This window comes from Ambystoma mexicanum, chromosome 8 (genome assembly GCF_040938575.1).
Source record: "Ambystoma mexicanum isolate Mex_15411 chromosome 8, UKY_AmexF1_1, whole genome shotgun sequence".
NCBI lineage: Eukaryota > Metazoa > Chordata > Amphibia > Caudata > Ambystomatidae > Ambystoma > Ambystoma mexicanum.
This window is the reverse complement of record NC_090929.1, coordinates 251,728,873-251,873,051: the sequence shown is the minus strand read 5'-3', so window position 1 is coordinate 251,873,051 and position 144,179 is coordinate 251,728,873.

The following is a 144,179-nucleotide window of genomic DNA, read 5'->3' as shown; positions in this document are numbered from 1 at the left end:
GAACAATTTTCAGTTCATAAAACGTGAGGGAAGGATTGATGGAAAATCTGCCAAATTTACTGTCAACTTTTATAATCTGACACTGAAGTTGGCCTGCCTTTTGCAGAAGGATAACCGTACTGATATTTAGGCCTTTGTGGGCCCCAAAACATAACCCCCAAAAAAAAAAACAAATATGCAACACATGACTATTTTTGATGGTTACACCTTCAACGTCCCAAGATGTATTGCTACTCTTTTGGCTTTTTCTTGTAAATGCCAAAATGTTAGTTTTCCTAGGATTGATAATAAGTACCAAGCAAATGCCTTTAGCAATCTCTGTAAGCTGACTCTACCTTGATCGAAAATCAAGAAGTCATCAGCATAGGCCAGACATGCTATCTTTTTTTGGCCAACCTTAGGAGAAATGATAACCCCTTTGCCCAAACAATCAGCAACGTCAGACATATATTAGTGAAGAGACAGGGGGCCAACACGCAACCATGCCTGACCCTGTGTTGCATATGAATTGTCCTTGTAAGATCGCCTTTTTGATTTAGCCATATCTGTATTCTGCAATTTTCATAGACCTCATTTACAAGCCTCAAGAGTCAAGCAGGCATACCCCATCAGCCATTTTGGCCCATAACTGGTTCCAATCAACACAGTCAAAAGCACACGATAAATCGACTGAGGCCACATAAGTGCAGCATTGGGCATCGACCCAGCAGCTTCTTGGAAACATTTGACCGCTAGACCATTACTATTGGTGGAATGACCCTTACGGAAGCCCCTCTGCAGTTTGTTTGGGCGATAAGCAGACAATGCCCTTTGTTCCAGATTGGTCAAGAGGAATGCCGAAAAAATCTTGCAGTCTGCATCTATTAAGGACATTGGCTGACAGTTTTTTGGATCAGACCTACTACCACATTTAGAGATCGAAACCACATGCACAATACTACATGAGAGAGGTATATTTCCCATGTGATGATATTGCCAAATTGAAGATAAAGCAAATTAGCCCAATTGAATTCATCAGCCTTAAAACTGTTAGTGTTAGGCCATTCGGGCCGAGGGCTCGAGATATTTTAAACCTTTTTAACAGGGAGTGGATTGGTGTAATTTCCAGGTCCGACTGCAATGTGTAATTAGATGTAGGAAGGTTAAAGCCTGGATCTTCCCCAGTATGACTGTTGGGAGACCTAAATAGATGTTCAAAGAAAGAAATCCATTCTGACTCTGAGATAGAATTTAATTGTGTAATAACAGAATTGGGATCCTGGCCATTAATTAGTGACCAGAAGGCACTGACACAGGGGTTTATCAGCAGCCCAAGCATAGTCTCAGCATCATCCTGAAGTAGTAAACCGTTAGTTGACTTACAGTCGTTTTTATACTGTTGCTTGATCTTTATCATCCCCATTGGAGTCATGAAGTTGTCTAATCTCCCTCCTCAAATTGGTTTTTTCTGTAGCTAGGTCTTTGTTATAACAATGTAAAGGTCTAAAGGGTCTAGTTGGCTTAAATCTGGGATGAGAGCACACCCCAGATACCAGATCGTAGATAAAACTCTGGATACCATTCACATTAAAATTATCGATTTTTCAGTGCAGAGTTGAGGTATTCATAATGGCATTGAGATTTTGATTTAGAATATGTATATTAGGATTGGACCGTCAGACTGTATTACCTGCTGAATTAATAGTTAAGTGCAGCTGACTATTGCATTCTCCAGAACTCAATACGATGTCAAAAACGCTGTGAGAATAGAATGGTCGACCCAGTTGTTTTTAAACACAGAATATGAGGAACAACAGTTAGACAAATAGTCATCAGTAAAGATGTGGTCCAATAATGAGGAACTACTCCCTCTATGCCAAGTATGCCAATCTGTATCATGTAGATGACTAGATATCTTACCCACAAGGGGCTGCAGCCCAGGCGCCCCCAGACCGAAACACCAAGATCTTCCAGCTTGGCATTTGGGGTCAATTTCACAATGCCCACTGCAGTCACACAGTTCCCAAGCCAAGTCTTGGAACAGACAATTTGCATTAAGATCACCCGCTATGATGACTCTGCCACTTGGATGACTAGATGTTTACTCAGCAATACACTCACTCGCTGCCTTCACAAAAAGGGTAATCACTAAGACTCCCATATGCTAGTATATATTGATAAGCAATACATTCAATATACAATCTGTAGAGCAAGTAGCAACTCCCATAGCACCAAAAGGTACATTTTCAAGAGAAATCCCGGTCATACCCAAAGCGGTGCGTACTGCAATTAGCAATCCTCCAGATGCTCTCTCCCAAATGCAAAGTTTTGCTGATTGAGTAAACACATGTAAGCCATCCAGGACAGGTGTGCTAGTCAACCAAGCCTCTTGTAAACATATACAATTCGCCTCTTTTAAATTAGCCATGCAAGCAGGGTTGGTGAATAGGTGTTGGCTCCCATGAGTATTTCAGGATTTAAGGCATAAGGTTATCTCTCTACACACTGTACCCAAAACTCTCAATCGGTTATGGCACTGGTTTCCACCACAGTGTTGACGTAAACGCTTTCCAATCGATTTTGCTCACATTCTCCTGTTCAGCAGCCCTACCTGGACCACAATGCATAAGCTTTTCTGAGACCCCAAGGGACCCCCCTCCTCCAGCACAATAGGGCAGATTTCAAAGCCCAGGTCTAAAAGGCAAGATCGCTTTTGAAAGGAAGAGTTCCTTTACCAGAGGAGAGTTAAAATAGATGATAATAGTGTCCGGGCTGCTCCTATCCGGGAAAGCCACTCTATCAATGTCACAAGAGAAAAGAAGACCCACGATGGGATTTCAGTAAATATCAATAGAATATTATATCGATTGAGGCAAACTGGAAAATTGGGGCCAGGACACTTGACATTTTAAGTTGGAGCTCCCTTTTTTCCACCAATTATTTGATCATCCTTGCTCCTGGGCTCCCGTTAGACCTCTCCTCCAATACATCAATCCCTCTTGCATGCTGCAAGATGCTGTATGATTTGTGCCGTTGTGAGGCGGCACACACCGCAGAGCAATTCTACAGCATGTAGGTGGTCAGTACATGCAAAACTTGCAACAAATGGCCAACACCCACCGCAAAAGTTGGATAAAGATTTGGTGGCAAATTACTCAATAACTGAACTCCTCCAACCCCTGTATCGAGACCAGGAGCCCATCACCCAGGGTCTGTTGGTTGTCAGTTGAACAGAGTCCCCCAGGTCAATTGGTAAGAATAGGTTGGAATAAACAGCTGATTAACCAAGGTGGGAGACAACACCGGAGAAACATCACTACTAGTGTAATTCCCAGTGTTCCCAGCTAAAGTTAAGTGTCTTAACATTGGACGGTCAGCTTCCCAATACGGACCCACCCTCTTATTGTTTAGAGCAGGCAGACCAATCACCCCGCTTGGAGGGGATAAGCATACAGGCACAGAGAGTTCATGGGGAACAGGGTTCATCTGTGCAATAGAATCAGTAGTTAGAGTCTTTGGAATTTCAGGTTCATGTGAAGCTCCCTCTTCCAAGAGCGGAGGAATGTTGGTTTGGAAAAGTGGTTTGTAGTTTGATCTTGAAGAACTTTGCTGAGTCCTTCCCTGCAAAGGTCTTTTCTTAGTGGATTTAAAAAAATTCCCTTGGGGTGGTTTATTGGTATGCGGCTACTCAGCAGCCGCCCTGGAATACAGAGTTACTTGCACTGATAGAGAGGGTTCATCCTTGAGGTCTCTCATTGGAGCAACATTAGGACAGCCAGGCTGAGGCAAAGTATCCGTGGTTTAACACTGCTTTAGCACAGAAGCTGAGCCATTAAAGGGGTCCTGTTCCTTAACCGATGTGGTTGTAGTATTGGTAATTTCAATTATGTCCTCCACTTTGTAGACTTCGTATTTAGCACCCCAGAAGGGACTTCCAAGGGACTGAAGCCATATCCTATAGGATGGAAGCGCAGCTCAGATCCAATAAAGTCCAATTTTCCATTCACCTCTGCTATCAGAGAGTTTGTTGACTTTAGCTCTCCCCAGATATTGTCGTACAGTGATACAAAGGAGCTCAGGACCATGGTAAAGGCAGAAACCGTAAATTAGGTCAGATGGATTTGTTCATCGACTTCCCCTAAAGTATTGTGAATTGTAGGGTTTCGCATTGGTCACCATCCTTGGGAGAAAGTACAGCTCCAACCCGGGCCTGGCCATTGGGTTCGTTGGTTATCAAATTCTTATTGATTATGTTAGTTAGGTCCGACGGGGAGCATGGCAAAGATGCATCACACGTTTGTTGGATGACGCTGTCGGCATTGTCAAACAGCGTAAGCCCATGGATAGAGTAGTATTCCACACTCGGGTCAGCAAATTCAATGATTTTAATGTATGTGAAGTCTTTATGCCCACCAAGGTTATCATGCACTAACATCACTGAGTGATCCAACATCGCTTTCCCTCTGACCGGGGGTATAGGTTTCAATTCCGTACTTGTTGCAGCTGTTTTCACAATATAGGGGTCCAAAAAGCGTTGACCCGCTATGGGCCGAAAAGCAACATTTTATCGAGGGTTCTTGAAGGAAGCTAAAGGTTTAGTGAAAGTATTCCTACTTATTTCAGTTAGGACACTATCAGGGAATGCTGCATCCATATTAGTCAACTTGGCTGGATTAAATTGATGGTCTGGGTTTAAGATTAATTGAAGTACTGTGTGCCCTGTATTATTTTCCCCACAAAGGTCCTGCCACAGAGTCTCTGAGCTGATATGGGGAGGATAAAACCTACACAGCTATCAAGACACCGGCAGGGTTGGAGAGCCTGGCTATTACAGCCAGAAAGAAAAAACATTGTCATGTATATCAGCCAAGGCCTAAGGATTTCCGTGACCCAAGTTGGCCTCTTGGCCTGACTGACTTTCGCATGTTTACTGCAGATCAAGCCAACCGATCCCAGCTAATCCTGCTAAACCACTGACAACAAAATAAAACAACAGTGAGTTGGTTAAACGGAAACAGGTGATTATAGAAATAATCCAGAGAGGCAGAGGATACAGTTTGTTGTTAGAGAGAGATCAAGACAGAGTCAAAAATGCTGCTTAGAGATCAAATTTGTAGTTTATAAATGGCCCAGAAAAAAGGGAGATACTATTCCAGCAGACTCTGGGTAAACGCAGATGAAAGAAAACCTTTATGCCAAGCATAATCGCAATGCCACGCAGCGGACAGGATGCAGTTTGTAGATGGCCCAGATCAAAGGAAGGTAACATCCTCACAGTCTCTGGGTAAGCGCAATTGAAAGAAAGCCTTTAGTGCAAACACAGTCACCTGAACAACGTAACTGGAGACATTCACAACTGAAGTGTATCCCAGAACAAAGAAAAATATTACACTGCAGTCTCTGTGAGATCTGATTTCAAATAAGCGTAGGGTGTTTGATGTCCGTTGCTGGCGTGTGCTTTCACACAACTATAATGCAGGCACTTACCATTCTGGGTATGCAGGGTGCCATGCACCTTCTGGATCAAAGTGGGGGGACGACCTGTGCCTAGCGGCCATGCCACAACCCTCAGACAGCGGACTGCAGACTGGCCACTTTACGCGCCACTTTGCGTCCCGCTTCGCAGATGGAATCAGGTAAGTCTGGGGAATTTGCATACGGTGCCTGCAATGCTCAATAGGCACAAAAGAAACACTGCTTGCACAGTAGCTAAAGGAACAGAGGGTATTCTGCAGGCATTGCAGACTGGCCACTTTAATCAACCACTTCGTAGGTTTTTCTTATTTGCCATGACTGATGTACTTTTTGTATAAAAGGATGTTTCTGTGTGAAATGCATTGTTATTAAAAAAGTAACCATTGCACCTTCCTGAGTTGGTTCAATTATTTGGTGCCAGAGTTATTCTGCATCCCCATCCATTGCATGCACGATATCCAAAGGGCCATATGCTCAAGCGCATTGTGAGAGGAAGGGGTGGATTTCCCTGCTGGCCAATAGAAGGTAGCCATAAGGATGGTAGATTTTGGAGAGAGAGAGAGCCTTCAAACTAGGCATTCGAAAGAAGAGTGGGCCTGAGTACTGAGAGGATCTTGTATCCTTGAACCATGTCTCCATGATGGCGAGCACATCAAGATCCATGCGTTCAAGGAGGTTGCAGATGTCGGATGAGTGTTTGACAGTGGAGCGAGAGTTAAGCGTGTCAATATGGAGCAGCCTGCCATCTTTGAAGGTTTTCCTTGGGGGGGGTGGCGCAGGGGATCGTGGTCCCCCCCCCGAGGGTGGCATGAGAGCCCGAGGAAAAGTGGAGGGTGACGAAGGTGCCAGGGCCAGTAGAAGAGCTGGGACAGTAAGGCAGGCAAGGGAGCCTGTGCAGAGGAGGAGGAAGATACGGCAGGCAAGGGAGCCTGTGCAAAGGAGGAGGAAGAGACATAGCTAGCAATGGACCATGTGCCAAGGAGGAGGAAGAGACAGCAGGCAAGGGAGCCTGTGCTGAGGAGGAGGAAGATACAGCAGGCAATTGAACCTGTGAAGAGGAGAAGGACGACACAGCAGGCAAGGGAGCCTCTGCAGAGGAGGAGGAAGACAAAGCATGCAGGGGAGCCCATTCAGGATGAGAGGTAACGTTTGAGAGGCGAGGAAGGAGCCTGTTGAAGAGAAGACATTTGGGTTGATGGCCCTGAACCATGGCAGTTCCATTCAGATAGACATTGATGATGACCCTGGAAATGGCGAAGAGGTCAAGGAGGATCTCCCAGCAGGTGCCACCATTAACGGGAGAAGAGGGGATAGCAGAGAGAAAGGTGACCATATATCGGGTCCATAGGTCGGGTGAGGGAACAACAAAGAGGATGTCTGTGAGAGTCTCTCTGGCGGAAGCCATGACATAGGTTACTGCAATAGGAAGGCCTGGGTTGGAGCCCATTATGTCCTTAAGTTTCTTCAGAACAGATTTAGTGATAGGAGAGGGATAGGAAATAGAGAAGCAGTTAGAGAAGATAGGAGAGACAGACTGCAATGGCGAGGAGGACACTCACCAGGTTGATGCACTGAGGCACGAGAAGGGTGGTGTGGGGGAACACAGAGTGTATTGGGAAGAGGGTGCCAAGGAGGAGGGGGGTTTCAGACAAATAAGCACATTGATTTGCAGCAACCAGGTACAGCTATAAATGAATGACAGGCAGACAGGCACTATCAGAGCAGCAAGGGGGTGGGGGGGCACAGCTAAATATGATTTTCACACAACAGCAAGAATTACAGGCAGACAGGCACTTTCAGAGCAGCAAGGGGAGCACAGATAAATATGATTTGTACACAAACAGCAACAATTACAGGAAGACAGGCACTTTCAGAGCAGCAATGGGGCACAGCTAAATACGATTTTAACGCACAGAGCAAGAATTACTGGCAGAAAGGCATTTTTAGAGCAGCAAGGGGGGGCACAGCTAAGTGTGATTTTCACACAAACAGCTGGTTTTGAAGGGACCAGGAAGGGTAGCGTGGCAATCAGTAGATGGTGGTGTGATTCACAGTGCAGGACAGAAACATAGTCTCTGTAGAGCAAGATTAATTGCAGTATTGAAGACTTGGAGGCAGAGAAGAAAAGGTTCTTTGTGAATGAGGCAGCCCCTGAATTCATTTGATGGTGCGGTCGTGATGAAACAGTCTGGAGGAGCGTAGGTGTGAGTATGCATTTGAAGGCATAATGAATGATGAAGACGGGTAGTTGGGCACATAGCATGGCAGTCCAGACAGGGACGGACAGGTCTTTAGATGTGGGCCTTTGATGAGGGGGCTGGCTAAAGCCTGCCGGTCCACCAATAGGCCACAAATAAGATGAAACAGCCAATCACGGTGAGGGGAGGGGAAATGAGGAGGACTCGGAAAGGGCCTTCTAGTAGGCAGAGAAGGCGGCAGGCCAGATTGAAATTGCAGCATGGACCAGCTTACACAAAGCACACAAATAAGGGATCTCCCTTCTGCCCCATTGCAGCATGTTCCAGTGTGATGGTGGGCAAAGCAAAATACATAATAAGCAGGCAGTTGTCAGCGCAGTACTTAAAAACCTTTTTGTGAAAATGAAAGCGCTACTCTTCTTGTTTCTTTTTTCTTTTTCAAATTCACAGATTCTGAAATGATGATCATTCAAACTTTAAATATTCGAAGGCGTGCATACTGCATGTGTGATTGCAGGCGTGAGGGCAATAAGTCATTAAGGCATCATGGATCAAGGATGCAGCTTCAAGGTCAGGCAGGCAAGGAGTCGACGTCATCTTAATTTTTCTATTGAGAGTAAAAGAACAGCTGTGACTGTTTACAGGCCTACATTTCGACCTTAAGTGAGGGGCCAGGCTAAAGCTTGGTGGTCCCCCAATAGGCCACAAATAAGATGAAACAGCCAATCAGGGTGATGGGAGGCAAAATGAGAAGGAAGGGGCCTTCTATTCAAATGGTTATGCTAAATTCTTTCAAACAAAGGGCATGGGTGATTAACGTATTTATGTACATTTAATATGTATTATATACGAACAGAATGTAGTGCCCCTTTTTCATGCAGCTAAGGGAGCTATTGTGGCCTTCCCAATAAACACAAAACAAAGGTTCATATTGAAATACTGAATTTGTTAGAAAAATCAATACATGTCAAGTCATCCATGCAGCACATTTAAACAAAGATCAATTTAACAGTTCACCAATCCTGGATATGCATATGATTTCATAAAATGCCACCACCTTTGGATGCCAAAGAGTCAGTTCAGGATTTTCACAACTGTACTAATGAGGAAGGGGTGCATCCAGGAGAAGGCATCTACATTTATTGCAAAAGGGTGCAGGTGGCTGGAAGATATTTCGACCTGCGATTCTTTACGCTAAAAGCTATAGAGCTGTGAAAAAGAAAATGATGATATGCGTTGTTTTTACAAATAGATGTGCATCACTCTTATGCTTTTGAAAAGGAAAAATATTTCGGTATGTGGATTTTATTTTTATTTTTTAAAGATACAGGATGTCGACCGTACAGATATGAGTGTTTTGTCAAATCGTATGTTTATTCAGTGGTGGTTTTTCCGATGTGTTATGTGGATGAATGTGTATTGATGTTTCTATCAGGTAAATATTTGTTATAATGAAATGTATGTTGTGTACTGTTGAAAATTAAATCCTGCCGGATGTGGTGGGAGAACCGTGAAAATGGAATCTGACCATATAAGGAAGGGTCAGGCTGAATAGATTCTAAAAAGGATCAAATAAGTTAGTCGATCAGACCCTTTGCTTTGATGAGTTTGGCAAAGATATCTGTTTCACCTCTACTGTGCATCACAACTTCACACTCAATGTCCTCATAACACTTATCTCAAATAATCAAATAGATCTTACTCTGGGTATAAATCAGTTAACCTCACCACCGGCATGCAAAGGTTCACATCAAGACCAAATAAGTTGCACACACTCACCACCTGCTACTTTGTCCTTCTTATTAAGTCTACACTCGCCCTCAGACCAATGTCTGAGGCACGCAAGCACAGGATCTGATGCAGAATGCTTCTCTGGTTGGTGGCATCAAGTAAATGCCCCAGAAGCAAAAAAAAGTCATTTTCCCAACAACCGACTGCTCAAACATTGCCTCTGAACTGCAGACATTGAATGCATTTCTACAGCACACTTCAAGACTCTCATTCATAGAAACAGGGATGTGCGTGCCATTCTGCCCGCAGATCTCCATTTGTCAAGCAGGGATTTGCGGGCAGAATGGCAAGCAAATCCCTGTTTTACATGCAAATAAATAGAGATTTCAACCGAGTTACAATTTTTCATATGCATGTTGTAGGGGTGCTGGATACAATTATGTGGGACACTGCGCATGGTCCCCGAGATGCAGGCCTGCTTGCGGGGGACCCCACGCACTGGTTGAAGGGGGTGTGTATTTGCGCCTGCGGGAGCACGCAACGGTAGCTGTTCTGGCTGTTTATGCTTTGCGTGTGGGCGTGTCAGAGGCGTTCCGGCCACGACTTGTGATTACGGTTACTTTTGCAGCTAATACTATGAATATGCGGGGGTGCACATTTTTAAATCTGCACCCAGTGTCCTCATCAGTGTACAGCCCCTGCAGGATTTCTGCGCACATTTCCATGAATCAGGCCATCAACCTTCAAGTTTCCATCCATTTAAGGGAGCACTGAATGTACTATATGGGAACATATCCAAATGATTCTCCATCCTTTGAATTTCTAACATACAACTGGCCTCATTTTTTAGACATCTGCAATAACAATTGGCTACTATACCCCTCACTCTCTATAACTGCCAGCACAGGTTCTACATTAAATTGAGCCCTTAGTGCCTGTTCCTTTTGCTTCCTCTACATCCCAGCAGGGGGTGCCTTGCATCAAACTTTAGTTTTTGGGTCTTTAACTCAGTCCTGATGAAGGCAGCTCTTACCAATATCTCCAATGAAATGTTAACACGTGGGAGTACCCAGTATTTCTGGTCTTAAATGTTTTTCTTTTTTTTTTTATGGACCCAACTAAAACACAACATTGATTAGTTCTCTTTCACGTTGACAACTTGAAGACACAGCAAGAAATGAAATCCTCCTCAACTACTTCGATATCTCAATTAGACAATATGAGTACTAGATTGGTCTCAGGAGTGACAAATCCTAGTCATATGGAATCACTGGTGAACATTTACAGAAACAGACAATAGTGTCATCACTGAGTTAGACACTAATCTATTCTGTCCCAACTCATTTTGGAGGTGCCTTGGAGTATCTCACCTCATGATTAAATACATGCACATTACTTATGTATGTATATTAATGTATATGTTTCAAAATAGTTTTGACTATAATATGCAATTCATGTATCAACAATAATGTGAAGATTGATTCTCAACCATGATAATACATTTTCTCTTTTTTATTGAATGGTTTACTGTATATACTACCTTTCTGGTCGAGCACTGGGCTTTTATTCTTTTTTCTTTCCCTCTCCTACATGATTTTGTAGATCACATCACCCCTTGGTCTGTTTATGGTTGGCTTGCTTTATAACTTTTAGTTTTAGTTATACTTGACTCTGACATCTAAAACATAACTTTAAAGTTCCTTTTCTTGCAAATTACATGGATAACACGTTATCATACTTTATTTTGTGTTTCACTACTCATCCTATACAGGAGAATATTTAGCGACGTTGTAAGCGCTGGTGTACACGTCCATTCTAATTGATATTTAATTAGTTAAATTCTAGAGAAAGCATTTGTTTAATTTTTCTCATTTCTGCAACAAGCAATCTGTTTCCATTGTCCATCCCCACTTGTAAATTGGCAACTTTGTTTTTCCAGACCAAGGACCCGTACAGTGAACACAAGAGAACAGCACGCACTGCAGTCCTAGAGTGGGACACATAGGAGTTCTGCAGTGAAAGGAAATGCATTGCTAACATGATATTGATAGAACTCAAATAGGAGAGTGAGCCTATTCTTAGAGAAGGGCGCTTGCAGCTCTAGGGCGATAGTTTAGAAACCGCACCTGTCAGTGCTCAGTGTGTGACAAGTATATGTCTGGAGCAGAGGGTGTAGGTGAGCTAGGCCCCCCAGTGTGTACCTGGTCTCACTTTTCAGAAATAAAGTAGCTTCAAATTAAAAGCACAGCACTAAGGACAGCAGGTGCAGTAGACAGTAACATGCATTTCATCTTACATCAGTCATCAATATTAACCTGGTAACCAGGCAACCGAAAGATGTGCAAAGCACATTTCCAACATCAACCAAACTGAAAGGATAATTTCTGAAGGGAGGAGAGTGGGATGAACAGCAAAGTGATTCAGTTCTGAGGCACAGTTTAGATGGGAAACTGTCACATAGAGATTGAGGAGACAAAGGAATGGGGCAGAGTGAGACACAAAGAAACACATTGAGTGATGGGGAGATAGATGCTGGGATGTGAGAGAGGGACAGTAAGACGAATGAGGTCTTATGAAGAGGGTTCTGGGGCTCTAGGGACATCGAAAGTATAAGATATGTGATGGGTGCGAGTACGCATTTCTGAGAGGAATTACAAGGACTGCAGTGAGAGGGAGAGTGGAAAATACTATTCAGGGAATCTCAATAAGACATTAAGGCGTATGCAAGTTGCAGTATAGATCGCCTTATATCAGCAAACGTCAGCCGAGATTGCATGTAGAAGACTAGTGATGATGGATGGTGGACCATGTGGGAAAATCAACAAGGCCATTTGGAGCATCAGGTTAAGAACCTTACAGTCCTCGAGATTCCAATAGGAGGGTGGTGCTGCTAATTCTGTAAACCTCGAGAGACAACATGTAAATCTAAATGTATCTTCTGTATCTCTCTTTTTGTACTCTCTTAGACTCCGCAATAGAAGGGAGTGCATTTTGTACACAAACAAGCATGCACAGATTAAGTAGTATTGTTGGGGTTTTGTAATGCAAAAAGCTAGCTGAGAAGGAACAGAGTACTGCACATAGGGGTTGCCCCTTGGGGTTACAGGATAGATCTGGGGAAGAGGACTGACTCGAATGGGTAGTGAATCAAGGGAAGGAGAGGATCTCTGTAGGTGGAGAAGTAGTATTGAGTGGAGAGATCTGCAATTGGAAACATGTTCTGTGAATATTAGGCTGTTCAGGACTTTCCTGAAATGTTGGATGGAGAGGGCCAACCTTATCTGTATTGCTAACATGTGTCAGAGGCAGGGTGAATAACAGAAAAAAAATGCCAGTTTCCTCTTATATTTCCCATTTGCAATTCCTTGTTTCCAGTCTAGAGCTGGTGTAGCTTCTGGATGTGTGCTAACCTTCAATGATGCTGTCTTGGCTGGTTACAATTATGTTTCCACTGTGACTGCTTTTTGGGTGATGCAATCTGTCTAGAAGATAATGGACACTTGAAAGGGTAGCCAATACAACTTGAGTATGTGCGTGATGTGGATGTGTTTTCTGAGTCCTGTGATGAGGCATGCGGCAGTGTGCTTTATGTGTTTCGGAGGCCAAGGTGGGATTTGGGTCTCCTTTGAGTAGGGTGTTGCCACCATCCAGGTGCGAGGTGACCAGGGTTTGGACCTCTGTTCTGAAACTTGGTGTGGGGGTGGCAATATTGACTTTGCAGAGGACTATGAGCTGGTATCATGTTGTTTGGGTCTGCTTGATGATGTGATTGTGAATGTGGGTTCAAAGTCATTGTAAAGATGAACGATGATGGACTGGGCAATACAACTGTTAGCCAATTATAAATACACACATGCTTGATGGAGTTTCCTAGTGAAATTAATGTGGTCTTTATGTAAAAATGCATGGTATTTGTGTGTTGGATTATCTTGACTTTGGTATTGTTAAAGAGTTCCCACAGAGCGTCCATCTGGAGAGTAGAAATGAGGGGGCCTGGATGGAATTGTGTGGACTTCTGCAGGGTACTGGGTGGTACTGAGATCTTGTAGCCCATCTGGACGAACGGGTCTCATTGGAATTATAGGACGCACGCCACTTCATGACTTTTCTTTCAAACCACATGCATGTGAGGAAGATTTTGAGGAGAGTATAATCTCAATGGTATCCAGTGTGTCCTCACTGTCCTGGGTGTTGTATCTAGAAGAGTTCAGTGATTTGGGCTGGGGGAACAGAAGACTTCATGGTAAGGCTGTTATTGGGGTAGGTGGGTTGACTTAAGTGAAAAAAGGGAAATGGATGTTTTTGTATAAGCGCTGCAAGAGCATATTGTTTGTGTCTAACTCACAGCTGGGGACAGGTTGAAAGACAGAACATGTCCATTATAGTATGGGCAGACATTTCAGCAACCTAACTCTGAGTATAAATCAGTCGACCTCCTCAACTGCATTCAAAGGTTGTCAAAGATGCAATATGTCCAGTGTTGGAGAACAACACACAAATAAATCGAGTAAGCCCTCTCATTCATGTGGGATTTTATAGCTTGAAGCAAAGCTGTAGATTAATGCATACACAAGTTCTATTTGGAGAAAATGCACATAGGTTCCGAAGAAGTAAAACCTTTGAAGCAAATAGTTTTAGATGGGTAACAAAAATAACATGTTTCATTTCTCATTGGCACACATTGTTAGTGAATTACCTGGTGGCACAAATTAGGTTAAACCAGTACCAAAAAGTGCATTTTAATGTAATCTGTATCAATATAAATGGTTAAAACTACCTGTTCTACAGTGCATTACTCATCACACTGGCCCACATTGTTATACAGAAGTGTCTCACATTAGCCAGATGGTCTGAGACTTTTGGGCATTGTCATATTGTCCTGTAGGCCAATCCAACCTTGGAAGAAATGCTTACCCTAAGACAATCCTGTGCGATGCTTGATATATCATAGGTGTTAGCCAAAAGCCAAAACCTAATAAAAGCAAACCACATTCAGCAGTGCCCTCTGACACTGGCACATCAGGGGCCCCCACAGCCCCCATGATGTAGGATGCACTGTTGCACCATGTCCTGGGTGAGGCTGTATACATTTTACACTCTGACTTTCGAATGTAATGGTCTTTTTGCTGCAGGCAATGGTGGTTCTCTGGCTCTGGCTCTGCTGCGCATGTCAGGAACAAGGAGGCTGGAGCTTTCCCTGCTTCTTGATTCTTCTTGGTGCAGAGTGTGGTAGCTGGTGGCTTGCCTGGAGAGGAGTACCTCAGTGTGACAGATTCACAACAGCAGTTAAGAAAAAAGTACGATGGCATTACTAAAGGAAATACATCTATGAAAAATCAAGCATCATATTGGTTATTACTAGACTGCCATTTTGGTGCAGACAGTCTAGCTATTACTTACTGTGGCATGACATTATATTTTGGGAACCAATGATAAAGCAACTATAAGTGTTATTATGTGACTAGACTGGCATTTTGTTGCAGCCAGTCTAGGTATTTCTCACAGTGACATATCATTTGTTTACGGGCATAAGTGATAAAGTAAGCATGGTAATTGTTATTTACATGGCATATGTTGGAATTTTCGAGCAGCCAATCTATTTATGTCTTACTGTGGCATGACAGTGTTTAATGGGCATCACAGGAAAAATAAGCATGGTAAGTGTTATTATGTGTCTAGACTGGTCTTCATTATGCAGCAGATTTGGGCATGTTTTCTCATTGTGGCATGGCATTTTGAATGCAAAGCCAACAAAATGAGTAGCTCCGCATATGGGGTTACTGCCATATATTGTCAGAGGCAGAGTGGACATGTGTTCTTATAGCATTGTTACTGGAAATATACACACAACAAACATGATTATGTTCTTATATAGGAATACTGGCATCTATGTGTGCAGCCATCGTGGACATGTATGGGCACAGACAGTGTGAACATGTTTTCATATTGGCATATATTCTGGTCTATGGCTTAAAAAAATACATTGGAATATTCTCCTGTGCACTGTTGGTTAATTGCATCTATTGGATTTTTGGATTTGAGTTACTCTAAAAAACAATTGCAAACAGTATGTCTTATTACCCCATTTTCACAGTCATTGGGCCTCATTCTGAGGTGGGCGCAAAGGAATACCAGGCACCGGTAATGCCAGTAACCCCTTTGCGCCTTATTCCCAGGTCCCTTAGCAGGTCCCTCCCTTAACGCCTGGTTTTACCAGGCGTTATGGACAGGACCCCTTGAGGGATACCGGGGTCAATAACGTTACCGCAATTTGCAGTATCGTTATTGACGCCTTCCCCCTTCTCATTGAGCCCTATGGGGGTTCAAATGGGAATGGCAAATGACTTTTACAATGGGGACTTACCGGTCTCGCCAAGGTCGGACTGGACCGGTAAATCCCCATTGAACGAGGCCGGACACGGTCCCGTTATTGGTGTAGTCATGGCGCTAGTAGCGCCATGACTAGCACCAACCTCGTAATGAGGCCCATTGTGCTGTAGAAAGAACCATTGTAACCCAATATTCGGGTCGCTCTGGCATATTTGTGGGAAATGAGTACTACACCCCTGCAATTATTACATTTCACCAGCCTCCACTTGGTGGGAGTGCTGGGATGCGCATACACATAGGGAAAAGAGGTTTACACTATGGCCCTCATTACGACCCTGGCGGTAAGGGGTTTACGCCAGCGTTAGCTGCGCCGACCCCTTACCGCCAACTACGAGTTCCCAAAGCGCCATGGTCACTTTTCCGCCCGCTTTTTGCGGGCGTAAAAATCCATGGCGCTATGGGACCTTGGTGTTAATTACGCCACCGTAATGTACGGTGGCGTAATTAACGCCTTCCCCACTCCCATTGAGCCCTATGGGGCCGAAATGGGAATGGGGAAGGGTAAATGGGTCAATGGGGACTTACCGCCCCGCCAACCTCGGAATGGGGCGGTAAGTCCACCATCCGCCATGGCGTAAACGGACTTTACGCCATGGCCGAAAAGTCCGTCGATGGCGGAAAAAATCCGCCAGGGTCGTAATGAGGGCCTATGTATTTTGTATTAGTCCATGGTGTGGCTTGTTTAAATGCAGTAATGTTGCAGTTAGTGTCTGTTCTGTGTAGTTTGGAGATTCAGTGTTTATGTTGTTTTGTATTAAGTTCTGAATACATTTTAGGTTGCATCATGTAGCAACATCATGAGAAACAATGTAATCGCAATGTAATCACAAGGTCATGTGGGGTTTTGTTGCACATAGAATTGAGCTGTAAGGAACTCAATGTTCATAAGAGAGAGAACAATGTTGTTTTTGCTCTAAACATAATCGAAGAGTTTTTCTATAAAGAGGGTGGTTGTAGGGGGATTGGGTACACTGGTGAAGCTGAAGTGGACACATGGGGATTTAGGATGCATATATAGTTAGAGTATAATTTTATCAAGAAGTTCTGCCATCTTTACAAAAGCCTTCTTGAAGACTGCAGACTTATTATAGTAAGAGCCTTAGGCCACAGAGCTTCTGGTTTAAAGAGGTTGAGTTTCCTTCCCTCCACGAGTGTTCGGATAGCCGAGGTCAGGAGGGAGGGTGGTGGGGGCAGAACATATCAGGCAGATGGTGATAGCAGGCCAAATGGTTCCTGGAAGAGAAGATGTAATGAACTACCATTAGATTTGTTTTTATAGTTGGATGGATGTGTAGATGTGAGGAACAAACTTCCTGGGAACACAAAGACTTGTTATTAAATGGCCATTGGGCCCAGTTAGGATTGCGAGGGTCACAATGGGGCTAGTCAGGTCACAATGGGGCTAATCAATAAATACAAGAAATGGATGCTCGAGGGAAGAGCTTTACCAGTGTTTTATAATTCTGTTTGGGTTCTCAGGAAGATAAGCAGGATACGTGCTAGGGAGGCCATATGATTTAAGATGGAATTCGCATGGGGTGATGAGAAGGTATGCTGAAGGAGCAGTTACGGATTGTAGCTTGTCTGTGGTCCTGAGGAAGCTATTGTGCAATCAAAGGAATGGCCACTGTCTTCTCTCCTCCCTCTCTTTGAAGGGATCTTATCGAGTTTATGCACATTGCATACTGGGTTCAAATTTCTCTAATAAATGCAGCGAGTCATCTGTTACAAATTGTTTGAGATAACAGACCAATTTTATTTCAGGAGTTTGTGACTGTCTACGTAATGGGACCACATGAAAAGGGATAGTGTTTGGTAAATGTATCCAATGGGGTTAGATAATATAGGGGATGTTTACTTTATTTGTATAGGGTTTAGCCAATGGGGATTGTGGGATGGCATTGTAACTGTTATGTGTGATCATGTATATTATTTGATTTTGTATATACAAGCTGTACATTTGTTGAACACGTGTGGAGTCATTTGTTTTCAGTTTTATGAAGCTGACTACCCTCCCCCTCTACCGGCCGTTTGAATGTAATACTTTTGCTTTTCCAGCAATGTGCATTGTTAGAATGTTTTTCTAAACTCTGGCCTGTTGGACAGAAGTTTAGGAGGCCACCATAGTTTAGTGAAACAGGGAACTTTCTGGACAAGCCAGACCAATCACGGAATCATGGTAGGCATTCAAGACTAAGGGGGTCATTATGAGCTGGGCGGTAAGGGGTTAACCGTGCCGGTAACGGTGCCAATGCCGTTAACCACTTGCCGCCCTATTACGAGTCTGCTCGCGGGACCCCCAAAGGGCACCTGGTAGCGGGTCCCGCTAGCAGAACAGGGAGCTAACAACGGGCCTGTTGTTAGCTCCCTCCCCATTCCCTATAGGGGCTCGAATGAGAATGGGGATGTACCGGGTCCGGGTTCCTCGAATGAGGAATTACTAGGTCCTCCGAGGTTGGAATGGCCCAGTAAATCCTCATTTGAGGAACCCAGACCCGGTACCCGGTAAGGAGGTAACCATGCTGGAAATTGTGGCATGGTTACCTCCACCCTCGAAATGACCCCCTAAGTCTCAGGAGGGGTGAGAGTGATCAGATGCACACAATGAGCACACACATTAAAGATACAACAGAATACTCTTAGACAGGTGCATATCAAAAATAAATATACATTTATTTTAGGCCCAAAAAAACAACACGAATAACCAATGTAATAGTGCAACAGTTACCACACAAGCATTTACTAAACCTTCAATCAACCCCACACCTCTAGTACACCAGAAGGGATCTGAACAGATTACTATACAAGTGAATTATAAGACCTCCATGTCCAATTTTGGTAACGTAGGCGGAACGGCAGACTTATCTTCGCAAGCTCATGGATCGTTGGTTAGTTGCAACACAGCAAAAATACAATATTACCCAACTATAGAAGGGACTGTCCAATCAAGGTTGTATAAAAATATCTACTATATTATTACAACAACAGCCAGTTGTAGCACACTACAAATACACCACCCTTTAAAGGAACACAGAAGACAAACAGTTTCACAAAGGAAAGGGATGCACTCTGGATACTGACAGGAGGGTAGTTGGTAAAGTAATCATTCTTACAGTTCAAGGTTATTCGGCTCCAGCACAAAGGGGCAAAGAGTCGTAACTGTCTCTGGGCGCCTTCGGAGAAGGACCCGGGGAAGAAACACAACATAGCTGGTACTGAAGAAGTTCTTGGTGCTCGACAGCGTCAAGGTGGTTCCCGGGTGCTTCGCAGCCTTGAGACAGAGTTAGTGGTGGGAGACAGCTTTGGGTACCATGACAGGCAATTCGGCATGCGAGGCTGGGCAGACATCTGCAGTCTGTCCTGCATGGAGGCGCAGGGCCAAGAATCATTGTCTCTATGCTGGTTGGCAGATCTGGAATGCTGGTTGAGGCGGATAGGATGGCTTTTGTGACTGTGGCGTGACAACAGTCAGCGATGCAGCCGGATCCGGTTCGAAGACTCGACTGTCTCAAAAAATGTCCTCAAAAGATGAATGCTGAATGATGCTTGTGAGGCACTCCTCATAGCTTTTTTGCAGGGCTTGTGTCCATGCAAGGTGGACAGCCCAAAGCTCAGCAGGGTGATTGCAGGCAATGGCCTTGTCCTTTGTCCAGAGACTCTACGGCACTTCCCAACTAGGAGGGTTGCTTTCAGGGCATGATGTGTGCTGGCTGGGTACCAGTTCTGGAGCTACTGGATGGGTCCTCTGAGTCTGGTATCTCCCTCTGTTCCCTAGGAGAGGTTTAGGGGAGGGATTTTGCTTCCCTCTAGGAACACCTGGCCTTCCTTCACTGGCAGAAGATGTAAGGTAGTCTGTACCTTCAGCTCAGGTCCAAATGAGTCCTTCTACTTACTCCTTTCAAAATCTTCATATGATCTGTCAATTGAAGGGTTCAGCCCTCTTTTAAAGACAAATGGACCCCATGTGCATGAGGTCAGGATCCGTGTGCTCTGCAACAGGACAGACAAAGGGTGACAACATATACCTAAGTCCCACCCATCTTCCTGTCTGTTGTAGATCAAAGTGTCCCCCTGGTTAACTGAGTCATCTGTGAATCTTGATTAAAGTGCAGGCTTCCCTTGAAGTAAGTGCTGGGAGCAGACTTCCTGTCTCTCCCAAATCACATCCCTTGTCCCTCTGAAAGGGGTCTGCTCTGCAGGGACACCTACAGTAACTGATGTACCAAGGCCATTCACTGCCTTTCATACTGAGAGGTGGGAACTAGCTTCAAGTTGACACATTGCATACCAAAGGGGTGTTAGTCCTGCCTTCCTGTTGTCTCTTCCAGCAAGCAAGCCTCTCCTCTAGGCTTGCTTAAATTATCTCATTAGTATGGACTGCCACCAGCCGGAGTAACCAAAAGGAATGCAGAATCATGGAGCCTTTGATATTTAAATTAGGATGCTCATGGCTGGAGGAAGGTGTGACTTCCTCCTTCAGGAGGTGCTTTGATGTGCCCGGGCCTGTCACAATTCATCTGCATATGACAGGGGAAGATAGCGGCTGTAGTCTGTGTCTTCCCAGAGAACAAGTGACTATGCATTTTGTGCAGGACGCAGTTGGACTGTGAGCAGAATGGCCTTACACAATCTTCAGATGTTGATCTCCCGTCATTCATTCTCATTATTAAAAAATCAAAAAGGCCAAGCAAGTGCACTCTCCTTGTGTGGATGGTCAAATTCTTGACAGTAGACCAATGTGATAAAGGGAGTAAAACATCCACAACCTGTGACAGAATGGGGGTTAACACAAATGAGTCATTAGGCAGTCTTCAGGATGGAAAGCCTAACTTATTCAGTCCGGCCCTATGAAGTGGGGAGTCTTGTGCTCAATGTACAGCAGTTCATAAAAACGTGTGGTCATGAGTAAATTGAAGACATAACCTTTTCAAGATGCTGGCACAGTTAGGTAAGAGTCCTGAATGGGAAAAATAAAGTTCCAATCACCAGGGAAGGGTCTGCCCTTCTGGACAGAGAAGTTTCTGACTTTCATAACAGGCCAGGGAGCGCAGGCTATCCCCATGCCAGTTTAGTTTAGGTTATCTGAGGTTGTAAATTCTGCCTTTACTACTCAGATCGAGCTCCCAGGTGTCCTTGATGGGATAGTAGCTACAACTAAGCGCATGAAGAAGGAAGAAGAAAATTCTGGTGCCACAGGACTCAGGGCACAGCAGAGAAGGCAGAAAAGTCAACCACAATGAATATCACCACAATGCAGTGACACAGGGAATGCAAAGGCTTGCGGCATGATGCACTCTCCTAATTCACAACCCAGAGGAGCTAGGACTATGAAATTGGGCAGGACAGTGTCAGGAACCACAAGCTCGGTATCCCCAAAGTGTCAAGTCTCAACTCGAAACAGTAGCGCTCCTAGGTGATGTCCTGTACAGAGCTGATGAGTTAACTGGACAGCCCAGGAATACTTCTGAGAAGGCTGTTTCAGCTCACAGGATAAATGGCTCCTTCAGTAGTTCAAGATTAACCACTGGAGATCTGACTGGAATGGATGCAGGGACCCTTCTCTTATCCAAAGTTCAATGCATGATTGAATCTGGACAGCCAATAGAAGATCTGCGCCCCGGCATCCACAACCATGGTTCAATAATGGTCCACATTGGTCCTCTTGTATTCATGCATACCAGACATTCTGGCAGCAGTAGTGTGGATTGGGACCAGACAGTCCCATCCCTCTTCCCCGGTGCTAGCACACATGACATGCAGAAGCCTGTGAAAGATGCAGGTTTTGTAGGCAACTGCATGACCAAGTAAGGAGGTCCTGTGTCAGCTAGACCTGAGGGAATGCAAAGGGACAACATGGCCAAAGGACAGAAAAAAAAGACTTTGTGGCATGGCCATTTTTGGCACTGGCCACAGTCATGAGCCATCTGCGGTAAACACTGTATAGTTTGATAAAAAGTAGTTAAAGTACAAGAAAAGTAAATTGATGCCACTAGTTCATCCTAGGCACACATGTACATTCACCTAAAATTCCTTAGATTGTGTCTAGGGCCATACAACGAAAGGACCCCAGTGCACGGTACAGTAATGTACTTTGCTCAATGATAATACCAGGAAATAGCAACAAAGTAAAATACTAAAGGAAATATAGTTTCCTAGTACTGACAGCCTGGATGATGTGTCAGTTTTCCCATAAATTAGCAAGGCCCAGGGGAGTGCAGCTGAAGGCTGAGCTCCACTGGAAGAAATCAGGTCAGGACAGCCAAACAAAAGCAACATATTTGGGGGTCCATAATATGGGGGGAAAATTGAATTCAGAAATATCTTTCCTAACACATGCCCCCCTCAGACCTAGGACAGGGGGGAACTAATCCACCCCTGGATGGGCCTCATGTTCAGGTCAGTTAAACATTCTGGACAACGCATCAGCATTACTCTGTTGGACACCAGGCCTGTGCCCAATGGTGGGGTCAAATCCTTGCAGGCTAATGAACCACCTGAGCAACTTTGAGTTCTCTCCTTTTATGGTCATCAGACACTTTAAGGGTGTATAGCCAGTTTGCACAGTGAAGTGGGTACCATGCAGGTATGGCCTCAGCTTCCCTAGGGCACACATGACAGAGAAACTTTATTTCTCTAACGTGGACCAACTGAGCTCTCTGTCATTAAGCTGGCGGCTAATGAATCCAATTGGGTGTTCCTTGCCTTTCTCATCTAACTATAGTAGAACTGCACCTATCCCAGTGTCGTAGGCAATCTGTCTGCACAATACAATGTTTCCTATAGTCAGGGGCACAGAGAACATGAGACTGGCACAGGGAGTCTTTTAAGCCTTGGAAGGCCTTCCCACACCCCTAAGACCAAAATACCCTTGTGGGCTACTTTGGGGTAGTGAGAACAGTCAGAGGTGCAGCTATGGTCCCATAGTCTGTCATACTATTCTTGTAATACACAGTGAGGCCCACAAAGGCTCTCACTTGGGTTTGGGTAGTGGGGGTAGGCCAATATTGTACTGCTTGTACCTTATTTGGAAGAGGCTGCATCCTCCCCCCTCCAACCGTATGCCCATAGTAGACCACTGAGCCTTGACCAATTTGACACTTGCTGGCCTTCATGGGCAGGTCGGCTTTCAGAAGAGCCTGCAACACTATTCCTAAGTGTCTCACATGGTCTTCACAGGCTGAGCTGAAAAGTGCAATATCATCCAAATATGCCAAGCAGAATTCATCCAACCTATTCATAACATGTTTAACTAGCCTTTGAAAAGTGGCAGGTGCATTCTTCAATCCAAATGGCAGTACCTGGAACTGGTAATGCCCTTCTGTAATTGAAAATGTTGTTTTCTCTTTTGCATGTTCTGCAAGAGTAATTTGCCAATACCCTGCATTGAGGTCAAAAGTGCTGAGGTACTTTTAAGCACTGAGCATGTCCACAAACTCATCAGTTTCCTGCCAGAGAGTGAGCAGCTGTCCTGGTGACAGCATTCAGAGCCCTGTAATCTACACAGAACCTCAACTCAGAGGTACCTGGCTTCTGCACCAGAACCACAGGAATGCACCATAGACTACTCGAGGGCTCAATCACTGATAAATCCAACATCTTATTGACCTCAGACTTGTTGTCGTTTCTCACTTTACTTGGCATCCTATAACCCCTAACTTTGGTAGGTACACTATCTCCGGTGTCAATATCATGATTGCACCAACGTGTGAAACCTGGAGTAAGTGAGAAGAAGGGGAGAACTTCCTTTGGGTGCATAGGAGACAGTTGAGGGACCAACTTGACACCCTCAATGGAGCCATCAGAACGGCTACTCTGTAATCATTCAGGAAGAGGTTCTGATTCCTCCTCTTTTCTTTCTGATGGCAAAGTTAGTGTAGCTATTTCAACCCTAGGGATGAATGCCTTCAGTCGATGTATGTGGAACACTTTTTTGGGCTTGACAAGGCCTTCCAAGGTCAATTAAATAGTTTACCTCACCTAGTTTCTCCACAACTCTCTATGGGCCTGACCATTTTTCCTGGAGGGCTATAGACCAGATAAGACTTCCTTGACTATGGCCAGTGGTCCTCTAACAGGGTGACCAAAAAGAAGCTGAAAGGGGCTGAAAACAACAACCTGTTGAGGGACCTCTCTGTAAGCAAATAGTAAGCATGGTAACCCACTTTCTCCTCTGGGGTTCTTCAAGAGCCCCAATCACGCTTTTGAAAGTTCTAGTAAATCTCTCAACTACCCCATTTGTTTGTGGATTATAAGCAGATAGAAACATATAAGTGGCCCACACTCTTTCCACATGGCCTGCATGTATGTGGACATGTAGTTGCTGCCTCTATCTGACACAACTTTGTTAGGGAAACCAACCCTAGTAAAGGTGTCAAGCAAAGCTTTAGCAACTGACTTGCCAGTCACTGTCTTCAGTGGGAAGGCTTCAGGATATTTGGTGACATGGTCCACCAAATCCAGAATAAACCTGTTGCCAGAGGATATCTGAGTGTCATGGACACCAACAATGTCAATCCCTACCCACTCAAAGGGCACTCCCACCACACTAAGTGGCCTCGATGGATCCTGGATTGTTGCACCACTTTTCTCAGAAATCTAACAAGTGGCACAACTCCTTTAATGACTTTCTATCTGGAACCCCATCTTGGGTAGTCGAAATGCATATATAACCTCTCCTTGGTATTCTTGATCCCAAAATGACCTGCAAGGGGGACTTCAAGTGCCAATTGTAGGAGGAAGGGTCTTACTTGAACCTCCTATGGTCTTCTTCAGTTAACTCTGTGGGCTCACTATACATACTCCCACATTCCCAATAAGTCCTATGTTTCCCAGAAGGTTCACCATCAAGCTGGGAACAGACTTGTCTCCTTTGGCCTTCTAAAGATGGGCACTCATGTCTTCCCTTATAAACTCATCCCTATCAGGGCCACCTTCAACCAACAAACTTTGGAGTTCAGGATGACCATGGGGGTTGAGAATTTCAGGCAGCACCCCGACCTCTTCAGGTCCAGGTGCTTGGCAAACTGACTCCACCTTAGTGTTAGGTGAGCTAAAGGGGATATTTTATTTCCCTCCTCTTGTCTTCTTGACTCCCTTAGCCTTGGTTTTCCCCTCCCGTTGGCTTTGGCCCAACTTTGGACTTGGCCAAAGCAGCCTTTGTTTGAGACCTTGTGCATGGTCGGTCTGCTGCATCCCCCACAAGACCTACGTTTCTGAGGTCATCCCCCAGCAGCACTCTTCCTGGGACTTGCCTCTGTACGTTTCTCAGGTGTCCTCACTACTCCACCATTCACAATTAGAGTGACAGGCATTACTGGGAACTTGAGAGTGGGCCATCAGCTAACTTGGTGGGCATCAAAGGAGATCTGGCAAGCTCCTTCTGTTGGCCCCATTAATCCTACGGGCAGGGGAGTCAACACCATTCACTAGCACACTGTCTTTAAAGAATTTCTTGGTATTATCAGGTATGGAGTCATAGGCATCAGCTACTCTAGGTTCCCAGGATCCCAGCGAAAATAAGAATGCATCAGACTCTATACCACAGGATAAGGAGTCTGAAGAGATGGATACCCTTGTGAGTATTTCTTCCTCATCATGGGGGACAGCCACATTTACAGAGTGGGCCCCCAAGGTTCTAACCTTACAGCTTGTGCCCCCCTTCACATGGTAACTTGTTCCATAATCCACATACAATACACTTGGTCTTAGGATATAGGGAGTCTTATTGTAAGCAGAGCTATTCTTGGGAGGATAAGTCCCATTACCCTGAACATTTTCTTGGGACTTACCATTTTTAAACATGTTGTGTCCTCATGGGAGGAACATTTTTCAGTACCCTCACCGTATTTCTCTTTCTACTTCTTACCCTACTCCTGCTTACCAAAAGTAGGTTTGTCCTCATGGGACACTCGGTGTGACACCCATATGTCAGCTGTAATAACCACCGTTTTTTGATCTATCTCTTTAGAATCAGCCAAGTGCTGCTTAAGCTCAGGGGAACAGGAAACAAAGATATGTTCAAGCATGACCCAATTAATCATACCAATTAATCATACCCTCAAAGGTGGTGACCTTATACCTTTCCACGCAACCAGTCAAGTTTTTCAAGGAATCAGTCAAATAAGAAATCCAAGTATTACCTTCTTTCTTTTGGTATTCTCTAAATATTTTCAAGTATTGGACAGGAGTCTTCCCATACTTTTAGATTAGAGTTTGCTTTAATTGCACAAAGTCTTTTCTGTCAGCTTTTGACATTTCCATAAAGGCACTGCAGCCAGAATAGGGTAGTCGACTGAGCAACCATGCAGTCTTGTCAGCATCCACAATTTGGTTTATTTAATATGATTATTCAAATGCAGTCAGCCAGTCCATGATGCCATTCTTGTCATCATACGCACAGAGTAGAACTTTGGGAAACCTTGGATAAGAGGACGGGCCAGCCCCATTACCAGACCCTCTAGAGGAGCAATTTGCAGCTTGCAGCCTAGCAAGCACCAATATGTGATCCCTGTCCTATTATCTTTCTGCTTTCTCTAATTCCAGCTTAGCCATTTGGAATTCAAGCTCTCTCTGCCTAAGAGGTATTAGCCTATCTGACTGTGACAAACTGACCGAATGACCAGTTTGGTTGAATTTAATATGGGTTATTTGGCCTTTGGGACAATTTGACTGCATATATTGCCAAATACCAACCCTGGAGAGCAGGGGTTGTGGGGTGTCCCCTGCTATCCAGAGTTGGCATTTAGCAATATTGGGGGTGCAGGGGTGTCCACCACTTCCTTAAAACTGGAGGTGGGACAAACGAAAAATAAATAAATACGCATATGCGTTTAAATTGGGCACCAACCAAACTGGTTTACGGTCTGTTTGCCATGATTAAATTTAATTCGGTCAGATATGCCCACACTGCCTAAACAGCAGTTATCTTCTCTTGAATTGCAACAGGGCCTCATCCTCCGAGCCAGCAAAGGAGACTAGAAGCTCTACATCATCCTCATATACACCATTCCCCTCTATGATAGCAGCAACAGTTACTTCAGCACCCTCCCTACCTTCTGCACTATCATAGGAGGGTAAAGCTTGAATCCTGCTTTCCTGCCAGTCAACGATCTTTGGGATTGTTTCAGAATTGTTACCAGAGTCTGACAGTCATTTTTCTGCACGGATTGTTCTCAATGTCTCAGACTTTGGAGCACCCAACGTAATGGTAGCAATTGTTTCCATGTTATAAGTGTAGCAGGAGGCCTACAATTGATAATTAATAAAAGGTCACTGTGTTTCCTGTGTAAGTGTAACCCAGGTCCTTCCCAGGTGTGCAACACCAGGGACCTCTGATCTTATAAAACCACTGTACATCAATATGTTAGAATGGATTTTAAACTCTGGCCTGATGGACAGAAGTTTAGGAGGCCACCCTAGTTTAGTGAAACATGGAACATTCTGGACAAGCCAGAACAATCACGGTAGCTTGGCAGTTGGTCGAGACTAACAGCCTCATTACGACCCAGGCGGTAAGTTACTGCCTGGGCCGTGACTTTACCACCATGGCGTAAACTACGTTTACGCCATGGTGGTTGGCGGACTTACCGCCCCATTCCGACCTTGGCGGGGCGGTAAGTCCCCAATCCCCATTTACCCTTCCCCAGTCCCATTTTTGCCCCATAGGGCATAATGGGAGTGGGGAAGGCGTTAATTACGCCACCGTAAATTACGGTGGAGTAATTAACTCCATGGTCCCTTAGCGCCATGGATTTTAACACCTGCTAAAAGCAGGTGTTAAATCCGCCATGGCGCTAAGGGACCTCGTACTCAGGCGGTAAGGGTCGGCGCTGTTTACGCTGCCGTAAACCCCTTACTGCCTGGGTCGTAATGAGGCCCTAAGTCTCAGGAGAAGCCCACCATGAGGTCACACAGTAAAGATACCAGATAATACTCTTAGACAGGTGTATACCAAACATGCATATAAATTTATTTAACGTCTAATTAAACAACATGAAAAATCAAACTAATAATGGAAGTTACTAAAAACATATATAAAACATCCACAACCTGTAACAGAAGGGGGGCTAACACACATCAGGCATTAGGCAGTCTTCAGGATGTAAACCCTAACTTATTCAGTCCAGCCCTATTAAGTGGGGACCCTTGTGCTCAATCTGCATCAATGCATAAAAACACATGGTTATGCGTAAAGCGAAGACAGTACCTTTTCAGGATGCTGAAACAGTTAGGTAAGGGTCCTGAAGGGGGTCAAAGAGTTTCCACCCACCAAGAAAGGGTCTGCCCACGTGGACAAAGCAGTTTCTGTCTTGTGGAACAGGCCAGGGAGGACAGGCTATCCCAGCCAAAGAAAGGATCTGAAGGAACCCTTGTGAGTAAAAACAAATGGATTAGTCAGTGGCAACCAGTAGGATATGCAAGTACTCACCGGCCTTGCTTCAATCCAGACCAAACTTTGCCAGTTTAGTCGAGGGTGACTAAGGTTGTAAATTCTGCCTTTACTTCTCGGATCTGGCTCTCAGGTGCTGCGGACGGGACAGTGGTCCGTAACGGGACAGTAGACATAACTCCCCCCCCCCCCACAAAGGGAAAAAGAAGACAATTTGAGTGCAGCTGGACTCAGGGCAAAGCAAATAAGGTGGGAAAATCACCCACAATGACCATTACCACAACACAGTGATGCAGGGAACGCAAATACGCGACCCAGATAAGCTAGGCCTGTGAAATTTGGTGGGAGAGTGTCAGAAAAAAAACAAGCTCAAGATCCCTAAGGTTTGAAGTCTCAAATCAAAATGGTGGTGCTCCTATGTGATGTTTCCATGACAGAGCTAGTCAGTTCACTGGATCGCCCAGGAACACTTCTGAGAAGAATCGTTTGGTGGGAAATCGGGAGACACCAAGAGTAGTTGTTCCCACTACTCAAATGTGTTGAAGCACCCTTGCAGGCCTTCTAAGGTCGAGAGCGAAGCAGGGGTCCGACCGGACAACAGCAGGCTCATGTTCCACAGGTCTGTTTCAGCTCACAGGATACTTTTCTCCTTCGGTAGTTCAAGATGAACCACTGTAAATCGACCTGAAATTAGTCCAGGGCCCTTTCTCTTACCCAAAGTCTGATGTGTGATCGAATCTGGTCAACCAATAGAAGATCTGCTCCCATGCATGCATACCAGCCATGTTCCAATCATGTTTCCACGGTGGTCCTCATGTATTCCTGTATACCAGACATCCTGGTACCAGTAATGTGGATTAGGAACAGACAGTCCCAACCCTCTTCCTGGGCGCTAGCACACGTGACATGCAGGAGCCCAATAAAGATGCCGTTTTCACAGGAGGCTGAATGCTCAAGTAACACACCCGGATCAGCCCGACCTGGACGACAGCAAAGGGACAAGATGGCAAAAGGACAAAACAAAAGACTTTGGCCCTCATTACGACCCTGGCGGAAAGTGACTGACCGGACCGCCACAGCGTAAATAGCGTTTCCGCCATTGCAAGAAGGAGCAAAGTGCGGCCCATTCCGACCCATCGGGCACGAGCACCACGGCATGGCGGAAGTGCAAAGTCCGCGATGGCGGAAATGAACCCAAAACGGCCCACACCGCCGCCGTACAGCGCCCTAGGTGCAATACCGCCACCCATCACAGCGGACACCGCAGTGTGCGCCTACCGTAAAGTACGGTGACCGGAAATATACGGAAACGGAAGTTAAAACACGGGCCCGGAACGGGAAACAACCCGCCGTACACCTATAAAACCACTAAAACCACACAACCACTAAAATCACTACCCTGAGACACAACCCAACCCGTCATCCACCCTAGGAAACCAAGAAAAATGGGAAAAGTAGCGAAGAAAGCGTGCGACCGCAAGCGGCAGGTCCACTTCTCCCGTGAGGAACTCACCGTGCTAACAGAGACCCTCCAGGAGAATGCTGCCATCGTCTTCTCCACGCAAATGACCAGGACGGCACTCGCAAACAAGAAGGCCATATGGGCTCTGGTGGCACAGCGGGTAAGTGCGGTGGGGACCGCACCCCGCACCCCACAGCAATGCCGTAAGCGATGGGACGACCTGCGGATACGCGTCCGCAGCATACTCTCTGCCAACCGCAACATTGCCACAGCCACCGGGGGAGGGTCGGAATCACCCATCAAGCTGACCCCCTGGGAAGAAATCTGTGCCTCCACCATCGGAATGGAGAGCATAGAGGGAGTCGGAGGGATGGAGAAAGGAGTGCAGACATCCGAAGAATCAGGTAGGTGGGCCTAATGAAACAATGCCAAAACCACAAAGTCCATCCATGTGAAGCACCATGTGTCCCCATAGTGCAACAGAAACACATGTCCAGGAGAACGTCCACACACATCGTCCTGATAGCGCACGTTAAAACCCACAATAAATACATAAATAATTAAAAACCCCTAAAACACGCACTACACGTGCAGCAGGCTGCCAAACAACTGCACCCTCACTCCACACACAAATGGAAGCACCTCCAAGGCCCCGACCCAAATCACCCTCAGGTACCACCCCAATGCATGTGATACAATGCCATTCCAATTCCCACAGACCCACCAATAACCCTCGCCCTCCTTTACTCCACCACAGGGTCCGATCCAAACGACGAGCTGCAGGACACCCCTACCAGCACACCTGCAAAGAGGGCCAAGACCAACGGCCAAAGACCCTCCACCTCAGCTGCACGCATCAAGACACGGCAGCAGCACAAATCAGGTGGCAGCACAGAGGAGGGAACATCAACAGGCACCCCAGCAGCCAACATGCCCACAACACCACCACCACAGGTCCCCCCAACGGATGCCACAGAAGGCACTGCCTCCGGTGGCAGCAGCACCATAGGTGACACCCCATTGATGGCAGCATGCTCCGACACAGAAGACGGGGATGTCGAAGTCAGATCCATCCATGACCTGTCCCAATCCCCCTGTCTGTTCCATCCCGTACTACATGAGGATACCACGCAGGGGCACCCACAAGTCGACGACTGGCCATCCCCCACAAGCCCTGTGGCAGGGCAACATGAGGACAACAGCCCCTCTGTGACACCCCCGCAAATGGCCATGGCCCAGCAGAGGCAACAGTCCCTCGACCAGTTAATAGTGCAACAGCAGCAACTGGCCACGCTCCTCAAGGACCATGCCGATGAATGTGGGGGCACTAAGGCAGACATAGAAACATCAACTGAGACACTTAGGGCAGAAATGGAGAGAGGTACAGAGACACTAAGGGCACAAATGGAGAGTAGCACCGAGAGCCTGAGAGTCCAAATGGAGAGAAGCACCGAGAGCCTGAGGGGGGAACTGCATGCGACGTCCAAAGACGTATGTGGTGAACTTGCCGCAGTGCGCCGTGTGCTCACTGAGCTCTCGCAAACCCTTAGGGACATGCATGGACGTGAGCAGGCAGAGACATCATCCGTTGCAAGTTCCGTCCAGGGCAGCCCCCAACGTAGATCTGGGAGGAACCTGCGCTCCACAGGCAGGGGTGCCCCTGATACCCGCAGAGGGGGCTTGCAATAGCGACTGCCCACTGACGATGAGCATCTTTGGACACTGGTGTTCGGGGGGGAGGTGGGAGGGTGGAGGGGGTGTGTTGGGCTCACTTGGGTGGCGGGTCGATAGGGTGTACAACATGATATCACATATGCCATAAAAAGTGCACGATCAACCAATGAGATGTGTGGACATTGATCTTTGTGTACTAGGCCATCATAGGCGTACAGTCCATATTGTGCATGTCCCAGACACACACAGTGCCACGAGTCCCGTGTCCATGTATCAGCCACCAGGCGTGAGTGCTAGAAGCATACATCAATGAGATGCTGACGAATGTCACGGGCCTCCGGTGCCTCGCAGACTCCTTGAGGTGCTGCCACATCCCCACCCTCATCATGACCATCATCAGGTGCTTGCAGTTCTGCGTCAGGGGGCATGGGCACATTTCTACGTACGCACATGTTGTGTAGCATGACACATGCCATCACCATCTTTGCAACCTTCTCATGGCGGTACAGGAGTGCCCCGCCAGACCTGCTGAGGCAGCGGAAACGACCCTTCAGTAGGCCGAATGCCTGTTCAATGACTACACGGGTACGTGAGTGGGCATGGTTGTAGTCCTCCTCATGCTGGTCCCGTGGGTTCCGGACTGGTGTGAGGAGCCATCTCTTCAGTGGATATCCAGCATCACCTGTATGTGGACGAGAAACGTATGATGTGGAATGCCATTGCTACGTACGCACACCCCCCCCCCTTCCTGCCAGGTCATTGCCGAATCACATACCCCACATTATCATGCATGAAATGAGACTCACCGAGTAGCCAGGATCTGTTCCCTGCGTGTCGCTCCATGTAGCGTGGTATTGTAGAGTTCCTCAAGACCATAGAATCATGGGTTGATCCAGGGAATCGGGCACAACAATGTGTAATGATCCTGTTGGAGTCACACACCATTTGTACATTCAGAGAATGAAATTGTTTTCGGTTGCGGTACTGGGCCTCCATGGCATGTGGGACGACCAATTCCACATGGGTGCAGTCGATGGCACCAATGCAACCCGGTATGCCGGCAAGTGCATGGAATCCCACTTTTGTGTTGGTAATTTCCAGCTCCGAGCGTGGTAGGGAGATGTAGTCGTCTGCGTGCTTCAGGAGGGCATCGAGCACTTGCAATAGTGTCCGTGAGAACAGTGGCTGAGAAATGCCATGCAACTGTCCGACTGTGTGCTGGTAGGTGCCTGTGGCCAGGAAGTGGAGTACAGACACCACCTTCAGTAGGGGTGGGATGGCGGTTGGGCTATCTATCATGCTGACAAGGTCAGCCTGTGTCATGTCCACAATGGCGGTTATGGTGTCCCGGTCCAGACGGTAGAGGGTGTGGATCTGCTCATCAGTGAGGTTGAACGGATGTGCTCGGAGGCGTGGGATTGCGGGCTGCCTGCGTGGTGGTAGTGGCTGTGCTGGCGGCCCTTGCTGGCTCTGCCTTGGCCTCCTCCTCCTCCTGCGTCTCCTCCGTGCGGCCGGTTGTAGTTGGTGTTCGTCTTCTTCTTGGAGTTGGAGTACTTGCAGTGCTATCAGGTCCCCCAGGGCCAACATCGCGAGTCCTGCCGGTAGCATTTCGGTGTGGTTGTGGGAGGAGACTGGCTGTGCAATTTATGTGTTTCCAGGCTGAATGGCCTCCACCTGTGGTGATTCATTCCACCTGTGCAAACTGCTCTCCCCTTTGGCCGAGCACGTCCCGCGCACAACGCTGCAATTCGTGGAATGGCATCTTGCTATTGCAATCTTGTATTTGTACCCGATGGCCGTGTAACATTGGTTGATATGTTCATTCTGCTGTGGTCCCATTGTTTCACATACTATCTGTGCAGTCGCGAACACAGTTGTGAAGGGTCAGTGGAACGTAGTACTCGAGTAACGGTGGGCCCTCATTCATCACTGTACCGAGTTGCAACGACGGGCGGGGCGTCCCATTCGTGGGTGAAGGCAGTTGCCATTTTCACACACAGCCGCACTCGATGGATTAATTAGTGTTTTCAAACGGCCACAGATGCCTCTTCGACGTGATGTTGCAAATGAGGAATTCGAAGGGCGGCGCTTTCGGTTTTCAGCTAGCGGCGAGGAGATGCCCACAGGTCTGACTGCAAATATAACGTTCTATTGTTCAATGTCCTTGGGACAGGGGCCATGGCGAGAATGCTATGATTGATATGAATAGTATGGGATGCACAATTGCGTAGTGGACGATAAGGCAGGACGTTCCCAAATACATGTTACTTCACTAGACTGGAATTACGTGCTGGGGCACTGTGGATTTTGCAGGCTGCATAACGCACAGACTCAATGGATATTTCTAATGTTATGTGAGTAAATATTCAGGCGTTTTCATTACGGGATGAGGGAATGATGAATGGATGCATGGGCAGGTGATTTGATACAGAGTTTGCCATGTACAGGGCTTCTTGGGATCTGTCCGCCCCCCCTGCGCTATGTGATGCAGGGCGCCATAGTGGGACCATCGTCTATCTGGCCTTGTTGAGCCCTCCCTGTCTCGACGCGCCTTCAGACACTTGTGTCCATGCACGTTACCAATCCCATCTGAAGGATTCTGTTTTCACAGACGCATGCACAGGTACACTCGTTTGTGATGGTGTTTTCACCTCGATATAGATAGTTATGATTCGCAAGTGGTTTTGGGGTGGTGATGATCCTTTGGAGTGGGCTTGCATGCATATGGCTGTGGATCTAGTGTGATCATTGAAGTGAGTTGTTCGAATGTAGTTCTGATGGCCATTCTATTCTGTTTCTTTTCTTTTGGTTGACAGGTATCTCCTCCCCTTTTGCCACTGCCATCTGTATGCCACTCCTGCAGATGGGTTTTACTCCCGACACCTGCTGCTTCGTGTTAATCAGTGGAGCAGCATTACGATCTTATGGGACGATCGCCAATGGGCCACATGCCCTTACGCAGTACTGGTGGCTCGGAGCAACATTTCGGCCTTTCAGCTGGACTAGTGCCTCCCCATTGGGACGGCCCTGCGGTTCTGTGCGCTTCCATGTTGCCTTTTCGTACGTGAATGTGGCTCTGTGTACCATGAGGGAACAGGGCGTCACACAAGTAGTGGCTGGTCATTTCTTGCGGATGCAGCCCACAATGGTGAAATGTGTTTTGGAGTTCATGGCCTGATGGCTGTATGGGCTTGGTGATATTGATGTGCATTAAAATTCTATTCTGATATGGGCCGTGTAGCGTTCTTCTTTGCAAGTGATGTGGCATATTCCTATTTGGGGAGCGATGTATTGTGAGGGGATCTGCATTGGGTTCCAGCTTCGGAGTTTTGTTGCGTGGTCCTGTACTGGGCGCGTTTGCCTACGAAGCCCGTGAGGTCAGGGATGGGGGCTGCCAATATGACAGTTTGAATGTTGTCATGCTCAGGGGCGGGGGATTGGGTTTTGTGTGACAGATGCCGGTCAGCCAGGTGGACTGGTGGAATGTTGTGATTTTCTGAATATTGCTGGTCACAGGTGCCTGTGTTTGCGTGCGTTTCTTGGTGGGGGACTGTGGTCATGTCCATTGGGATGGCTTCTGTATTCGTGCCATCTGTGCCCTGCAGCTCCCATTGGCCCCTCTTGAGGTTCATTTGTTCGTTGGCATGCATGGGTGACTTGTGCATTTCACTAGTTGCATTGTGGCTTCGTTGCACCTACGGGGAGTTGTACTTTGTGGGCAGGGAGCGGTGTACGGGCAGTCAGTGGGGCCGTTTACGGTTGATTCGCGATGCCGTACTTCTCACCATGGCGGAATGGTGCATTCCGCCATGCTTGATGGCGTTAGGTACATGTCCGCTGGGGTCGGAATTGGCGTACCGTTGCGCCATGGTGGTGTTTACGGTTTGGCATGGCGCGCGCGCGTGTGCTTGGTGCAGTTAGCGTTGGCGTTCACTACGGTGTCGCTAATGGCATCGTACTTTGCAGTGACGGGTCATAGTCGCACCGAGCGCTATTCGATGGCGGTATTGCATTTCCGCCATCGTTTTCCGAATTCCGCCAGGGTCGTAATGAGGTCCTTTGTGTCATTGCCATTTTCGGCACTGGGCAGTCATGAGCCATCTGCAGTAAACACAGTATACTTGGATAAAAAGTAGTTAACATACCAGAAAAGTAAACTGCTGCCACCAGGTCATCCTAGGCACACTTGTACATTCACCAGCAATTCCTTAGAGGGTGTCTAGTGCCATAAAACAAAAGGACCCCAGTGCACAGTACAGTAATGTACTTGTTTGCACTGATAAAAGGTTACCAAGAAAGGGCAACAATGTAAAAGACTGAGGAAAACATAGTTTCCCAGTACTGACAGCCTGAAGTATGTATCAGTTTCCCCATAACAAATGAGCCCAGGGGAGTGCAGCTGAAGGCTTTGCTCCAATGGAAAAAGTCAGGTCAGGATAGCCAAGCAAAAGCAAAAGGTTTGTGTGGTCCATAATATGGAGGGACAATTGCAGTCAGAAAAATCTTTTCTAAAATGCATTCACTCTCTTTTTCAGTTTTTAATTTTATCAGGGTTTGGGTTTACCCTTCTAAAGGAGGCCGGTGGGGGAATGGGTAAAAATGTGTGCATGAAATGCTGGGGACCAGGCCAAGGGCATTAGAGCATGGATGTTTTATTACATGTGTTACTCTTATTTTTGAACAAACCAACTTAATGTATTACATGGAGAAGGGTTTGGTGGCGGGGGGGGGTTATATGACAATGGCACAGACAGACTGGACATTTCCTTTTCATTATGATGATTGTTTTTACACTGGGGGGTTGGTGGCACTTGTGCAGTCTGCAAATAATCATGTTTGTACTGTGGCATTGCATTATTTGATTGGTGTTAAGGGCAACGTATGCACACTCACTGCCACTATCGCTACCAACACATCAGCCCAGCACCACACTGAAAGCAATAAAGGAAGGAATCTAGCCTTTACGGGCTAATTGAGTAAACTGGAATCTGAGATTGATATGCTTTCTGTGTATAGTATTAACAGGCTTTGTTGTGCTAACAACTGAGTATTGGAACATGGTCTTACTCTACTAAGGGGGCATAATGGGATCTAGCAGCTGTTGTAAATAGGTATACTTGCACCTGGCCTTACTGAGCAAAGTGGACAAAGTTGCACTTAGCATGGCAGAATGCAATCTGGGAAGTGTAGTCTTATACTTCTGCTTCAATAAGTGAGGAAACATGTATTTCAGACTTTACAGGTCTCTGGTGGGGAATGTGCTTGCATGTTGTTTTATGGAATATGTTTTCCTTATCTCTTACGGGCCGACCTTCTTCTGAGACATTCAAATATTCAGTTAAACGTTGTACCTAATAAATGATTGTTACTACTACTACTAAATGATACCAGCACTTAAGAACTCTGTGGTTGTCCAGATTTCTTCTCCTAGAAATACCAATGTCTCAGAAATAACTCTTCAGGGGTCACAGGCCTGTGGTAAAGTATTCAATCCTGTGAGACAGACCTCCCTTGCTTTGCACCCCACAGCACCACTAATCCTAAGCTTATTTCTGGCATGTCCTGGCCATACCAATGTAAAAGGTTCTGGACCAAGGCCATAGCCTAGTTTAATATGCATAAACCCCATGTATGCAGTGACATGTCACATCTCTTTACAAGTGGAATCATGTGGTATCAGGTCAGGTAACTTAACCATTAAGAAGTGCTGGGTGTGGCATGAACATGCAGTGTATAATGTTTTCTTAATTGAGGTTGTGGTCTTGGTACATGCTGCCTGTAAACAGACATACATGGATTTATCTGGCCTATAATGCCAATATCTGTCCATTTGTGACGGCATCTAGCATATGCTGGCAATATCTGGATAAGCACGTTCTTACTCTGGCAATAACCGCCTCAGCGGCAGGCCATTCACGCCTATGGTAATGCCGCTGGGGCCTGAAGTTTGGCTAAGTGAAGCAGTTTGGCAGGACTGTATTGTCACTGCTTAGTCTGAATCACTGTGGACATTCCTGGATTATATGTTTGATTTCTACCTCATTTGGATGCTCCTGCACCTTTAACTTTCCACGAACGCTGCGGAAACCAAGCTCCTCCTACACTCTGAGCGCGGCTTCCTGCGACTTCCAAAAACCGGAAACCACGAGAAGCAGAGTGAAGTGGGGCTAAGTGAAGCAGTTTGGCAGTTCGGCTGGAGAGGCGCTGGATAACCTTGCCTATTGTGCCTCGCTTTCGCCTATGATAAGTGAGTCAGCAGCCTTTACATCGTCTGCCTTGATCCCCGAAGAACCGCCATTACGCCACGCATACGATCTACAAATTGCACTACACTGCTGACTAAACTACTGGAAAGAATCGTGAGTATGTGTCTTTGCTGTGGGAAGCATATATTCCAAACAGAATTTCCTTGGGGAAACTGCGGGGCTTGCCCTTTGATCTCCCTGGAACCTTTTTTGTTTAGTGTGGATTGTTGAACTATGTAGAGAAACTGCGTGGTCCACCCTATGATCTCCTCAAAGTCTTTTCTCTTGCCCACTGTGAATTATTGATTTTATTGTGCATTGGTGGGAAATAACTAACTGAATTTAAAGTTTGAACCACCGCCATTATGGAAACACGACAAACGAAAGAATCTATTTTAGAACCTTTGCCTCATAACTCTATTAGATGCATAGCCCCTTCAATCCAGAACCAGCCACTAAAAACTAGCTCAAATATCTTTGAGGGAGAAGCATTATTAAATATGAACAATCGGCCTAAGGGGAACCTGAAGCAAACCCCACAAATTGCCTTCCAACTGATCACACTAAATGCCTCTACACCATGTGAAACAGACCTCCCAGAAACCAAAAAATCTCTTGTAGTAAATATACAAGATGGCTGCAAGAATATTCTAGAAATAGATCCTGTGAACGAAGTCTTCATTTCATCAGTAGAAATAATTGACAACAACACCATCAATAAGAAGGAATAACAGGAATGTGGAAAGGATAACTTAGATCTAAATGATAAAAAGCTTCAACTAACGGAAAGTAACCTCAATGATGAGCAAGCGATTCTATCTGTGAATAATATGCCGAGAGATAACCATCCAAGATCTCCGAAGAACTCTGAAATAGCAGGTCAATTAGTGAAAGACTTAACTCTACAGGCAGAAAAATATTGGTACCGAAGACATTAAGCCTGCCCAGCATAGAGGATAGGCTAGTTGAATTGGAGGATAACATATCCTTAAATCACTCATTAAGAATCTCGCAATCAAATATGAAATCAAAAATTAAGGAGTCAGATACAAACTTGGAGGAATCTGAGCATCTGCTCAATGTCATGACCACTGTGAGGGGGCAGAAGATGTGCCACAAGCAGGCTCCCACCTGAATCATGAGGGCCTTAAAACCACTGCAAAAGGGCTCCTGGAGCCAGTCCTGGTGCCTTTGGCACCAGGCTCATGTGTAGGAAGAAAGGGCTGCTCAAACTAGGTCCCATTTATGTACATGGGCCTTTAAATCCAACATGGAAGCACCCACACAGTCTAGTTCTAAGAACAAAGCCATGCGGTCTAGTGTTTTGGGTGTGGCAGGCCTGGAACTACTTTCCCTGGTACTACTTTACCTGGGCTAAATAAACCACACCCTGACTGCAGAACACGATTCGTGTTATTCTGCAACCAGCAGCGTAACGTTCACTGTGTCTAGCTCCTGGTCTTCAGCATCTTCCGGTAATCCTGCAAGAACAAGATTATTCTGGTTTACCTGAGAAAACAACATCCAGCACTCAGCATCTCAACTGGGCTGCAATCTGTGGAAATCGAGAGAAGAAGAAACATCACTCACCTTTGAGTACTAGCTGAAGGTGAGTACTAGCTTAAGGACTTCCGGCGAACCGCTATCACAGCTGCTGTTCGAACATTGCGACCTGCAATAATTAGAACGGGAAAAAATAATAGTAGAATGCGCGCTTCCAAAACATTGAATTCCATCAGTCTTACCTGAATTCCATCGTGTTACGCCACGCTTCCACCCGGAGCAAAAAAGAAACATCTGCAAAGGAGAAGAGACATATTCAGGTTTGCTTTTAATATTAAACAACTGCACAGTACTTACCTTAACGGATTCCGGGGCCTGTTTTTCATTGTGCTCTCATCCACTCACAGCACCACAGCGGCCTGTGAGAAGAAGAAGAAGAAAACACAAGTTAGCTTTAAAAGTCAATAAAGGCGCTGCATTTTGCGCTTTCTCTTACCTAGAAACGTGCCTCTCCATCGGCACACCAGCATCAAGACCTTCACAACTGAAAAGAAGGAGATAAAGACATTAACCAATTCCCACCATAAACAGAACAAAGACTTACAATTAACAAACCTACCTGCCTACCAGCAGATTTGGGGTCACAGCAGGCATGGGCCCAAGGAAGGCATACTGCACCAGTGAAGCAACTTGGGCAGCTCACCAATAAATGTCAAGCGCCCCTGCACAAGAAACGCAGGACAGATAGCTCACCCTACAAATAACTAAGGTGAGAAAAGAACACAGTGGGAAGGGAATCGGTCAGAGGGAGGTGGGAGATGCACCCATTAGAGGCAGTTATCACAAATCCTCCCTTCTGTAATTGCAGATTCATTAGTCAGCACTGGGCAACTATGCATCCAGGGTTCCAGATCTCAGAGCCTTCCAGATGCACCCGGGGATATCAGGTGAGCGTAACAGAACACAAAGCCTTTAAACCTTATTTACCTGGGTGTCATGGAGACATCTGAAACTGATCAGTCAGCCCAGCTTTTGGGACAATTACGTGCCGAGGTACACGCAACTTGGCAGGATACCAATGCCTTAACACGAGAATTAATAGTCACAAAAGACCTTACAGATGAACTAAGCAAACAGCTACTACAAACACAGGTGGGGCAAGCTCCATTGCCCGGATTTGCCCAGTTAAACCAGTACAGATAGCGTTGCCGGGAGCAGTACTCCTGGCACCACCAGAACAGTTTAATGGAGACCCCAGAAGGTACGCAACATTCATGAACCAGTGCCGCCTCCATTTTCTTTGTAGGCCTGGGGCTTTCCCAAACGACCAGGCAAGGGTGGCCTTTGTGTTATCATATTTGAGTGGAAGTGCCGCAGACTGGTTGGTATCTTTAGTGAGCCGGGATGACCCATTACTGCAGAACTTCAGGGGTTTTCAACAGGAGATGGAAAAGTTATTTGCTCGACACTTGCATGGACAAGCTCTTGATAATGAACTCCTGTGCCTCCGCCAAGGGAATCAAGATTTGCTAACTTATATTGCCACCTTTACTAGACTGGTTGTAGAAGCGGAGTGGCCAGAAGAAAAAAGAACCACATTGTTTCATCAGGGCCTATGAGGATACCTGAAGGATGTCCTTACTCAAGTGGTAGACCCCCCTAAAGACTGTGCAGATTTTTATCAACCTGGTAGTTCACTTGGACCACAGATTACAGGATCGAAGAACAGACCGAAGTAGACTCAAAAATCGTGCCATGTACGTACGTTCAAAAGATAATGTTCAACATCCATCAGAAAATACCACAGAACCCATGCAGATTTGAGGAGTACGACCACCTTTAACCAAGGTTGAAATAGACAAGAGGAGACAGCTACAATTATGCCTATACTGCAGTAAATCAGGTCACTACCTCAAAGAATGCCCAGTGAAACCTCCAAGGAAGGTGGTAGATGCTACAGAGAAAGAAGATGATGGAAAGGAATCGGAAAACTACCAGGCCCGGCAAGCGTACAGGTCAGCTTATCGAGCGAGAAGGATGAGTCACAGACTTCACATTTCGCCCTACCAGTAACCTTGATCATTCACCAAGGACTGTCACAGATGCATGCCATAGAGGCATATATAGACAGTGGAGCAGTTGGTAATTACATTGATCAAGATCTGGCTACAGAAATGGGACTTCCCTTATGCACAAAACCAACAACTGAAAAGGTAACTACCCTTGATGGTACAGAAATTGCTTCGGGACCAGTAACCCAATGCACAACAGAATTAACCCTTCTGTGTCTGGATGGACATCAAGAAGCAATCACGTTTGACCTCTTCAAAGCTCCTCAGTTTCGGTTGATGTAGGGTTGCCATGGTTAGTAACTCACAATCCCCACATAGACTGACCTTTTCTGACAAATGCGCCCATGCTTGCTACTCGAAATCTATACCACAGCCAAACCTGAAATCTGTTCAAGGTATAGCTTTGGGGTTTGCGGAACCAATGGACACCTTACTAAAAGAATATCAGGATTATAAAAATGTTTTTCAGAAGGATCAGGCTAACACATTATCGCCAAATAGGCCCTATGACTGTCAGATCGACCTGATACCTGGCGCACAGGTTCCTTGTGGTCGAATGTATGCACTTACGGAAACCGAAAATCTCCATTTGAAGTCCTATCTGGATCAATACCTGGCTAATGGGTATATCCGCCCGTCAAAGTCACCGGCAGCCTCTCCCTTATTCTTTGTACCCAAGAAGGAAGGAGATTTGAGGACTTGCATCGATTACCGCGCACTTAATCAAATCACAGTAAAAAAACGCTACCCTTTTCCCCTTATCCCGGAACTGTTGGACAAAGTCAAGGATGCCGAAATCTATACCAAACTAGATCTCAGAGGAGCATACCACCTTGTAAGTGTTAAGAAAGGGGATGAATGGAAAACCATGTTTCGCACCAAGTATGGCCTGTACAAATATCAGGTAATGTGTTTCGGGCTGTGCAAGGCACCCGCAGCGTTCCAATACTTCATGAATTATGTATTACGGGAATTAATCGATGTATGTGCCCTGGTCTATATTGACAACATCCTGGTGTATTCCCCCTCTGAAAGAGATCATGTGGAACATGTTCGCTCAGTCCTTGCAAAACTTCGCCAGCACAAACTGTACGCTAAACTCGAGAAATGCTCCTTCCATGTCACCGAAGTTGAGTTCCTTGGTTTTGTTCTCTCGCCAAAGGGAGTCAAGATGGATTTACACAAAGTAGATGCCATCTTTAATTGGCTGCCACCTTCTTCACTTCAAGAAACTCAAAGCATGCTCGGCTTTGCAAATTTTTATCGCCGATTTATTCCAGATTTCTCATGGATAGTCCACCCAATCACATCGTTACTGAGAAAAAACAAAACAAAATTCCAATGGACTGAAGAGGCGAAACAGGCTTTTCAAGAACTCAAGAAAAGATTCACCTCTGCCCCAATTTTATGACATCCTCGCCCTGATCTCCCCTATGTAGTGGAAACTGATGCTTCCAGCGTAGCTATAGGAGCAGTTCTCTCTCAAAAAGATCCAGAGACAGGCCAATTACACCCTGTGTCCTTTTGGTCACGTAAATTCTCACCACTAGAACTTAACTATGCAATTACAGACAAAGAATTGTTGGCAACAAAATCAGCCTTCAAAGCCTGGCAGCAGTATCTATTAGGTGCCAGACATACCATCACAATAATCACAGATCACCGAAACCTTCAATACCTTAAGTCAGCAAAAGCCCAAACGTCACAACAGTTGTGGTGGGCTCTATTCTTTGCAGAATACGATTACGTAATAACATACCGACCGGGAGTTTGGGATGGGAAGGCCGATGCCTAGTCTCGTATGGGTGTTGAAGAGAAAACGAACAGTACCCTGGACCCTGTTGCCATGATCCCAAGTGATAAACTACTGGGATTCACCACCACTTTGACTATGAATGAATTTCAAGATAAGATTCGAACCTTAATGAACCACAAGCTCTTGCAGAAATGGAATTCCCAAAATGAACATCACACAGTTCTGGATGGATTACCCTACTTCAGGGAACGCCTATATCTACCAAGTAAAGATCTGCAAGAATTGGTCATGTCTGGTTATCACGATTCTCTGATCGAAGGGCATCCCGGAATTGCTAAGACTCTAGTCAAGGTTAAACGGAATTATTGGTGGCCAACCTGGCGTAAGGAGATTGCTCGATTCGTTCTATCCTGTGGGATATGTGCACAGAATAAATCACAAAAACAGAAACCAGCTGTCCTCCTACAACCACTGGATATTCCACCAGCTCGCTGGCATACTCTTCCTCTTGATTTTATTACAGACTTACCTCCCTGTCAAGGTTTTAATACCATTGTGGTGGTTGTAGACCTGTTCTCTAAAATGGCACATTTCATTCCATTCAAAGGACTTCCTAATGCTACCGGTCTGGCAAAAGCATTTCTTGAACAGATTAAAAAACTGTATGGTTTCCCCTCAGTCCTAATCTCAGATCGTGGCAGCCAATTTGTATCCAACTTCTGGAGGAAATGTTGTACCATGGCACAAATCGATGTTCGATTATCCACTAGCCATCACCCCCAAATGATTGGACAAACAGAAAGAACAAACTAGACATTAGAACAGTATCTACATTGCATGCTGCATCAAGTGAAGAGAATCGGAAAGACTTGTTATGGATAGTGGAATACGCATACAATAACTCCATACACATCAGCACGGGACAAAGCCTGTTTTACACAATATACGGAAGACATCCAGGTACCTCTGAACTAGACTCCCCCATGACCTTGGAAATGTCAGCGGTAAAGACTCTACACACAAGCATAACCCAAGCCTTCAAAAGGGCAAATGAACATTTACTGCAAGCCAAAGACAGACAAAAATAATTCTTGGACCGGTATCGAAAGAAAGCTCCTGATTACCAAGTTGGAGATGAAGTCTGGTTGGCATCAAAACATGTGCCTATAAAAGGTACCCAGACCTTTTGTCCAAGATATCTAGGACCCTATACCATCGAATCAGTGATACATCTGGTGGCCGTCAAGTTAGCCTTACCACCAAGCATGCAAATTCATCCGGTGTTCCATGTGTCACTTGTAAAACCTGTACAATCAAGAACCCAAATCATAACCCCACCAAAACCTGTGCTAGTTGATGGAGAGGCTAAATTTGAAGTTAAAAACATCCTGGATTCGAAACGTACCAGATCTAAGCTATACTATTTAGTGGAATGGAAAGGGTACGGGCCTCAAGACAGAACTTGGGAACCGAGTGAACATATTCACGCACCACGTCTAATTAAAAGGTTTCACCTGGATAACCCCACCAAACCCAGACTGGACAGGAAGGATACCACGAGAGGGGCCTTGGAGGGGAGTGCTGTCATGACCACTGTGAGGGGGCACAAGTTGTGCCACAAGCAGGCTCCCACCAGAACTCTGAGGGCCTTAAAACCACTGCAAAAGTGCTCCTGGAGCCAGTCCTGGCACCTTTGGCACCATGCTCATATGTAGGAAGGAAGGGCTGTTCAAACAAGGTCCGATTTATGTACATGGGCCTTTTAATCCAACATGGAAGAACCCACACAGTCTAGCTCTAAGAACCAAGCCATGCGGTCTAGTGTTTTGGGTGTGGCAGGTCTGGGACTACTTTCCCTGGTACTACTTTACCTGGGCTATATAAACGACACCCTGACTGCAGAACACCCTTCATGTTATTCTGCAACCAGCAGAGTGACGCTCACCGTGTCTGGCTCCTGGTCTTTAGCATCTTCCAGTAATCCTGCAAGAACAAGATTATTCTGTTTTACCTGAGAAAACACCATCCAACACTCAGCATCTCAACTGGGCTGCAATCTGTGGAAACCGAGAGAAGAAGAAACATCACTCACCTTTGAGTACTTGCTTAAGGACTTCCGGTGAACCGCTACCACAGCTGCTGTTACAACATTGCGACCTGCAATGATGAGAAAGGGAAAAAACAATATTAGAACGCGTGCTTCCAAAACATCGAATTCCATCAGTCTTACCAGAATTCCATCGCGTTATGCCACGCTTCCACCCGGAGCAAAACAGCAACATCTGCAAAGGAAAAGAGACATATTCAGGTTTGCTTTCAATATTAAAGAAACGCACAGTGCTGTACTTACCTTAACAGATTCCAGGGGCCTGTTTTTCATTGCGCTCTCATCCACTCGCAGCACCACAGTGGCCTGTGAGGAGAAGAAGAAGAAACCACAGGTTAGCTTTAAAAGTCAATAAAAGTGCTGCGCTTTGCGCTTTCTCTTACCTAGAAGCGTGCCTCTCCATCCGGCACGCCAGCATCAAGACCTTCACACCTGAAAAGAAGGAGATAAAGACATTAACTAATTGCCACCATAAACAGAACAAAGACTTACAATTAATAAAACCTACCTGCCTACCAGCAGATTCAGGGTCACAGCAGGCCTGGGCCCAAGGAAGGTGTTCTGCACCAGTGAAGCAACTCGGGCAGCTCGCCAACAAACGTCTAGCGCCCCTTCACAAGAAATGCAGGACGGATAGCTCACCCTACAAATAACTAAGTTGAGAAAAGAACCCAGTGGGAAGGGAATCGGTCAGAGGGAGGTGGGAGATTCACCTATTAGAGGCAGTTATCGCAAATCCTACCTTCTGTAATTGCAGATTCATTAGTCAGCACTGGGCAAGTACGCATCCAGGGTTCCAGATCTCAGAGCCTTCCAGACGCCACTGGGGATATCAGGTGAGCGTAACACTCAACAGTCCAGAACAAAATCCTTGTAAGGAGCATTTAATGAGGCAATCTTGTAATGCAATTGAATCTAGTTCTCCAATAACTGAAGAGGGGAACACCTCTACTAGTGACTCTGATTCATCCTTAGAAGATAAAAGTTGGAACCCCTCACCAAGTATCCCTCCATTCGCCCCAGCCAACCTCAATCTAGCGGACCTTCAAAATATTATTCTAGCATCCATTGCACTTTCATTATCACCGTTTATGAAAATCTACACAAGGATTTACGAGATCAGAACACACTAATAGCCATGGTACAAACACAACTAATTACCATGGAATCTCTAGTCATGAAGATTGAAGGTCGCTTGGACAAATAAGCTGAGACTTCTCTAACATGGCAAAAGAGGTTGGCAAATCTAGCAAGCCAGGAAGCAAACAATAACTCAAATCTGATGATAGCCATAATTGAAGATTGCAAGTGGATGCGAGAAATGTGGAAAAGCTCCCCAACCTTGGAAAAAGATGATAAAACTACTTTCAATCTAGAAGCTGCAAGGCCTGAACTGCCCAAAAGCATGGAAGATCTAACTCAGCCCATTGCTACCCTAGATGAAGTTCAAAACATCGTTTCCATCTTTAAAGACAAAGAGAAAGAATCTCCTCTTTTGAATGAAAAGAAAAAGAAATCTGCCACAAAATCTTCAGATAAAGGACCTAGCAAGGAGCCAAAGAAATCAAAGAACCAATTAATACCGAAAAAAAAAACATAAAGGAAATGGATCACAAGCATTTCTAAGAAATGTACATGCCCCCTAAACTCGATTTAAAACAACCCATATAAAAATCAAGAATTGAACTCATGTTAAATGCGAATGACACCACAAAAATAGTGAGAAATTAAGTATGTTCTCAAAACATTCTTATATAGAAGTGGAACCTGACAAGAATGTGAATCAATCCTCTACAATAAGTGACTTAGTGGAAATTGTAGATCAGGAAAAAGATGACTCTAATTGGAACAATTTATCAGAAACTGAATGGGCCGAAATTGAAAGTCTGGCATCAGAAATTACTAACTACCCTAAAGCCAATGCTGACAAAGAAGTCAAAATGACAATCCATCCTACGAAAAAAGCTTCTAAGGAGCTTATTGAATTCAGAACTCTAGAACAAAAAAGAGAGAATTTAGATAATCGAAATGAAGAACTATATAAAGATGAAAGAAGCCGAAAAGACTCAAATTCAAGAACCTATAAGTCTGCCCATGTCAAAGAATCCTCTGAACCAATAGAGAGGAAATAAATGCTATAAGATCCATGAATAATAAAGAGCTTACCACCAAAGAATTTAATTCCTCTCAATTTAACATACAAAGAGCTAAAAGTCGAAGCCCCAAGACAGGAAAAGAGAGAAGGGAAAAAAGCCCTGCCTTTACATTGCAATTGAACAGAGTAAATAAAGACCGAAATGTTCCTATCCTAAATCAACTTACAATAAGGAAATTATTCCAACAAATCCCTGGATTATGAAATTTGGTTACAGATGATCTTAAAATCATTGAATTCCCCTATGAAAAATCCCAGATATTGCTATACTACATATGATCTTGTGGAAAGCAAAATCCAAGATTCTGGAGCAAAAAAATCACCTGAATAAACTCAGATTTAATATTCGAGGTCATCTTTCAGATCTAAAACAAAGACTAACAAAGATCGAGAACCTAAAGAAGATCCAAGAAAGACATCTTGAAAAACCAAGTGCCTTGAAAAACAAGCAATCACTACGCCCTCGACAGAATGATAAATTCCATGATAAACACATTAAAGAACTATCTAAAAGAAATCATCATGACCGAAACAAGATCGAAGATCTGCGTAAAATCTTGTTCACAGTAAAAAATATTAAGAACTGTCATGCATCCACGACCAGCAATAATGGAAGATTATGTAATTGAGCAGCTGTAACTCTAGCAAAGCAACCTCACCAATAGAATATCAATTTGGATAAACCCTCAAAAGTACTCATCACAAGCTGGAACACTCGAGGATTGAGGAATGTATTCTGCGAGGAGAACCAAAACCTCATAAAATATGAAATAATCTGCTTGAAAGAGATTGGCTCCGTAATACCCCTGCATGTGATGGCTATGAATCATTCTTGAACCCAGCAGGGAAAGGTATATTTGGACAACCCTGTTCGGGCCTACTTACCTTGGTGAAAATAGAGTCCAGTTTTCAAGTAATCTCACATCTCTGTCCAGCCAATACATTCAGATTCTGATTCTACATTTGATCACTAAGAAGAACATGGAAAAGATAATTCTAATTAACTTCTATAGGAAACTCAACCTATTGCAAGAGATGGATCCATTGAACAGTTTACTAAAGAGATTGAAAAACTTAAACTTAATTGGCCTAAAGCGTGGATTATATTATGTGGAGACCTCAATTTTCACTTTCACTCGAAAAGGCTCTTGATAATAAAGCACAGTACTGGCATCATGAAGCAAATCTGAACGAACTGCGCATGTTAAATGGTCAATCCATAAGAGATACTCCAGGGTCATATACCTGGTGCAATGATGTGCAAAAATACTGCCTCTACTACTTCTTTGTTTCTAACGCTTTGACGAATAGAGTCAAATGCTTAATAATAGAAAAGCAATGTTCCAGTGACCATGATCTACTTGGCTTAATACTGTCGACGGATTATATAAAATCCAAAAGAGAATACATGGTTATGGTCAACATTACCACATCCAAGAATCGGCTGAAAATTAACACAGACGACATTGCGATGACCGACAATATATTCAAGCAATCTTTAAAAAAGAACCCATCTCAGGTTGATTATTCATGAATATTACAGGACTTCTTGAAACCATGCAAAACAAGAGAATTAAAAGGAATACTATGTAGAGACCCTCTAATCTTTAACCAGAAAAAGGAAATGTTGGTGGAAATCTGAAAATGAAACGAAGAAAGACCTGACAACTGGCGAGAACTAAGACGACTTAGGAGACAGAATTATAAAAATTGGCTAATTGCCACTTCAGCACAGAGATTACAAACAGAGGCTGAAAGAATGCTAAAAGCAATTAGTGAACACAATACTAGGGACATATGTACTTTGTTAAACAATGGAGGCATCTTCAAATCAGACCCCATGATAAGTCTTGTAAGCGAAAAAAGATGGTGTGAACATTTCACCGACTTGTTCACGATTAAAAATGTTTCACCATTCATGAAGCTGAATTTGGATATCCAAAAATGGGAATCATTATTAGAGGGAAGAAACAGCCAAACAACCAAATTATCAACTACTTGGAAGATAAACATTGATCAAGATGATATTAAGCTAAGAATAAGCCAACTAAGTTCTTCTAAGGCAGCAGGCCCTGATGGGGTCTCAAACTTTTTCCTAAAAAAAAGAAATCCTAAAGAATGGAGCAGATTGATATACCGAATATTTCAACAAGTGTTGTTCACCAAACGTATACCAGACTCTTGGCGTGATGCCTTGGTAGTACCAATATATAAAAAAGGAGATTGAGCAGACCCCAATAATTATCACCCTATTGCACTTCTTGATTCAATGGGAAAATATGTTGCCACAATCCTGTTGCGAGGTCTAACAGTTTGGGCAAATCGCGCACACATCCTTGATGAACATCAAACAGGTTTTATTAAGGGTATAGGAACTTATCTAAACATCTTCCTATTGGAATCCTAAAAATGAAAGCCCTCAAAAGTAACTCTAGAATATTTACAGCTTTTCGAGATCTTGAAAAAGCCTTTAATTGCGTGAATCAGGATAAGCTTTGGAAGAAGCTTAAGAACAGGAATTGACCGCACATCGATCCGAATCCGATTCACCAACACAGGAGCCCTGTCCAAAAGAATTCCAACTCATCATGGATTAAAACAGGGATGTGGACTAGCTGCATTCATATTTAGGTTGTATGTCTCTGATCTAAGAAATTCTCAAAGCGCAATTCACGCATTTCCTCCAAAAATAAATGGCAAACCAATTCCCTTTATCCTCTGTGCAGATGACATTATATTCATCGATTTAACACGAATAGGCCTGCAATGACGAATCCAATGCTTCTACAAATATCTCTGCGGAAATTAAATGAAAATGAAAACTTCTAAGTGAAACATTTTACATCTAGGTCCTGCCAGACTAACAAATCAAAGAAATCAAAATTGCTGGATCAATAATGAAAAACTAGAAATTGTCAATACAATGCTTTACCTGGGAGTAACCATTAATAAAAATATCAATGATGCTAGCCATTACCATTGCTTAAGAAGCAAAACTAAGAACCTAGTGGCACAAGGAAGGAGAATCCATCAGCAGTATGGAACATTTTTCAATGATCCCATTACTAACCTTCTATCGACAAAAAGTAACTGCCATACTCACATACGGTGCACAAGGTATGGTCTGTCTGCCATGGACTATTTGGCCACTACTAGAAGGCCTGTTTTGGAGGAACTGTTTAAACCTTCCTAAATGCCTGAAAATAGCAACGATTTGTGAAGAACTAAAGCTTTGGTCATTAGAAAGCATGGTACTATGGAAATCCATTGCTCTATACAGAAAAACAATACTCCAAGGGAAAATCTCACCGCTAGATATTCTCCAAGATAAACAAGGAAAAGACAAACTAACGCAAAATTGGTATTCAAAAATCTCAGAAATAATGTATGATCAGAATTTAAGTAAGGAAGAGGTGATCAGTAATCCTATGAAGATCAAAAGGCAAATAATGGATAATGATTGGATTAGGAACGTAGACGAGAGAAACAGTGATCATCTAAGACCTGCAAAAGAATTAGAGAAAAGGGGCCTTAACAACATTCCTAATTATTTGAAAAAGTTTCCCTCATTCCTTTACCGAGATCTGCTGATTCGTGTGAGACTCAATATCTTGCCAACCTATGAAATCGCTTTAGAGAGAAAGATGATAACTCAGGAGAACTCAAGATATCGCTTCTGTGGAGATGTTGAATTGGCAGAATCCCTGTCACACTGGGTGATTTAGTGCTCTACATAGAGAGACCTACAAACTAAATATCTTCAAAAAACACATCAACTGAATTGTGTTAATTTAGACCAAAACTGGTGGGACAGAGTTCTAACGGGTGAAAAAATAACCGCATGCATCGAGGTGCTGAAACTGATAGAAGCGATTTTGAGAAAAATTGAGCAAATAGATCTAGCTGTAGGATAGACTGGACATGTGGATAAGAATATATGAACTTATTCCTTTTTTCGAGTCAAAAAGAATTAAGAAACCATTAACCAAAGATAGGAGGAAGGAAGAAGAAATTATGTAAATGGTTAATTTTAAATTTGTAAAACTTTTCTGGGACAGTTTACTAATTTTGTATTTTTGTGACCAATAAACATAAAAGAAAATAAGGTGGTAATGGCCCAAAGGCAAGGCGGTTATTGCCATTAGTATTCTGGGGTCTGCAGGCTCGGGATACTAGTTTTCCCGAGTTTTCATCCCCAGAACGCTAATGGCTGACAAAACCTTTTCAAGCAGCATTTCTTTTGCCGTTTCAAAAGGTTTCATCGCAGCATGCATTGTTTCTAAGAGCACTAGAATGCACGTACTGCTTCATTAGTACGGAGCAACAGGGAGCCATTTTGGGCCAAGTTGCTCTGTACTAATAAATGGGAGGAATCTGGCCACCTTGGAAAAGGGAGAAGGGACTATGTGTGGTCCCTTTTCCCTTTCCATGGTTGCCACAAAAAAGAAAAAAAAGAGTGTACCCGACACGCAAAGCACGCCAGTGCATCCACAGGATTACATTGTGGTATGGCTCGGAAAAGAGCCAATGCACCTTAAGTGTATCCCGTGGAACGTTGCCGCCGGATACCAATGGTTTTGGAATGGATGCAGATGGACGTACAAGCCTCCAGGTAACATTTAATAAAGGCAGAACTATTGGCTTTGGAAATATGTCTTATTTAGTGTTGTTCCCCTGAACACCCTCCTCTGCGTTTGGTTGTGTCTATTTCAAAGAATATGTACTAAAATTATTATTTTAGAATTGCTTCAGGGAGACACGTTCATTTCTTTATTTTTATGATCAGCTAGTTCTGGAACACACAATGAACATCGAAAGAGGACTAAGACAACTATATCTGAAATATGGTGAAGGAGAAACATCAATGCCCCTGTACTTTATGTTGTGGTAAAGGAGGAGCCAAGTGCCTCTACATGAGGTCCAGCCGCCATTTTGCCTATATGTTGGCAACCGGAAATTGTGACAAGCGCAAAAACATTAATGGTACCTAAACAGCAAGGAGTCCTTGAAACAAGGTATCTTTTGAGAAAACCATATGTAATGGAATCTGTGAAGAAATGACGGTGTTCTGAAGGAAATTTCAGAAGAAGTGTGAAGATGAGTGAAAGAGAAGACTGGTGACGTCACATGGAACAGAAATGACGCACCCAGAAGAGATGCCAATGAAGAAGGTGAATAGACCTTATAGAATAGAATGTTGGCGAAGTAAAGAAGTTAGCAACATTTCATGAGCCAAATGAAGATTGCACATGCGGAAAGCACTGAAGAAAATGCAAAAGCTGTTTTATATTTGTACAGCTACAGTAACGCAAGTAGACTAAGTAATCATAAGGTTGGCTATACGCAGTGAATTGACTGCAGGTGGTGCTGCCAATTACACAGCCCACAGTAGTTAAGTTGCAAATCCCATCGGAAGAACACTTTTTGGATGGCTTATAACTTCGCTCTCCCTGGACGAATCCTTATAAAACTTTGCACAAAGAGTATATGGCCCACTCTGAATGTTTTTGCAAAGTTTAGTGAGGTTTCGTGCAGGGGGGGCAAAGTTATAAGGGGGAGTCCCAAAATGTATTTTTTTCCCATAGAGTGAATGGGGATAAAATGTTGCTCATGCCTACAGCTAAAACTGCTGGACGGATTTGCACCAAATTTGCGGCAGGACAAGCGGCTTGGTCCCAAAAGCAGGGAGCATTGTCAGGGCTATCTAAAGTTACATTAGATGAGAATATAGAGCTAGGAAGCATTGGAGATAGGATCAATAAAGCCTATCAAGATATGAGGACAAGAGGTGAATCGGGAAGCAGGGGAAAAATGAGATTGATCTATAGTCACCCAATCACAAGGCGAAGAAGGAAGTCCAATCAGTCTCGAGCATATAGCCCTGTCCTTAGACAGGCTGACTTTAAGTAGGGATGAAAGACACGATAGTCATACTAGTTGGGGACTAGATATGTCAGCTGAAGACAGAGAAACCTTCCGTGGGGAGGAGGGAGAAAGTGCATGCGGTCCTGAGGGATGTCTGTAGACAGACAAGGAAGTGAGATAGTCTGATATAGAGCAGCCTACAGATAGGACACCTGATCTCATTGCTTACCCAGCATGACCTAAAGGACGATTGCATAGTGAGAAGGGAGAGACATCACCATATGTGAACAGGCTAAGGTCATTGCCAGGTAGAAGGCAATCAGGACACATTGTCCCTACTATGGATAGGCAGACGATGGGACCCGATTGCAGATTTACGTTCATGCAATTCTGTTTATTGGAAAAAGAAGGAGCCAGACCGCAGTATAACCCCTGGCCACCGAGGGATAAGGATAATTTAAGATGTAAACTCCCCATTTTAACGAATGGGGCAGGAACATTGATTTATGAGCTAGAAAAGATGAAAAGAGGAAATACTTTTGCAATAGGGGATATTAAAGGGCTCCTAGCAGCGATTCTTGGGGAAAGGGCTGATGACATTAGGACGAGAGCAGGTTATTCAAGTGTCATAGCACAGAACATAACACATGACGGAGCACCATTTAATAATTGTAGATTAGATGTCTGGAGGGCACTCAGGGTACAGTATTCAGACACGTCACATATGGGTGCAATTATGGCATGTAAAATTAAAGATGACGAAGATCCGCTTGCTTATATTCAAAGTATTTAGGAACGATGGACTTTGGAAATGTGGGAGCGTGGGAGAAATCAGTGCCAGTATTTTACCACATTCTGTGTCAGGGATCGCCAGAATACCTAGAGAGACAGTTCAAGAAATTAGTGGGGATGGAAGTGAAGCCATGGGAAGAGATACAGTTGACTATAGCTCATCATTGCCGGCTGTTGCAAAAGAAAAATAAGATGAAGGAAGATGCTACAAAACTTGAGGAAGCTAAGTTGGTTCAGATGAAATTGTCGAAGTACGCCATTGAAGGGTTGGTATTGACAAGCAGAGAAGGCCTGGGAACACAGAAAGCAGTGGGTACATTGCAGCTGAATAATCAACACCACATGAACACATGTTCACGCTGAGAGGCAGAGGAATGGGCTACATAGGAAGAGGTGGTTTTCATAGTAATCAGGATGGTCTACAAAATAACAAAGGCAGGTTTCAGAATATGCAGAATGATAATCAAAATGTGCAAGGAGGATTCAACCGGGGGGGAAGGGCTAGTCAGAAGAGCTTCTCCTATATATTCTACATATGGAATGCCAAAGGCAATTCTCAAGAGGGGGACCGATTACCCTCCAGCATATAGCTCACAAAATATGGATGGGTTTGCCCAGGATCTGACAGTGTATCAAGCACAAGCACCACAATTGCAACAGGCATTGCAACCACAGCAAGCACCATTGAACCTGCTGCAAGGGCAGTCAAAGCATGCACCCATGCAGATACTGCAGAGTGAAAACACAGGACAGTTATTGACACCCATAATATGGGTAGTCACTACGGTGGGAGGAAGTCCTTTTTTGGGTACAGGGATAAGTTTGCATCCACAAAGGAACAGCTCACAGGGTGACATGATTTGTTCAGTACTATCAGTAACACCAGACCCCCAATAGGAACCAAGGGTTGATGTTACCAGAGTAGGCAAATCTTTTTCTTTTTTAGTAGACACGGGTGCAACTCGCAGATGTATAAGAGAGGGAAAGTATCCATAATTGGGAAATGCCATGAATGTGCAATGTTTCTCTGAAGCTACAAGCAGAGTTCCTTTTACTGATGAATTACCAGTCTCTATAGGACAGTGTGACATGTCTGTTCCATTATTGTATTCAAGACAGACACTGGTAAATATTCTGGGTCGAGATATTAATTACGGAGCTAAATATGACAATTTCTTTTACTGACAAAGGCAGAGTATGTTCCACTCCTGGGATACATTATCTAAACTTGGGTGAATTTATATTGGCGTTTACAGGGCAAATGGCTCTGCAAGGAATGGCATTAGAGCCAGAAGTCTTTCCATATGTGGTACGCATTTTGTTGACATGGTTACCCGGCCTAGTGGGAAAGATTATGAGAATACCTGATGAGTTCTTGTTCAGACCACAGATACCTATGGACGAAGAGGGGGGACAGACTATTCCCTTGGGGTTAACTGCAGCAATAGTCTGAGGGGAATTGGCCATGTTCAAAGGTATTGATGAGGAGGGCAGGCCATAGACAACATTGATTGCCATTGGAGAAGGGTACAGACTGACTGACTTCACAGACGAGGATATGTTTAGAGATCATCCGTCAGATGATGAAGTAATATTCGAGATGAGTATTAAATATTGGATCAGAATAGAGAAAAGAGAGGTCCCACAGCGAATGATGACAGTACGACAGCACCCAGCATTTTTTTACAAGGATTTGGAAAACGTGCTAACCTATTTATGGACTACAGGCTCCAATGACATAGGACGATTGAAGTAGGTAGGGGAGGTTAAGATTAAGCTGAAGCCAGGAGCAATTTGACCTCAAGCTAGACAGTACCCCATGTCTCAAGAGGTTGATGAGGGTATTTTTAAGACTATATCAGCCATAATGGAACAGGGTATCTTAGTGATGTCAGAGTCACTGTGTAATACCGCTGGGTACCTTGTGAAGAAATTGCAGGGGGGTTGTGGAGACTAATTCAGGACATGAGGCTAATTAGCCAGATTGTAGAAGCAGAGTTTCCTTTAGTTCCGAATCTGGCAACAATACTATGTAATATCCCCACAGAGGCACAATATGTCACAGTGATTGACTTGAAAAATTAGTTTTTCTCCTTTCAAGACCTTGCGTCATTTATGTTTCCTCGCACTAAACTGAAGAGCACTCTTTTGCCCCAAGGATACTGCGAGTCTCTATTCTGCATAGGGACCTAAGTAACATTGATTTGCAAACTGTTGTGCTGCAGTACATAGATGATATTTTAGTTTGCAGCATGACAGAAGATGAGTGCAGGCAAGTTTCAATGACTATTCTAGCAGAAAATCGGATCTCGTCACCCTAAAACGCAAGTGCAGGGTGGCAGAGAGGAAATGGCGTGCTTCATGTTCATCCTCTGACAAACTGGCCTGCCGCCTGCTCCAAAGGCAATCCCGGCTCTCCGTTCTCACCAAGAAGAGAGCCCTTATCCAAGCCCGCATCTCTGAGGCATCAAACAACTCGGCCGAACTCTTTAAAATCTGCAAGGAGCTGGCCAACCCTGCTGCAGTCTCTACCTCTCCTGTCCCCTCCCAGGCCCTCTGCACTGCACTGGCCTCTCACTTCATCTCAAAAACTCAGGACATCCTGTCCTCGCTCTCCTCCTTTCACCTCCCTCCCTTTCTTCCCGGCTCTTCCTCTGGCCCTTCTGCAGCCACCCCTCCTCCCTCCTTCTCTGCCTTTCCACTTTTTTCTGCTGACAAGGTTTCCAGACAAGTCCGATCTATGAAAGTCTCGTCTAAACAGGTTCACCCCTGTTCTTCCAAAACCATCAAGGACCACATCGACTCCCTGGCTCCTGCCCTGGCTGATTTTTGCAACCACTCCTTCGCCTCTGGAGTCTTCCCTTCCCCCCTCAAGCACTCCCTTGTGCACCCCCTCCTCAAGAAACCCTCTTCCGACCCTTCCTGCCCGGCTAACTATCGCCCAATCTCCATTACTCCCTTCCTGGGAAAGCTCCTAGAGAAACTGGTGATCTCCCAGCTTAACCTCCACGCTGAATCTGTTGGTAGTCTTCATGACCATCAATCTGGCTTCAGAGCTGCCAGAAGCACGGAAACTGCTCTCCTGAACATCCGTGAGGACCTGCCCTCGAACCTCAATTCCAAAACTCCGTGTGTTCTCATTCTACTCGATCTCTCCTCTGCCTTTGACACTGTCAACCATGCCATCCTGCTCAACCGTCTCCGTGATAACCTGGGTATCACTGGTCAGGCTCTGGCGTGGCTGACCTCTTTCCTTTCCAATCGACCCTCCCAGGTCCAACTGGGGTCCTTCCTCTCTGACATCTTTTTCTCCTCCTGTGGTGTTCCCCAGGGATCTAACCTCTCTCCCTGGCTTTTCAACCAGTATCTGGCACTCCTTGCCCTCTGCATCGCCGCTCTCTGCCCCAACTTCCAGTGCTATGCGGACGATACCCAGCTCATTTTCAGGCTACCCTCGGCCTCCTCCTCTCCTTCCCTCATCTCTGACTGTCTGTCTGCTATCCAGGAATGGTGTGCCGCCAATGACCTCTGCCTTAATGCCAGTAAGACTGAGATTCTAATTATCGGCACACCCACTCCCTCCTTCCCTGCAGCTCTCTGGCCGGCCTCCCTTGGCCCCCTTCCTGCTCCTACCTGCAAGGCAAAAAACCCCGGGGTCATCTTCGACTCCACACTCTCCTTCTCTCCTCATATATCAGACGTCTCTAAGAAGTCACACTACCAGCTGCACCTCCTCAGAGGTATTCTTCCCTTCCTCTCCTTCCCCCAGAAGCTCACTGTCTCCCGAGCCCTGGTTCTCTCAAAGCTGGACTACTGTAACAGCCTCTATCTTAATCTGCCTGCCTCCACTCTCCGCCCTCTGCAACTCATCCAGAACAGAACTGGGAGACTTGTCCTTGGCCTCAAGCCCAGGGACCGTATCTCTCCAGGACTGAAATCTCTACACTGGCTCCCAGTGGCTGAGAGGATTAAGTTCAAAACCTTCTGCATTGTCCACAAGGCCTTCTGGGGCCTGGGGCCCAAATACCTTCAACTCTCTCTTCCTAAATATCTTCCTTCCCGAGCCCTTCGCTCATCCGTCTCCAACTCCCTCAGGGTCAGCCGCTTCTTGAAGCAACGAGCTGGGGGTAAATCTCTCTCTGCAGCAGGGGCCTCCCTCTGGAACAGCCTTCCTGCCTCCCTGAAACTTGAGGAGAACCACCTCCGGTTCCGGAAGCACCTCAAAACCTTCCTCTCTGCTTCTGCTTTCTCTCTCCCTCTCCCCTGCTGAACAGCTTTAATTCTTCACTGAATCTGCTCTGAATCTGCAACTGGGCCACTCTCAGTGACCTCGGTCCAGGGCCCAGCCACTTTCCACTTGCACTGCCTCCCTGGCACCCCCCTGCACTGCGGGACTGTCACTGTATCCTTACAGCCCCCCCTTCCCAGCACTTGTTCTGAATCTACCTTGCACTTGCCACCAGCTGGCCTTATTTATTATTTTTTACGCTACTTACCTTGTACTGCACTCCCCCCCTCCCCTTCCCCTTGCACTTTTCCCTTCCCCCCACCCCTGCACTTGCGCGATCTGAATGACACCTGGCCTAGTAGGATCGTTGTCTGTCTTCCCCTTGCCCCCCCCCTGCCTCGTCGCGCCTTGAAACACTTGTGTATAGGCGCGTTACAAATGCCATATCATATCATATCATATAAAGTAGACAAGGAGAAGTTGCAATATTGTCAAGAAGAAGTGTTGTACATAGGTCCATTAATCTCGCATGAAGGGAAGAAAGGCACACATGAAATAGCTGAGGCGATTATGAAAACAGCAAAACTGCACACAATTAAAGGCTAATTCTGCAGTTTTTGGGAATATGCAACAATGTTAGAGCATGGGTATTTGATTATAGTTCATACACAAGACCCCTTTTGCAGGCTCTAAAGAATGCCAAAGTGAACAAGGAAAAAATAGAATGGACTGAGGAAATGGAGGGACGGTTGAAGAATGCAATTTGTACAGCTCCAGTTTTAGGAATTCCCAACTATTCTGAGGATATAATTTCAATTTTGGACACGAATCGGACATTTATGACAGCAGTGCTTACACAGAGGTCTACACTAGCGTACAAACAACTCGCATATTATAGTGGATTTTTAGATCCAGTTATGAGAGGACACTTTCCTTGTGAATAATTGCTGGCAGCAGCCGCGTTCGCCATTGAGAAGTCTGCCAGCATTGTGATGGGGTATTCTCTGACTTTATTTGTTGAGCATGCATCGTTTGCCGTTTTGGAGAAACTGTCATGATGCCTACCCCCGGAGCACCAGGCCAGGACCAGCACCCACGGGAGCAGGCATCACGCCCCCGGGTAAAAGCCCAGCGGCCCTTTATAGGGGCTCTTTGGACTCTGTCCTGGCGCCGTTGGCACCAGGCTCATGTTGGACATCAGTCCTGGCGCCATAGGCGCCAGCCTCATAAGGGGAAGTGTTTGGTGCACTTACCCGAAGCAGACCATGCTGCACACTCACCTGATGCAGACCATGCTGCATGAAGAACCAAGCCAAATGAGGCTTAGGAGGGACTATTTTTCTGAAGGAACTATTTTGTTACTTGGGTGGGGCTGTGGAGGAAGAATACTCACCTGGAACTTCTTCCAAGGCTATTTAAGCCACGCCCGGACAGCCACACCTGCTTCGCGTTGTTCTGCATCCCAGCAGCTGAACGCTCACCGTGTCTGCTCCTGCACCTGGACTCCAGCCACGCCCGCCTCGAACCTGGAACACCTGTAAGGGAAGAAGAGAAGAGAAAGGTGAAAACCAAGAACTTATTCAACCTTCTTACCTGCATCCGGAATCTTCACGCCAGCATTCCTGAAGGAAGACTTCCATTTAAAAGCACCGCGTTGCTCGCTGCAGCGCCGCGCTTCACTCTCCTGTTCCCGTGACGCAGCCTGGCTCCATCGTGGCTGTCAGCACCGGTCGCCACATCTCTGCACCTAGGGGAGAGAAGAAGAGACAAAAGGTGAGCAAGGGAACACAAGAGGAAAGCCGAATTTTCAGCCATATTACTTACCGGCTTTTCTGGTGAACCATTCCACATCTCGGGTCGGCGCAGCATCTTTGGCAGGTACCGCACCCCGGGCCCCATTGGGGAAAGGACAAAAGACATTACTGGGGAATTATAAAGACATTTAGAGGGGTCGCCCTCATCACTAACTCACCTGATTTTACCACCGGCAATTTAACCCCTCAACGCTTCGCCTTTGTTCTGCACCAGAAATAAAGGACAGATCACAGGTTAGGAAAAACAACATAAAAGGAGGCTCACACTTGAACTTTTGCATCTTCATACTTACGGCGTATCGCTCAGAAAAGTCAAGTGGATTTGCCAGCGCCATTCTGAAAACCAGTGAAGTAACTGGACGAACGCGCGCCCCTGCACCAGAAGCAGGATGGAGAGTTCATCCTTCCAAACCATAAGGTGAGCTTAAACCTATTCAGCAGACAGTTAATCCCCTTTCTCATCTGCAGAAGGATATTCCTACGGGCCAGACAAGCAAGATTTGGGGGTTCTGTTCAATCGGTGGTCCGAATTCTGCGCATCACGCTTGAAGAGGCCACAGCAACCCAGACCAGACCAGCGCCGGGAAAGGTATTCAGGTTCAGCTTTAGCAAGGCACAGAGCTAATGGGGAATTTGAAGTGGTAGCAAGTGCAAGACTACTATCTCACTGTTCGGAACAAACAGCAGAACTAGTGGCACTTATTGTCGTACTTGGGAAACACGCAGGGAAGGAAGTGACGGTGTACAGTGACTCCGCCTTTGTGATGTCAACTGTGCATGCAGGGTGAGGAGGGGCTACCTCTGAGCGGACAGGACTCCAGTGCAACATGCAGCATTATTGGACTGCGTATTAAGGCACTACAACTCCCAGTAGCCATTACAATAGTTAAACATGCAGCACATACTAAGAGAACTGATTTTATCTCACATGGGAATGAAGCCGCAGACGAAGAGGCCAAAAGTTTTGATACTCCGAATGTAAAAGAGAAAGTAGTCACAATTATGATTGTAAATTAAGGGTTTAATCATTCATCAAGAACAGAGTTGATGGAGGTTCAAGGCAGTGCTCCACAGAAAGAGCAAGAATTGTGGAAACAAAGGGGGTGTTCTTTATCCCCCTCTGAAGCATTGTGGTCGACAGGACAGCACTGGAAAGCTGGTGATGCCTCTAGTCTTATTAATGGTAGCGCTTGAACAGCAGCACTATGCAGCAAGTATGTAGTGGATCTAGGTACATGATAGTGGTGGTGTACCCCTTTTTGAGAAATATCGAAGCAGGTTCTTGTACACACCTGACACCACTTGTGCTGAAAAGTTTTTAGTTTGAGAAGTCTTTCCTCAATGGGGAGTATGTGAGGTGCTGAGATCCGACAATGAGCCCCATTTTGTTAATAAAGTATTTGAACAGATTAGCCTTTTCATTAGTATAAAACATACGTTTTCCTCTGCTTGTCACCTGCAAGCGAACAGTCTTCTCAAAGAGAGAATTTCCAAGTTAAAAGTGACATTGAAGAAGGGATGGCTGTATTCCCTGCCCCTTGCATTGTATGCATTAAGGAATCAGCCCGGGTCAGACCACCACCTCATACCCCAAGAGTTAGTAACAGGGAGGCAAATGAGAATGCCCTTGTTTCCTCCATCGAGGGGCAAAAGTGATGCTTAGACAACTGCAAAATTGCTAGGAAAGGAGTTACCTATGTATTTGACATGTATGACCGCCAGTATCGCTGTCATTTCAAATCAACTGAAGCGCAAGGGGTGTCGGTCTCAGGACACAGATGAAGACCATTCATCAACTGGATGTAAAGAACTATTACCTGTGCCCAGAATATTTATCGGAGACCCAGTCCTAGTGTGCCACTTCACAAAGAAGTGGCAGAAGCCCCAATTTAGTGGACCCTTTGTAGTCGAAAATGTTATGCCCTCAGTAGTAAAGGTCCAAGAAAGGCACGCCTGGGTACACCTGGGCAATGTGAAGCCGTATGCTGGTGAGACTAAAGATTCGGAAGCAAGACAAGAAGAAGTAGTTTAGCACAACTCGATCGATTACTAGGAAGAAGGACACTAAGATTGCTGATTAAATAAATGCAAGTGTGCATTTGGACTGTGGCTCACCCCAGACACTCTTTATAGATATTTTAGCAGGAGTGCACAAGTAAATGTTCTCAACCCGCAGGAACCTTTGAATTGGACTTTAGAAAGTATTGATGTGCTGAATTGTCAGATCTGGACTTTGAGTTTGTCGACTGTAAATGGGAGCAGTTCCCTGATTCCTTCATCACTGAGTTTCTCGTTGTTTAGACTCATGGTCCTATCTAATGTCAATGTCTAATGTCAATGCACATAGACTACTTATCTCTATCATTATATAAATATTTTGAGTCTATCCATCTCTTGTTTAGCATAATACTAATATTTGTGTGTTTCTAAAATATACTAAGAATCGTCCTGCAATTAGAAAATTACTTATGGAGATAAATGAGTAGATTTGGCAGCTACCTGAGCATTTAATGAGGCTGCCTGATTAAAAAGGTGTTTTCCTTCCTTAAAAATAGTACACAGGCACAATGTGCACTGTTGAGAATAATGCAGTTCCAGAAAGTGAGCAAACCTAATGATGTGTGGAGAAACACCAATGCTGGGGTCTTATGTATTGGTGCATAATATATGTGTTTTCAGCATACATTATTGTTTTTATTTTTTATTTTGCTAATCCACACTGTCTACTTTGTTGGTGCAAAAAAGGTAGCAGTCCCCTTGATTTCCTTCCCACTCCAGTGACCTATGCAGAATTATCTGTTGCAAAGAGACCAAGGCCATATGTATTTATCCCTACACCAGTGACACATGTAAAGACATCCATTTCTCTGACAAGTGTTCCTATGATTCCCCCTGTAGGATGGTCCATTTTTGATATACTACAAGACCATTATGCACAAGCTCATTTGAAAATGCTTGTCAAAGCTGCCCAGGCCTGGAACGCACTGCCCACTGCACTAAGAGCCAACTTACCCTACTCCAATTTTAGATGCAAGGTAAAAAACTGGCTCTGGACAAACGACAACTAACTCTTGAGGCACCCAATGACCATGATACCGTTGTCGAAAATGATTCTGTTCTCATACCTATACCTGTACACTCCCTCAAATCTACAATATGCTAGTTTTTTTTCTTCCACACGGCGTGTATTGATATGTCTTACTGTACTGTTATGTTGTTTCTCGCCTATACTCTGTATGTAACCCAAGCTTAAGTAACCTTGTACCTGCTGCGCCCGGCTACCCCTGGGTTTTGTGCGCATTATCAAATAAACAATACAATACAATACAATACAATACAAAAGAAATACACGCAAGAGAAGTAAAAGGGAAGATGATTATGAGAAAAATAATTATCTAGACAGTGCAGCACATTTGGGGAATAACATGTGGTATCAGCAAATGAAGAGGTGGGAAAAGGAACCTCTGAGGAGAGTTGCTATGTTTGTGCTTTCCTACCTTATGCTATGGGGAAATCTGAGATATTCATAGCTATAGAAATAGAAGTCCAGACAGCTCATTTCCTGACTCACCTAGAACTCTGCCATACAGGAGGTCAGTTCAAGGGTCGAACAGTATCCTTGGTATGGGTGACTGAATTGTCAGCTCCAGAAGAAGAATACTTCGTATAAGATTTGAAGACAAGAGCAAGAGCACAATCCAGAAACCATGTGATAACATATGAACAGCCTGGGATGAGGGGGGCAGGAATCAGATGGGAAATAAATAAAAAGCTCATTTGCCAAGGAAAGAATGATGAGGAAATACAAAGATGCAAGGAGAGAGGGCGGATGCAAATCTGGTGAATAGTGCTTTCTCCAGATGGATGGGAAGAATGTAAAGTTGTATGCAGAGTGGTGGCAGTAACAGACATAACAAACCAGATATAGATCATGTGGAGAAGGAATGCAAACCACTCTGGCAGAAGATTGCAAAATTGCTAACATGGGTTGAGGACAAAGGAGGCCTGTTGCAGAAAGTACCTCTGGCTAGTACAGAGCTATACTTCAGAAACAATGGCACAAGAAAAGTTGGAGAAAATCAACAGTGCAGTTGAATCTTCAATGTACCAGGAATGAAGGATGGAGCATTCGTGATAATGGACCACTACTCGGCCTGTGAATCCAGAGCATACATGAAGGTGCCCAAGGACTGGGGAGATCAGTGTTCTATACTACTTGTCCATGGTCCAGCGTTGGTGATTCCGAAAAAGTGACCTGAACATAGGAGATTTTCACAAAGCAGATGTTCAGCGGAGGAGGAGATCAGTTGGATTCCTCAATCAGACCAAGAGGGAGAACTACTTCTTAGCTAAATCGATAGAAGCCTTTAACTCTATTGCGTATGAACACAGGTTGTTCAGTCTGACTGCTGAAGTAGTCACGACAATCTTCATGAAAGGGATCCAGACGATGGCGAATGTCAAATGGTTACAGATTACCAGATGGGAGCTCCTGCAGACGATCAACACTACCATAAAGGGATTCAATGCTATCAAGGAAGAGCTGAGAGCCATAGGACTGATGACTCTTCAGAATAGATATGACCTGGACATGATTACAGCTATGGATGGAGGTGTTTGTGCCAGAATTGGACATCATGTTGCACATTCATACCTTTTCAAGATGAAAAGAGTGGGACCTTCACAGAGGCCATAACGATGCTAACAAACTTGCATGTCAAGATGGAAGATGAAGTAGAAGATATTTCAGATGACAGCTGCTTTACATCAATGTTCTCATGGGTTCCACAATGAATGGCGAATATCTTCAAGTTCCTTGGAGCCTTGTTGGTGACGATCATGTTTGGATTCTGTGTGATCAGAATTATAATCACATAGTGCAAGAAGACAGCAAAGAAAGCAAAAGGAATGAAGATCATGATCAATGTGGAGTCAGGGTTTGGACGCCAAGTGCTGACAGATGAAGAAATTAAAGACTATATAGAGGCCAGTATTCATGTACCTGAAGGAATGAAGTTCCTGTATTCGAGAAACCACAAGAAGTATGTGGGAAGATGGTTCTACTGCCACACGAATGGACAATGTAGTCTCATGACCTGGCGTATCGATGAGTATCGATGAGCATGTGAAATCAGCAGGATCTCTGAAAGGAGAAATGAAGATATGGACTCCAAGGAAACACATAACACTTTTTCAGACAATGATGTCTAGATGTGAAGACTGATGGGAGAGTGGTCGATGAATGAACCAGATGGTGCAGGGTAGAAGAGGAGACAAGTGCCTCTACCAGAAGTCCTGCACCCATTTTGCCTATATGTTGGTACCCTGAAATTGCAAAATGCGCAAAGCCAATAAGGGTACCTATAGAGCAAAGAGTCCTTGTAACAATGTATCCATTGATAACACCCTATATGATGTATCTGCGGAGAAATGACAGTCTTCTGAAGGAAATTCCGGAAGAAGTGTGATGATGAGTGAAATAGACGACTGGTGACCTCACAGGAAGCAGAAATGATGCACCCAAAAGAGATGCCAATGAAGAAGGTGAATCGACATTATAGAATGTGATGGCTAAGTAAAGAATTGAGCAACATTTCACAAGAAAAATAAAGACTGCATGTGCAGAAAGCACTGAAGAAAATGCAAAATCTGCGTTATAATGGACAGATGCAGTAACGCAAGTAGACTAAGTAATCATAAGGCTGGCTATACATATTGAATAAAATGCAGGAGGTGCCGCCAATATATATATATATTTGTATAGAATCTGGATGTTCCACGACGCATTTCAGCAAACTTGGACCCTGTGAATAGAAGGGCTGGAAGTATGGCACAGTTGAATAAAACAGCTGACGGAGAAGGAAGATTTGAGAAAGCTTGTCTGGCCCAGTGCCAAGGATTGGGGCAACCAATAAACTGGTTATCTATTCAAGGTGATACAATGAACGTGAGAAGCAAGCTGAGGTCCTGTTGAGGTGTAATGGAAAACCACTGGAAGTGTCAGGTTTTATTCATGTAATAGTGTTAACTACAAAGAAGGAGCTTAAAACTTAGTCTCCTGTCACATGGTCAATTAGGAAACAGACTTGGGCGAGCTACACCAATACCAGAAGATAAGGCCATGCTCACACTCACTTTTATTCTCAGGCACAGTGATACTTGCAAGGCCGAGTTCAAGAACTTATTGAATGGCAGACAGTAGGAGTGATGATGGATGATGGGCAAATTGGGTGAGGAAGCATGACCAAGCCAACCCTAAAGCACCTTGCATGTTGCTATCGAGTGGAATATTCCAGAAAGGTACAAGCATGCCAACCAATTGTTGAGGGCCATGTAGCAAACATACCTATAGTTTGAAAGCCATTGAGACGTTGTGTATTAGTATGACACAGAAGATGACACAGAAGATGACTTGCACTAGGGGTGGGCATAGCTGTCCACCTGACCTCAGAGACCCAGTCACAGTCCAGTCCCCCATAGAAAGTATACTTAGATGTTCCCCTTAAGCCTATCACATCCCCTAGTAGGTTTTCTTATTTTACCATGTAGTATGACTGCAGAGACGACGAGTTTGTGCCATAAACCTGTGTTTTTTATGTGAATCATTGAGACTTATTATTGTGCGGTGTCCGTTGATGCCCGTTGCACTCCCTGTTTTAGTTGGTCTGATTATTGATGTTAGAATAAAATCTGCATCCACATCCATCTCAGATACTGTTACCTAAGACACGCAACGCCCTCTAACTATATGCCACCTGAGGGCAGGCGTACAGGCACTTGAGCATAGGATTCACTGTGCAGAGGGAAGAACGGGTGTCAGATTTAGTGGTGCATGTACGCAGCCGGGATTCCGATCTGACTTAGGGATGCGAGTACACAGTTTAGCAGGGTACAGGAACAGTTTACGCGTGTTCATATGCAGAATTTCTGGGTTTTACCGGATAAATAGGAACCATGTTGTCGGGGTGTCATTAACAGTTATGGGAGACCCCATGTAGGGCTCCTGAAATGCAGGCCTGATTGTGATGCGGGGGACCCGACACAGGCTATGTGGGATCTCTCTGCTCTTTACCATGAATCTTACCATAAAACACATCCATTTCAGCAATATGCCAGTTGTAGAGACCGGTTTATACCATGGAGGTTGCAAACCCATTAATAACGCGTGGTTGCTTAAGAGATCTATGGTAACAGAGTCCAACTACAGTAAAGTACCTCAGGAGGTTAATGTGCTTGCTGCAGAAATAAGTATGTGAAGTGGAAATCACAGGTTGAAATTACAGGTGCAAGTGTCTATCTAGGTATTGTTTACCCCTTCCCTTTAACTGGATCATTCCCTTCTTGGTTTCCCTTCACCCAGACAGTGTTTTCTTTTTTTTTTGTTTGCTTTTACCTAATCGTGTGTTCTGTGTGTCTAAACATATTTGGTGCATCAAGACGTCTCTTATAGCCAGGGAAGGAAATGAACAGGAAAAAGACAAAGCTTCACTCCTTAAAAAATTGTCTTGCCTGTTCGGTGTAAACCCGATGCCAGTATGAAATATTCAGGGCAAACACATTATTTGACGGCTAGATCTGCCACTTAGTCCCACACCACTGACAACCGTCTCCCCCCACCAATTGGAATGTAGGAACTGAGAAATAGAAGATGGGGCAGGGTTGTCTCTGTGTTTGTTGAACACACCGTTCTGAAGCACTAGACAGCAGGGGTGCCGAGTACGTGGGTGCCCCGGGGCCTGGGCACCTGCCAGCAGAATGAAGTCAGGTCTCAGCCTCCCCCACGGGCTGGCCCTTTGTTCCATACTGTCTCCTTGTGCAGCGTGTGTCCCGTCCCTTGCTGTCCCTCTAGGCTGTGCTTCCGAGAGGGGAATTTGCATATATGCTGGAAGTCGCAGGACATCCCAGTCCCTTTTTACACATCTGTATGGTGACTGTCCATCTCTGGCGCCCACGGCTTATCTTCAGCTCAGTGTGTGACTCTGGGTAGCCGCATCAGTGCAGGACCTAACACTGGGTAAAGTGGCTCCACCCTGTGGCAGGGAAGAATTCCCTTGCCCTCTTAAAATTCTTGTGGGTAAATTGACTCATGGCCCAGAAGTACAGACAGAACCTGTCCAATTTTTGGTACTAGTAGAAGGTCGATTCTTACCTTAATAGCTTGTGTCCAGGGCGGAGGTGTAGTCTTTTTTGTTGCACTTCTCAGCAGAACAGACATAACTAAGAACAAGGGAGTGCGTGGTGCAAATTGCACCCAGGATGCAAGAGACATTTGCCCTTGTATTAGTCCATCCATCACAATAGACTGATTGCATCTGCTTTGAGTGACCCTTTCTGAAACATACCATTCCAGGCAGCACCTTTGCATCCCTTAGCTTGATGGAAGGGTTCCACAGGCATCGTTTACAGGCGGGTGCAGATCAGCAAACAGGACTCATAGCGACACGTTATCTGTCCCCTACTCATCAATGAATTTAAAACCATCACCTCCTCTTCCAAATGCTGTAGTGCCACCCTCAACATCCGACCCCTTGCAAATTCAGGCCCAGGTTTGTATTGGCCAAATCCAGGTAAGGTGGCAGACCCTGCTGGTGGCATACGACTGCACACATCTACATATCTACCACACCGGGATCTTGAGGTGGGGGGTGGGGAGGTGGCAGCAGAGGGCTCTGAGGGTCGCACAAGGGCACCAGTAGTCCTTGATGGAACTCCAGCTGTGGCCTCTGCTCCATGAAGATGAAATGATGGGTAAATCTGCAGCACCTGTCATTGTCTTTTGTAAAACATCAAAAACCGCAATCGTCTGCCTGTTTCTGTGAGAAGGCCCCAGTTATTGGTCCCCATCTTAGTCAGGGAGGGGCATTCTGTGTGGGAGAGTTTGAAAATGTCTGCCCCCCACTGTATTTACCTCATGAGATTATAGTGTCCTACCACATATTCCCAGTGGTGAAATTGCAAATAAGGAACTAGTGGTACGCCATAATGATCTATATTACACATCCACCTCTGTGTAAATGGCCAGTCTTTGATGTCAGAAGTCAGAGTCATGCTACCCTGTGGATAGCCGACAGTGGTATAATGGTGGACATATATTAGCAGGTCGCCCACAGCGCACTGAGTGTACGGCAGTAAAGGGCTCTAGGACTGCAGGTGGCTTTACATGGACCTACCGGTGGTAAGTGTAATGGTTGTTTTTTGGACACATCTGACCTCAGATTGTGGTGCTTGAGTGTTTTGCAGTTGACACTCATTTAAACAGCACTTATTCTCGATTGAGGAGAGAAAGCACTTTAGAGCTCATTTTTTGCCAAATGAATTTGGTGGCGCGGTGCTGCGTTGTTACGTGTTGGCATGCACGTAGGCTGCTCCATGCAGGCAAATTTATGTTGTTTACACGGCACAGTGCAAAAGTGCAGGACAAAAGGCGGTGTACACATGGTGTACACTCTGTGCCTGTTCCGTTCACCCTGGCATCTCCAGCTCCACCCTCAGATCACCCTTCTGGACAACAGAAAATCTGACTCACCGCATGAGTCCATTTCCAGCCCTCAGTTGCGTGTCACTCTTTATAAGATTCTCTAATTCACACTGTGGGACTGTTTGGGGCAATATTTATTTGTCAGCCCGGCAGCACTTGGCGGCCACATGTTTTTTCTGTTTTGTGTGAAATGGTTTACTTTTAAATAGTACTAATCAATAGGACTCCTGACAAAACCTTGATCTACCCAGGTAGGTTAACGATCAAAAATAGCAACAAATGATCAGGGTGACCAAACGAAACAAACACTTCAATATTCATTCAAATCATATAATGAATGCCATTCTTTTGAGGTTGGTTAAATGAATTTTAGTTTCAACCAATTGCTTCAATGCATGCATCCCTGACAGCATGAAATCATAACAGGATATATAGTGGTGAAAATACAGTATCCAAACATTGATACACTAACTTTTCTGTCCATGCATTTGGGCCTGAACATACATTAAGAAAAATAACATGGTCCCAAGTGACATTTCATGATCAGGTGATCTGGTTTCACAGAAACAAAATAAGTGTTAGACAAATTACAACATTTACAGTGTAGACATTAGACACTGGCGAGGATGTCAACACAAACGTGTTTCGGCGAATTGAGAGCTGATCTATTGTACTGAAAATTGATGTCCTTCATCAGGACGAAAAGGGGGTTCGGTAAAGAAGTCCTGTTTCTCTCGTGTTTTCCCAGTGTCAAACAGTAATTTTAAAAATCCACTTCAAAGTTGTTGAATGGGGAAAAGGAAGATCCTTAACTTTCTTGCTCTCGGGGTCTCCCGTATGTTTGATTTCAGTGGGATATTTGGTGGTCCCCTCCAGGGTTTGTGATAGGGTCCAGTGGGGGAGGGCAGAAGATGTAGTCTTGGCTTCACTCGGGGCACGGCAGAAGAAGGAGCAAACCAGTCATTCACTCAGGTGAAGGTAGAAGATTGGGCAGAGCAGCCTTGGCTTCACTCAGGGGAAGGCAGAAGGCAGAGGAGAGCAGCTTGGCTTCACTCAGGGGAGGACAGAAGATGGAGCAGGGCAGCCTTGGATTCACTCAGTGGAGGGCAGAAGATGTGGCAGAGCATTATGGGCTTCACTCAGGGGAGGGCAGAAGACAGAGCAGTCCTTCACTCAGGTCAGGGTAGGAGACCGAGCAGAGCAGCCTTGACTTAACTCAGGGGAGGGCAGAAGGAGGAGGAGAGCAGCCTTGGCTTCACTCAGGGGAGGGCAAAAGAGTTTTTTTTTCATCGGTGAAGCAGGTGAGTGTTGTTGTGCCCCTGACCCCCTTTTGGCCCATATTTGCCTGAATTTAGTGCCCCCAGGCCCCGTGTGCCGTGTACCCCATCCCAGCACCCCTTCCTGGTGTCCGCTCCAGCCTGCCCCACCCTCTGATTGGCAGTTTTTCTTCCTCCATTGAGTCTAGTGACTCGTTTTTCCACCTGCTTTCCTTTTCCATCATGAAGCAGGTGAGTGTTGTTGTGCTCCTTGACCCACTTTTTGCCCACATTTGCCCGGATTTAGTGCCCCCAGACCCCATGTGCCGTGTACCCCATCCCAGCACCCCTTCCTGGTGTCCATTCCCTCCTCCGGCCCGCCCCCACCCTCTGATTGGCTGTTTTACTTCCTCCATTGAGTCTAGTGACTCGTTTTTCCCACCTGTTTCCCTTTTCCATCGGTGAAACAGGTGAGTGTTGTTGTGCCCCCGAACAGTTTTTGGCACATATTTGCCCGAATGTAGTGCCCCCAGACCCTGTGTGCCATGTACCCCATCCCAGCACCCCTTCCTGGTGTCCGCTCCCGCCTCCAGCCTGCCCCAACCCTCTGAATGGCTTGTTTCCTTCTTCTACTGAGTCTAGTGACTCATTTTTCCCACCTGCTTCCCTTTTCCATCAGTGAAGCAGGTGAGTGTTGTTGTGCCCCCGACTCCCTTTTGGCCCATATTTGCCTGAATTTAGTCCCCCCAGGTCCCGTGTACCCCATCCCAGCACCCCTTCCTATTGTCCGCTCCCGCCTCCAGCCCGCCCCCACCCTCTGATTGGCTGTTTTTCTCCTCCATTGAGTCAAGTGACTCGTTTTTCCCACTTGCTTCTCTTTTCCATCGGGAAGCAGGTGAGTGTTGTTGTGCCCCCGAACCCTTTTTAGCCCATACTTGCCCCAATGCAGTGACTCCAGCCCCCATGTGCCATGTACCCCATCCCAGCACCCCTTCCTGGTGTCCGCTCCCACCTCCAGACTGCCCCAACCCTCTGATTGGCTGTTTTTCTTCCTCCATTGAGTCACTACCATCGAGAAGCAGGTGCCCACAGCTGCCCCAAAAGTTATTTCTTCCCCCCCTAGGCCCTCGTTCCACCTCGGTTTCCTCTGCTGCCCGCTCCTGCCTGATTGTCCCAGCTCCTGCCACTGCTCCCCATTGGCTATCTGTGGCCGTAGCCTCCCTGCTTCCTTAAGCATGAGAGCACTGCCATGCCCAAGGCCTCTGATTGGCAGACTCATCTGGTTATACCTGAACCTCCCAAGGCAGCTGTCTGCCTGGCAGCCCCAGTGGCTAAGGGCCCCAAGGCAAAGAGCGGCTCTTACAGAGGCGGCTGCAGAAAGTGTCAGCAGGTGTCCGCAGTGAAGCCAATGACCAGCCGTCAACCTGCAGAAACCAAAATGTAAGTGTGGCATGGGTGGGGAGTAGAGCAATTACATTAGTCCAGAAAGCCCCACCACTGTACATTATCATTGTAACTGTAAATGCTTGCATGTGCCACACTTAGACTTCCCTTTAAATGTTAGCTTTCCCCACACCTGGAGGTAGTTATTGACATTAGTCTACATCTACATCTAAGGCACATTTGGATAGAATTGTGACATTTGGCTGAGCAAGACCCAGACAGATTTGCCAATGATTGCTACCAATAGCCCAAAGATCACTGCAAAGTCCAATGAATAATGCTCTACTGTGACTGTGTCGCATCCCGGCAGTAGACACATATTAGACGGAATTGTAATGACAGCCTGTGCCACACCTACATGAAACTGTGGACAGTAGCATGTGCCCCTCCTGGATAGAATGGTGAATGTTAGAATCACTTAGAATTGGGAAAACTAGCCCGCGTCACATCGACATAGGTTTTTGATTGTCAGCAATGCTGCACTTAGATTTGTAAACAGTAGCCTGCATCACTTATTGATAGGACTGTGAATGTTAGCAATGCCACACTTAGCCAAATTTGTAAACAGTAGCCATCATCACATCTAGATAGGATTGTAAATGTTAGCAATACCACACTTGATTTTAATCGTGAACATCAGCCTGCATCAAATATTGATACAGCTGTGAATGTTAGCAATGCCACACATAACACAATGTGTAAACATTGGCCTGTGCTGCATCTAGATAGGATTGTGAATGTTAGCAATGCCACGCTTAGCTGGATTTCTACACAGTAGCCTGCTGCAGTTAGTTAAAGGTGTGATCATTAGCCTACTCCAGACCCAGACAGGATTGTGAATATTAGCTATGCCACGCTTTATTTATATGTGAACATCGGCCTGCGCCGGACCCAGACGGGATTGTGAATGTTAGCAATGCCACACATCTGCTCTTAGTTAGAACTGTGAACATTAGCATATGCCTCACCTGGACATGAATGGTAACTTGGGCCTGCATCGAATCTGGTTAGGTTTGTGGATGTTAGCATGTACCACACTTCGAGATGAAATTATGAACGTTAGTCTAAGTCGCATGTAGATAGAATGTAATTGTCAGCATGTTTGTGAATGTTACCAATGCCGCCCCGGGTTAGAGATATGAACATTGACATGCGTCACTTATTGATACGACTGTGAATGTTAGCAATGCCATACTTAGCTAGATTTGTAAACAGTAGCCTATGTTGCATCTAGATAAGATTATAAATGTTAACAATGACATATTTAGCTAGATTTGTAAACAGTAGCCTGTGTTGCATCTAGATAAGATTATCAATGTTAACAATGCCACACTTATCTAGATTTGTAACAGTAGCCAGCGTCGCATTTGCTTCTAGATAGAATTGTGAATGTTAGCAATTCCGCACTTGATTAGAATCATGTACATTAGCCTGTGCCACTTATTGATAGGACTGTTAATGTCAGAAATGCCCTAGGCTTGTAGATTTTGGCCTGCGCTGCACCTGAATACGATTGTGAATGTTAGCGATGCCACATTCAGCTAGATTGCTACACAGTAGCCTGCTGCACATAGTTAGAGTTGTGAACATTAGCCTACGCTAATTAGACCTGGACATGATTATAAATACTGGCAATGCCACACTCAGAATCCTAAACATTAGCCTGCACCAGACCGGACAGGACTGTAAACATTGGCCTGTGTCGCTTCTGGATAGAAATGCAAATGTTGGTATGTCCCTCACTTGGGTGCAGCTGTGAACACTAGCATGAACCACATCTAGACAGAAATGCAAATGTAAATATTAACATGCCCCACATGTTCATTACTATGTACCATTCAGCTGTGGGTGGCATGAGGGGTGGACGGAATGATTAAATGGATAGCGCAGATGGAAGGAATGAAATGGACAGAATGGACGAAATGGACAGAGTGGATAGAATACATGAAATCAATGGAACAGATCAAATGGATGAAATGGTCAAATGGATGGAATTGGATGGAATGGACAGAATGAACGGAACAAAAAGAGTGGGTGGAATGGATAGAGTGGACGGAATGGATAGAGTAAATGAAATTGATAAAATGTATAGAGTGGATGAAATGCAAGGAATAAATAAAAGTGGACAGAATGGATAGAGTAGACAAAATGGATGGAATGGATTGAGTGGATGGATTGGTTGGAGAGGACTGAATGGACAGAATGTATAAAATGGACACAGTGGAGGGAACGGATGGAATGGATGGAATGAATAAGAGTAGCTGTAATGGAAAGAGTGCAGTGAATGGATAGAGTGGATGGAGTCGATGGAACGGACAGAGTGGACGGAACGGACAACGTGGATGGAACTGTCTGAGCACATGAAACACAAATGTAAATGTTAACCTGCTTCCCAGTTCCCTTCTTGTTGCTTTATATCCGTATCCCTCTCCTGTCACTATAAATCCAGCCCCCGGGTCTATATGTGTCAGGATGTCCCTCTGCTCCCTGCCTTCCTGCTCACATGCCTGGTCTCGGGCACCTTAAATATAACCATCACATCACTATGCTTACTCTCTACTATATACCATCATTCACCTAGAACACAGCTATACCCCTGACTAACTCGGCCTAGCTGTCCACATACAAACTCTACCCCATGATAACATCATCACCCTATAAAACACAGCTAGCTGAGCACTTCCGGCTAATTGCTCACATATGCGTCCTTCAGGCCTAACACAGCCATATCCCAGTCTGTGTGTCCACCCACCAGACTGCACACATCTATCAGATATCCTCATCACCACACTTAACGCTAGGATGCAGCTAACATCCGGCAATTACATCAGCTGCACACATTTCTGGTGCACCCACACACCGTATGACACTATCACTCTCTGCTGACCAGAACTACGGTTCCCGAGGCCGTTCAACCTACCAGCGCTTTGAGGTCATACTAATGATATATAGAGTGCCATATAAATGGCAAGTAACATAACATAACATAACATAGCTGAGAAGTCTTGGCTTCACTCGGGGGAAGGGCAGAAGACATAGCTGAGCAGTATTGGCTTCACTCAGTGCAAGCAATCTTGCTTTGCATCTGTCTCTCAATTTCTAAAAATCGTTTTGGTTTGGGTGTATTTGTACATGTGTGCACCTTCACTGTGTCCAACTGGTCATCCATTAAACCCTGAGGAGCCACAGGACAACCATCAGCATGTGGTGAGAAGGGTCTGCTGTGCCTGGGTCCATTCAATCATTAACAGATGTGTGAGGGAGAGGGGGCCTAAGGGGAACCCTGAGAGGGGACATTTATTTAGAAGGTGAGTACCTGATCCTGTAAAATTATTACTTGCGCTGAGATTCAAATAGTCAATCCTAAAGGTTCTGCATGGTTAGACCCTGAAGGTAGTGGGGCTATGAAAAACAATCTTAAGTGATTCATTTACCTCTAAGGATAGGAAGGCCTGTGACTGGGACCCTGAGTTTGAACATGAAGCCGGACAGGACAGTCTGAAATTATGAATCAGTGGGGCTGAGACTCACTTGCGTAATATCACCATTTGAGGCTATAGATATTTGTGCCTGAGAATATAAAATGAAATATTATCCTTGAAATTAGGAAGGCCAATGACAATATGAAATGATGCATTACCCAGAAGTTAAAAAGGGATGAGTCTGAGACCCTGAGATTGAAGATTAATCATAGAGCATAGCCCTTCTTCTAACAGAGGGTATGAAGTGAATTAAGTAGCCCTTACATGAAAATCAAAGGGGATTTTGAGTTTTGGCTCCTAGAAGCAGAACTAGCCAAAACATCTAAAGCATAGACAGTATAAGGAGGCCTTGTCACTTTTTATGATATTTGCAGAGATCTACACCCTCACAAGTGGCACATTCTCTCTGTTATAACAATTGACACTCCTTCCTGCAAGAACCAAATGAGGTGGTTTAGACCATCTATTTAAACATATTGATTTACAACAACACCATTAGGATATGCAGTACATGCTAGCCAATGTTCCCACTGTTCTGCGGCCCCTGATACCCTCTTGCACCAAGTTGGCGACTACGTGCAAATGCGGTCATATTATTGCTAGTGATGTCACTTCCTATATATGCCCCCCCCAGACCGTCCCACCTAAATCCCCCCCACCAATTCATAAATCAGCTGTTAGACAGTCAGAAGAAGCATTGATGTGATGTGCCATAGGACGTGAAATCATCCGGTAAAGCTTGTGACACATGTCTAAAGTGTCACAGCCCCATGAAGAGTTATAGGAGGCTAGCTCAGGGGCAACACATTTCTCTTGAAACCAAGACAGTACAGAGTCTTCCCGGTCTCGCTACTTAGACGCTGGACCATCACGAAGCGTGATATATCATTTATGTTCGTTTCTCAAAGATGTCTCTCAGTTCTTAGAAACACCTCACTATGAGAATCCGAAATGGCGGTGCAGCCCGTGAGCCTTGACCCATCCTTCCATGGAGGCTCAAGGGCACCGGATCAAGCAATTACCATATCCTTAACTTCAAAGCTGGCGGCTATGTAGCAATCAGACCCGGGAAGGCCGGCCTTCATCTGCCCTGTCCTTGAAGCCGGTCCCAGTGAAGTGATTAAAGGAGTCTCGTGCTGGATAAACAGTGCGCAGTTCCAGAGAAGCCCCGTGCCCCCACCCTCCCGCCCGCGACAGATCATCTCTGCTGCAATTTATTCTGCTTCTGCTCATTTGTTTTGGCGGCGACGCCGCGCGGTGACCTCTGGCAGAGGATGGCAGCAGCCCACACCTTTATCCACGCATTATACAGTGGAAGTGATAAATAGGATTGAGGACCTCTTTTGCCTGCATGGCAGTTAAAGGGACCTCTTAAAAATGTCTTCCATCTCTGGGCTTAGTTTCCGGAAGCATTTGGAGGCAGAGAGGTCTTCAGAGAAAAATCGCAATAATTATTTCTGAACCATCCCACATCTTCCCCGCATACCTGATGTCCAATACCATTCTAATAACAGCACATTTCTATATTAAACTGTATCATATATACATTATTAAACTGATAAAATATTCATATTACTTTATATTCTGACTTTCCCCATTGTACGTGTATTGTATAAATCGTCTTCTATGTTAGGGTTTTGATCGTATAGTCATGTACTAAGTAATATGTTCTCATTTAATTCTGTCATCATTTTTTTATAAAGAGTGACACGTTTATATGTAAAACTGTATCACACTGTAAATGAATAAATAAAGAACAGCTATTTTCTAACCAATATTTCGTGTCCTCTAATAGATGGGTGGCGTGTTGAGGTGGGGACGGTGGAGACCCCTATTGGTAACCCAGGCTAACATTTCCTGGTTTACAAACCTGTTTGTCTGGGATGCTGGTGGACTTGTCATTTCCAGTATGGGCTTAAAACACGACCTATCCTAATACACCAACATAAAATGTTTGTGATGTCTGGAACACGTTGATACATTCATTTATCACAAAGGCAATGCGCATTGGCTTTCTTTGTCCCTTTGGAAGTGATGTGTCCTAATGGGAATTCATCTGGTAAGCACCCCATGCCCCTGTATTTCATTCCCCTGTGAATGGCAGTGATGAGTTTCTGATTGATGGAACATGAAATGTTACCAAGAAGAATGCCCAGTGGTAAAGGAACATTAGGTAGGGCACTTGGATCAGGCAGCAAGTCGAGGGAACGCACGTGGACGGCGTCCGCCAACCTTTTTCAGAGCGTGGACTCCTCCCCTTTGCTGGCTGAATGAGGACTGTTTCGTGTTTTCAACATGCTTGAAATACTGCCGAAGCCTGGATTCGAACCAGGATTATCTGGATTTGCGGCAAGACACTTGCCTACATTCATCCGGATTTGCCTACATTTGAAATGCAAAAACATGAAGATCAACGTCAGTGGATGCCCCACCCACATTTTCACATTATCCCGCCCATCTGCCCAGCCTGCATATGCTGTGTGGGCGCCAGATATGGTTGGGATTTGAACACCTTAAAGTCTCTTATTCAACACTTCCATTTAGCCAATCAGATGCATGCCTGGGCCCAGTTTCTGGGATGGAAGTAAATCCCAGAGACGCAATGCTCTTCCCCGTGACCAGGAGAAGAACATCAAAACTCAGAGGGCCTCATTACGGGTCAGGCGGTCCGGAAATAACAGTGGCGCTAAACCCAACGCCACTGTTAATTCTGGACCGCCCGATCTCGAGTCCTGGAGGCAGGAGGTGGCGTTCCCGGCCAGGTCTGACATGAGATGGTGCCTGTGTTTCCACTTCCCATTCCTATGGGACTCAATGGGAATGGGGATTTACCGAATTCTGCCTCCGGAATTCGCGGGACACCAGGGTACTAATGCCCTGGTAATTCCGGGAGTCACGGAGGCAAAATGGTGATACGAGTCCGGCAGTAACCGAGCCGGAAAAACCGGCTGGTTGCCGCCAGACTGGTAATGAGGCCCAGATACTCTGGGCTACACCCAGGTACTAGGCATGTCTGCATTCAGAGGAGTCGAGAGAACATGTGAGTGGTCACCATCCACCTCTTTTTCCAGAGGGCCGCTGACTCCAGTGTTTTTTTTTTCTTCTCCACGGAATAAAAACACATAATAATTTGTTATGACCGCATGAAGTAAACCGTGCTGCAGCTGGGATTCGAACCCTGTGGGCCAGGCACTTACCCTCAAGCCAAAACCAATATCTCATCACAAAACTGTAAAATGTCAAATTTTGACATCCCATAACAGAGGCTATATTGTGTTACAGATTCTTAGACATGAAAGGTGCATACCTTTTGTACTTAGACAGAAATATTATAAGGAAATATGTGCTATTGGCAAATGCAAATTTTTTCTGTGCACTTTCTACCACTGAGAAAGACAAACTGAATGACATCTGAATATTTCACTTTAGGATATTGTCAATTCCATTGACAGCACTTCCCAATGTGTACGTCGTAGTCGCCTCCCTTTTTATTAGGAATTAAGCCCTACCCACGTGAAGGTCTGTACACGATATCTATGAAATATTTTATTTGTGCCTGGTAATCTTTTATGGTGTAAAAGTTGCACACTAATTACGCTTTGGCAGCAACATTAAAAGTATACGCTTCTCTCCTGGGATATTTTTCGGGTGTTCACAAATAATGTTGTGAGAGGTAAATGCATGTTTCTCATGTGCCCTTAATTTGAATGGGAAAGACAGATTTGGTAAACTTTGCATACTTCACTGTGCACTTTCTGTGACGCCACTTCTCATGACAAGTTGCAATTCTCATTTAGTCCCACTAAATGTCCCAGGGCATATCCAGGTGAGGGATCATTTCTCAATGCAGCTATCGGTGAAGTGGCCTACAGCGAACTCCGGCTGGACCCCTGAATTATGGGCCTATTTTGTGTGGGCGCCACCGTTTTCTGCTCCTCTTACCTTCTCAAAGAAGCATTCTGCACCATTTCGTTCATCGCTCCTCAACCCTACGTCCATTTGAACTAAAGTCCTTGTTATAAGAACTTCACTCTTAACACACATTGGTTTCTGGTATCCATCTTCATGGCAGACCCCAGCCTCTAAGAGTTTCCAAGACAAGGCTATTGACCCTGAGCTCTATCCCCCTGGCCAAATATTATACGTCCGTTTATTATTAACTTATTTGAACCCCTGCTTAGGGTGAACTATGCTTTTAAATACACTAATTCGACCGATTTTTTTCAACTTTTCTTCTGGGATATCCATCCAAGCCATTCTTCGTGGTGTTGGACTTGCTTGCATGGTGTAATATAGGGCAACATTCACAAACATTTCCCAGTCGTCCCTTTGATGCTCCTACTAGATGTAGCTGTACTACAGTGACGAGTACGACAGTCAACGTGCTTGGGGTTGTTGATGCTGCTGTTTTGAGGGGATGAGCGGGCGTTTGTCACTGACAATCTAGATTTTCATATGCCTTGGTCCCCTTCTGTAAAAACACACAGCAGGTACATAATAGAATTCTGCATACATTCACAGTACTTAATGGGATCAGCTTAGTCGTTTTCACCTATAACCTATAACATTTATTATCTTTAATTTTCCCCACCACGTCCCTATTCTCCTCTCATTCTATTGACCCAACCAACTCAAATCTGAAAATCTGAATATGTAAAGTGGTGCAAATAGTCTTCATGAAACACACCATCATTACTGCTCCCAGATTGTCATGATGTGTCATATTCTGGATTTAAAAGCCAATATCTAGAGGAAATGGAGACTCATGCGGTCTTAGTTCATTTTACAAAGGTGACATTTAAGCATAGTAAGGGCGTAAACAGTGTTGTCACTTGCTAGGTTTTCTGCGATTTGCCCATTTTAGTTTTGTGCATATTACACAAATATAGGTATTCACAAAATTCATCTATGTCCAAAAGTAGGCTGGATTGAAAAGCAGTTAAGGATACTACTCAATAAATTGTTTTAACACAGCTCTCACTAACACTGTGATTGCTTTTGCTTACATGTACCCGATTGGGTGCTAGTTTTCTTTTTTTGGCTAGTTAATTTACCATGGAAGGAGGAAAGCCTGATTCGGTCCTGCCATTTATCAACCTCTAAACTACTGAATGAACACAGATCCCATCAATGAGCATGTGACTGGCACTTCCTCAATCCTACCATATGTTTAAATGCCAAGACGTCTCTAATTTCAAGGTTGACAAGTTCCACTCATGTGCCTCTAGTACTGTCACATGACCTGAGCACCCACCCAGGCATCCTAGGGTCAGGTGTGAAGCTCTGGAATCCAATGAGGGTACAATAGTGGCCCTGGATTTCACCACCCTGGGAAGGGTGGTCACTTAATCCTCCTACCTCAATGCTAGAAGGTTCTCCAACACCTAGGGCAGGGCGTTGGAACTTTTGGCTATCCAGCCACAACGGGCATAACCAATGGTGAAGGATGTTTGGAGTTGTAGTCCAAAATATATGGAGAGGGCAGGCTGTAAAACGATAATTTAAGGATTGAGGGTATGTGGACACAAGAGAGGCCAGATCTCCATCCCTTTTTCCCTAGTCCAAATGAAGGCATTTCTTTAGCATTTACTATAAAAGCACACTGCTTTCAGATCCCTTATTTAGGCATTTGCAAAGCCCTACCGGGAATGTATAGGGCACAGACAATGTAAATTAGGTAAATTGACAGTGAACATTTGTTAAAGCACCGCAAAGTACGTGGAAGTACTGTTTGCTGTGGGAGAAAGCTGCATCTTTTTAAAGTTCACGGATTTCACGGACTTCAAAGAGACTCCATACTGAAATCCAGCCAGAGGAACAGTTTTATTGCAGCACCGTACGGCTGATGTCCCTTTAAGAAAAGTCAATATTGCAGGAATTTCCCTTTTACATCCGGACTATGAAATGACTATGGGAAAGCCTGCGTATGTGTTCTTAGATAACTAAAGTCCCCTTTTTTGTTTCTCCTGAAGTGTCTTAACCAGTGAGTCAGAGTCAGTGCGCTGTACAGGGTGGCTCTGCCCTTGTAAACACTCTATCCCTCTATCCCCTTCTCTGCTTTCATTATAACCTGCGAGTCAGTAGGTTGGGTAGAGTGGTTCCGCCCCTGTGTTTAACTTAGTCCCTCTCTTTGTTTTTATTTTAGCCTCTCCATCTACCAGACAGGTGACCTTGTTCACTCTCCCTGTGCTCTGGAGGAAACCTTTAACAGCTGTGCTCCCAGCGCACCTCGCGCGCGCACCGCAAAGTACGTGGAAGTATTGTTTTCTGTTTGCTGCTCGCAGTGGTAGCAGTGACAGTTCTCTCTTGATGCCCCAGAAGCTATTTTGTTGTTAGTGGCCAATATTGTTAATTTGGGTGCTTCTTGGCCCCTTCCCCGGCCTCGCCTAGGCTCCCCCTGCCGGCTGCACGTTTAAACGCTAATAGTTCATAGCTCTTTATGAAAGTTCCATATGAAAACTTTCTTTTTGCAGCGACGCAGCGTTTTTAACTTGGTCAATATAGTCTCCTAGCACTTCATAGCCTGTTTTGCTATGAACATCGCAACAGTGAGTTCTCTTATGATGTTGCATGCGTAATAAGTGATAAGGGGTTTGGGATATGTACGTATATTAATTTGTGCATCGTAGCTTACTGGGTACTCGCGTAGGCTGCCTGTACAGTTTTATATATGTTTTACATTTCTTAAATGTGTTTTAAACGTGTTTAATTGTTGTTGTCACAAACATACTGTTAATTAAGTGTGAAGTGATCTGAAATTTAAGATTTGTGCACCGTGATTTAGCTGGTCTATCTTAGCGTTGTTGCCTTCTCTATACTCTAATTTGTTACTTGTCTTCAAAAGTCACGTAACGCTTATTCAGCCACCTGTTTCTTAAGTTATGGCTGATCATGCACGCAAAATTGAAATGCATAAAACGTTGAGGAACAGACAAATATGCATTCCTAAGGTTATCATGCGTGTTTCAACTCAGGATAACCATATAACCGCTTATTTTGCTAAAAATGTTCCACCCTTGAACAATGAACAATTTACACAAACTCCACAATTGTCATTACCTGTGTCTAATATGCATTGTTTAGATATCACCGATGCATTGGTAACTGAGCTATCCATTGAGCTTGGTTGTGTTAGCTCTAAGCTTCTGAAGGATATATTAGGCGGTTCAAAAGCCTCCAAACATGTCTCGGAAATGATAGAAGCGACTCCTTCTAAAGTATGCAGTGATCTAATCTCAAATTCGAACATGCCTATTGTTATTGTCAAGTCCTCTCCTGAGACTCCTCAAGACTCACAGTCTGTTGCTGTTTCTGTAGCATCTCTTGCTTCTCCAACCACATGTCCTATAGATTTATCTAACTCTAAACTTGAAGAAATGGAGCTAAAGGATTTAGGTCAGGATCTTGAATTATCTATTGGAGAGCCTATAGCTACTCCTTTATATTTTACACCCCCTTCTAAACCTACATGCATGCCTGTTCCAATGAGAATATCCCTTTTTTCCCTTGTTTGCCTACACTAATAACTCCCATTTTGTAGATCCAGTATTGAACACATGTCGATGACCCATTAACAAAAAGTGTGATCACCGACCGCGGACCAAACATGGACGATGGTGAGCTTGACTCTAGCATGACATCTGATGAGAAATTTGAAGCTTTAGAAAATCTACGTACTAGCTTACTCTCAAAATGTGCTCTATTGGAATCTAAAATAGATATTCAATCCTTGCTTGTACATACGAGTCTGAAAAATAAATGCGGATCTCATTTATCTCACAGCCAATTCCAACACCACACATTCCTTGTTCTTCTGTGGGAAAGACCATACAAAACAAACCGTATCTATCAGGCATTCATGTATCGGACCAAAATTACAAATAAAGTGCAAAAGTGTAAAACAAACGCTACTCATTCATGTCTCCCGACTACTTTAGATTTGTTAAACACCCCTTGTACCCATACCCATGTTGACCCAATTGTTACTATAAACCAAGAAAAAGTGTCAAAATGTAAAGAAACTCCCGTCCCCTGCACAACATTAAAGCTGAAATAAATCAGTCAATACAGTATTTATATTTTCAAAAATATGTAATTTGGAGTCATACCGGTGTTAGAATTATGGTTCACCAACCATCAAGTAAAACATATAGGGAATGAGCTTTTTCTCTTTCTGCATTAAGTTAGAAATGAATAATGTGAATGCTTTGTCTAATTGATTTTGAGGTTTCATTTATGTAAAAGGTGATTAATAATTGTTAAGGTATATATGTAATTGCAGATTTCTATTGCTCCTGAAGAAGGGGAGTTTCCCAGAAATGCGTAGAGTTGGAAATCACACCTGAACATAAGAACATATTGTTTGGTTTTTTCCTTTGCTTTTTATGATGGCCTTATGTGTAAATTACTATTGTTTGTACAAATTAATTTGCTAAACAAAATGTATATATATTTTTACCTTGAGTTGATTACTCTGAATTACATATTTTTGAAAATATAAATACTGTATTGACTGATTTATTTCAGCTTTAATGGTGTACAGGGGACGGGAGTGTCTTTAAATTTAGACACTTTTTCTTAGTTTATGTTTTACACAGGCTCCAGTGTCAGGATCTGCATTCCTCCCCAGCACCCGGAATTTTGTAAAATGTTTATGTGACTACTCTTCACAGTGACAGATAATTAGGTGTGCACCTATTGATAACCATTTTTTGCTTATGTATTAGTCCCTTCTTGTGTGAAACTAATCATAGGTAGCACCAGCATCTTGTAATATGTCCTTTTCTAAAATGAATGAAATTACTGATAAACATGCCACAACTTTGGCTTTTACAAATGAATAAGCTAAACAGATTTTAGCTCTGATTGGCCAAACTGAATAGCTTACGGATATACAAACAAATCCAGATCACCTCATTTCGAAACTTGAAAAAATCATTAGACGCGAGATTTCGCAAAAATTACATGCCTCGACTCTTGTCAAGTATTATAAATCACAATGCATACCTAGGGGACTGAGAGTCTATCTCAGGCCTACTTTATGCAAAGAAAACAAGGATTTTATCATTAAATGGGATCAGATATTGAACAAGCGTTCATTAGATCTCATACTTCTTACCATACAAGAATTAGCAAAATCTCTGGATACAATTGACAAGGCGATAACAGATTTAACCAGTCAATTATCTACGCTTAAATCTGAACAGGAACTTAAAAGTATTTTAGAAGACATCAACCAAAAGCTTGCTTCATATAAACAGGATATTGAGCAACGTAAACTACGTAAATTTAAGAGGGATACGTTTGACTATCATAACGATATTGTATACTCTTGGCAGGAATTTTATGCACAAAGAAACAGAAGTAGATTTCCTAATCCACGCCCTAATTCATCAGGTTCTGACAACACTAGTGAAGGTAGCTTAGGTGGCCCAATACCAGGTAGAACTGTACCCACACAGAAACCAACTGCAAGTGACCATTCAGGGGAAGCAGGCGCTTCAATACCTGTAGCCCCAGGATCACCACCAACAGTGCCTTTTTTAGAAAAACGACCCGATGTGGGCACAAAGTCCAAAAAGAAAAACAAATGAGGGAGTCAATAGTGGTGAATATCTCCAATAAATACCTTACTGCGAATCAACTCAATATTCTCAACAAAGGATTGTCATTTGTTCCAACAAGTAATTCTACTTTGTTTGAAGAGAAAGTGAATCTTCATTTACAATTAAACTGAAATTATTTTTTGCCACACAGACTATGGATACAGTAGATGAGGATTCTATGAAGGATACATAAGAGATGAAACCCAAAAGTTTGTTTGATCCGCCAATTGACAATCCGGTGATTTATATGTTCAAATTCAAAGTTGAAAATGATTTGAAGAAAATTAAGTACAACCCAAAAGTTCCATTTAACCTTAAGGACTCTCAATTTAAAGAAATTGAATCCTTGTCGAAAGATCTTGAATTAACAATTAAACCTGCAGATAAGGGGGGGTGCAGTAGTAGTGATGGACTTCAGTTTCTATCATACCGAATGTAAGGACATGTTGAATGATAATAGTACTTACCTTCTGTTAGATAGAGATCCAACTGCCCAAATCAGGGTTATAATTGAGGACTGTGTAAATAAAGCATTTGACAATGATTGGATCAATGTTAAAACGAGGTCCTTTCTACTGAAAAAGTATCCAATAATTCCATTCCTATATGGACTTCCAAAGATTGCCAAAAATCAACTTCACCCGCCATTAAGACCTATCGTGGTGGGTACTGATAGCATTCTAGACCCACTGTCCAAATATGTGGACAGGAGTTTACAACCTCTGGTTCAACTAATACCAACCTATTTGAGAGATACCACAGACTTCCTCTTGAATATCAGAGATCACTTGTTTGTCATCAGAATGTATTTTATTTTCAATGGACGTATGTAGCCTATACACCTCCATCCCACATCAGGAGGGGATCGAAGCTGTAGAATGGCTACTGTTACAATCTCAAAATGTGAAATGTGATCCTCAGTTAGTGTTGGAATTTATCACAATTATCCTGCACAACAGTTAATTTCGATATCAAGGACAGTATTTTGCACAAGTGTCTGGAACATCGATGGGGTCAGCAATGGCCCCTGCATATGCAAACATTTACATGTACTGCTTTGAACAACAGTTTGTATTGGATGTAATTGAATGGTCTCCTAAAATTTTTGTTTGGGAAAGGTATATTGATGACATTTTTGGGGTCTGGTGTGGCTCCAAAAGTGAACTGGAAGAGTTATTTGACTACCTGAGCAATGTACATTCACGTATTAAATTTACCTTGGAGATTGGCGACCCAAAATTACACTTCGTAGACGTTGAGTTGGAAATTGTCAACAATCAAATTAAAACAACATTATTTCACAAACCAACTGATGTCAACAGCTAACTGCATTATGCAAGTTTTCATCCGAAACCAATGATGTCAAGTTTACCGTATAGTTTACCGTATAGTCAGATATTACGTCTCAAAAGAATAATCACAGACTCAGATGATTTCCAAGGGCAATGAGATGTTTTGACCAATAAATTTACCTCCAGAAGATATCCTTGAGCAAGCACAAACTAGGGCTCTCCCCATCACAAGGGAACAACTTCTCACTCCAAAACCTAAGAAAGAGTCAGCTTCGATTTTACACATTTCAAAGTACTCGAGACAAAGTTTTCACATAAAAAGAATTTTACACAAACATTGGTCTATTCTACACCATGACCCGACGTTACTTGCACTGTTTCCACGACCACCTATGATGGTGTACAGAAGGGGTGTTAACCTCAGAAACAGGTTAGTGAAAGCAGAAAGGGTACCTAAACAGACACAATCCACATTGGCAACCAAGAAAAAGGGAACATTCCTGTGCTTGACGTGTAGTCATTGTAATAATGTGGCAAAGGGGGAATATATTCTACACCCTCAGACGAGGAGGAAAATTAAACTTAAGGATTTTTCCACATGTAGAACCACAGGGGTTGTCTACAGCATTAAGTGCCCATGTGGACTTATGTACATTGGCCAAACAGCAAGGTCGGCCTGTGAAAGATGGACAGAGCATAAATTAAAAAATTTGGTGTAAGAATGAAAAATACCCTGTAGCAAATCACTTCACCAAGGAGAGACATAATGTGACTCAGTTAAGATTTAACATTCTGGAAGTAGTAAAAAAAAATGCATAGCGGAGGTAACTATGCAAGGATTTTGGCACAAAGAGAGATGTTTTGGATTGATCTTTTGGACACTATCTCACCAAGAGGTCTGAATTAGGAGTTTTCCCTCAACTGTTTCATCTAGGTATATATAAATAGGGCCACAACATCTCAGTTTAGTTTTAGAAACTGTTTAGATGGGCTTCTTTTGGAACTGGTGTACGCACTGTAGGATTCTTCATAGTTTCTGTGTGTGATGACTGATTTTTGATCCTCTGTCAAGTTTAATCTTTGACTGTAAAATAGTTATGGAAAGGGTTGGTGGACTAGGTATTCTTTTACATCTTTTGACTCTGGAATCTTGGTTTTCTTTCTGTCTTTAATTTACAGTGCATCCCTTTTTTTAAAAAGAATGTTTCCTCTCTCTTGTTTTCTTTCCTTACCTGAATTGGCATCCATCTGTGTACATTTCCGCAGCTCGAATTATCTTCCTAGCACGTGACACCGACATGTGACTCTGTCACGTGACACCGGCTTGTAATACAGACATACGCACGTAAGATTTATTCATGAATGGTGAATTAAGTGTTCTTTTTCTCTAACATTTCTTGACTGTTTTTTATTTTTAGGGTTTGAATTTGATTGTGCATCAGTAGCTAGTTTGTAATATTGTCCTCCTTTTCTTTTGTTCATTTTCCACACCTGGAGTGGCATCCATTATTGTACATTTCCGTAGTTCAAAGTACCTCTTTAGAAGTTTTTGATCAACATCACCATTACTTGAGTTCTATTAGCATCTCAGAAAGCAATCTTTTGGGCTTTCAGAGTCGAGTGACTCAGTCAGGTGATGATTTGTCCATCTTGGAAGATTCCGGGTCACATGACGTGGTCATGTGACCGACCTCTTCCTGGTTTCATTAAATCTGGCAAAAAATGCTCATTCAGTACGCGGACACCGTGCGAGTGGTGCACCTTTACACTTAATCGCTGGGATTTTGCCTGAGCAGAAGATCGTTTTCATCCATTGTAAGCATCATGATGTTGACTTGATTTAGAAGTATCTGGATATGTATTTAATATGGGGCCATCATGGTTCATTGAATTATAATGAGCATTGTTGTATGCTTACCCCTTCTAGAATCTAACAGTACGTGATTTTGAATCTGCAAGTGCCTAGATGTTTTGACTGGAACACTGGTGTCATCCATTTATGACGAGTCAAATTATCTTTGCTGATTAGTTGGGAGTTACTGTATGTTCAACAGATACTTCACTGAGGTAAGGGTGGTCCATAGCGAGATATCGATACGCTCATTTAGATTAATTTCAACACTAACTGTGAGTTTTTACATTCATTTAGGACTTCAGCCAGCTATAGGATACTCCGATTATATCTAAAACGGAGATTGTATAACCTGGTTGTTTTTCCTACTTAAGTTCCATGTGGAATTATTCTCTATCTTCCAAACCTTTGGGTAAGCACTTGGGTTTTTATTTATCTATTTTTGGTTTACATATCTTTGGTTGATGATTAGTTGAATCAGGACTTTTGTTCGGATTTTTGATTAGTGAGTATGACCTCCTGTCTAAATTAGATATCCTTGATGGATTCCCCATAGATTAGAGATAGCTGTGGATATTCTTGACCTACATAATATTCATTCAGTGGGGTAGACTACATATAAAGACACAGTAGAGGTAACTTTTTACACTATTGCTTTTTTAGTTCTTTTTTTTTGGAGTCATACCGGTGTTAGAATCATGGTTCACCAACCATCAAGTAAACCATATAGGGAATGAGCTTTTTCTCTTCTGCATTACGTTAGAAATGAATAATTTGAATGCTTTCTCTAATTGATTTTGAGGTTTCATTTATGTAAAAAGTGATTAATAATTGTATGTATATATGTAATTGCAGATTTCTATTGCTCCTGAAGAAGGGGAGTTTCCCCAAAACGCGTAGAGTTGGAAATCACACCTGAACATAAGATAATATTGTTTGTTTTTTTCCTTTGCTTTTTATGATGTCCTTATGTGTAAATTAGTATTGTTTGTACGAATTCATTTGCTAAACCAAATGTATATATATTTTTACCTTGAGTTGATTACTCTGAATTACATATTTTTGAAAATATAAATACTGTATTGACTGATTTATTTCAGCTTTAATGGTGTGCAGGGGACAGGAGTGTCTTTAAATTTAGACACTTTTTCTTAATTTATGTTTTACACAGGCTTCAGTGTCAGGGTCTGCATTCCTCCCCAGCACCCAGAATTTTGTAAAATGTTTATGTGACTACTCTTCACAGTGACAGATAATTAGGTGTGTACCTATTGATAACCATTTTTTTCCAATTGTTACTATAGCCAATCCTCTTCAGCCCAAGACATTACCATCTAAATCTAACAAGGGACCCATAGTAAATTGAAAGTCAAGAAATCAGGCACTAACAAAAAATTGTTATTGCCTACCGTAGTCGTTCCTTCTGAAGAGCGTCAAATGACTTTACCGAAAGAGTGGGTCAAAATTGCCATTGCAAAAAATAAAAAAAATCTCTGGTCCTAGTTCTAATTTGAGCCAAGCTTCCTCTGCACACAGTCCCCATATGGCTGCCCTTCAACTGACCCAAATTGATGCGGTACAATCGCAAGCTCCCTTAAATAGGGCAGCAATATTAAAGTTATTTCATGAGTTAGTCCCACTTTGGGTATTAACATCTAACGACATCTTTCTTGTGGATCAAATTGAACTAACCAATCAATTCACGTCCAATGTGTGTTTTAAAAACAATGCCACCCTCACTTATGTCCTTGGTTTCGAAGAAGATCTGCTTAAACTTGGATATATTGCTCAATTGGTTGGGATTCCGTCTACCGAACAACCCATTGACACACTGCGCATTGAGGCATCTCAAACAGATAAGAAACATGACTCTGCCCCTTTTATCGCACCAAGTGCACAAAAACCCAGATGCGCAAGTGTGACCTAAAAGTTGGTATCTGAGAATCCAAAGGTAAAGGACCATTTTTCTGCTGGCTGAGGCAATTCCTGAAGATTACTGGCAATGGTTGCCTCTATCCATTAGGGATCACTTCTCTGGGACACAGAAATGACCACTATCCTCTGAATTCCTTTGTTCTTGGAACACCCGAGGTTATACACACGTTTGATGTTGACGGCCTATTAAGCAATAGCGACATGTATCATATAGTCGCTCTCCAAGAAACCTGGATCACAGCCGAGATCCAAATTGATAATCGCTCCACAGTCCATGAAGTGGAATCTAAGGGTCCAATGGGGCGTCCTAAAGGAGGGCTACTTATATCAGTTTTGAGCCTGTGGACTATAGAAAAACTATCTGACTCATCTTCAAATATCTTAATAGCTAAGATCATGAATGCGGATACAGTATAATTAATGTTTATGATCCACCTAAAATGTCATCTATCTCAAAAAACATCAAATGATTGATGCTGTACTAAAACACATATTCCCATAACTTTCCAATTTGGCTCCTTGGTGACTTTAATCCAAAATAGGTGTGATCATCCCAACTGAGCAAATTGCTGATGGTTCTCTGCATTCCGACCCCATCCCACAAGACTCTAACATACAAGGTAAAAAGTGGCACAGACTCCTACAATCTTACAACATAACACGTTTGAATGGCATCACCGTGAGTGATCCTCATATGGCTGCAACGTGCATAGAAGGCTCTTACACAGTCATCTTTGATTACATCTTTTCCAATACTCTCGGATTGCCCTTCATTAGAGATATGGGAGTTGTGTGTAATGAGGAGAGTGACCATCTGCCCCTATGTTTACTCATTGATGTAAAGCATACAATTCTTACATTGCCATTATATGACAAGAATGGTCAGATTCTTTTAAAGGATGCTTGAATCGAATACTAAAAAAACGTCATAATATAGATCAAGCAAATTCAATGGCTTGGGAATTGCTACCTCCCTTCATCCAATTATACTCTTCTTGGCCGGACTTAGATGACAACTTAATCGAGCACTTTTCGGACACTATGACCAATATTCAAAGTTCCACCGTAGAGCAACGCTCTTACAAATCTGTATTGGAGTGAGTTAATATCTTGCGACCTGTACACAAAGATAATGATAAAGCCATTCAAATTGAAAAAAGGAAATTACGTTACAATACTAAAAAGTTAGTTCACTCCAACAAAGGGGTGTCCAATGGGTTGCCGATAACAGAACAAATACGCAATCGGTGGATAAAAGCTCATAAAAAAGAGCTTGAGCTAAAACTTTGGCAAAAGATAGCTAGACTCTCCTTATTGGGTGATGGCAACGTGATATGGCATCTGTTAGCTAAGAACAAAAAAAGAGCCTTGACAATGAATTACATAAACAAATAAACATGGGCCAACCACATAGCTTCTACCCTAGGCTGCACTGAAACTGTCACTATGGCTCCATCCATTCCTGATTCTCAGTGGGAATGTAAAGCCTCAATATTAGTCATTATAGCCATCATTGAAAACTTGCCCTGATGATATATCCAATTTGGTTTTAAAGAGTGATCCACCATTATGGGGTGCTGCTTTGCATATATTATTTGGTCATATTGGCACTCGCGGAATCCTACCACCGTCATGGAAAGCTAGCAACATTCTAACTGTGCACGAAATGGGAGCTTGGGATGTTCCATCTAGCTTCAGAATGCTTGGCATGTTAGATTCAACATCTAAAGTCTTCACCAAAGTATTACTTTATGAACTGAATGCATGGATCGACACACAGAAGATCCTTCCTCCCAATCAGATTGGTTTTAGACCCAAATCTAGCACCCTACACAATCTCCTTATATTAAGCTCAGCGATTGAACATTCTTGGGCGCGGCGGAATTTAGCTGTTTATTGTGCTTTTATTGATTTTTCCGCCGCGTTCGACACTGTATGTAGGAATCATCTATGGTGCAAATTGGTGGACTGGGGGATTCCAAGTGTTCTGCTCTGTATGTTAATGCTTCTCCATGCAGACACATCAGTCAGTGTTCGTCTCAACACTCTTGGCAAACTATCTAAATCTATGCCAACTAAACGTGGCGTAAAACAGGGTTGCATGATAGCCGCAACACTTTTTGATCTATACTTGGCCGATATGATTGCTTCCTTTAAAATTCATTCTGCCAATCCCATTAAAATCAGAATGTAGTCTTGGGATGGCTTGCGTACGCTGACAATCTTTTACTTCTTGTTTACACCCCAGCGGGTTCACAATTCATGCTGAATGCATTAGCCAACTATGTATCTAAGAATGGTCTAATTAGTAACAACTCTAAAAGTAAAATCATGGTCTTCACACAGAAGCTTAGGCCGAAGTGGCTACATTGTTTCTTAAGTGATGTCCAATTGGAGCAAGTCTCCTCTTATAAATATTTAGGCGTTATCATAGATGACAAGCTTAATTGGAATGCTCATTTGGCGGAGGCAAAATTGACATGTGAGGCCTCGGTCAACCTATTAAACGCATTCATTGGTCGCAATAATGGTTTTAGTGCATCGGCTGTCCTATCGATTTATAACTCGAAAATTATAGCCATGCTCTCACACGCAATAGCCATCTGGGGACATACATTTCAAAAAGCTCTCATTAGATTTGAAGCCAAACTTCCGAGGTGACTATTTCCTCTTCCTAAATGCATAAGCATAGAGTATCTGTACCTTGAGTTTAACATAAAGGGCATTTGGAATGTACATGTATCTCAATGTGTAATGTTCTACCAACGTTTGATCACTGTGTCAACTGATATGATAAGTGTTCCATACATGCAAGCTTTTTTAAGCCTAGATTTCATTACACCGGAGGGTACTATTGGTACCTTGAAGCGTATTCATTGTCAGTGGCTATATGAAGGAAGTAATCCATACGTCCTAGGTAACATCAAAAATTGTCTTAAGGGCACACTATTTGAGTCTGCGTTCTCGCAAAATATCCTTCACCTTGAATCTTTGTCGTCTGCCACTGATTATTGCCAATATAGATCGGCTCGTAAATATACACCGAAATACATCTTAGCATACCCGAATCTAAATATATTTCGCGTTTATCTCCTCCTCAAATTTAACGTATCAGTTGCACTATCACCAACAAGTTGGATGAACAAGACGATCTAGATTCACAAATATTGCAGATTATGTGGTAACTTGTTGGAAGAAACACTGTTCCACCTAATCATTGAATGTGAAAGTCTGAATTATCTTTGCATGAAATATTTTAAGTCACATAACAATGCTGTTACGGTGCTTGACATTCCCTGTCTATGGATGACATTTTTACAGGGTGATGACATCAATTTAATCTATTTCACTGTCGGATTTTATTTGCATCTCGTTGAGATTTTTAAATGCATTACATAACTGTCATTGCGCAAAAGGATGAACATATTTTAGCTGTATGATTTGTCTTAAACTTATTTTGTTTGTATTAGGATGAATTTTAACTGTGTAATATGACATTTTATACAAAGTTTTTGCTATATGTATATTCAATAAACATATTCATCATTAAACCCAAACATAAAAAGAATGAAAACAGATCACATCAATGAGCATGTGACTGGCACTTCCCCAATCCTACCAGATGTTTAAATGCCAAGACGTCCCTAATTTCAAGGTTGACAAGTTCCACTCATGTGCCTCTAGCACTGTCACATGACCTGAGCACCCACCCAGGCATCCTAGGGTCAGGTGTGAAGCACTGGAATCCAATGCAATGCCATATCAGGGTACGATAGTGGCCCTGGATTTAACCACCCACCTAGGGCAGGGCGTTGGAACCTTTGGCTATGCAGCCACAACGGGCATAACCAATGGTGAAGGATTTTTGGAGTTGTAGTCCAAAACATATGGAGAGGGCAGGCTGCAAAACGATCATTTAAGGATTGAGGGTGTCCGGACACAAGAGAGGCCAGATCTCCATTCCTTGTTTCCCTAGTCCAAATGAAGGGATTTCTTTAGCATTTACTATAAAAGCACACTGATTTCAGATCCCTTATTTAGGCCTTTGCAAAGCCCTGTCCGGGAATGTATAGGGCACAGACAATGTAAATTAGCTAAATTGACAGTGAACATTTGTTAAACAGTTAACACTCCAGTAGAAGGGAAATGCCTCTCACTTCTTGGGAACTGTTATTTAACCATGTCAACTCATGGTAGTGCTTGAGAAGTATTAAGCATTCATGTCTCTTTGTCTAGGGTTCCTTCCTCAGTCCCACTATTCAACTCCATTTTCTCTGAAGGCTTGGCAGGTAAATGCATAGGCTGGCAAACGACAGAAATGATTAGCTTGTGTAGTGTGGGGTTGGGGCTAAGAGTGGAGTAATGGCACCTGCTACCTGAGATGCCTCAGCCTAGCCTAACCTTAGTTTCCTTCAATTTCCTAACCCTTTGCCAGGTCCAGATGCCCGAGTTCACCATTGAGCCCCCTATGGGGGCTCAATGGGGATGTACCGGGTCTCTGGTCCCGAGAATGGAAATTACCAGGCCCGCCAAAGTGGGCATGGCCCGGTAATTCCCTATTCCTGGAACCCGGACCTGGTACCCGTTATGGGGGTAGCCATGCCGCTAAAAGTGGCATGTCTACCTCCATACTCTTAATGAGGCCATTGTATCTTGTATTTCTTTTTCTCTGCCTCTCTCTTTCTCCTATCTCATCCCTGCCTTCTGTCTCTTTTACTCTCTCTCCAATTCCAGAATGTCATAGAAATAGCATGAACATCTGCAGGCATCCAGTCGTGCAAGTATGTGTCTTCAAGCATTCGATTATGTATGATTTAATGGAAACAGTCGATATTCTGCACTCCTGCTCTAATATTGAGGTTATGCTAAATGAAGACCCTCATTTCGACAGAAGACCACCTCTGATGGTGGAAACATTCTGAACTTTTTTTTTTTTGCGATACAATGATGCGGGTAATTTTGTCGCTGAAAGTGCCTCTACTAAATAAGCTCACTGTCATGTCAAATAGTATAGTGCACACATGATGCTATCACTTTTTTATGGACATCCCCTAGCAGCTGCCCTGTAGTGGCAACAGGGCAATTTCATGATCACATGTGCATTCTTGAGCACATCTGTTGAACCCAAGGTTCACACAGTTAGAGGGTGGTATTCTAAATGCAAGCCAATCTAGTTAAAACATATCATAATTGTGGTGGCAATTTCGAAAAATAAATATAAGTCATGTCTGGTTTGAAATGGAAGTGGCTGCATGGATTACACAATTATGCATCCACAAGAAGTCATATTAATGTCAACTTGGTAGACAATTACTCATCTATAAAAGGGTCTGGTGTTTATTAAAGTGTCTGGCCAGGCTGTAAACATTGGATCCAACCTAGGAAAGTAACAAAAAAAAAACTGCCTGGTAGCTGAAGGCACTCACTCCCCACATCATCAATAGGACTCAGAATAATGGACACACCCCAGTAGGGATTGAGACCAAGAGATTGTTTGTGAGAGGCAATAAAGTCTTTATGTAAGATTCAGCATCCAGAGAACTCTGCTGCCTTGAGAGCGCTCTGGCAAACAATACAGATACAATACATTATTAAGGGTTACAGTGTCATCAATGATGTTCTCTATACAGTCTACAAGTTACATTTGGATTGGTGAGGGAATGGGTTCGGGTATGGTGCTTTAGGGGCCCGCTCCACAAGATCGGCTGATGGCTCGTCGGGAGGTCAGGCATCACCTGGTTCAGCTGGGCTGTTCGTGCGAGGTGAAGGTCGGGTTGTGTCTGGGAGAGGCAGCTGCTACTGGCTAACTAATCTACACACTATCACAAGACATGCAGTGAATAATAACCACTACTACACCTTTGGTATTTAGAGAGGCCTATAAATTGTACACATGTATTTACATTATCTCGCTTCAGATCATTGGTGAGGTGAAGGGTGTGGGGTCTTGCCCTCCAGGTGACCTGTTGGGGGGTGAGATTAATAGCTGTCGGGTCTGGCACATCAGAGCAGGAGGGGATGTAGTGACACATGTTAGTTTAGGAAAGAATATATAATGACAGGAGTTTGGTTTTATCTAGGGTGGTTAGCAAGGAAGGGTCACACTTCTGCTACATCAAAAGAAAGCTTTGAAGGGGCACAGGGTTGAACAGGCAGTCATTTTCAAACAGTGGCGGTGAGAAGTGCAGGAGCGGGTTAGTTGAGATGGATGGGCCACAAGTCATTGTTCAGCCCAGTCACACACAGGGCAGTGATCTCAGGAAGGCTAACAAGAATACACTGTTTGCTTGCAACAATTTGCGCCAGAGCATCTGTGAGAAATGGACTTGGGAGGCAAAGGCATGGGAGGAATAATGTGGGGGCTGTCAGTGCTCGCTGTGCGTGGCACTGCTGAGGGGAGAGAAGACTTCACAGATACCAGAATGTGGCCTAGTCCAAGGATGGAGTCTGGGGTACGCAAAATGGAGTCCAAATGTGCCTTGCAATATCCCCACCTCTATATGTGTCAGGTACTTATCCACTGAGGCCACAGAAGGGCTAAGAAGGTGTTCCTCCACTAGCGCAAGAGCAGGTGCTCCCTTTTGCATAGAATGTATCACATAACTAAACATGTCAAGAATCACAGGATCATGATTACTGTGGCTGATTGGCAATACATAAATAAAGGACACATTGTCAACATAATAAATCAAGTAAAATATAATTGATCAGGAAGATATTAGCTGGCTATTATGAGTTGTTGCAACTGGTTGATCACCAAGCAGGCACCCATTTACTGTTCTAAAGCCATTGAAAAAACCTTATTACCAATTGTCGGAGGATCGGGATAAAATCATGTATTTTCCATGTCTCATCACTTACAATGCCCTTATATGACTACTTCATGCATAGGCCAAGTTTCCTGCAATAAGACAATACCAAAGTTCCTTACACATGCATATCAAATATCAAGAGTTGGCATCTAATGTGGGATTTTCTTTGTTATTAATTCCTTTTCCATGATTACTGATCTCCTCTCCCATTTGAACACACCTAGGTTTATGTTTTTTTACCTTTTACAAGTGGGACCCTTGACATGTATGTGTACACAACAGTTGAGGATGTAGTTGAGTATCTTAGTGGCCATCACTGTCATCTCTTTTCTTGCATGAACAAGAGAGAGGTCAATCAAACACCTCCCCACCATCCCCCCAAGGGTTTGAATGGCCCACATGTGTTAATTCTAGAATAATTAAGACCTCAACTGTCATTAAACATGGTTGTTGTTAGTCTGACACAGTGGCAGTGCTCCGCCAGCACCTGCACACAATTTGCATGCTATTCTCTATGGGGTTGGGAAGGATATTGATTGGATGCAGCTTGTAGGGTGTTTAGTATTGGTGTCTTGAGGGATTGTCAGTTGAATACTGATGGTGAAGTAATGTGCTTGAGATGGAATCGATCATATTGGGTTAGCGGCTAAACCTCGGGTGTCATCCCTCTTCAGGCTCAAGCAGCGGTATGGGGGTGCAGGGCTTAGCTGGATGGGGCACCACCAGAGGTTACTGTGCAAGCCCTTGCTCTGGTGAAGATTGGAGGTGGATGACACCTATCAATTCACCTTGTCCCTTCCTTATATCATTCTTATGGCCTTACTGTTCATAACTGCCTATTTTATTTCACCTCATGAGCAACACATATACCTAGGACATTTATCCTCAGTCTTGGGCAGCCTACTTATCTAAATCTTCCATTGGGAGGACACTGATCAACCATGCCCACAATATTCTTAAAGGTGCCCAAGAACATCTCAATCCCCTCATGCACCCATACTTTACATACATATTTAATATACATCAATCTCCAACTATCAATTAGTTGCTTTCACATCTTCTTGTGGTCCACACCAATATTTATTGCTACACATCTCTCCCTGCATGCATCAATTTTTCAACCAATGGATCCTAAGCACTCCTCTGTCTGCTGTCTCTGGGTAGGACTTGCTTACCTTAACATGTATCTTAACCCATACAAGGTGTATGCGCTTTGAGACTATGATGGTGGTGATCTGGCACAGTAAAAAAAATACTACTACTTACAATAATAATAATAATAATAATAATAATAATAATAATAATAATAATAATAATAATAATAAGGATCCCACTGAGAAAGCTTATCTCATTCTTCAGGGAACAGGAATTCTCTCTGGGTATTCAGCAGGGAACTGGGGATTCAAAAACAGCCCTATTATTACAATGGCCACCCAGTTTGGTTGATGTGGCTAGACAGAGGAAGGGGGCAGAGTTAGAGTAGCCTAGTAGAGAGCTTCATACAACAGGTTTATTGTGGACCAATCCACTGTGGCATTCTGCCTATATAAGGTGGGGTACGAAAAACCAGGAGTTCTGTTGGGAGCACATTTTGCCCCAAAGCCCTAGCCAATAGAAGTGAAGGAAGAGAGCTCAAGGAAGAGCCCAACTTGTAGCCTAATCATTCCAAGAGAATTATTGGAGTGTCTAATGTTGACTAAAGACAATCTGCTGCTTGAACACTGGAACCAGGATCCTGTTCAAAGGAGTTGAAGGAATCCTGCTGTGTAAGTGCAGAACCAAGAAACCACCTTATGCTAAGGCCTCTAGACTGGATTCCCAGCAGCTCAGAAGCCTAGAAGGAGCCCTACATCATGTTGCCCACATCAACACATTTTCAAACCATTTTAAAAGCGCTTAGCTCACTTTGAGCAATAAGAGTACCTGGGCTCTGCCCTTGCCCTCTAACAAATTCAATATGCTTACTTGATTTAATAGTTACATCAGCACTGACTCAACCCATCCATTGAAACTGATCCTCTCAACTCGACACAACCACTGGCTTGACTCGAGGAAGCAAATCACTTGCTTTGTTTATATCAGCAGAAACATCAAATAGACCCAAATTGACTGCCAACTCGACCCAGGGTAAGCCATCAACTCATCTCATCTTAACAACGGCTCGATCTAGCAGAAGCATTGTCTCAACCCAACACACCTGCCGACTTGACCCACTGCAAGTCATCAGCTCAACCCAGCCAGCTCGCTGATGGACTGTGAGCCATAGCCTTGACTCGTCACTGAGAAGTGCAAATTGAATCTACACTAGCTTGATTTCATAAAAGCATGCAGAAGCCTGCCGCGAGACTGTTGAGCCCCAAATACAACTACTGAAAAGTATTTGAAGTGATCCTTTCCTTCTGGCCTGCATTCAAGGGACATAGTGGCTAACACGACCCCTTTCCCTGCCCTTTTAAACACATTTACACTAACGTTGACATTTGCTGCTGAAGTCAGTGCCTATGTATGTTTGCCTTCAACACAGAGGGCCTCATTACGAGGCTGGCGCTGACGGAATGAAGGGGGCCAGTACAGGACCGGCCCTCTTCAATCCGTCAGGGCCGATTACAAGCTTCCCATCGTGGGACCCGGATCGCACGCCTGGTAAAACCAGGCGTGCTTTCCGGGTCCCGCGAGGGGAAGAAGGAGGTAAAAACGGGCCAATAGTAATCTGCCCGTTGTTACCTCTATCCCCATTCCCATTGAGCCCTATGGGGGCTCAAATGGGAATGGGGAAAGGTTCCTGCAAAGAGGAATTACCGAGTCCTCCAATGTTGGAATGACCCGGTTATTCCTCATTGCAGGAACCCGGTAAATGAGCCCGGTTTGGTGGCAGCCATGGAGCTATTAGCTCCATGGCTACCTCCAAACTAGTAATGAGGGCCTTGTCCCATTTATTACACAGTCGGCTTTTTCTAAGTTTTCATTAACACAGGTGGGTTATATGGTTTTTGAGTAGTTTGTTTAATAAAAGTACCCTTTTTTAAATAGAAACTTTGTTGCATGTTTTTTTTTTATATGACATTACTATTGCTATCTTGTTTGCTTGTTTTCCAGCTCGCATGCATCCAGACGAGTTTAGTTTTCCCTCAAACTGTGCTACTTTAAGAGGTGAACGGGATATACCTGTCAGGCTTTGCATGCATCACCATTATAATGGGGATCACTCTTGGTTTAGTAATAGTTTAAGGCTGAGTCAGAGATGTATTCACTGTTCATCCTTGTACTCCTGCAGAGTAGTAGCCATGCCATCATATTCAGTTCCCAAACATGTATAGAACGTCACAAAGGTGCACATTCTTTGCTTGGGAGATTTAATCCACAAATTGAGGACTGATAGCATTGCTGTACACATCAGCGGATATGTTGTTTTAGATGTATAAAGGCTACATGCATGAATCGCAGAAATGTTGCACACAGTTTAATTCCAAACCTCCCTTTTTACGACTTTTAGTGGTGTGACATTTTAATAGCAATGCGAAGTGTGTACGTAGTTCGTGCCTGGAAAAAAACACATTGTTTTAAAGAATACACTTGACTCCACCTCTTCTTGACTGAGATTCAGATGTTAATTAGTACCTTTATAAATTGGACAACAATTAAGGGACCTATTAGATAAGTCAGCCAAATAGAGGTGTTTGAAAAAACATCATTGATGAAAAGGAAGAAATGTGTTGCTCCCTAAGTTAATAACATGCACCATTATTTACAAATTGGCATACTAATTATGATATACGGGAGAGCACAGCTTTCAAGAAACAGCTTTGTTTAATTATGACCTCAAATGTCTCTAAAGAAATGTATACAATGACTGACGATTTCACCAGCTCAGCTACCTCAACTTTATCAATCACAAGTGTTAGTTTAATCTGTTTCAGAACATTTCTTTAATACGATCTCTTCAATTACAGATAATCCGACTGTTAAATTCACACATGCTCAATATATGGATGATTGTGATTCATGTCATCTCCTTTCCTCCATGAACACTCTTGACAACTTTAACGTTTAAAGTCAAGATGATCTTCTTTCTATACAAGGGAACAACAACTGTTCAGGCTCTCTTTTGCATATCCTTCATACCCTTCATATTAAAATGTCTATAACGGTTCTCCCGTCCTGTGTCCAGCAGCTACTATATCTCTAATCTTTCTTTAAACATCCTGCGAAGTCCAGGATAGAAGATTAAAAATTGTAGGTTGTCCCCTACTTAAAAAGACAACCCCGCACCCCAACGATTTGAATAATTTTCACCCAATATATTTTATAAGAAATGTTGCCACAGAACTAGAACTTACACTTCTAATATATCTTAATACTTTTCTTTTGTGTTTAAAAACAGCTCATTGATTATGCAAGAGATTATGCAAGAGACACGGTCCAACCGCAGCATAGCAGGGGCATAATTATCATCACTGTGGTCAATAAACCAAAGGAGGAATTGGACAGGGGTGTTTCAGGTGCATTAGGTTACAGTGTTTAATCCAGTTGATCACCATCTTTTTCTCTCCAATCTCAAACTCCATAGCATTCAAGGACAGGTTCTGAAATGGTTAAGCTCTTTCTTAACTAAGCGTTCTCAAGTATTTAATATTCTTAGCTTCACCGCTTTAAAATAATCAGTTTCTGGAGTTCCACAGGGCTCTGCCATATCACTACTGCTTTTCAACTTGTACATGGTCCCTCTGGAAATCTCCTCTGTGGTTTTAGTGTTTAACTACATGGATGACACTCAGCGTTTCACTGGAGATAGAGACACCCCAAAAACAAATGTAATAACTGTCTTTTGGCAGTAAAGGGCAGGAAGGCTGCAAACTACCTTAAAATAAGCACAGCCATGAACGAATACCTGACCTCTGTAAAATCCTTCCTTTGGGGACAGCACCTTTTGGGTAGAAACCTTTGGCGATTTCCAATCAAATTCTTGTCACGTGAATGATCTAGGTGTTATTTCTAAATGGCATTAATCTTCATCACAAATCATTGAAAACATTTTGCTAGCAATTTAAAAGACTAAGGAAACACGTTATTTCAGATATAAACAAAGTGACGGTTCCAATGTATTCACCTCCTCTCACTGAACTCCAGAAATAGTGTTCATCTAGGCCTCAGTGCAACACATTATAAGTCATACTCCAGAGAGTACAGCCCCCAGCTGACAGCCCTCTGCTTAATCTCCAAAGTTTGATCATATAACCACAGGACTGGCTTTGCTGCATGTCTCTCTATAAGGCATAGGGTTATATTCGAAAGCTTATGTAATGTTCATATAATTGTCAGTGATCATCGTGTCAACAATATAGCTGAAAGAATACAACACTACCAGCCATCCAAACCTTTGAGATCCCAGGGCTCTTTAGTCTTATTAGTCCCGGATGCCATACACACAGCTTTGGAGATACGAATTTTAAAGTAAAGACATCAAAGCTATGGAACAACCTACATGACTTAATTAGGTCTAATGACAATCTCCTGACCGTTAGGAAATCTGTAAGAACATTTTTGTTCATTACATTGGTTGGCTCCTCTCTCTTGACCTAACTGCAATTGGTGCATGTGCTTGCATTGTAAATATGCCCCCTCTCTATTGCGCAAATGTGCTTAGATGAAGACTTGATCACATTTTTTTAAATACTACCTATAAATGTTATCCATTTGAGCCAAGTGACACGTGCAACAACGCCACCTAGCAGCCGTTGCTGGAAGTTCATCTCCAGTTCAATATCAAGGTATTGCAGGTATGCACATTAGCAAAATGGAAGACTTAGGTTGTGGGCAGGAATTGCACCGGGCAGTGATACTTTATAAATGGCTTCATCATGCCAATGCAAGCATTTTTCAAGGCTACCAAATAACTAGCTACAGAGTTTCCCCCATATTAGGCATCATTCGTGCATAATAGTCTTGACAACTTTGTGGTTTAAACATTGGGGCATGTTTACATAACACCCAACAAGGTATAGTGAGTTTGAAAAAAGCTTGAACAAATCGTTCACCTGAAATGTGAAAGTAGCATAATCCATTTGAGCTAAGTCACACTTTCCACAATACCACCTAGCAGCCATCACTGCAAGTTGACCTCCAGTACAAAGCTATATCAACAAGACATTGTGGGTATGCACATTTGCCCAATTGCAAACCTTTGATCCAGGCAGGACACTGTGTAACTTTCCGTTTTCTAGTTTTTTTTTTGGGTCAAGGGTGTTTTTCTTTCAGGAGTGGGTGTCTTTGCCTTGTTTTTCAGCCATTTGGGAAGGTATCCTTGCTGAGCTAGGTGTTGACTATCCTAAATATAGAAGTAAGGGCTGGACTGGCAGGGAGAACATAGCTGACAAGATCAGAGGATTAGGAACACGGCGTGTAAAGTATGATGCTATCAATCATTTTGGTAAAGAACTTATATATAGTCTAATACTTCGTCTGGGATTCTGATACCTCTGCATCTCGAATGGGGCTCAAGCAGTGTTAAACTGCAGCAAAATGTGCCTTGATCAGGTTACAACAAGCTGCAATGGTGGGAGTGTTATAAGTAGCCTTGGCCTCATTTTGTGCGCTTTGAGTGGCATATTACGATCATTAAAATAAATAAATAAATAAATATGGCGGGTCAGTGGTTTGAAACGTAGGGCCTTGAGGGACAGAAGAATATCTGGTTTGTGGGTCTTGCCCCAGAACGTCTCTAGAGCTGTTATGTATTGTTTGTTGCTAGAGATCTCTTGATTATAACAAAGGGTGGAAGGTTTCTTTTTGGCATTTCCCAGCAACAGATTTTCCTGAGAAAAAAGTATGTTCCTACTCCTTTGACAAAAGATTTCTAATAGTGAGGTGATGTTCTCAGGTGTGGGGATCTTGGAGAAACTATTATCCAGTACCTCCACTGGAAAGTATTTGAAGGAGCAATGTGCCACCATGTGGCATTTATCCTCACCCTTGAGTGCTTTCCATGAGCATGAAAAGGAGAATGGGATGGCGGCATGGTCTGTCCATATGAGCGTGATGGGGTTTGCAAAGCTTAGGAGTGTGGAAGAGAATGCTGTGTAGTCTAGGATATTACCCCTATATATATATATATATATATATATATATATATATATATATATATATATATATATATATATATATATATATATATATAGTGTGCACATGTTTTTTGCCATCATGTGAGTACCTATATTATCTAGTTGGTGCATGGGATTGGTTTTATATATATATATATATATATATATATATATATATATATATATATATATATATATATATATATATATATATATATATCAGTGAAAAAACTTTGTTAAAGGGATGTTATGGTTCAAAGTAAAACCGAAAAACCCCTGAAATTTGGCAGTTATGGAAACATAAGCAACTATAACTCGCGCCACCGTGCACTGCTAACACTAACACCCAGGACATCCAAGATGACATCACAAATGTCATTGATGACATCACTGATGACATCACATGGCTGGCTCTCCCTTTTTATCCTTTACTGACATATCAAAAGCACTATACCTGTCCGTACTGTCTGCAATCATAATGGAACTGTTCTTAGAACACACCCAATGTCTGGAATGTCCGCAACTAACCAAAATGGGGTGTACTAAGAACACTGTACCTGTGCGTACTGTCTGAAATCAAGATGGAACTGTTCTTAGAAGACACCCGATGTCCTGGATGTCAGCAATTAACCAAAATGGAAGTGTCTTTAGAACATTATACCTGTTCGTACTGTCTGCAATCAAAATGGAACTGTTCTTAGAACACACCCGGTGCCTGGGATGTCCGCAATTAACCAAAATGGAGGTGTCCTAGGACACTATACCTGTCCGTACAGTCCACAATTAAGATGAAAATCGTAATTAAAATAGGCATTTCCGCACTGTCCGTAGAAAATCTCTGCACAAGCGCCCCACACCCATAGTTCCTACAAACATCAAGTCTGTCTGTAACTGTCTATCGCACGTGTGTTGCACTTATAATTAGTTTGAGGACCCGAACACTGTCCGTAGAACACCCATGCGCATGCGCACAACCGTCCCTGCACATTTGGTGTCCTGCAGACAGCCCTCCCATTCGCGAACGGGTCCGTGGCGTCATCATGTGACCGCACCCACGCTGAGCATGTGTCCTTATTTGCGGACACTGTCCGGGTCCCCGAACACTTTAAGAGTACTTTTTTGGACAATCCAAAGTATTTTACAGTAAAAGTTCACAATTACACATGTCCCAATCTACATACTTTTTGGAACCTTTTGAGCCTTTTTTTCGTGTTCGATCTGTCTGCGGACAGCGCGGCTGTCCGCGGAGCGTGCACCTGCACCCCTATAAAAGGCCACACCCCAGAGCACATCCTCATTCTGTCTTTCTACTACTGCAGATTGACTTGCTTTTTTGGCTTTTGCTGCCCTTGCTGCTTTTCCATCATCTAACCTGATGGCATCCATGGCTGCTGCTGCTCCAGCTGGTGCTACTTTTGCCTCAGTAGCAGCCCCAACCCCTCCACCACCACCCGCATGAGGATGCAGAGGAGATGGATGAAGAGGATGAAGAGGTTGAGGTAGTGGAAGTCCCTACTACCAGCACTCGCCATGAGTCTTGGGTGTGGCGGTTGTTTACCACTCTTGGTGAAGTGCCAAAAGCTCATGTGAATAAGGTCACCTGTAATCAGTGCCACATGGTGCTGAGTCGTGGAAGGCCTGGTTCGTACAGCTTTGGTACGACATCAATGAAGACACCTAAGGTTGATCCACGGTGGGGCTATTTGCAAGGTTGTACCTTGTGACAAACGTAGCAGGTTGAGTTCCTCTACAGCATCCTCTGTTTCTGCTCCTGCCACCACAAGAGACACTCCTGTGGAACAGCACATCCCTCCAGCTGCCTCAGAGGCCATGAATGATGTTATTGACCCTTACCTTTTGAGGGTCACAATATTGTGAATGTACGGTGAGGCAGTACTCTGCAGGGGGGAGAATCTTCAGAGTGCTTTTGAGACTGCAGTCAAGGAGCTTAAGAAGGCCTGCCCACTACCTGAATAAGGCCCACCCTACGTCTTCCTCTCTCCACCTGCCCTTTCTTATCCCCTTGGCTGGTGTCCCTTCCTTACCCTCCTTTCACCTCCTTTCCTTGTGTGTCATGTTTAAAACCCCCCAAAAAATAATACAAAACAACAAAAACCAAAAAAACAAAGGCTTTTTTCAGAGCCGTCTTTCACATTTTAAAGATACAAGTGACAAATAAATAGTGCAGGACCCTGTGCATTTTCTAGAAGTCTGCTGACCGTTCGCGGACATTTATTTTTTGGTGGTGCTGCCCTATCATAACCGTTGCACTTTTCTATGGGAAGAAGTGGTGGCTCTGAGAAGAGCCTTTTGGTGTTTTTTTGTGTTTTAAAAACTTGTGATTAACACCTACTGCAAAATGTATTAATGTAATTCCAAAAAAGATTGCAATGCTTTTTGCATATTTTGCAGAAAAATCTGATTGCCAGAATAAGTAAAATGTACTCCATCTCTGCGAAAAATATATATGATACGAAACATAACATTTTCATTGTGAAAAAGGGGACATGCCAACATCTCTTAAAAAGGCACAAACAGCCTTATTGACATTGCACCCCGCATTCTCCATTTGTGGACCAAGTAAAGAAGAACGCAGCCACATTTGTATCTGCGCAATACGAGAAACAATTACTTGAGAATTTGGAAACATGGCCATGACCTTCCCGAGTCCTTCTTTCATTGCAAATTACAAAGAAATTCCAGACACATGTCCTAAACTGTACCCTCCACAATGAATAATAATTATGCCTGGATGCGCTGTGTCACCAAAGTAGCACAGAGACGTATCACATCCAGCCACTTCATTCCACGCACTCCATGCCAGTGCACTTCCACATGAGGGAATCCAAGATGTGCAGCCAATCCACAGCATTGTACATGCACCTCCAACCAAGGTATCCATGAGTCTCCTAAAATCCAGATAATCAGTTTTCTAAAACATACAGCCATAGCTATCTGTTCTTCTCTCAGGAAAAAGACTTTCAGACAAAATCTCTCCTTACACAACATGCCCAGTAAGCTTTATTGACCAATCCCTTGCTCTGCTCATTCTCATTTGCATGCCTCTCCACCCCAAAATCCCTGTATCTAATACGGGGTGTCCGCAGACAAGCGCCGTGTCCGTGGACATATCGAAAAATCTGAGCGTGATGATTTTAAATTTAAATAGTGTGCTCCATTTTGCCTTTGAAGTTGGCTCTGAAAAGATACTTTTTTTGTTTTTTTTTGCAGATGTTTGAGACGCCTTTTATTTCGTATTTTTTTTTTTGGTTTTGTTTTCTTATTTCACTCCTAAAATTTTCACATAAGCTTCTCCAAAGCAACCCTTATGTTCCAAAATAGAATGGAATTTTGTTGAGTTCAAGGTTTGGCCACAAATGACTCTGACACTCCAGTGAACTGTTAACTTATTTACTTAGGTTTAGGTACACCAAATACAGTTCTTAGGGTCAGGTAAGTAAAAGGGGAATTGGACACCCACCGGCATCCTCTCTCAGGGCTTACATCCTTGCAACTAACAAACCTGGAACTCACTCATAGATAAACATTCTAAGCCCTGCATTCCATCTCAAGATTCTAGTCACTTGCACCAGATGAATGCAAAGTTAATCACAACACATCTTTCCCCTATAGGGACAACAACAAGAACAGTAAAGTATCGGTGGCAAGATCAATATTTCATCAAAAGATTTGTCCAGTAAAGTCCCACCTGAAAAACAAAAGATTATTCAAAGCATTTCATATATAACCACAACCAACTCCAAAAGGTTTAGACCCTGTCACCACTTCAAAATCTATTAACATTAACATCAATGTCCATCTGTGGATTAAAATTAAAAGTCCACCTGTGGAGAGAACATATTAATATGCCTACATAGAACAGCTAATGATGAACACTGTTATCATTGTGCTTTGCACGCATGGGATCTGGCTGTGCTGGGGGGACAGCACCAAAGGGAGACACCCACCGCCCCCCCCCCTCTGAGAAGTGATCCTCTCTCAGGTAAGAGCACTGGATGGCTGTGAGGCACTGCAAGTGCAGTGAGGGCAATTGAGGTCCAGACAGAGGTGCTACAGAGGCAGAGGGGGCAAGAAAGGCCCAGACAGAGGCGCTACGAAGGCACTGGAATAACAGAGCAGCTATGGATGTAAAGGTGCTGCATGAGGCAGTGGAGAGGTTCTGCCAGGGCAGTGAGGCGCTACAATGGGCAATGAGATGTTGCAGAGGCAGTGAGGCGCTGCATGAAGAGGTGCTCCGAGGGCAGTTAGGCGCTGCAACAGGGAGTGAAGAGGCACTGCAGAGACAGTGAAGCGCTGCTAGGGGCAGTGAGATGCTACAGAGGCAGTGAGGCGCTGCATGAAGAAGTGCTGCAAAGGCAGTGAGGTGCTGCAACAGGCAGTGAAGACGCACTGCAGGGGCAGTGAGGTGCTGCGTTAGGCAGTGAAGAGGTGCTACATGAGGCAGTGAAGAGATTCTGCAAGGGCAGTGAGGCACTACAAGATGCAGTTAAGAGGTGTTGCAAGAGGCAGTCAAGAGGCGCTGCAAGAGGCAGTGAGTGGTCGCTGCAGAGGCTGTGAAGTGCTGCATGGTGCAGTGAAGAGGTGAGGCGCTGCGAGGGCAGTGAAGTGCTGCACGGGGCAGTGAAGAGGCACTGCATAGGGAGTGAAGAGGCACTTCAGTGACAAGGGTGTGCTGCAAAGGGCAGTGGGGACAAGAAGTTCTAGTGTTGAAAGGTACAACGGTCTGCTGTAAAGTGCAGTGGGCTCTGTGAGACTTATGGTTATTAGAAGGAGCTGTGAAGTTCATTGGAGCAGCAAGGTTCATTCATTCATTCATTGGCATGGTGAAGTTCAAGGTGGCAGTCTCTCATAAAGCATTTAAGAGAATTGAGACTGTACAAACATTCAGAAGAGTTGGAAGTTGTTAATGGATCTGGGAGGGGCCTGGGCCCATGGACTGTGCAAACATCTGTTGCGCCAAGGCTACAAGCTATTGGTCATAGTGAAGGCAGCTGAGATCACTGACAAAGTTATCCGATGTCAGCGCTTACCTTTGACTGGAACCGAAGGTTGCTGCGGTTGGCTTGAGTGGAGTCCTGGAGTTCAGCATGAGTGCTGCAGCGGGAGGCCTGACTCAGTTATGAAGTTTGATGGGGATGGGAGCTCTGTGTTCCTCCGTTACTCTCTATGCAATGGTGAAGTAGGAGAGAATGCAGAGGTGCTGGCGATTAGAGTTGAGATACTAGAGCTGATATATATTAGTTTATTAGAGTGATGTTGTAGGTACATGTCTCTCTCTTTAATTGAGTTATGTAGTTTAACATGTTTCTCTCCACAGGCGGACTACTGTCCATTACATGTGTTGCATGTGTAAAAAGGTGCAATGGTTGAGGTGAACCGTTGAGCGGACTACTGTCCATTACATGTGTTGCATGTGTGAAAAGGTGCAATGGTTGTGGTGAACCATTGAGCGGACTACTGTCCATTACATGTGTTGCATGTGTAAAAAGGTGCAATGGTTGAGGTGAACCGTTGAGTGGACTACTGTCCATTACATGTGTTGCATGTGTAAAAAGGTGCAATGGTTGAGGTGAACCATTGAGCGGACTACTGTCCATTACATGTGTTGCATGTGTAAAAAGGTGCAATGGTTGAGGTGAACCGTTGAGCGGACTACTGTCCATTACATGTGTTGCATGTGTAAAAAGGTGCAATGGTTGAGGTGAACCGTTGAGCGGACTACTGTCCATTACATGTGTTGCATGTGTAAAAAGGTGCAATGGTTGAGGTGAACCGTTGAGCGGACTACTGTCCATTACATGTGTTGCATGTGTGAAAAGGTGCAATGGTTGTGGTGAACCATTGAGCGGACTACTGTCCATTACACTTTACTTATTAGAGTGATGTTGTAGGTACATGTCTCTCTCTTTAATTGAGTTATGTAGTTTAACATATTTCTCTCCACAGGCGGACTACTGTCCATTACATGTGTTGCATGTGTAAAAAGGTGCAATGGTTGAGGTGAACCGTTGAGCGGACTACTGTCCATTACATGTGTTGCATGTGTGAAAAGGTGCAATGGTTGAGGTGAACCATTGAGCGGACTACTGTCCATTACATGTGTTGCATGTGTAAAAAGGTGCAATGGTTGAGGTGAACCGTTGAGTGGACTACTGTCCATTACATGTGTTGCATGTGTAAAAAGGTGCAATGGTTGAGGTGAACCGTTGAGCGGACTACTGTCCATTACATGTGTTGCATGTGTAAAAAGGTGCAATGGTTGAGGTGAACCGTTGAGCGGACTACTGTCCATTACATGTGTTGCATGTGTAAAAAGGTGCAATGGTTGAGGTGAACCGTTGAGCGGACTACTGTCCATTACATGTGTTGCATGTGTAAAAAGGTGCAATGGTTGAGGTGAACCGTTGAGCGGACTACTGTCCATTACATGTGTTGCATTTGTGAAAAGGTGCAGCAAGGGCAGTGAGGCACTACAAGATGCAGTTAAGAGGTGTTGCAAGAGGCAGTCAAGAGGCGCTGCAAGAGGCAGTGAGTGGTCGCTGCAGAGGCTGTGAAGTGCTGCATGGTGCAGTGAAGAGGTGAGGCGCTGCGAGGGCAGTGAAGTGCTGCACGGGGCAGTGAAGAGGCACTGCATAGGGAGTGAAGAGGCACTTCAGTGACAAGGGTGTGCTGCATCTTGTAGTGCCTCACTGCCCTTGCATGAATGCAAAGTTAATCACAACACATTTCCCATAAAGGGCAAAGAAATACCATCTTCTTTAAAATAAACAGCATTACCACGATCAATGTTCTCATTATTACAAAAGAACATACCAGCTCTAAGCATGAAAGCAAAAGTGCCTCGGTTGATTACACACCTAGCAATGTTTTGCTGAGGACAAAAAACAGAACTATTGTCCTATATTGCCCGAGGTACTAAAACTGAAAAAATGACTTTGGCATTTGGAAGGACTTTCATTACTGCTTGAACCAAGTGTTCCAAATCTGCCAAATCTGCCAACAAAGTAGGAGCACTGACATAGCCCAAATGCAAAGCACCACAGTGCAAAAACACTACCACATGGGGACTGTTCATCCTGCCCATATCTTCACAAGCTTGTAAAATTCCTTGCACATTTAAATCAGGCACAGTGCTCCACACCACATCCACTCCTTTACCATCAACATTTTTTGCCACATTCCTGCATTTAGCATGCTCCTCAAAACCATGCACAAACATATATCCAACTACCAACACCCTGATTTTCTCCACCTCTGCCATCTTCACTACACACAGCCTCTTTCAACACTAATCTACAACCCCAACTGCCGATTGGCTTATCCCTACAGTCCCCTTTCCATGATGGATTTGCTGGAAAACCCTGGATGTGGCACACCCTCTCCCCGGACAGCCGCGGTTTCCGCAAAGCATGTAACTCTCAGACAGCCCTTCTACCCTTTCCACTTTACTCTCTGTGCAATTCCCTCATTGGATAAAGCTAAGCAGTCAAACAACCATCCACCAATCACATCCAAGACCTATACATCTAACTCCATCAACATAGTTCAGCACTTCAAATGTACTGTTGATCACAATGTTTACAAGTCTCATATCATTGGAAAGCACCTACAACAAAAACTACTGTACAAGTCTCCAAGATTTCTACTTGCAGCTTCATGCATATCCACATGCATGAATACAAACTACAGGTATGCCTATTTTCTGCACAGTACATGTACAACTCTTAGAAATGCATATAAACAGGGTAACTGCCACTTAACCTGTATAACCTATAAAATTAACTTACTGTCATTTTCCCATCTGCTATATTCAACTGTCACTTCCAAACCTTTCTGCTATCTAAATTTTATTTGTACACATTCAGTTATCTAAAATAGTGTTACTTCATATTAAAAGATGGGAGAAATAACAGTATAATTGTATAAAAACACTTAGTAGTGCATTATAAAATGACACACAGCCAGGATGAGTTCATGCATCTTTATACACTCACACAGATAGACACTATCATTAGAAAAGCTTCCGGGTGAAATAATACCACTGCCTCTACATCACATCCGTCTGCTTTATTACGCACACCTAAACAAATGCATACATTCCATGCTTTTCTATGCAGTTTCTGCTATTTACCCTATAAAAAAGCTAAATAAGTATATAATTATTTCTTCTATCTCCTAACATCCAATAACACAGACTTAAAAAACCAAGTGTGTTTCAAACGCTTTGTATTATACTAATTTGCAAAACATGTTCAACTAACAGATTGTAAGTAAAATATACAGGCTGCACATATGCAAACGAAACTGCATGCACACTTCTTTTACAATTGCAGTGAAGACCACTCTCCTGAAAAGCAGCAGCATCTGAACTACAAACAATAACTCAAAAGAAACCCACTTGTTCCGTACAAAAAAGTAAGTACACCACTACCATAATGTTCTAATTGTTACTCAAACATACTGTGGGACAGAGGGCGCTAGAGAGCCACCCAAGATGGCCGCTTCCTGAGTGAGCTCTGTGCGGCTCTTATGAATGCTGCGACATCACCGCTCCTGTGGTAGCTAGATAATCCCAATCCTCTGCTGTGTACATCCACGTTGTCCTGCTGATTAATTTGAGACAAATCTCATCTCTGACACTCGATCACAGCCCGAGATACAAACTTTTGAATCCGGCGCCTGCAGGCCGACAGACAACGTGTGAGAGGCCTCCTGCGGACTCGTGCCGTCGGACGAGGCGGGCACCTGGCAAAAACACAGTCATCCTGAGCGTGCACTGTGCCGCTCAAGAAGGCGGGTGGACGTGTGCATTTCAGCACTCGAGAGACGCAGCGGTCTCCGTCCCCGCGGCGGCCTGGTGCGGGACCAGCAGTGCAACAGCCCGGGGCGCCGGGGCTCCGGAGCATTCCAGGTAAGAGAGTGCTGTGGCGTGTATGACTGGCGGCACGGTGGCTGGGTGGGCCCGCTCCACTCCCCCCACCCCGGGCAAACCTCCTGCGGGCTCGGGTCCCGGCGCGGAGACGCCAAGGCGAGGGAGTGGTCCCTCGCATGGTCTCCGGGCGGGACGTGCCCATCTCCCTTGAGCCATTCCCGGCGGAATACTGCAGGCGAGGTCCCCCCGGGCCAACGGGCTCTGAACTCCAGCAACAAAAGCACCTAAGTCATTGCCGCTGTACATTGGATTTCTCACGACAACGTTCTTCGCAGAAGCGGGGGGCCTAGGCGGCGGGCGGGAAAGCCCACGCTCTAAGGCGCCTGCCAACGGCTTGAGTCAGGACACGCAATTCTGCAAAATCACTCCCAGCGTCATTCGGACTCACTGCAACTCTAGCGAGACCCAACCAGGTCATCCAGAAACTGAAGAGTCGACATACTCTAGCTAGGCGAAACCTGGGGGCAATTGGGCAACAGACAACCTGAAATCGGCTTGCCTTGACCGCTGGTTCCCACGAACCAGCAGCCGCATCTCATAGTTGGACTGTTGGGAACTGAAAACAAACTCAGACACTCCATCCTTCATCACACAAATTCAGCACCCACGCTGCTCCGATAATAGAAATGCGCACTGTTGCCGACTGGCGCTGCTGGAGAGGAGGAAAACAACAGGTTCAGCCGGGGCCCCCCCCAGAGGCGCAGAAGCGCAGAAAGTATGACCCAAATCGAGTAAAGACACGAGGCTCCCCCCTGTCCGCCAAGACCATAGGAAATCTGTCGGGAGTGTGCCGGTGCACCTCACCCAACCCGGGCTCGCCGCGGGACCCAAGAAGCTGCGCCCTACCTGCCGTACACATCCTGCAACGTCCACTGAACGAATTATATGAGTCCCTCGACAAAAGGAACTAATCGGCACCGTCGTCTGGGTCCAACCAGGTGCTGTCAATGATCATAACAAACAAAACCTAGCTTTCTTCCACGAGCCTATCCCAAAGCCATCATGAGGAAAACAGATAAGACCCAGAAGAAACTGAATTTCGAAACTAGCTCCTTGAACAAATCCAGGACCAGGAGTAGATCCGAATCCCCTACGCCGGACGCGGCGCCAATGGAGGTACAGACCCCACAATCAGATATCAGAGAGATCCTGATGTACCTAAAAGTCGGCATCATTGACCTAGGAAGCAAGTTAGACAACTTATCGACGAAGGTAGATCAACTCCAACACAGACTCGATAAGCAGGCAGATTGACTCGACACCGTCGAACAGCGCGTGTCCGACTTGGACGACGGGGCGGCGGCACTGTCCTCCCGAGTTTCCACGCTCGAAACCCAGATGAGGGTGGTGTGCGCTAAAAATGAAGATTTAGAGGGCCGTTCCCGAAGGAACAACAATAGGATCATCGGAGTAAGAGAGCAACAACTTCCGGGTAAAATGGAAGATCATGTCGAACAGATGTGCATAACACTCTTTGGAAGAGAAACGTTGTCTCAGCTTTTTGTGGTAGAAAGAGCGCACAGAATCCCGAATACTAGACCAGTGACAGGCGCAAACCCTCGTCCCATAATAGCTAAGCTGTTAAACTACAAAGACCGGGATGCGATACTCAAGGCAGCCAGAGACAAGGGGAAGCTCAAGTACGACGGCGACCCCATTCAGCTCTTCCCAGACTTTTCCCAGGCAGTATAATCACAGAGGAGGTCACACATAACGGTCAAGCGGCGCCTGCAGGATAATCATATCCTTTATTCTATGTTGTAACCAGCAAAACTCCATATTCAACATGAAGGGAAGGCACATTTCTTCAATACCCCCGATGAAGCCAGCGACTATTTAGACCGGGCCGGCTGCACGCTCTACGGGAACTATCCGAGACCTCGACGTGAGGATCGAGTGAGAAGAGACCCTCCGTAACCCATGACTCTAACAATAGGTGGATAATGTCAGCACGCCTCCGTTATCATTCATGCTAATCACCACAGGAACAAAATCCTGTTGTCAAAGGGAGCCTGGTACCCTCTAGGCGTGCTACTAGCGCCCCTAGCGCAGCAATGTTTACAGCTCTGTTTGTAAAGGAGGGATTTTCATGGGCCAGTTGGGGGTTGCCCACACTAGGGAGGGAATCGGGTTCTACGCGTCCGCCTTACTCACCCCACTCTCATCAAGTATGATGCACTCCATCGATGCCCCAGAAGCCAAGCCTTTCAGTCACTTATGCAATTCAAGATGTCAGTCTCACCTTCACATCCTGACGAGTAAGAACCTACCTGGTCACCTGAATGACAGTAACAACGTTTAAAATTGCCACCTGGAACATTCGTGGCGGTAATCAACCGGCAAAGAATAGAAGAATCTTCCAGTATCTCTGTATACATAAGATCAACATCGCCATACTTCAACAAACCCATCTCCTGCCAGCGTCGGAACTGCAGTGGGCCAAATCCTGGGGATGCCACAGAAACTTCTCGTCGTATTCGTCCTTTGCCAGGGGGGTTGCAATCCTCATTGACAAGAAGTCAAACTTTAGTCTCATCGAGTCGCAGAAAGACACTGAGGGAAGAGCCCTGCTGGTAAGAGGGACAATCGCAGGGAAGGAAGTGGTGATTGTGAATTCCTACGCTCCAAACGCTGATGGACCTGACAATTTCAACTGGGTGATGTCCCAACTTGGCAGGATCAACGCTGAAACCATCATATGGGGAGCTGATCTGAAAACGCCAATCGATCCCAAACTCGACAAATCCCATAATACAACCGGGAACCTGTCTAGAGCCAGCATCCCAGTTCGAGAAATATGCAAGCGTTTGACCTATCTGACACCTGGCGACATCACAACCGCGATGCAAGAGACTTCACATTTTATTCGCCTGTTCACAACACTAGCTCCAGGATAGATTACATTATGGCATCCACCCACTGTCCGTTCTCCTGGGGAACGAGTCAAATTATACCACGCACATTCTCCGACCACTCAATGGTCACACTTGATGTCTCCCTAGCAGGCGCAACAGTTCCCGGACTAAACTGGAGATTCAAACCTGGATCGCTTTCAGACGCCGTCTTTGCAGATGAACTGTGTCAAGAAATAACAGCCTTCATCGAGATAAATCAAGACTGTGTCGATTCAACCAGCACCGTCTGGGAAGCACTGAAGTGTTTTGTATGTGGTATATGCCTTGCTAAAGAAAACGGTATTCTAGAGCTGATCCGTAAAGAACTCTCTGACAGCGAACGTCGGTTGAAGGAACTAGAGACGAAAACCACCACAACATCAAACCCTCAAATTCGCGCCGAGCTGAAAGAAGAGCTTCGGAAGTTTAGGGAAACGGCCGAAAGGGAATTAAAATTCCTCGGCCGCAAGCATCAGGTCCGGCAATAAGGAGAGGGCCAGAAGCCAGGTGCACTGCTTGCCCGATTACTATCGATAGACCAAACCCCAACCCACGTGGAATGCATTAAAGACGCACAAGGGCAGTTGGTATACTCGGAAGGAGACATCGCCAAAGCATTCTGAGATTTCTATCAGAACATGTACAGCTCTAGAGGCAACTCAGATCCTAACTCTCTACAAGAATATCTCAATGACACTGAGCTGTACTGGGTGGAGGCAGCCCTGCGTGAGCCATTGAACGCATCAATAACAGCTGAGGAAATAATAAATGCAATAAAATCTCTCCCGAGCTCCAAAGCGCCGGGACCAGACGGTGTCACTGGAGAGTTTTACAAGGCCCACACCGCCATCTTGGCCCCTCTCCTGCTACGAGTCTATGAGGAATCTATCGAACGCGGTTGCCTTCCCTCCACACTACGTGAAGCCAATATAATAGTGTTACATAAAGCCGGCAAACCCGCTGATGAATGTGCGTCATACAGGCCGATTTCTTTGATCAACCTGGACAATAAAATCCTCGCAAAAATTCTTGCATCACGGCTTCTCCCTCTCATGCCAGCTCTAGCAATTGGAGATCAAGCAGGATTTATCCCGGGACGCAGCACCACCTATGGCATCAGGCGGCTGTTCGGTGTCGTAGAGGCCCTAGACCCAACACAGCAGGCAATAGCAGTGCTCCTCGATGCCGAGAAAGCATTTGACTCTGTGGAATGGCCATTCATGCTGACAACGTTTAGACAAATGGGCTTTGGCAACTTCTTCATTAAGTTAGTGTCTCTGTTATATAACGACCCACGCTCATATGTCACACTCGGAAACACTAGGTCCTCGAGCATATCACTAGAACGCGGAACGAGACAGGGATGCCCACACTCCGCTCTAATCTTTGCCCTTATTATGGAACCCTTTGCTTTGCGACTGCGCGAATTCCAAATACACAGAGGTCTTAAACTGGCTCCAGATAAATTGATTGTCTCCCTTTACGCTGATGACGTCATATTGTTTATCGGCAACCCCCAAGAGAACCTCAACCTGGTAATGCGCTAAGTAATAAGTTTTGGTGAAATGTCGGGTATAAAAATGAACCACTCCAAATCTGTGGTATTTCCCCTGACCCCTAACACAGTGGAATTTGTAGACGATCATGGTTTTAAATGGGAGAACTCGAGGGTGCGCTACCTGGGTATATATATGTCTCGCAACCACCACGAGATATATAAAGATAACTATGTCACCACGCTCAATTCCATTCAAGACCGAATATGTAGGTGGAAAACGCTCCCGCTAACACTTTGGGGCAGGGCCTCAATTCCATATACACAGAGGTCTTAAACTGGGTCCACATAAATTGATTGTCTCCCTTTACGCTGATGACGTCATATTGTTTATCGGAAACCCCCAAGAGAACCTTAACCCGGTAATGCGCGAAGTAATAAGGTTTGGTCAAATGTCGGGTCTAAAAATGAACCACTCCAAATCTGTGGTATTTCCCCTGGCCCCTAACACAGTGGAATTTGTAAAGGATCATGGTTTTAAATGGGAGAATTCGAGGGTGTGCTACCTGGGTATATATATGTCTCGCAACCACCACGAGATATATAAAGATAACTATGTCACCACGCTCAATTCCATTCAAGACCGAATATGTAGGTGGAAAATGCTCTTGCTAACACTTTGGGGCAGGGCCTCTCTGACGAAGATGGTCATCCTTCCTAAGCTTCTGTATTTGTTCACAAATATTCCACTACTCCTCCCCAAATCCTTTCTCCTGAAAGTTAAAGCTGCAGTCTTGGAACTGCTATGGGCAGGCAAATCTGCGCGTGTAGCGTATAACACTCTAGTTTTACCAACGTCGAAGGGTGGTCTAGAGCTCCCAGATATAGAAAAATATTATTGGGCGGCCCATGCGCATTTTGTAAGCTACTGGTACATGTCCCATTTCGTTCGCCCACATGTGCAGGTGGAACGAGCTCTTGCCTCACCCGACTTGCTCAGCGCTGTTATTATAAGTCAAATCCCAGTCCCATACAACACACAGGCCGATTCATGGAATAATTAGCGCGGCGCAAGTGGGCAAAAACGTGCGAATCGCAGTGGAATAGCGAAAATAGCAGTGCAAGTGCGAAAATCGCACGAAAAGCAGCGCACGTCGATTCATGGAAGGCCGTGCGCGAGAAAACCAGCGGATGTGCGATAAAAAAGTGCGCCGCGCACGTTGGCGCACAGGCCATCTAACAGCGTGCGCCAGGTCACAGCGAAAATCGCACAGGCCACAGCGAAATTCGCACATAGCGCGGCGCACGCAACAAAAGTAGGCGGAACACGGGCGTAACACTCGGAATGGGGAACAACTTGCAAAAACGTGGGCGTCACGGGGGAAGTACAGGGCACAAGTGCGCGGAACGCCCACACGCTCGCCTACAACACGTATTCATGGAATAGAATAGGGCAAAAAAGCGCACGCTCAAACCAGCGCACAGGCACAAACACGACCGCCACAAGAAAGCAGGCGGTAGCGTCTCTGCGGCTGTAAGAAATGTGTGCCAAAAGGTGCGCCAACAAATAGCACCTATATACTGCCATGATGAATGTCCTATACTGTGGCCCTCCAGGACAAATGACGTGCAAAGGGGTACCCACAAACACGGACACCCGCTGACAAAAAATACGTGTGCGTGTATACCGGGGTGCGGGGGAAGTCTCACACGCGATTTCAGCAGGGTACAACTTCACGCGATCGGGCCTGGGGGAGCGGGCTACGTGTATTTCAGGGGTTCGCGTGAAGTTTTTCACGCGATCGGGCCTGGGGGAGCGGGCTACGTGTATTACAGGGGTTCGCGTGAAGTTTTACACGCGATCGGGCCTGGGGGAGCGGGCTACGTGTATTACAGGGGTTCGCGTGAAGTTTTTCACGCGATCGGGCCTGGGGGAGCGGGCTACGTGTATTACAGGGGTTCGTGTGAAGTTTCTCACGTGATCGGGCCTGGGGGAGCGGGCTACGTGTATTACAGGGGTTCCCGTGAAGTTTCACACGCGATCGGGCCTGGGGGAGCGGGCTAGGTGTATTACAGGGGTTCGCGTGAAGTTTTTCACGCGATCGGGCCTGGGGGAGCGGGCTAGGTGTATTACAGGGGTTCGCGTGAAGTTTCTCACGCGATCGGGCCTGGGGGAGCGGGCTACGTGTATTACAGGGGTTCGCGTGAAGTTTCTCACGCGATCGGGCCTGGGGGAGCGGGCTACGTGTATTTCAGGGGTTCGCGGGAAGTTTTTCACGCGATTAGCCAGGGTACGTGTATTTCAGGGGTGCGCGGGAAGTTCCACACGCGAATATACTGGGCGCGTGTATTTCAGGGGTGCGCGGGAAGTTCCACACGCGATTCCATCAGGGTAGGTGTATTTCAGGGGTGCGCGGGAAGTTCCACACGCGAATAGCCTGGGCGCGTGTATTTCAGGGGTGCGCAGGAAGTTCCACACGCAATTCCATCAGGGTAGGTGTATTTCAGGGGTGCGCGGGAAGTTCCACACGCGAATAGCCTGGGTGCGTGTATTTCAGGGGTGCGTGGGAAGTTCCACACGCGAATAGCCTGGGCGCGTGTATTTCAGGGGTGCGCGGGAAGTTCCACACGCGAATAGCCTGGGCGCGTGTATTTCAGGGGTGCGCGGGAATTTCCACAGGCGAATAGCCTGGGCGCGTGTATTTCAGGGGTGCGCGGGAAGTCCCACACGCGATTACAGCAGGGTACGTGTATTTCAGGGGTGCGCGGGAATTTCCACACGCGAATAGCCTGGGCGCGTGTATTTCAGGGGTGCGCGGGAAGTTCCACATGCGAATAGCCTGGGCGCGTGTATTTCAGGGGTGTGCGGGAAGTTCCACATGCGAATAGCCTGGGCGCGTGTATTTCAGGGGTGCGCGGGAATTTCCACACACGAATAGCCTGGGCGCGTGTATTTCAGGGGTGCGCGGGAAGTCCCACACGCGATTACAGCAGGGTAAGTGTATTTCAGGGGTGCGTGGGAATTTCCACACGCGAATAGCCTGGGCGCGTGTATTTCAGGGGTGCGCGGGAATTATCACACGCGATTTGGCTTGGTACGTGTATTACAGGGGTGCGTGGGAAGTTACACACGCAATTAGGCTGGGTGGGTCCTCACAGGTGTTCCCTGTACACCCTCCACGGCCCCTGCAGGCAGCCCACAAAACAGGGGACCACCCTGCACACCTGCTCATGTCTCCCACCACCCCCACCCCCCACCATCCAGGGGCACCCTCCACCAGGCCCCCACTCATGTCTCCCACCACCCCCACCCCCCCAGTCACCAGGGGCAGCCTCCACCAGGCCCCCACTCATGTCTCCCACCACCCCCACCCCCCAGCAGTGCAGGGGCAGCCTCCACCAGGCCCCCACTCATGTCCCCTATCACCCCCACCCCCCCGCCACCAGGGGCAGCCTCCACCAGGCCCCCACTCATGTCCCCTATCACCCCCACCCCCCCAGTCACCAGGGGCACCCTCCACCAGGCCCCCACTCATGTCTCCCACCACCCCCACCCCCCAGTCACCCTGGGGCAGCCTCCACCAGGCCCCCACCCATGTCCCCCTGCCCCCAGGTCCTGACGATACACAATCATGGCAGTAATGGGCAGCATACCCAGCACAAACACCCAGGCAAGGATTGCATCCACCCACATAGTGAATGCAATTACATGACACAACCCCAATGGCAAGTATGTAAATGAACACATGTCCGTCACACACACATACACAATGGCTGCAAGTGAATGTCAAAACCCATATCATGACATGTATGAAACCAAAGACAAAATAACACAAGTGGAAGTAAAAATAAAAAATGTATTAAAGATTAAAAATAAGTAAACAAATCAAACATACAACTATGTGGATAACAAAATAAATGGTCCATGTTGGAGAACCAAAGTAAAAATCAAAAAACAAATGTTGACCAAAGCAATATCAAGTAGAAGCAAAAGAATGAAAAACCATTTCCACATGGTGAACACAATAATGAAAAAAAGAAAATGTTCCTTCAAAAAACAAACTAAATACAGGAATGTACCAGGGTCCATGAGCCCAACACCATAAAGGAAACCTACTACTACCTAATGAAAAAAATATATACAAAAAAGAGGCCATTGTCCGAGCGGTCCAAAATAATAAAAACAAATAAAGGAAACCTAACACTAACTAACTATATAACTATATACAAAGGCAGCGGGCAAGTCCTGCGGCTCACTTGTTGATGTTGCTGGCCAGGGCATCATCGAACTCCATGTCGATGTCCTGGAGGCGGGACTGTGTCCTGGCCCCGAGGTCTCGCAGGGATAACCCCATGTTCAGCTCAAACTCCCTGCGAGCTTCCTCGAGGCACTCAGCCCGCCTCAACGCCCGACGCATGGAGAACTCCTGACCATGACCCTGACCTGACCCTGACCATGGCGAGCCGCTCCTCTTCCGCCCGCTGCCGCTCCGCACCTATCCGCTGGACCAACTGCTCCCACACGGAAGACACCACCATCCCAGGGTTGCCCTGCCCTCCGGCCGATGCCTGCCCCTCTGATCTTGATGGCCCCGAGCCATGATGCCTCCCATGTCGAGCCCGCTGCTGCCTCCGACGCCACTGCCTCTGCCAGCACGACGGCATCCAGGCTGATGGAAACCACCGACGCCGTCGTGCACGTGCCCTGCCTGATGATGCTGTCACATCTTCCATCTGCTGGGGTCCAGTTGCTGTGTTGTCCACCCCTGCTGGACCTCCGACTCCCAACTGTGGCAGGGATGGGATCCCCACCGAGCTGGCTGCATTGGTCGGTGCAGGTCCACAGGGGGACCTGGTGGCATCTGGGCTGGAAGACGGCAAGGAGAACGACTGGTGGATAGCCTGCACAGAGGAGGAGAGGGCCGCCACATTGGCCAACACATGCAGGAAACCCCCGAACATGGCCGATCCCAATTGGGCCACGTCGGCACGGTGCACTTCGTGATGACGTGCGTGCTCCTCCCGGGAAGCACGCACGGCATCACGAATCACAGCCGTGCGCATCGCGACCCCAATCAGGACCTTCTCCGCATGGCCAGGGGTTCCCACGTCCGCAGGTGGAGGGGAGTCAGGTGACATGGACATCCCCTCTACCTGCGGATGGGCCTGGGACGGGGCATCCCTGCTGGTGCATGGTGGTGCACTCACAGGGTCAGGGACAGCGACATGCACAGGCCCCTCCACGGTGACCTGTGCTGCCTCCTGCCCCTGGCCCTGGACTGCACCACTTGCACCAGCAGGGATGCCCCCACCAGGCCCCATGTGTGCCCCAGTGGCGGCCTCCTCCTCCTCTGTGCAAACCACCAACCTGGATGGCTCCTCACCGTCTCCCACCGTAGCAGGCCCCTGTGGGGGCTCACCCACCCCTTCCGCTGCAGCCGTGGGGGCATCCCCGCCGCCTTGCTCCACAGCGCCGTCTCCGCCCTCTTCTTCACTAGCCGCTGCGTAGAGGGAGACAAAGAACACAAGCATCAGGGCACTGTACAATGGTCCCCTAGACAGGAAGCAATAGCAGATGAGCACCACTGTCAAAGTACACTTCCATCATGTCCCTCCACAACACATGGGTCAGTCCAGGCAAAACACACACAGTAACAGGCATGGTGCATGCCATGGACATTTCCATGCATGTCCAATGGACTCTTGAAACATTCAATGATATGTAACTCACATGCATCATGGCTCATGCCTATCACATGCACACACTTCACCTCAGTCACATCCATCTGGCCCCAAACACACCAAACACAGCGGATACAAGGGTAATTTGGCTGCTTCACTGAATCTGTGCATTGTCACACACATGTGCCATGCATCCATGGCATGCACAAGTCACAGACACGCAGGTCAGGCACACAGACATGGCTACCATATATGTACCTGGCATCAGCACCCATCCCTCACCCCACCCATGTCCAGGTACAGAGACTGGCATGCTCTCATGTTCAAAATCTGCATAGGGCTCCCCATGCGGCATTTGAACACATGCAACAACCATGTGGGTCACACATCACTGGTCGCACATGCATTACCATGATGTCCCTGCACACATACATGCATACATGGCCTATGGCACACATACAGGCAAGTATCATAGAACCAGCACACCGCAACATGCCCTGTCTCACACAGTAATGCTTGGACACGTACCGCTCAACTCCAGACGGGCCTCCCCCTCAAGGATCTGGGCGTGGAGCGCTGGGCGTACGCATTCCAGGACCCTCATCTGGATGGAACTCATGCGGCCCCGGCCCCCCTCCACGAGACGCCGGGCCTTCACAAGGGTCCTGGACCTCAAGTCCTCCCAGCGCTTCTTGATCTTCAGGACGTCACGGGTTGCCACCCCCTCCGCGTTGATGGCAACCACACAGTCGGCCCAGATCCTCTGCCGTCCTTCCTTGCTGGCGCGGGACGATCCAAAGAGGGCATCATACTGCCCCAGGACATGCTCCACCAGGACACCAACTTCGGTGGCAGTGAAGCTGGTGCCCCTCTGCCCCTCTGGCCTGGGGTTGCCACTGGTGCCAGATGTGGAAGTGCCCGACATGGCAACCCCAGAGGCAGGTGTGGGTGGGCAACTGGGTCCTGGGGCTGGGCTGTGGAGCGATGTAATCCCAGTCGGGAGTCTTCAGTTCCAGCAGGGGTGGACACAGCAACTGGACCCCTGCAGATGGCTGATGTGCAGGCACCAAATGGCAGGGCACGGTGGCAGCAGGCAGGCAGGCAGGCAGCAGCAGATGGCACGTGGGAGGCTGCTCGGGGCACTGGGGGGCAGTAACTCGGCCTTCTGGGCAGGAACGTGGTCTTCCGTGTGTTTTCGCGTGGCCAGCTTGATACGGAGTGATTTGGCACGTGAAAATCCTGCACGTCAGCGTGAAATCTGAGGAAAGGCCCTTAGCGCGTAAGCGCGTCAGCACGCATACGCGATTTTATTGGACCAGAGTCCCTCAGCGCGTAAGCGCGTCTGTGACGTGACCCGCACGGGTGTTCCCCACTCAGCACGTGATGACGGGGCACACGTGGAAATACTGCACGTCAGAGTGTCATCGCGTGTAATTGGACAAAAGTGCGCGTACACGCGATTGGCCTATGTACGTGTATTTAATGGGTGCGCGGGCACTTACACACGCAAGTACGTCAGCGAACCTGTATCCCGTGGTGCGTGTGAATTTCCACACGCTATTGGGCTGGGAACTGGATTCCAGGGGTGCGCGGGTCACACGCTGTATCCCGTGGTGCGTGTGAATTTCCACACGCTATTGGACTGGGAACTGGATTCCAGGGGTGCGCGGGTCACACGCTGTATCCCGTGGTGCGTGTGAATTTCCACACGCTATTGGACTGGGAACTGGATTCCAGGGGTGCGCGGGTCACACGCTGTATCCCGTGGTGCGTGTGAATTTCCACACGCTATTGGACTGGGAACTGGATTCCAGGGGTGCGCGGGTCACACGCTGTATCCCATGGTGCGTGTGAATTTCCACACGCTATTGGACTGGGAACTGGATTCCAGGGGTGCGCGGGTCACACACTCGCCTAGAACACGCGCAAAGCATACATTTGCGCACTTTAACAATAACACGCTCAGACGCCAGGATGAACATACCGTTCCTAGCAGCAGTGGCAGTGGGCTACCAAAGGAGGAGGAGGAGGATAGTCAGGGCCAGAATATTCACACCCAGAACCAGCCTTTTCGGGATACCTGATGACCAGGTGTATGGGAGGTACAGGTTTCCACCACACATTATACTGGACCTGGTGAGTGAGTGGGAGGATGACCTCACATCACCCACCCTGTACTCCCAAGCACTCAGCCCCCCGGAGAAGGTCCTCAATGTACTGCACTTCTTAGCCACTGGATCATTTCAGCGGACAAGTGCCATAGTGGGTGGGGTGTCACAGGCCACCCAGTCACGCTGCCTACACCAGGTCTTGAACATCATGACTGCACGCCCATCAGTCCGCAGGCACATATACCTGCCCAGAACACCTGCAGAAAGGCATGCTGCCGCCCTGGATTTTTACGGTGTGGCACGATTCCCCAAAGTGCTAGGTGCCATCGACTGCACCCATGTGGCTCTACGTCCCCCCAGGGCATCTGAGCACATCTATAGGAACCGCAAGCACTGGCATTCCATCAACGTGCAGGTAGCATGTAATGCCAAGGGAATCATCACCTCAGTATATGCCAACTATCCCGGCTCCACCCACGACAGCTTCATTTACCGAATGTCCACCCTAAGCCGGGACCTAGAAGCTGGGCGGCATGGCGATACATGGCTGCTTGGTGAGTATGTATGCCACTGCACATGCATGCATGTTGGATACTGAGCAAGGTCACAACCCCACCAATGATACCAATCACCACCTCCACAGGGGACAGTGCCTACCCTCTCATCCCCCCAATGATGACGCCAATTCGGAACCCCACCACGCCACCCGAGGTAAGATATAACACAGCCCACATTACGACCCGGGGCATAGTGGAGCGCACATTTGGAGTGCTAAAGTCACGCTTTCGCTCCCTTGACCGTTCTGGCGGGCAGCTGTTATACGCTCCCCCAGTAGTGTGCAGGATCATAGTGGCAGCATGTGTCCTGCACAACGTTGCAACACGCCGGGGTCTGGCCGTGGACATGGTGGTGGCCCCACATCCCCAACCACATGCACAGCCGCTGCGCATGGGAGGGGAAAGGGCACGGGGGGAGGCAGCCCGTACACAGCTAGTGGCTAATTACTTCACATAGAAATCACACCCCTGTGGAGTGCACACTGCCCTGGCACATTCCATCTGACAATCAATGATGACTCAACCTGACACTGATCCTGAATGTCTGGAGAATGAACCGTGAATACCATATCAGCCTGAGATTGTTCACCTGGAAGTGTCACAATGTGTGCATCCCTACCCACACAGACACCACCAATGCAGTTTTGTGAAGTTACACATTCAAGCAGCTAAAATGATTACCCACTTGCAAAATGCAACAAGAGGACAGTGCCATGTCAGCCAACCCAACCCCAGCACCGCCACACGACACACCGTGCCATGTCATGCTAATTGCAGGTAAACAAAGTAATCCCCACAACATGACACTAGTCTCACTATGTACAGTGTCCCTATTAGAAACCTGCAACACCTGAAATGCTCACAGCAATGCCGGACCAACAACATACTTGAGCACGTAGTACCATTAACATGACATCACAAATGTTACATATTAGTAGTCTCACCACCTGGAAATGCCTGCACTCCCACCACTACCAACTGTGCAGTGTTGGCGCCATGTAGAGTTGTAGGTGCACTGCTGCCAACATGGACCCCATCTCCAGACTAGAGGTCCTTGTGTAGACATGAGGAAGGGACCTGCAAATTGGGAGGTAGACACAGAAGATGAGTTACACATCAATGCAACATGCAGTGTACAACACAACAGCAATATGCACTAGGAATGTATACACAGTATTGACTACAGACTGCCCACACAGCTCATGGGAGTCCAACGTCACTGTGTAATTCACTGTCACTTGGGCACACCCTTTGCAAGCCCATGGAAACGGGAAGCAGGAGGGGTGTGTGTGACTCAAACCCAAGCATCTGAACCAAATACATTACAAGCCTGCATGTGCCCAGCAAATCGTCCCAAAAAAATAGGGAATAAAAGAAATAACAATAAAAATAAAAATAAGAAACAATCAAAAATGGCCATTGATGGGCCCGGGGGGGTTGGGGAGGCCACCCAGGAGGTCCGAGGACAGGATGCACACCAGAACCCACCTGCGTGGATCCTGGGAAAATAAAACACCTCCATGGGCTCATGGCCCACACGGCTACCCTGTTGTGGGAGTATCACTGCTGTCGCTATTATCACCCTGTGCAGCTGCATCCGGAGGTGGTTGCACTATGGGAGGCAGCCCACGCAAGGCCCTAGTCTGCTCCTCCATGGCTGCAAGCATGCGGGTGTGGTAGGTCTGGTTCTGGAGGATGAGTGTGCGGAGGTCCCCATGCAACAACTCACGGGATGCCCGGAACTCCGCCCTCGTTGCCTGCATCTCAGCTGAGAGCGTACGGGTGTGACGCTCCAGCTGCTGTTCTGTCCTTTGGTGTGTTGAAGCCTCAAGCTCAACAAGAGTCGTCCTGAGGTGAAGGAGCTCCTGCCTCAGGGCTTCCCTGTGGCCCTGGGACTCAATGGAGATGGCCTCCTGCAGAGTCGCCAGTGCCGCCCGCCTGTCCCTGTTGGACCCCAACATGTCCTCCCTGTGTGACTGGCAGATGGAGTCGGTTGCCTGCTCTAGTCGCTCCATCAGCCTTTCTGGGGGGACAATGGAAGTGGCCACCCTATCCATGGCCTGAGCCATCATCTCAGATGATGCAGCCTGTTGGGTTGCCATACCGTAAATGGATTGCTCCCATGCGGTATTGCCGGGTGGCGTACGGCCACCACGTCGGCGGGCACCACACCTGTCTGGGGCAAGGCGAACTGCGCCTTGCTGTGCCGGCACTGCCTGAGGCTGCAGGACTGCATTCCCCCTCTGATCTGCTGGCCCAGGAACAGGATCAGATGTCGCGGAGTGTGACCCTGCATCCGTAACCACCGAAGGCGTAGCTGCCAACACTGACATCCCCATGGAGGGTTCTGACCCTGGTGCAGGTGGGTGAGACAGAACAGAATCCCTCCCTGGAACACTCACCTGCGACGGCACGTAGGTCTCATCCGAATCAACACCTGAGTACAGCTCGGGGGAGGTGCAGCCAGAGACACCCCTTGAGAGCACGACCTGCAGCACTTGTGGGTTCTCCCCCACCACCACACCACGTCCCTCACTGGTGGTTGGTCGGCCCTCGGACCCCTCCTGGGTCTGCACCATCTCCACAACCCCAGCAGTATCAGGTGCGTCTTCCCCTGCAAAGACATGAAAACAAAGAAATGGAAACAGGCATTAGCACCATGGCACACAATGAGGGCTGAGAAGCAAGAGAACCAGTACTTGATTGACACATGTCCCACATGACTAAAACCCTCCCATGCATGCACCCTCACTGCGTATGAAGTGCAGGCAAATGGCACACACTGATGACACCAAGATGGAAAATGAACACATTTTCTGCATGCTGCCTGGCAGTGGCATCACACATTGGCCTGTGATTGCCAGGTGAAACACACATGCCATCACACAGATGGCATGTACCATTGCTATTGAGTGAAGATGGAGAGGAGGGCAGCACCTATTCATTCAGTCCAGTTCCCGCATGTAATTGCTTTTCTAATTCTAACAGGTCAGATTTTTCACCTGGAGCTGCCAGTCTGAAATGGTCCAATTGCACAGGGACATGTGTGTACAAATGATATCCAGGTAACAAAGTCACTCCACTTCACCATTGCCATGTCAGACATGTGACTAGTGGACAGCGACATGGCTAGTAAAAGTGGGGGAATGCAAACAATCTGACTGAATGAACAGTGAAAAATAAGCAACAATGTTGTGGCAAGGTGACACTTCAAGGGCAACTGGCGTGCAGTTGGGCTAGATGTCTACTGTTGGCAGAAGGGATACTGCTATGGCCAAATGCAGCTGCGCAGGAAGTATTGCATGAAGCACATGGCTGACCCATACGACTCAGGCGCACACACTCTCACCTGGCACACAAACAGAAGCCCTCACACACACACCATGCACATGGATGACACACACATGCATGTGCACTCACCGGACAATGCCTCGTAATCAGCCAGATCTCCCACGCCTTGGATCTGTTCCTCCGTGACGTAGGTCCCAGCGACTGACTCATGTGGAGTGAGTTCCATGTCTACTACTGGAAACCCACCTCCAGTCACTAGAGTTGCGGCATGACTTGAGGCCAGCTTACTCTTTGCCCTGCGCTTTAGGTAATTCCAGCGCTTATAGCAATCATTGGCTGTGCGCCTCACGATTCCAAGGGCACTTACGATGTCCGCAACGGTCTGCCAGTGTGCCTGGCGTTGTGCAGGTGTGGTCTTGGATCCTGCAACAATGACCATCTCGTTGTCATGTCCGGACACATACTCGACAAGTGCATTCAGTTCGTCATCCGTGAAGCTGGGCTTCCTGGACGGGCCGGACTGTGTAGCCGTGTCTGGGGCATCAGCCTGTGCCGGACGAGCACTCTTCCTCTTCCGCTTGGAAGGTGGTGGTGATCCTGAGTGTCCTGCGCCGCTCTGGACACTAGGGGCAGGAGCCCTGGTGGACTCTGTATCAGGAGTGTGGGATTGCACACTCAGCATGGGAGTTGGTGCAGGCATTGGCTCTAGTGTGATGGTGTCAGGGGGAATGTCAGCAGCATGGACTAGGACCGACACTGTCCTGGCTGGGGGTGTGAGGGCTGGGGTGGATGGAGCCGCAGCTGCCCCTGCAGCCTCTCCGCCCTGCCTCCTTGGTGCAGCAGATGACCTTGCTGCCCCAGATCCACGTGGCATGATGGCATCAACGTGCGCCAGCGCACGTGTCGTAGCCCTGCTGACCTGGAAGTCAGCCATGGAGTCAGCCAGGTCTGGTGCCACAATGGGCTGGTCCAACAAGGGCTGAGCATGGATGGTGTCAGCCACATCAGCCTCAACGGGAGGGGGGGAGGGGGGGGATTATGGGTGCCCGTGACTGGTCCTCCACACATGGGGGGACAGGCTCACCCTGCAAGTTACGACCACGTCCCCTACCGGATCCACCACGGCCACCACTTGTGGCTCTTCCACCTTTGCCACCCTTACGGAATCCTCGCCTCCCAGCCATGGCACTGATGTTAATGTGCGTATGGGAGTGGATGTAGACTATTGTCCTGGGCAATTGGGGGTCAAAGGGGTTGGGTACCAGATGGTAATTGTACCCTAGTGCTCTAGAAAGGCTGATTGTAACCCCTGGGGAAAGATGACGGGTCACGCAACGCACAGGAGGCCCAAAAAAGGGAGATGACGTGCACGCAACCCCTCCTAGACCACGTGTGCAGAAAGAAAAACCTGCACTACGCTGTGGCACCCAGTAACACAAGAATGAACGTATGCGTGTCACACGCAGCCTACAATGACCTCTGAAGGGGTAGGCTACACACAGGGCAAGCACAGATGTTAGATACGTGCGTGACTCACCGTCTGCCTCGTAAACGAGCGTGTAAAAGGAGCACGTTTGGTTGGCAACACCCCCGCCAAAAGAAGATTTGTACGCTGTCTGAGGAGACAGGACAACAGTAGAAGGGAACACTGTTTGAGGGAACAGGCCCAGGTAAACCAGTAAAAGAGAAAAAAGAGAAAAAGCTGTCAGAGGTAACAGGGAATACGAACTTGAAACGCCGTGAAGTAAATCGCGTGTGAAACGACAAGAAGTACAGAATTCACCCACTCGCTCTCCACTAAAAGCACGTACAAGGAAAACGTGTTCTACACGTACCTTTTATACAGGCCCACACGTCCAGCGTCACTTACGCGGCGTGTACGCGCTAGGGCCATTTCCACCAATTACATGCTTTGTCACTTCTGCGTGTAGGGCCATTTCCACCAATTACACGCTTTGTCACTTCTGCGTGTAGGGCCATTTCCACCAATCACACGCTTTGTCACTTCTGCGTGTAGGGCCATTTCCACCAATCACACGCGATTACACTCTGACGTGCAGTCTTTCCACGTGTGCTCTGTCATCACGTGCTGTGTGGGAAACACCTGTGCGGGTCACGTCACAGACGCGCTTACGCGCTGAGGGCCTTTCCTCAGTTTTCACGCTGACGTGCAGGATTTTCACGTGCCAAATCACTCAGTACCAAGCTGGCCACGCGTACGCACACGGAATACCACGCTCCTGCCCGGAAGGCCGAACTACTGCCCCCCAGAGCCCGAGCACGCTCCCACCTGCTGCTGCCTGACTGCCTGCTGCCCCTGCACTGCTGGGGGGTGGGGGTGGTGGGTGACATGGGTGGGTGCCTGGTGGAGGCTGCCCCTGCACTGCTGGGGGGTGGGGGTGGTGGGAGACATGAGTGGGGGCCTGGTGGAGGGTGCCCCTGGTGGCGGGGGGGTGGGGGTGATAGGGGACATGAGTGGGTGCCTGGTGGAGGCTGCCCCTGGTGACTGGGGGGGTGGGGGTGGTGGGAGACATGAGTGGGGGCCTGGTGGAGGGTGCCCCTGGTGACTGGGGGGGTGGGGGTGATAGGGGACATGAGTGGGTGCCTGGTGGCGGCTGCCCCTGGTGTCTAGGGGGGTGGGGGTGGTGGGAGACATGAGTGGGGGCCTGGTGGAGGGTGCCCCTGGTGACTGGGGGGGTGGGGGTGATAGGGGACATGAGTGGGTGCCTGGTGGAGGCTGCCCCTGCACTGCTGGGGGGTGGGGGTGGTGGGTGACATGGGTGGGTGCCTGGTGGAGGCTGCCCCTGCACTGCTGGGGGGTGGGGGTGGTGGGAGACATGAGTGGGGGCCTGGTGGAGGGTGCCCCTGGTGGCGGGGGGGTGGGGGTGATAGGGGACATGAGTGGGTGCCTGGTGGAGGCTGCCCCTGGTGACTGGGGGGTGGGGGTGGTGGGAGACATGAGTGGGGGCCTGGTGGAGGTTGCCCCTGGTGACTGGGGGGGTGGGGGTGATAGGGGACATGAGTGGGTGCCTGGTGGAGTCTGCCCCTGCACTGCTGGGGGGTGGGGGTGGTGGGAGACATGAGTGGGGGCCTGGTGGAGGGTGCCCCTGGTGACTGGGGGGTGGGGGTGATAGGGGACATGAGTGGGGGCCTGGTGGGGGCTGCCCCTGCACTGCTGGGGGTGGGGGTGGTGGGAGACATGAGTGGGGGCCTGGTGGAGGGTGCCCCTGGTGACTAGGGGGGTGGGGGTGATAGGGGACACGAGTGGGGGCCTGGTGGGGGCTGCCCCTGCACTGCTGGGGGGTGGGGCTGGTGGGAGACATGAGCAGGTGTGCAGGGTAGTCCCCTGTTTTGTGGGCTGCCTACAGGGGCCGTGGAGGGTGTACAGGGAACACCTGTGAGGACCCACCCAGCCTAATCGCGTGTGTAACTTCCCACGCACCCCTGTAATACACGTACCAAGCCAAATCGCGTGTGAGAATTCCTGCGCACCCCTGAAATACACGCGCCCAGGCTATTCGCGTGTGGAACTTCCCGCGCACCCCTGAAATACACGCGCCCAGGCTATTCGCGTGTGGAACTTCCCGCGCACCCCTGAAATACACGCGCCCAGGCTATTCGCGAGTGGAACTTCCCGCGCACCCCTGGAATACACGTAGCACGCTGGGAGACATGAGTGGGGGCCTGGTGGAGGCTGCCCCTGCACTGCTGGGGGGTGGGGGTGATAGGGGACATGAGTGTGGGCCTGGTGGAGGATGCCCCTGCACTGCTGGGGGGTGGGGGTGGTGGGTGACATGGGTTGGGGCCTGCTGGCAGGTGCCCCTGGTGACTGGGGGGTGGGGGTGATAGGGGACATGAGTGGGGGCCTGGTGGAGGGTGCCCCTGGTGACTGGGGGGGTGGGGGTGGTGGGAGACATGGGTGGGGGCCTGGTGGAGGGTGCCCCTGGTGACTGGGGGGGTGGGGGTGGTGGGTGACATGGGTTGGGGCCTGCTGGCAGGTGCCCCACAGTGCTGGGGGGTGGGGGTGGTGGGAGACATGAGTCGGGCATGAGTGGGGGCCTGGTGGAGGCTGCCCCTGGTGGCTGGGGGGTGGGGGTGGTGGGAGACATGAGTGGGGGCCTGGTGGAGGCTGCCCCTGCACTGCTGGGGGGTGGGGGTGGTAGGAGACATGGGTGGGGGCCTGGTGGTGGGTGCCCCTGGTGGCTGGGGGGTGGGGGTGCAGGGGGACATGAGCAGGTGTGCAGGGTAGTCCCCTGTTTTGTGGGCTGCCTGCAGGGGCCGTGGAGGGTGTACAGGGAACACCTGTGAGGACCCACCCAGCCTAATCGCGTGTGATAATTCCCACGCACCCCTGTAATACACGTACCCAGCAAAATGGCGTGTGATAATTCCCACGCAACCCTGTAATTCACGTACCCTGCCAAATCGCGTGTGATAATTCCCGCGTACCCCTGTATTACACGTGCCCTGGCTAATCGCATGTAAGACTTCCCGCGTACCCCTGTAATACACGTTCCCTGGACAATCGCGTGTTGAACTTCCCGCGTACCCCTGTAATACACGTTCCCTGGACAATCGCGTGTTGAACTTCCCGCATACCCCTGTAATACACGTTCCCTGGACTATTGCGTGTTGAACTTCCCGCGCACCCCTGAAATACACGTACCCTGGCACCCTGGCTAATCGCGTGTATAACTTCACGCGTACCCCTGATATGCACGTTACCCGCTTTGCGTTCCTTGTTTGGCAGCCCTGTAAACTGGTCCAGGGTTAGCGCAGCCCTTTGCGATGATTTAGCAATTTTGATGGCTTTTCCTTGCGTGCGGGCGTTCTTGGGGGCGTTACTGGCGCTGCTGCAGGGTCGCTGCGATACTCTGCGCCACGGCTGGTTTGGGAGCCTAAAATCCATGAATACGCTGTGCGCGGAAATCGGTTTTAGCGCACGTGCCTGGCGCAGACAATCGCACGCGGACACTCTGCGCCAGCCGCTTGCGACACTTTTCTGCGAAATTCTATGAATTACCCTGTAAATACGGTCCTATCCACATACACAATCTGGAAAAAGATGGCTTTTAAAAACGGCATGACCGTAAGATATTCCCCTCTACTACCAATCAGATTCATCCCGGGCATCCCGCTCACAAATGAAAAAGTATTCTTAATATGGGCCGATAAGATCAATATCCACTCCTTCGGCGATCTATTCCAAGTTTCAAGTTTCAAACAAGTTTATTTGGTTGTATAAAGCATCCATTAAACGACAAGTAAACACAATTATTACACTGATCCAAATTACAAAATCTTAAAATTACACTTCCATAAAAATAGAATCAATGAACATTACCAAAGGCAGCATACAAATACATTTAGCAATTGGACGGTTGCCTCGTCATGAACTACATTAAGGGATATTTTAGTGATGATTCATACGAAAAACAGTACAGAATGCTTTGACCCATTACGAGTGCTATAGAGTTTTTCTTACAGACCTTCACCACCTTGCAGTTTCAGAATACGATTTCTAAAATACATCGCTCTTTTCAAGAACGTCAAAAGAGCCCATGCGCTGTAAACTGTTTTGGCGCTCAGGAGAAACACAAGAGCAGCCCTGTGTGTGCGGATCATCGACTTCTTAAGGGCAGGAATCAGGGACACTTTACGTATACCTGCATACCCTATACAGAAGAATAGCAAATGAGAGAGATCCTCTCTACCGTGTCCACAAACCGGGCAACCCGCGGAGTCGGGAAATCCCTTCCATTTATGAGTGTTGCCTTGCAGCCGAAGGCAATCGAAACGTGCCCTCGTAATCAACCACCTGTCCTTTTTTAACGTACTCCAAAGCAAGTAAGGTTGGATTCCAGTTAGGCAACTAATGCTTGAGTGAAATTCACCGTTACTATGGCCACGCTCTAGCAACATTCTTTTACTTACTATGGTTTCACCCAGCATGGCTTTGTAGACAGACCCCTCACTTTTGGACAAAATAGTAGCAGGCGGAAAAAGGGCGCCTAAATTGGCTTCACCCAAAATTGAAAAGACATACGCTAGCCAGGGAATTTTTTTCCAGCCACATTTACCTAGCACAGTACGAATAATAGTATGGCACAAGGAAGCATGCTCATTAGCCCACAGCCTGACCCAAAATAAAAGAGGGGCCAACGCCCACTGATCTTCCCATAACTCCACACCCAACTCCCTATGGACGGCTATTCCAGATGCACTGGACGGGAGCCCGAGCAGGTTTTTAAAAAATTTGCTCTCCTTACTCTGGATTTCCGCTGCATTCTGGAAACCCCAGATAGCTGCACCGTACAAAGTGGAAGCTGCAGTTTGGGTACCATAGATCTTAAGGATCACATCCAAAGGACGGCCCCTACACTTCGACATAAATCTAAAGATTCCGCCTATCTGTTGACTCATCTTAACAGATTGTTTGGCCACGTGGTCTTTACCATTTAAGGCCTCCGAAAAACATATTCCAAGGTAATCAAAAGTCCTAACTCTGGGGATGATTTCATCTGCACATAGCATGGGTTTCATGGGCACAGGACGTTTTCTACCAACGCACGCCATTACTGCAGATTACTTAGAGTTGATTTTTAAGCCCAAATTATCCATGAACCTTGAATAAGCATTAATCAATATCTGTAGGGCCCTAGGTGTTCTTGCGAGAAGGACAGTGTCATCAGCATAGGCCAATACTGGGAACCCCCTTCCTCCCAAAACTAGAAAATCAGCCAATACACCAATCAGGTCCTGTGAAAGGCCATTAATGTAGAGGCAGAAGCAAATGGGGGCCAGTACACAACCCTGCCTCACACCACACCCCACCTGAAAGCAAGCCGTGCAATGCCCCCCAGAGCCACTGCGTACGCAGGCCTCATTATTCGTATGGAGGTCAACCAAAGCCTGTAAGATTTCCCCTGGGCACCCTAAGGACCCAAGCACTGCCCAGAGCTTAGCTCTATCTACTTTATCAAAGGCGGTGCTTAGGTCCATAAAAGCTAGATAGACAACCTCGCCCCGACAAAACACAGAATTAGCCACCAGCAAATACAAATTAAGACTCTGTTCTGTGGTGCCCACTCCAGGGCGAAACCCAAATTGGATGTCAGAGAGAACTGACTGTTCCCCAAGCCAGGTTTCTATTCGGGCCAGCAGTATTCTCCCAAAAATTTTAAACGATGAGTCTAGTAGGGAAATTGGCCTGTATGCACCGGGGCTAGACAAGTCTCCCTTTTTAAAAATAGGGAATATTATTGCCCTCTTCCACGAGGAAGGATATTTCCTCGATTTTAGACAAGCATTAAACGCCACAGTCAGAAGTGGGGCCCACAAATCAACTGGGTCCTGGAACAGATCTGAGGGTTATCATATCCGGGCCAGGGGCACGGTTATGTGCTTGAAGCCTGATTGCCTTAGTAATCTCCTCCACCTCAAACGTCAGGCAGGGGCCACTAAAGTCTGACTCGACCTCTGAATGTTCAGATCCAAATAGGCTACCAAAATGCGCCAACCATGCCCCTTCTTCCACATGGGTGCCACTCCCCACGTTGGACCAACATCCCTCCGGACCACTTTTTACGAATGCCCAAAAAGCCTTCTGGTCCCTCTTCATGGCGGCATTCAAAAAACCTTCCCAGGCTGCCTGTTCAATCTCCATTTTCCTTCTCTTTAACTCCTGTTGGTAGGTTTTCCTGTCCTGTGCAATCCTCGATCTGCAACTAGTTGGGTCCTTTAGGGTTCTCAACAGCGATTTCTTTGCATTTTTGCAGGCCTCATCAAGCCATCCTCTCTTTGATACATTACCATTGGACTTTATAGTTTTAGAGAACTTTGAAGTTAGTACAGTCAATAATTCTACAAATTTCTCTACAATTACATGTGCAGATTGATGATTGCCCAATATGTCCAGCACAAGCGAGTTATTCTCCCTTAAGGAAAAATGGTGTAGCCCCTCCTCTAAGATGGTACCCCATTTGATTCTTCTGGAACCCGAGGGTACTCCCAGCCGAGGGCTAGGGGCTAAGGCCAGAGATTTCCATTCCCTCAACAAACCTTTAAGAGTAAGACAGATGGGCAAATGGTCGCTATGGGTATCCGCCTGCACCTCAAAGCTCACAACACATTACCAGAGGTTTACTGAGATGCAAAAGTAATCAATTGTTGAACAGCCTTGGTGATTCTTAAACGTTCCCTCCCCTGCAATGTCTGGTGCCTTTCGGCCATTAACAATACGGAACCCCCATTCCAGCAACCAGGAGTTAAACTGAAGACCCTTCGGGCAAACTCTCCCATCTCTCATACACCTAGGCGGGATGTTCTCTGCCTGATCCTCAAGGGGGTCAAGAGCACCCAGGTCCAACCCCCCCCCATTTTTAGATTAAAATCCCCACCCCAGATACAGGAGGTGAACTTCCTACCTTCCTTGGACAGCAGGTTCTCAATGAACCTTTTGACCTTGGACAGTCTCTCCAAATCAGAAAAGTGAGGACTATTATAAAAGTTGATGATGCAGATTACCTTCCCCATCCTAGTTGTTAGAGACGCAACCTGCAAAAAGTCCAGCCCTGTTGGGATCAACTCAATCCCACATTCCAGAGCACCCTTTATCAAAATACACAAACCACCAAAGAGTCTTCCTCTCGGTTTTTTGTTGGCTGGAATATCAAACGAAATGAAACCATCTAAGTGTGGGGGTTCTAGAGCCCAAGTTTCTTGAAGTAGGACTATAGAGTTAGCTTGAAGAAGTTCCATCACTGGACCCAGCTTTAATTTCCTCGTTGCGCCTGCTATATTCCAAGAAAGCAGGCGCAATTGCAGACTGTCTATGGCCAAACTCCTGTGGGAAACTAGAGGGGTCGACACCATTGCCCCGGCCTCGGTAACAGCCTCTTGTCATTCCACATCCTCACAGGACGTCAAAATCTCGAAATGGTTTTGCAGAGGCAAGGGTACTGGAACGTTTTTTACCGGGGCATTACGCTGGCCCTTGTTGGAAGAGGTTGTACTCCAACCGACCAGGGGGCTATTGATCGGTAACATTCTACTCATATTAATATTAGGATTTCCAAAACCTCCATCTTGCCTACTTCCTGACATTTGGGTCGGCAACTTCCTACCCCCGCCAGGGATATAGAAATAATCCAGAGGGAGTAATTTACTGGACAATTTGGTGCCATTGGGCTTAAGGCCCCGGGCTAGGTTGGTATTCAGAAGATAATCCGTGATCTGAGCATCAGAAAAGGTGATTACCACACAGTCTCCCCTCAGATTCTTAGGTCTGTTTCCCACCCATCCCACACGCCTGGCCATACGAATCATTTTGGGATCGATCTTAGGCCCCATCAGATTCGAGTTGACCCAGTGCGAGGCCTTGTTAATAAGGGAAAGAGTGGATTCAAAACTTCCCGTAGGCAACCCGGGCAGACCAGTAATAATCCCCACAAGGGAACCACTTCCGGGGGTAGGTTCAGGATTGTATTAGTCCCCAACCCACTCCCCAGCCCCTTTTCACTTACTGTTTTTTCGTGTTCGTCACTCTCCCTATCCCTCACAGGCCCATTTGGCCTTTTTTTGGCCCCTGGTATGTCGTCCTGATCTTCTATAAACACCACCTCCTGACAGCACCCTTGAGGAGGTATATCCTTCTTACCATTGGAAGCGGTTTCCCTAGATAAGGGGGTAGTTGGTGGACACTTACACCGCCAGTCCTCTAAGCCCCTTTCCTCAACAATAACGGCCAGGTCAGACAGTTTAAGAGATATAGCCCTAATGGAGTCATCCATAATAGCCAAGGTGGTTAAAACCCCCTCTTTAAGCCCCTTCAAAGAGTTTAACATCAACTGTAATGGCTTAAGCTTCTCCTCCAGTAAGGCCTCCAACCATTCTTTATCGCTCTCACTGGCAGCGGAACAGTCTAGTAACCCAAATTCCCTTTCTGCCAAGATCCTACCATTAATACTGGGGGCCCCCTCGACGGGGTGCGTAGATTGCGACAGTAAATGAGGAGGCGTCACCATACCAGAGACAGTCGCATCCCCCCTAGACATAACACCCCTATCAACAACCCCCTGTCCCTGCATATCCACCAAACCCAGTTCCTCACCCCGGGGGACGACCTCTCTAGAGGCAGGTTCAACCGCATTCAAACAGTTAACTATTTTGTTTGCCATGGCATCCATATAAAAGTCCAACGATCTCTGGGATGGGGTTACACCAAGTTTCGGTAGGGTTTTAGCTTTAGTTGCTGCTTTAGGGGGTTTGGTGATTTGGGTAGAAGTAACATTTTTAGGTTTTTTCGTCCTTTTACTAACAACCCCAACTCCAACCCCAACCCCTCCCTCTCCAGCTTTTCTCTTCCCCATAGGATTAAGTACTTGAATGGATAGAATTAAGCGGGAAACAAAAAACCGGGCAAGCCAGTATAAGCCAAAGGTAAGGCAACGGTTTGGAGATGAGGGGGAGAGAAAAAAGGAAACTCGCAGCCCCCTCACACTCTCTTCAGAAATAAGCACTAAATCCTATACAATATAAACAGAAAATTACACTCTTATAAAAACCCCATATATGATATATACATATGTATATATGTAAATATTAAAAATGGATTAAATACAGTTGTGCAATTGCAATTGAGCAGTATTACACAATATTAAAACCATGAGATAAAAAATAAAATCGTACTCGCTAGAGCATGGGGGTTCACAATCCCCAAACCATGAATAAATAATTAATAAGTATGAGGGTGGTGGGTGGTAAGAGAACCATAAACAGGTAGGGGCATGTAAGGGCCACCCTTACAAGAGTCAATGGCAGTCAATGGCAGGCGTTTAAAGTCCAACTTTTTCTTCCTCCTCCGAGTCAGGATCAGAGTCAAAGATAAAAGAGGTTTCCAGAAATATAGGTAAACAAAAATTGTAAACACGAAGGCAAGGATTATAGAGCCGATCCAAGGCCCAGGGGGCTCACAGGTGCACTGAACAAAAGTCACAGGGGCTGGAGGGCGGGGAACGGCAGTGAGGAGCTGCTGTAGTCCGTCTCTCCCCCCCCCGCCCCTCGCCCCTCCAGCAAGCCTTAAATAAAGGACGGGTAAAGTCACAAAATTATAGCAGACACCAACAGCAAACACCGTACCTTGCGTGCATGCGGGTTTAATAGAATAAAACCGTGGGCAGAGGGCTGAAGTCAGCAGATCAGTCCGCGGCAGCGCAGGCAGCAAAAGCAGCAAGGGTAGACTGCTGCCACACCAAATGCCACAAAGGACACCAAGGACTCTGCGGACTCCGCGCGCTCCGTGCTTCCGGGGGTTTTTGAGCTGGTAAGCCCGCCTCCTCCTCGCCAGGCAGAAAAGTTAACCCCTTGCAGGGACGCTCACAGGAGAACTCGCAAGCAGAGCTTCAGGGACACCAAGGACTCTGCGGACTCCGCGCGCTCCGCGCTTCCGGGGGTTTTTGAGCTGGTAAGCCCGCCTCCTCCTCGCCAGGCAGAAAAGTTAACCCCTTGCAGGGATGCTCACAGGAGAACTCGCAAGCACAGCTTCCCGGACACCAAGGACTCTGCGGACTATTCCCAGAGGGCACTTTCCTAACCCCACAAATCGCCAAAGACAGGGGTAGTAACACCTCCCTAGACACCTTCCTTTACTTTAGATTACGCCACACCCTACATAAATGTTTCCCACATTTCCTGAACAACCCCCTATATGGGATCTGTTACACAACACCATCCAGGCGCAGGGAGAAGGGAGAAGGGAGGTTGGTTTCGCTGCTCTACAAATCCCTTGTGGCGGACACCGTGTCGCCTAATGCTAAAACACAGAAGAAATGGGAGTCAGCCATCCAGGAGTCAATAAACGCTGAAGACTGGTCCTATATCCTACGTCAAACTCAAAAGTCGCAGTGAATACATGCTATAAACTAATACACTTCAACTTTGTGCACCAAACGTTCTATACCCCTGCTAAAAAGCATCGACATCACCCAGAAGCATCAGCCCAGTGTGAGCGATGTGCGGCGGCACACGCAGATTTTTTTCACCTAGCATGAGAATGTCCAGGAATCCGATGTTTCTGGGTTTCAGTTTTACAAATCACTGCTGACATTATAGGGGAACAGGTGGCCCCGCTGCCATTAGCAGCCCTTCTTGGCCTCATTAAATACCTACAACCCACGTCCCGTAAACTAGCAGCCCTTCTTCTGGTGCTGGCCCGGAGACGAATCGCCATGGCATGGAGCAGAGGGCCCCTGCCCAAAATCAAAGACTGGAAAAAAGAAATAACATATTGTCAAGATGTGGAGAGTGAATTTATAAGAACCCTACCATTACATGTTCGCCCCCCACACATCTGGGGGCCATATATTGCATATTTACTAAACTGTACAGAATCATCTGATGCTGAGAGCAACTGAACTTGGCATAGGGCTTTGGAACTGAGAACTATTACATACTCATGACCTCATTATAATTAGCATTAAGCAAAGAATGTACTGATATTTGTTGCTGTGATTGCTGGAGGGTGGAAGCGGCTATGTAGACGAACCCGGGGGTGGGAAATGTTGTTTGATTTTTTTGTCCTGTTTCCTCCTTCTCCTTCCTCCTCTTCTCCCTTCCCTTCCCCTCCTTTCCCCCTTTTGTTGTCTCGTCAATGCACCATGTTGGTGCAATTGTTTTCTGATGGTACGAAAATCTCAAAAATAAAGTTTAAAAAAAAAACACACTGTGGGACTGATTCATGTAACTTCTGCAACGAAAGACAGGGATTTGTGCGCCATTCGGCCCACAAATCCCCATTTGTTAAACAGGGATTTGTGGACAGAATGGCACACAAATCCCTGTTTTTTGGCACACAACTTCCATAAATCAGCCCCTAGAATGTTAGTATGCAGAACAAAGAACTGTTTTAATACTATACCATTAGGTTTCGTATTAGTGCTTCTCCTCACCACTAGCTTACTTTGTATTGTCATCTGAACCTCAGTATAGTAACACAACCAACCCATACCATCTTTTCTTTCCAACAGACCCCAAAGAATGCCTAACAAAAATCAAGTTCATAGAAAGCAATGCAGAAATACTGCACATTAAAATAAAAGCATCCAAAATAAGCATCCATCTCTAGCAGAATTTGTACAAAAGTTCAAACAAAACAGCTAATACAGTCATGAAGCGAAACAAAACACGCTTCCAGTACAGAAACTTTGCGTCCTCTTTCAAAATGTAAAACAAAAGAGAAAGTGATTAACAAGAATACAGCTACCAGTACTACTAACATTGCTCCTATAAAATTTGATGTAGTGACAAGTAACCATACCAAAAAAAAGTATTTCTGCCACAGAGTCCTTCAAAATTGTATAAAAACAGGAGAGAAATCAAGCACAACCTTTAAATTCTACAGTAGAAAATTAATCTTAGATGCTCTCATAGACAGTGCAATCCTTCTCAAAAGGAAGTTATTTATTTTAGTTTTAAACAGAATGAAACCACTAACAAAACTAACTAATAAACTACAAAAAAGACTTCTCAATAAACAAAATGTGAACAAAAATAACTTCTTAAATATCTGTGGAGGTGAATGGAGTCACACCACGAGCACAGAACCATATTTTAATGAAGAAGCATACAAACAAAAGCAAACAAACACAATTGCCATACATAGCACCATTATGGAACAAGAAACTCTGCTCACAAAAATATCCCCAGAAAACTCAGAATCACCTACCCAATCTACTGAACCAAAACGTTGAGTCTACAAATGGCTGTGCACGTCAATGTGTGACATTGCCAAACAATCTTTTAAATCTTTACGCCAGTTCCTCAAATAAGTGTGTGAAAGGCAAAGACTAATTCAAAATGAAACTACTACAAAATATGGATACCTGCCCAGTGTGGAAATACACAGGACTACAAGGGCATTCATTAGCTTGCATTTCAGGTCCTATTTGCAAAAGCACCTTACATCATATCAAAATGATATCAACACATCATTCAACTATAAGAAATCTAGTCCATGAACTGTACTATGCTAAAAGTCCTGCTTTAGCACTAGCCAATTTAAATAACAATCGTCTTTGGTACAGCCAAAGACCTATTCCAAGAAATAGAACATATACAGAGAAAATATTTTGGAAGTGAATGCCACTTACAAAATACAATAGCTTTACAACAGACTAGCAACAATTGTAAAGATGACAACCTTCTACTACACACATACACAAAAACCATGTGTGTGTGTGTTGCCGCAGAACTTTTTTTAAAAGTAGCACAAAAACTATAGGCATAACATACAAAAAAGAAGACAATGAAGGCTCCAAATGGTTTGAATGAGGTCTCTACCTTATAGCAGAAAACAAATACAAAATAACTGACCCCTTAATACTTTGCAGTTACTGCACTGCAAAACTTGACAACAACCAATCTCCTTCACGTGCTATCACAAATAACTTGGAATTATTCCCACTACCAAAACCCTTGCAACAACTCAATTTATATGAAAGCATCATAATTTAAACAGTGCACCCATTTCAAGCAATAATACATTTTCAACAAAAAACAGCAAAAATACCTCCCTCTGAAAGTCAAAGGCATTTGTGGTAAAGTCGTTTATTTACTATTAGATCTGAAAGAACATGTACATACTGTGGGAGTGCAACGTCCAATAGATCATTCTTTAATTGTCTTAGCAAAAGGTGTACCTACAAAAGACAAACAAATTTGGCAACAACTTGTGGACTTACATAAAGTTAGACAAGCCTTGCAATGTCTAAAAGACAATAATGAATACTACATAGAAATGAATATTGAAGAAAACCTGAGGGAAACCACTGAAATTGTTCAAGAGTCACCAGAAACTGGTCAATTTGAACTTCTAGATCCTGGTACAGTATCCAATATTTTACACCATATACAATTCATCCATAACACTCTAAAGATTCCATAGATGATGCACTGGAAACCTACCAAATGGGACAAACCAAAGGATCACCAGTCAGCATATGGGAAAAAAGTGTAGAAGCACATGCTTTTCCTATACACTTTCCTACTGGGAAAGGAGGAAGCTAAGATGATAGACCCACTCAGATAACAGCATCAGAATACTGCTCTTTACA